The sequence below is a fragment of the Poecilia reticulata genome, linkage group LG10 (genome assembly GCF_000633615.1).
Source record: "Poecilia reticulata strain Guanapo linkage group LG10, Guppy_female_1.0+MT, whole genome shotgun sequence".
Classification (NCBI taxonomy): Eukaryota; Metazoa; Chordata; class Actinopteri; order Cyprinodontiformes; family Poeciliidae; genus Poecilia; species Poecilia reticulata.
The window spans coordinates 29,020,588-29,124,499 of record NC_024340.1 but is presented as its reverse complement, the minus strand read 5'-3'; the positions used below and the strand labels follow the sequence as shown (position 1 = coordinate 29,124,499).

General features: G+C 38.5%; 2 protein-coding genes and 1 long non-coding RNA gene across 9 annotated transcripts; 1 reads left to right on the top strand and 2 right to left on the bottom strand.

Annotated features, from left to right (window-relative positions):
• Nucleotides 1-7,781: 7,781 nt before the first annotated feature.
• Nucleotides 7,782-10,754, bottom strand: LOC108166645 (uncharacterized). Its single transcript, XR_001776986.1, has 3 exons — nucleotides 10,694-10,754; nucleotides 9,624-9,779; nucleotides 7,782-7,841 (listed from the first exon to the last, which is right to left on the bottom strand). It is a non-coding gene; the product is annotated as an uncharacterized LOC108166645 (long non-coding RNA).
• A 17,264-nt stretch (nucleotides 10,755-28,018) lies between these two features.
• phox2bb (paired like homeobox 2Bb) lies at nucleotides 28,019-31,356 on the top strand. Its single transcript, XM_008421112.2, has 3 exons — nucleotides 28,019-28,695; nucleotides 29,336-29,523; nucleotides 29,776-31,356. The coding sequence occupies exons 1-3, from the start codon at nucleotides 28,455-28,457 to the stop codon at nucleotides 30,202-30,204; spliced, it is 858 nt and encodes a 285-aa protein (XP_008419334.1). The 5' UTR covers nucleotides 28,019-28,454; the 3' UTR covers nucleotides 30,205-31,356.
• Nucleotides 31,357-32,266: 910 nt separating this feature from the next.
• On the bottom strand, nucleotides 32,267-103,011 carry LOC103471865 (LIM and calponin homology domains-containing protein 1). Of its 7 annotated transcripts, XM_008421113.2 has the most exons (27): nucleotides 102,513-103,010; nucleotides 78,852-78,922; nucleotides 74,391-74,460; nucleotides 68,169-68,275; nucleotides 62,720-62,750; nucleotides 58,940-59,050; nucleotides 57,596-57,794; nucleotides 53,323-53,581; nucleotides 52,245-52,487; nucleotides 47,582-47,708; nucleotides 47,299-47,456; nucleotides 45,985-46,465; nucleotides 42,695-42,952; nucleotides 42,158-42,263; nucleotides 41,944-42,041; nucleotides 41,784-41,868; nucleotides 41,187-41,261; nucleotides 40,350-40,378; nucleotides 39,310-39,423; nucleotides 37,868-37,960; nucleotides 37,549-37,713; nucleotides 36,959-37,053; nucleotides 36,398-36,553; nucleotides 35,880-35,972; nucleotides 35,278-35,386; nucleotides 34,597-34,699; nucleotides 32,267-34,090 (listed from the first exon to the last, which is right to left on the bottom strand). In XM_008421113.2, the coding sequence occupies exons 1-27, from the start codon at nucleotides 102,612-102,614 to the stop codon at nucleotides 34,065-34,067; spliced, it is 3,564 nt and encodes a 1,187-aa protein (XP_008419335.1). In that variant the 5' UTR covers nucleotides 102,615-103,010; the 3' UTR covers nucleotides 32,267-34,064. The 7 variants fall into 7 exon arrangements, with proteins under 7 accessions (XP_008419335.1, XP_008419338.1, XP_008419336.1 ...); XM_008421116.2 differs by lacking the exon at nucleotides 35,880-35,972 and having other exon boundaries at nucleotides 102,513-103,011; XM_008421114.2 differs by lacking the exon at nucleotides 41,187-41,261.
• Between the last annotated feature and the right edge of the window lie 901 nt (nucleotides 103,012-103,912).

The following is a 103,912-nucleotide window of genomic DNA, read 5'->3' as shown; positions in this document are numbered from 1 at the left end:
TTATTATTATTATAATTATTAGACAGACAGTTCCAGGTAGAATGATCTGATATCCAGATAAAGCAGTGGTGATAAAAAAAAAAAGAAATGCAGAAACAGGTTTTATTAAAGCTGGAAGGATAAACATAGATCTGTGTTTATAGTGCAATGGCAGTGACTGACATGCTTGAGCAACTAAAATCTGTGTGGCATTTAGCCTCATCGTCTCTTGTTAAGTTTTATAATCATTTCATGATAGAAATCAACGACTCATACTATTTACTAATGAACCTAAATCTGACTAACTAGCAACAAATTGCATCTTATTGCTTTACAGCCAATTAAAGACACCGAATCAGTGTGAGCAGTTTAAAAGCAACAGATTAATGAAAGCTCAACAGTCACGTTTGTCTTTATTGATTTGTGATTAGTGAGGGTGTTCATTCATGGGGTATCTATAACTTGATTTTGGACTTGATTTTAATTGCCTAATTGGAGTAATTATTTAGCAATGGGAAACCACTGCACCTGTTCTCTTTGTCTGGAAGCTTCAATGACGTTTGATGTTGACAAAGGGAGTTACACCCCGAATTGTTCAAATAAACTATTATAATATTCTTAAGAGCTAATTTAAAGTGTTAGTAGTTAAAAAAAACACACTTGTTGAATTTTGATACTGATGACACCAGCTTTAACGGTCTGGTCTGAATTCGTATTGATCTGTTTGTCTGGAAATCCATTTGCATTCAATTTTCTATTCCAACATTCCTATTTTAACCAGATGAGTTTAAATACTCACACTGACTTTAGTTTCTAATAACCAAACACGCAAGACATTTGTCCTTACAGCTGTCATGATTAGCCAGTCTGTTTGTAGATTACACTTTGAAGCTGCTCGATTTGCTGCATCTATTGATTATTTTGTTGTTAAAAAGGAGATTTTTGCTATGCTTACACAGCAGGCAATTTAACCCAAATCCATTTATTATTCATAGGAGTCCAATTCTGATCTTTTCAGTCCCTCTGAAAAACTGATCTGTGCCACTTTCATTTGTGATTCTAAATCAGGTACAAAGCATCTGCATTCAGAAAATTCAGAAGTTAACTAACTTTCAGAAAAGTTAGTTAACTTTTACATTTTATGCACAATTTCATGCATAATTCTGTAGAAAATGCCAGTTGTGGTAAATCTGGAAGAAAACAATGACGAAAGCAAGCAAGCAATTACTTGCCCTTTTTCTCTTAGCTTCCTTCGTTTTGTTATGATCTGGTGATGATACTGTCGGCTCCCATTGCTCAACAACCTTAAAATCGTTCCATAGATGGCGACATCCATTATTGGTCATAAATTGAATCCATTATTTTCTTGGGACTACAGTGTTAAGAACTTTGCCACTGTACTGCCACTAATGTTTTACCCCTTCAATCATAAATCTGGTTGTTTTGGTCAAAAGGTACACTGTTCTTCTAAACAGGCAAGAAATCCTTTAACTTAGGGATTTTTAAAAAAAATATAATTGAATAAATAAAGTAAATTTATGATAATCCTTGTCACATTTTAATAAAAATCTTTGAATTTTCCTTTTGTTCAGTGCTCATTGGTCTATTAAATGTGTTTGTTTTAAATTTCATGTTCATATTGCATGTATTTTAAAGGTAATAACTGCAGTCAGCCATGATCATTGACTGAATAAAACATAAATAAAGTTGTTATAAAACATTCAATATCTCCATCCATCAACATTATAAATGAACATATTGATGTTTTGTATATATAAATGTAATCAGATGTTTTATTTTGATCAAAAGGCCAATTTTGTCTTTAATGTGTCAATTTAAAAAAAAATGCATGTAAACCAAGGTTCATATCTCCATATGCAGATTAATTTTGCATCCATAATATTGTCTCATTAAATGAGGTCGGAACATGGTTATCTGCAGTGTGAACACATCCATTACAGTTTATTCTCAGTTGGAGCTATTACTCCCTATTACAGCTGTGCGTTGTTGGTGGGCAGAGGTTAACAAAAGGCCAAGACAAGCCCAAGCCACTGGCGTTGGCCACACGGGGAAATGTTGGCAAGCGAGCCAGAGAATAATCATAGGCTAATCTGATTTCCAGCTCTGATAATGGAGGCTGAGCTAAATAAGAAAAATTCCAGGCAAATTTGTGCAAATGAAAAAGGATTCCTCCTGACATAATGGTATGGTGCAAGACAGCGTCTAATGAGCAATAATCTGTCTAAGAGCTTCTCTCTCTCTGCTGTTCAGGTTCTCTCTCCATCTTTTTCATTCTATCTCCCTCTCCTCCTGCTACTCCTCCTTCACCCTCCCCACTCCGCTCTAGCTCTCATCAGCTTCTTATATGTTTCTGCAAAGCTGCATGTCACAGCCCTGTGACACAGATTAAATAGAGGAGAGAAAATGTCTGCAGAGCAAGTTGTAAGGATTAACATGGAGTTTAAAGCATCTTATATTCACAATTAGCAAGGTTATCTTGGCTGGCATTAATGGTCACCATGTGTACATTCTTAAGAGCAATAATTATTTCAAAATGACTCAGAAAATTTCCAAATCAAATATGTTCCATGACACAGGTTGGAAGGTCAAAAGAATGAAACACATTTTCTTTAATATTAATTAGCATTAAAAATAATATACTGTTTATTCTACTGTTTGATAACTAGGATCCACTGGAGTTTACGTACGATTCTATTAAAATGATTTTAAACTCTTTCTGCAGCTTTATAAACTGGAACTGCAAAGAAAATATGTTAAATTATCAACAAGGTATATTAAAACAAAGCGAGCCAACACCAGCCTTATTCCTCAGTAAATTTGCCTGTGCAAAGATCCTCAGAAGAGAGTGATGCGTGCTCACTAAATAGTTTTTATAGCTGCAGCATCCTCAACATCCTTATTAGGGGAGTTTGGTGGAGTGAAGATGAAACTGAGTTTTATTTCAAATTTGAAGAGACTTTAGCTTACTGTCAAATAAAATATGTGTTACTTGTTATTACAAAAAACTGACTACTGTCAGGTTGAACATTTTATGAAGACATAAAACTTGTTCCAATTAATCTGCCATTTTTATTGATTGATTTTTAGGATTAAGCATTTGCTTACTTTGTTAAATATGCAATTATAAAGATGATTCTAATTTTTCATTCATATAGAAATTAATCCATAATTTCTTAGTGTGGTAATGTATGCCCATAGTTCTTTACGTTCACTTCTTAATGTTTCTTAAAATATTTAACTTTAACATACCAGCAGTGCATTTTTGCAGAGGAAAACCTGGAGTGCAGCAGGGCCTCATGATGTCACAATTCAATGACTCTATATCTGTAACAACAGCATTATTCACACTGCAGCAGCTGTGAAGCAATTTTACTTCCACAGAAAGGTAACACCCTTCCTTCCCCCCCTTTTCTCAACCTGAAGCAGCTGCAGCAGATTGGTTCGCTGTTCCTGACAACTTCCATAAATTATTAGATATTTTCATATTTCAAATTTCATCTACATTCATGCGGATCGGCCAAGGGCCTCGGGAGAAGCAAGCTTTGGGGTGTCAGCTGAGGAGGCAGTGGCTCCCTCAGCTGCAGCTCTGCCACTGGCTGCCTGGCTCTGTGGCCCCAGAGAACCTTGGCTAATTGAATTGCATCCCCTGATTAGATTATCCTTGCGGCAGCTTGCTGCCAATCTGAAGTATGGGTGCCTTCTATCCTACTTAACCCTTCGGCCCCCCACCCGCTGCTACAGGCTCGCACACACAACACACACACATAAACGCAGACAAGGCAGAGTGCCCAATATATTCAGGGGCCATCAAAGTTGGCCAGTTTAGTTATTTTTCTTTTGCATTGTCTTGCCTTGTAAAAGCGGCCATCTTTCACCGCCTGGCCCTCACCACCGCTCGTTTTTCACCAAACAGCAAAGTCTGGCAAACGCTCAGGGTCATTGCTTCAACTTTGTTTTTTTGTTTGTTTTGCGATTTATTTCCATGTTTCAAACTCAACGACTGTGCGGTCGATTCACCGAGGTCTGAAAGAGCCGGAGTAAAGAGAAAACTCATAACAGCACGCCTTACAAAAAATAACTCAGCACTTTATTAATCTGCTCAAGTTTACAACTCTAATAAAGATGTAAAAATGCTATTTTTTTTGTTTAATTAAGGGTTTCAAAACGTCATTTAAAAGTATAACTTTTTTCCATGTTTGGGATCAACTAGCCACATAAATATGGTAAATATGGTAAGTATGGTAAGCCCCTCCTTTGGTACATTAGAGTTGGGTGGCAGAGTCATGTTAACCATTGAAGCAGTTAGAGACTTTAGATGCAATAAGTAATAACCATACTTTTCAGTTTTTTATTTTGTAAAAAATGTTACGCCATGAGTAAACCTGAAGTGTGACGAATATTTATCATTTGCATGAACAATCTGGAATCTGATCTGTGAAACTGGATTTAAGCCTTATGTGATGTTCTCTTGGTCCCTACAGCATGTTCAAGCCTTTCTTAGAGAACACTCTGACCAACTGTGTCAAAAGCAGCACTGAGATTTAACAGGACAACAACAGACACACAGAAATAGTCTCCAAGGCAAAGGTCCATACGACTAGATCAGTGGTTCTTAACCTGGGAGGAGGAATAAGAAGGGTTCGGTGAATGCGCACATGAAACTGGGGGGTTCGGTACCTCAAAAAAGGTTAAGAACCACTGGACTAGATGAACACATTTTAGATAAGTATGAAGAGAGTGTGTACCCTTCACATCTGAAGAATATTCATTTCAACCCCTAAAACATTTAGAGTAAAATATTACTTTAAAAATATTACTTAGATAAGCACCTTTCACATTGAAAAGGTCTGAAAGCCAATTTAAATCTAAAATAAATGTCTGCACAACATTTCATTAGAGTTTCACATTCCACTCCCCAGATAATCACCAGTGTGACGTGTACCACAGATTAACACATAAATATGACAACATGTAAGGCAATCAGACTGATAGAGGTGAACATTTAAATACCATGGTGACACTCCTGCATGTTGCTGCTCGATGGAGGCATCCATCTGATGGAAAACCTTGCAAATGGGAGAATCAAGAAGAAACGTGTTTTCAAGGATCACCTGACCCATGATGATTACTGTTTAATATCCCAATTTAGAGAGTCTTGTTCTTGGATCTCCATGCAGAACTGGAAAGACCAACCTGCAGGAACCATGCCATCCCTGTTCGACTACAGGTTTTAACTATGATGGGATCTTTGGCAACCAACACTTGCAAGCAGGAATTAGTCAACAGGTGTGTGTTGAACAGAATCAAAAATTAATTAATTCTCTTTCTGAGGCCACTTTTAGGAACAACATAGGTCTGTGAAATTATAGGTCTGCTGAGAGAAATAAATAGCCTGTGTCTTGCAAAACCGCATTTTAGCCATGTATTTGTGTCAATCTAAAACTCTGACATAAAGTGACCTGGATCTTCATCCTTCAGATATTTCCCTACAGTTTTTTAGGATATACTTTATTTGAAATTTACATTTTGATTCCTGGTGTAAGTGCACATATACTGAGTTTAGCCTACAGACATAATCAGTACAATACTCCTAAGAATGGTTGTAAACTGCATAATGACAGAACGTTGTTGTGATGACGCGCTGAAGGCGGAGTGTCGGAATACAGACATCTATAAGAGATCTTTCTTGCCAACAGCCACCACCATTTTCAATAACTCTTTGAAGAATCTGAATTAATGAGCTACAACGACATTTAATTTCCCTTTGGGATTAATAAAGTATTTCTGAATTTAAATTTGTGTGAAGTACATTCATACAAATTTGCAGCATTACGAAGGGGTTTGTAGTACTGCAATGTATTCCTGTATAATGGTGATGTTCTCTTGGTCCCTACAGCATGTTCAAGCCTTTCTTAGAGAATACTCTGACCAACTGTGTCAAAAGCAGCACTGAGATTTAACAGGACAACACCAGACACACAGAAATAGTCTCCAAGGCAAAGGTCCATACGACTAGATCAGTGGTTCTTAACCTGGGAGGAGGGATAAGAAGGGTTCGGTGAATGCGCACATGAAACTGGGGGGTTCGGTACCTCAAAAAAGGTTCAGAACCACTGGACTAGATGAACACATTTTAGATAAGTATGAAGAGAGTGTGTACCCTTCGCATCTGAAGAATATTTATTTCAACCCCTAAAACATTGAGTAAAATATTACTTTAAAAAATATTACTTAGATAAGCACCTTTCACATTGAAAAGGTCTGAAAGCCAATTTAAATCTAAAATAAATGTCTGCACAACATTTCATTAGAGTTTCACATTCCACTCCCCAGATAATCACCAGTGTGACGTGTACCACAGATTAACACATAAATATGACAACATGTAAGGCAATCAGACTGATAGAGGTGAACATGTATTAACATGATGCCCTATTGTTTAATGAGAGAAGACTCTTACTTGTTGAACTCCTCCTAAGAAACTATAATTGTATAGACATTTTCCATGAAATGGTCATGAATTTGAAATTTTATTAATTGTGAGACTGCGATGGAGCATCTGGGTTTCCTGCAATTTCTCTGAACACGCTTGGAGTTTGGGGTGAATCTGCAGCAACGTCAACTCCTGGGGAGATTCTCATGATAAAACCGTTCAATTAGCTCAATAAAGGACACCAAACCAGTTTGGCCTTACAGTATTTCCCAAATCTAAGTGCCACATCACTTACTTTTTAAACATATTTGCTGATATCATTTCTTCCTGTCATTGTGTTAACAGCAATCCTGATGGCCAGATATTTTGACAAATTTCTGTGAAGCTAGTAACCTTTGCTGCTAGTGAGCTAATCCAAACATTTAACTGCCAACATATAGCTGCTTCACACACTACTAATTTCTGTATTTGCAATATGGTTGAATAAATATGTGATATTCTGTTGTGTGAGTCTAATTATACATACAGAACAGGTGAGAAACAGATTTCATTGTTTGTGTATCACCCTTATGTCCAACAAATAAACAAAAAGTCAGTTTTGGAAAAAAATAATGGTAAAAGGACAGTAAGCTTGGAAAGGAAGAGTTGAGGACTTAGATTTACAGTTTATGTTAGGGCTCAGTGGATTTCTATGTTACAGTCGGACCATTTTAGAGACAGAAGTCTCTCAAACATCAGAGATGGTCCCATGACCGCGCGCTGACTTCACACACCTCCCTTCTTGACGACAGCATCTGGGGCATGTCATCTCGTGCATTGCCACATTTCAGTTTTGGCCCAATGCATAACCCAGATGAATATAAGTGTTCGCTGAGGAAAAGTCATGTTCTGATGTAATTATCATCTATTGCTTCCTGTAATCGCATCAGATCTCTTTTGAACAATAATCTCATGTTGAGCGTCTGGAAGTGGAGCCCTCCTCCCTGTTTATTGTTCTCCACTCCGGTAAAGCACAATTCAATTGAGGAGTCTGCTATTAGATTTTTAGCTCTGTAGAATAACCCGAAATCGTATTTTTGCTGGAAATTATCAATACATCTTGGAGAACAAAAGGAAGAAGACACAGAGCAAAAGTAGACCCTGGGTAGAGAGAGGAGGGATGTAATACAGCAGATGAAAGATGAGCAGGAGTAGAATAAAAGACTTTCACCAACTGGAGAAGGGTTTTATTGACATGCCGGGGTCAGATGTATATGCTACAGTTTGCAAATCACATCAAAACTGTAAAACACTGCTCTTCCACAGTAGACACTTTATTGTGTGTCTGGTAAATGTGGTAAGTAAGTGGGTACATACTGAAATGAGGAAAGGAGGAAGTGTACAGTTGAAGAAAACATCAACAGAAGCCCTGCAAAGAATAAAAAACGAAAATATTTGTTTTTGTGCTTTGGAATATTACATTAACACTTTCCTAAATTTAGAAAAGCCCTATAGACATGCCAGACAAGGACATCTTTCAACAACTTATGAGACACTAAAATAATGTAGACTCAGCAGCAGTTCATAGTGGCCAATGAGCAAAAACATACAGAAAGAGGCAAGAAAACTAGAACTAGAAGAACTGGAGGAAATATTGTCACTGAGATTTAACATTGTGCTTATAAATGTTACCAGAATGTGAACTTTGACCATTTTAACTCCAAAGTCCCTGCAGTTTGCATTGAGGTCATTTTCCAAGTTGGGAAAGAAACTAGTTTCAGAATATCCATCCATCCATCCATTTTCTTACACCCTTGTCCCTCAGTTGGGTTGGGAAGTTTCAGAATAGTTACAAATCTAAATAAATAAAACTACAAATGTTGACAGGAAACATTTGACCAAAACATAAAAATTTAAAGACTATATACATTGCTTTGCAAAAGTATTTGCATCCCTTGAATCTTTTTTATATTTGTTTACATTGCAGCCACAAACTTCTGTGTGTTTTACTGAGATTTTGATTCACTTCAATTAAGTTTATTTATTTATAACCAACTTACAGTAAATGTTGTCCCACTGCACTTTTAAATTAATTTAATACAAACAGATCTAATTTATAGCCTTAAATATACAGAAAAAAATCCAATTGCATAGAGCAAATGAAAGTCAATACATTCCAGTTCAATACTTGTTATTAAACAGTGAAGTGTTTATTAATCTAACCGATAAAACATTTTCTCTTCAAGTAAATGCATACAATTAAATCTTTGGTCTGCAACTCTTTCTACAGTAGAAAGTTGATTGCTAACCTTGTAGCAATCGTTCACATGTGGCAACAGTGAAAAGGAAAATGCCATTTTATCCAAAAGAAACATTTTCAGTTATGGCTTTCCTCTGGTCCTTCTTTACACAATGATGAGAGGTGGATGAAAAATATATTCCCCTCTCTGAGATACAGACCTCTGCAGATTCTCCAGAGTTACAGCTCCCCTCTTGGCTGATTCTCTCATCAACACTTTACTTCCACCAACCCAGATGAACAAGCATTCCACCAGTCCTTAAATGCAGCATTTATTTGTGGATCTATGAGAACCTGGCAGACTGTGAAAAGTTTGCTGTCTGTCTCAAAACTTTACATGCAAATGCAATTTGGTTCAGGCATGTAAGGTCGATTGAGTGTATATGTTTTACATTTTTCAAGCACATTGGATGAAATGTCTTAGTTCAAATGTTGAAGTCTGAAGACACTCGTAGCTACTGCAGGGTTAGTTTTACTAGATAATCAAGAGTTTATTTTTACAAAAACAGCTAAGGCCATCAGATGTGGAGTGACAGCAGGATGCTGAAGGCCTGGATGCTCCAACATGTGTTATAAACAAACCACAGCTCCCTTCTCTGGCAACTTTCTGAAAAATATCAGATGATTTAACATCTTCACTGGCTAATGGGCTCAGTTTGAAGAAAAAAGAGCCTTGCATATGTCTTCAGCATCTAATGTAAACTGCACTCAAAATCAGCAATTACAAAGTGCTTTACTAAGTGCAGGCAGGAGGCACTAAAAGAACTGAAGTGAAAACATCACAAGCCAACATCAGCTGATCTTACATCTTATTATATCCAGAGTGGTTTTCTCTCAAGTACCTCCAACCCAAAACGTTATCTGAGATGGTGCACATCTATGGATCTTTCTCTTCAGAGGAGGATAACTCACCTGACAACGGGAGAACGTGTGGCTGAGCACAGAAAGCCAGCAGGAGTAAAACTGAAAGAACCACTGAATCATCGTCAAACTCCTGGATGGCTTTATCTCATCCTTTGATGAGTCATGAACTCCACTATAATTTGGTGTTTCACATCAGCTGTCCTCCTGTAAGTAACAGTAAATTAATTAATTCGGTTAGAAGGTGCATTACAGTGAAGGAAAGTAATACTACAGTACCTGGTCATAAATTAAATCTTAAAATGTACATGATGCTTTTACAACTTTTTAAAATGGATTATTGGTGGTTAGCACAAAGTGACAAACACTGTTTATTTGTATTACTATGCTTTTTCTAAACATATTAAAAATACCAACCTGTTGACAATTATTACAGTTTTCACTTATATAACAGTTAATAAACCATGAATATAAATTTCTGCTTTACATGGCTCTTTTATGCAGCTTAGTGTTTTCTTATGAGAAAATTAATTTACTACATTAAATATATTTTTATTCTCATGTATGCTTTACATACAGTGGCATAATCATTCACGTTTAGCAATCTAATTATAATTAATAACAGTTAGAGTAACTTTATTAAAAGTTTTATCTACAAAAATAGGATTTTTTAAAAATGATTTTTAAAGATATCCCAAATAGGACAGGAATTGCATTTTGATACTCTGTGACATTAAAAATCAAAACCACAAATATTTTCTTGTGATATTTGCACCTTTGAGTAAAGATTTTTCTTCTTTTTTTTTTTTGCAAGAAACTTTTACGGCCTGTACTTACTTTCTTGCATCGCTGATGTTAACACATCAAATAGTTTAATCTAAATGTTTGGCATCTATGTTAATTGTTTATCATTGTTTATCATCACACAATTAAATGAGAGATTTTATTTTTGATAAAAACAATAATAAATTAAGTTTTTTTATATTTAAGGTAAATTATGTCAGGGAAGTCCATTACTACAAAATAAAAATGATATTTTGATAATAATGCAGATCTCACACTGTGTGTATTTGACTCTTCTTTACAAGTAAAGACTGACTGGGAGCGAGAAATCTGCTCACCTGCTTCTGTCGCTTCAGGATGTTGAGGACGTTCAGGCAGGAAGACTGGACGAGCTCCCCGCCTCCCTCAGCAGCCATCCATCCATCCAGCCAGCTCTCCTGAGTCACTTTTCATAATTATTGAATTACATTTCTGGCAACCCATTAAGCAGGACATTCTCTTCTTAACCACCTGCTCTTCCCCCCTCCTCCACCCCATTTTACGCCATCAATCTTTCAGCGTTACCGGAGCCCCTAAAAGCTTTCTGACTGCTCTATAATGGGGGACAGCGCGGGGTCAGGGGGTGCTGCTGGACTGTGTGCTCAGGAGCAGTGATGCCTCAGCATTCTGGAGGGGAGCGAGGCAAAGGGACGGGTCGCCGCGGTGGTGTGAGGGGGCACGGGGGTCACTCTGCTATGTGGCTTGAATAGGTCACTGACTGGACCTTTGGCTGGAAACAAAAGGAAGAAAAAAATATAGTTTATATGACTTTGTGCATACATGCTGTTGTTCTCTTTAAACAAAACTATCACTCAGTAAATTTCATTTTTGCGATAATGGGCTGTAATTTATTCTTCCAGGTGAGGAAAACTTTCCTCCGTCTACCTCAGCTGGTGATTCACTACATTTCCCAGAATTCCTGCTGTCTTTGAGAAAGAAATACTGATGAAGACTGAATCTGCTGCAGTAGTTGGAGGATTAATGACCACTCTCTCATGTTAGGTTAAAAATGACTGAGATAAATCTTTAGGAAATGATATTTTTTTCCTTGTGCACTTTCAGCCTGTAGCTTTATGCATGTGTGTGCTGACTCTCACCACTTCTAGAGGGACTCCTAAGGGGCACTCCCACTGCAATGCAGTATTAATTCAAGGTAGATCATATTTTCCCTGGTAAATAAAGTATGTAAAACCAGCAAAAAAAGCCACAATATTTTATTGATCATCTATTATTGCCTTATCTTCTCTCTTATCTAATCCTCCAATACAAACTGCAGATAACCTCTGCACAGACTGCCAGTTTAAAAATCTAAATGATCATTTTCAGTTTATGATTTCAGCTGAAATTTTTACCAAATGTTTTTGATACAACACTGTGGTCTCCTGAACAGCTGGCAGGAAAATATGAATCATTTTACAAGGTGTCAGTTTGCAAAGCTTTTACAGATTTTTCCTATTAACATAAAACATAACAGCTGGTGAGTTTTACACTTTAGGCTACATCATTGTTAATAATAATACTCCCTTTTTTTAATCATATATAATAAACAGCAAGCTGATTTATACTGTGCTGAAAAGTAAATTGAGATTTTAGAAAATAAAAATAGTTGTGTTCAGTTGCACTGTATCAGAAATTTTACTCAATGAACTTCAACCATGATATTTTCTAACCTCAAATGATTTTTTTTAATGAAATGGATTTCTTCTGAGTGCACCAAACATTCCTCAAACTTTTCTTTATTTGGTTGACCTCATGCCCTCTGGAACAGGGCGGCCGGACAGTTGGGCCAAAATCCATTTATTTTCCTTTAGTAACATGCTCAACAAAGGAGCTGATAAATTGAGCTGTGATTAATTAAGATGAATAATACCAGTTGACTGATTAACTTTTACCAATCAGCCAGGAATGAAGCCATTTCAGAAAATTTATTCTAATGTATTTAAGTAAAATAAAAATCTAATACAAAATAAAGAGAAAAATATTGAGTTTTAAGATCATCATTCAATAAAGCACTGGGGAAAAGTCTTTATAGTCTTGAACTTTTCTCAATTCGTCACATTACCATACTTCTGCGTTTTTCATTTGGATATAATCTGATAAATCAACACAAATAATTATGAAGGGGAAAGAAAATTATTTTTGTGTTTTCAATTTTTTTAAAAAGAAGAGCAGTTTTCAGTAGTTTGAGTTTTCTTTCAGATTTTTGAGTTAAAACCTTGAAGATCCATCTATCAATGAAATTACAATTGCATGTCTTATGTTGCTTCTAGCTTTTTACATCTGTAGCACAACATTTCTTTGCCAATTCTTTTTTCCATAGCAGTTTGATGTCTATCAGGTTGGATAAAGGGCATCTATGAGGTTAATTTTCAAGTCTTACCACAGATTCTAATGGGATTTAGATTTTGGTTGGCTCTTATTAAAGGAGAGTCTGATTTAAGATAAACCACTGCATTGTATTTGTGGCTGCATGTTTACTGTTATTGTTTTGCTTCAAGGTGATGGATGGATGGATGGATGGATGGATGGATGGATGGATGGATGGATGGATGGATGGATGGATGGATGGATGGATGGATGGATGGATGGATGGATNATGGATGGATGGATGGATGGATGGATGGATGGATGGATGGATGGATGGATGGATGGATGGATGGATGGATGGATGGATGGATGGATGGATGGATGACAACTTCCAACAGATTATATTCCAGGGTTGCCATGTATTTTCAGCTCCTTCCATCTGCTTTTCAACTTTATTCAACTTCCCTGTTCCTGCTGAAGAAACCCAAAATGATTTTTTTCATCTTTCTTCCTTTCTCCTTGGCTCTTCATGATGTCTTCCATAAATACCAAACTTGTAGAGCACACTGTTAATAGTTGATGGATTGAACAGAGCACTGTAAGGGGCTGAGAGCTTATGATCTTATTTTATATCCTAATTTTGATTTAAAAATCCCCACAACTTTATATCTTGCCTGCTTTCCTTAGTCTTTTTTAAGCTGTTTACGCATTAATGTTCCCTAACAAAACTCTGACACTTTCACAAAACAGTTTCAGACTGAGGTTAAATTACACACAGATGAAGTCTATTTACAAAGTAGGTGATCTCTGAAGCCACTTGGATGTACTGAATTTCATTTAAAGGTGGCAGAACACAGAGCACTTAACAAAAATTCACACCACACTTTTCAGGTCTGTATTTGGAAAACAAAAAAAATTAAAACCATTACTTCCATTCCACTGTAGAACCATGTGCCACACGCAGTGTGTTGGTCTACAATTCAAAAACTAAGTAAAATACATTGGAGTTTGTGGCTGTGATGTAAATGAATCTCTCACTGCTCAGCAAAACAATCCCAAAGGTCAACAGCTCAGCAGGAGACACAAACCTTTAATTTATGCTTAAGCTGGGTGGATACACTACTAAGAGTCCACGTCTTCAAATAAGCACAAGAAACATATAACTGTATAACTGTATGATGTTTTTTTATCTATATATTGCCATAGCACACAATTCTCTGCCCTGAGTTCTCCAGAATTTATGTTCTATTGCAGTTTGGCATTATATAATAAAAGTGTTCATATAAATTAAAGAATAAGTAATAAAAAAAATCTAAAGAAAACTTTAGCCCACATGACTTTGAGATAAATTACCTATTTTATGGGTGTATTAAATGAGTTTACAGAAAGACTGCACCACATTATTTTCCACTGTTCTTACTACTACTGGATTATACCTCAGCTGGAGATCAATGGTAAATCATTTATTTACCTTTACTGGAGCTATGATAACATTTAGGTTCTGTTACAGGTTATAAAATACTAAAGAGACTTCTAGATAAAATGCTAGAAAGTAAACATAGGGCACACAGAACTGCTTCTTTTGAAATTAAATCTATCAACTCAGTTTATAATGCACACACCTGGTGTTAAAGTGGCTCTGTGACTCATGTTGCAACAGTTCTTCCTCCATCAGTCGTCACATGAACACCGGGAACATCATGCAGGGCCTTCTGGTATTTTGCCTTGCATTGCTTTTTTCACTGTGATCTCCAGGAGACTCCAGTCAAGTCGATATTAAGTGAATAGTAAGGTTAGCTTTGTCTTTACCCTGCTGGCTTATTGACTCACCTGTCAATACCACTGCAGGCAAAATCTATAAGACCTCCAAATGTTATCTCAACATTTTTTTGCATGTTCCATGTCTGTACATGGCTTTAAATGTCTTTCAAAATAGTTAAATGAGATTTAAATCTGTATTGCATGTGGGTAGAGAAAAAGGTTTGAATTAGTATGTTATGAAAATGAAAAATTGACCTTTTCTTTAGTGAAATGCACACAAACTCCAAAGGAGAGCTTTTAGCTTTGAGTTTTTATTAGGGTTGTGAATTTATGCAATGCGGTTCTAATGCCACATTTTGTTACAACATATTCTCTCTGAGCCAGATGAGAATTTAAAATATAGCAAGCCTTTGGCAAATATTTACCCGAGGCTTCTAGTAACACTTGCAAGCAGCCCTTTATGGACACTAAAAAGGCCAAAATTGCAATATTTCATTAGCAACCAACTTCAAAGTATTGAATTTTTTTAGTTAATATCTTAAAACAATGAAATAATTGTAAATACAAAACAATTCTAATTCTGTGGTGTTATCGTCTAATATAATATCAATTCAAAACTCTACCATCTCTAGACAGAAGCAAAAGGATTTAAGGGAAAAATACATCAGGATCACAGCAGTTAGTCATGTTAAAAGACACTGAATGTGCCTTCATCACAAATTGGTCACATCCTGCTGAAGACAGAGTTCTGGACTTCAGCCATGTGTGGTTCTATGAAAATAGAGACACTTCTTAATGGAACAGGTTGGAAAAGGATTCCTGTTTAGTGTATCATCAAACTTCCACTGCTGAACCGATGATGTTTGTTTATATGTTTAAAAAAGACAAAGACAGTGCAAATTAATACACATTTCAGTAAATATGCTAGTTAAGCCAAACAGGCTAATTTCCATCTATAGTCTCTGGATCAGCAGACATGAAAATGCAATGAGCATGTATAAAAAAACAAATATAATACAGTTTCAGCCACAAATGATCATACATTTGACCATCCCTCAACCATAGTTTTGATTGAGTGCGTTGATTAAAAGCAAACAGTGAATTATTTTTCAACCTATCTAAACATTTTGTTTCGCTGTGAACAATAAAGCTAAAATCTGGAAAGTCTGGGCCTCCCTTCTTAGGCTGCTACCCCCATGACCCTGGAGAGGCAGAAGATGGATGGATGGATGGATGGATGGATGGATGGATGGATGGATGGATGGATGGATGGATGGATGGATGGATGGATGGATGGATGGATGGNTGGATGGATGGATGGATGGATGGATGGATGGATGGATGGATGGATGGATGGATGGATGGATGGATGGATGGATGGATGGATGGATGGATGGATGGGTGGGTTAGGTATGTGTGGCTTCATTGAACTTTCTTCTCTGAACTCTTTTGATTGTTAAACAAAAATAACCATAAAAATGTATGTATCCCTGGAGTTAAAAAAATAAATCAACAAATTTTAACAAATTGTTCTGATCTTGATGTTCGCTGAGCAACAGATCCAGTCTCACTTGTAAACACATCATCTTCATTTCTACCTCCAAGAATTTCAAGAAAAAGCTGCTTAGCAAGTTTTTTTTCTACATTTCTGTACTTTTTAGGTACAGAGTAAAATCTTTATCTTCAGTGAACCCAGTAGGGAGTAAATCCTCACAAGGAAAGTGTTTACAAGTAAACAGTGTGGGTGTTCAAGGCGGGGGTCGGGGAGGGAGGTTGGTAGGTGTTATGCTTCACCTCACAGCATGCTGTTCATTACCTAATGCTCAGATCCCAACACATATTATTCATCTTTGACAGCTTGAACACTTTGCATAAAGCACACACTCTTAAACACACAGATGGAGCCCCCTCTCTCTGAGGACACACACTGATGTAATGCATTACCTGAGTAGAAACAGCTAACATTGTTCAAGCCGAGTATACACCAAAACTTCACTGCATCTAAGCTAAATCCCTTTCCTGGACCCTCTGTAGAGATATTTTAGTTTCAGCTTTGGCTCCATGTTGGTTTAGTAAATAATGACAGTATGTAGTGTAAATCTGACCTGTAAATGACTGAAAAACATTGCTCAACTATTTTTTAACATTACAATACAATAATTTAACATTCTAGGAACAAACTGTTCCACTGCTCAAATGCGTAGAAGCTGCATACAAAAGTCACCTTGCAAGCCACACTTTATCATAACCTGCACATAAGCATGCACATTCAGGGCGTATGAGTAATGAACAACCTTAATAACACCTCCAAGTTTTCCTCTTGTTCTCTCTGCTGGCTGTTTAAATTCACATCCCCCTTTAACGTCTCTCTAATCTGATTACTGCTGGGCTAATGGCTCTCCTTCTGCTCCTCCCAGACGCTCTGCCCAGACCTTGGAAAACACACACAGAGGCAAACAAACCAACACTGGCTGTTCGGGGCGAATGTTGGTGCAGAGACGGTACATCTGCAAAGTAAGGCCGAGGGAAAAGAGCTGAGGGATAGAGAAAAAAAAGAAGTTGGTGTTTATATGCATATGGGTGAGTGTTTCTAGGGGTGAGGAGGGAGACGGGGAGTAGACCAGGAGCATCTCACTCCAAAAGCTCTCCCTTCACTCTCCCTTTCTCTGCCTCCCCCCTCCCTTTAGCAAATCTATAGGGAGGGAAGGCAGAGACAGGTGCATTTCTCCACAAATTGAGTTAGCCAAGACATGCCACATCCAATTGGACTAAATTGATGTGAGAGTTTGTGATGTCTGCCGTGGGTATTACAGCAAAGGTCAGTGTGCCGAGACAATGACATCAATCTGGTCCACGTGGCCGAGTGCTGGGCCCCCACCAGCCCCGTGATTCAGATGCAAACCTGCAAACACAAGCAGAGGGATGGAGAGGGGCGGGATGAATGCTGGTTGCAAACTGGTGGGCATTTTGTGATTGCATTTAAATGGACAATGAACGAGATTTCCACGCCGTCTGAATGACAGGACACATGCCCACCAGATATGAAATTATGACAAAAAGGTGTCTTCCACAAAAATGTATGATATAGCTGTGGCTACAACGTAGCTTACCACCATTAGCGGCTTAATGCTTCGGTGAATGTAGCGCCCCTGGGCTACATAAAACATTATACAATTTATATATAAAAACAAACTGACATGATGTTTTCATATAAGAAGTGAAAGCAAAAAATACTGTGTGGTGACGGTCCTCTGTCTTTTGCCATTACTCTTAACTGTATCACTTTTTTAACATTTCTTTTGCAGTTATGTTCAGACTTCTAATAATCTTTTTTGTTTAGAAGTTGTGAAAACATGTTAAAAACTGATGACATTATACTGGAATGCCAAACTTGGGCATTAACGGATAACACAACAGTTTACCCACAACACAAAAAAATGGGTGTTATTGCTGATTGTAGTTCAAATGTTTGTTAATAAACTAAAATTAAATAAGGTATATAAAGTGAAAAGAAATGTCTAAGAGCAATACCAAAGAAACTGGCACTCATGGAGGCCTTTAAAAGCTCTGTGAAGAGCCCAGTTTGTGACAAAAAGGTTCATCAAAACAGCAGGGATCTGGCTGTGTTCAGGGAGACATCATTTTCTGCTTTGGTTCTGACTTGCATAAATAAGTTTGGCTTATAGCCTAGAAAACTAAACGCACCCATGGATGGTCTCTGTTTCCAGTTTTTGAGCCATCAGGCAGCATTCCAACAAAAAGTTCTTCCCCAAATTCTTGCCATATTCAAGTTTTCTGAAGTTTCTAGCTCAGAGCCTGTCTACTGCTTTAGGAGTTCCCAGACAGCTTGCACCTTTAGCTTCATGGTTTCATCACAGCTGGAGTCCACCAGTTGTCATTACTGCAATAACAATCTTCAGGCCACTGTTCATGAAAGGCTTATCTACTTTTATACTGTATGTGCTTAATTTCACCTGAAAGATGAAAAACTCTCCATGCACTCAAATTAATACCTAAAAAAGTATATTTTCTTTTTCATTATGTTGCAGGTGCCTCATATGGTTTTATTGTGTCTTATGCTTCACTTTAACATACCTACTGGCTTCATCCAACTATTAACCAATTCTTGTCATGTCTTCTTGTTTCTTTAACTTTGGGATGTTACTCATATGCAGGCCGACATCATTGCCAGTTCCTCGAGTGTTATTCAGCTTATGAACACATACTGCCGATCAATTTCATATCTAACACAAGAGTAGTGGTATTTTAAGGTTACTTTGATTTAACTCTCAGAAAATCCAATATAAACTTCATCAGACTGTCACCTCTGCAGAGCCCTGCACACCCAGATTTCAGGGGCATGGCTTTCATCACACCTTTATTCAGAAAGCCATTTTCTCTATCGCATTAGCTTTATTGCTCCTTTTATGGTTCCCTCTGTCTTCTCGCTGGTGCTCTATATGAGCCCAGGGCTATTGGTTTTCACTGGGACGCTTCTCAGTCTGGACCAGGACCAGGCCGGGCCGATCAGCTTCCCCTGACGATAATTCCTATGAACAGCTGAGTCTAACTCTTGACTTCACAAACTCACTCTCTCAGTGGAAACTGACACCTGAAACACTAATGTAACAGGAAGATAAACAGTTTTTGTAATTTGTTTATGCATTTTTCCAAATGTCCCAAGTTAAAGATGGCAATTGGACATTTCAGCCAAGCTCAACTTAATAACATGTTGAGTGACACAAAAGTTTGCGGATACACATCCGGAGCTTTTGAAAACAAACTAAGCCTAGTTTTCAAGAAATTCACTAATTTCAAAGTAAACAACAATCCAATCTGAACTGATTAGGGATATCATCTGGCTTCTTCAACAAAGTTTCCTGGAACACACGGGATCCAGGAAGGAGGTGCAATTCATCGCCTGGAATCCCAGACCAGAGATTTGTCTGAGAGGCAATTTACTGCCATTTTCTAGGGGGGCTGTGGCCTGATGCATAAACATTGTTCCTAATATGCCAATTCATCATCAAGCAGCTGGGGGATTCTGGGTGTGTTCTGATCAAATTTGCACCCAGCGATGATGAGGGGCGTGTTAGTTTTGCTGCAGAAAAGTGCAGATCCAGCTATTTGTCACGTCAAGCTTCCACAGGGGAGGCAGAGGAGGGATGATGCACGGCATAGAAACGATATAGAACAGAAGCTCAGAGAGGCGCCATCTATTTTCAGGCAGCTAAGACTGCTGGCATCATATTTTAACCACTTCACTTTCTTCCAGAGCGAGCAATATATGGTCTCATACAAACATTCAGTATTAGAGGACAAAGTCCTACAAGGAATTAAAAAGCTGGGTGTAATTTTACAGTCACTTGTGATATTGAGGTTATTGTCAGCTGTACTTCTGTTGATAAATCAGTGATTTTTTTTGTCAAGAATCAGTGACTGTCATAATCTGTAATAATTTGGGTTTTTATGTATTCCTACGTTTGCTTTTCTTTTAGAATTTTTCTGTTTTGTTAGTGATAGCTCTATGTGTTCCTGATTTAATCCGTACCTTTCCTCAGTGCCTTAGCTCCCTGCACTCTGCAACAATATCTCTCTCATGGGCTCATTAATGCACCTGTCATAAGAACCTGACATGGGTCACGTGTGCAAAAATTGTTACATTTGGGTCACCTTTGAATGCAGTGTGAATGTAGTCTAAATGATGCTGGACACATGGGTTGCATGTGGAGGAAAACAATATTCCGTAGGGACCTTACACACAAATGGAGAAATGTAGCACAGCATAGCAAAACATCCAAGAAAAAATTCTTACCACAATTAGGTCTTCAACACTTGACTAGTCACAATCTTAGAATCTTGTAGTTTGATGGGAGATGATGTCATATTGAAATGCTAATAAAAAATCCCAAAACATCAGATTATTTTTTGAAAAGCAGATTCAGAAAAACCTTCTTGATGCAAAAAAACTTTGACACAGGCATTCAGACAAACCTTTTTGAGCAAAACAATTGATGAGATCATATGCAGCTCATGAAAGCTCAGGACACCACCCGTGTAGAATAAGAGTTTATTTGAACATCATGAAAGGACATTTACATAAATGAAAACAGTTCAGAAAGGTCAAATCTCAGCTGTTCATGTGCACTACATCATATTGGTGGTATAACTCTGACAATATTAATTTGACTTTAGCCATTTGAGTGAAATAAGACAGCTGTAACTAGTGATACAATATGTCTGGCTTAAAAATTCACTACCAGAAAGCAAGTAATGCAAAACCATTTAATCAGTAAAAAAAAATAAAAAATTAATAATTGTAAGAAAAAATTTATTTAATATTTACTTTCTGTGTTAGCCCCTCCTACCCCCAGTTGTGTGTAGTTACAGTCAAAGGTTGCTACCCATATCAGACACAGATCTTTAAAATAGATCAATTTGTATTAAAGCAATAAAGTTTTATTTGCTCAACAAGTCAATGATCCCAACCACAGTGTGTCAAAAAAAGCAAAGACAAGTTAGTGATTTGATTCTGGGGACACAGAGAAATCTCACACAGGATTAGGGTCGTCATCAAAGTTCACTGATTAATTGAAAATCTGAAAAACACAAAAATAATTGCATCAGGTGCAGCCCTCAATCAAAATCCCCTGGGAAAACAGTTGCAAATGATAAATAAAGAAATGGTGGCTTTGTATTTAGTTACTGTTCACATGTATTGATTTGATCCAGAACTCGGAATCGGTCTCATCCGGCTCTGTGGTTCACCATCATCCTTCAGAGCCCAGACAACGCCTTCTGGGAACAGGAAGTGAATCAGTGCAGATCCACTCTGATAGCTCCCATCTGGCTGTTCTTTAAGACTTCCATCCAATCAAATTAGGTTTGATTGATCAACAAGCTCTGCCATTGGGTGGTGGTCATGGCAATATAATTCACCCTCCGCTGTCAATACAGATAGCTGTTCTTTGAAGACCAATGACAAAAGGATGAACATAAAATTCAGGAGTTTGCATTCCTTGTCTAGCATGCAGCTCAGAATGTTCAGGTTGTTTCTGCTGAGGAGGAAAATCCCAAATTAAAGATGAAAGATTCTGTTGGTCGTTTTCATGAAAAGATCCACTCATCTGGAATGGAGCTGGAGCAGAACAAAGGTGTCAATGTATGATCCAGAAGAATGACAGAATTAAATTTTTACCAGCAGAAAATAACCTAAAACAACATACTGACCAACTAGTGCACACATTGCATGTTTTATCTGTTCATTCATCTCACAAGTGTAAGAAGAAAAATCCCAAAGTTTAAGTTAATTCTGTGTCATTATGGTTTCCAAACTATGACTGGTGGTTCTAGAACTAAGTAAAATTCTCCAGACAAAGTGTAAAAATGAAATAGAAGTTTGTGGAAAGACGATTAAATAAACAACATAAAAACATTAACTAAAGGAAAATAAAATTTGACATTAACAGCAAACGGATTAGATTTGGAATTGTTTATTAACTTGTTTGCTTTACTTACTGCAGATCCGCCTCACCGACAAATCAAACATTTGAAAAGTAAAACTATTAGGAAACCAGTAATCTATAAAAGACAGACTGAAAGTTTTCTGGTACATCCATAAACTCCCAGGTGAACCTGAGGAGGAGGCTTGACTCCCAACACCTGTGTGGGCAGGTGAATGATGTCGAAATGCTTCACAAAATATTTGTTATAGCTATTTTTTTTGTAGATATTTTCCCTCCAGATATAAATTCAACTTTTCTAATACTATTGAATTAGCATTGTTACATCACCCTCTATTCCCAGTTAACCCAGAGTGTCACTGATAAGTTAATTAATGACTCTGACATCTCATTTGTATAAGAAACAATATATTTGAGAAGCCCTGTTGTTGGCTCTCATTGGGTCCCCCCTCCCTTTTTGACTATATGGAAATCATAATTCATATGAGCTGCCTGATGGTTTATGCAGATGGAGGCTGCAGGCAAAACAGTTTAATGCGCGGCCACGTGTTCAGTCATAACACAAGTGAGGAATATGAAACTGGGAGAGAAAGGAGGAACCACGAGGCGAGGCAAATTAGCAGCTTTAGAAATTGATAGCAGGTGTTTACATGCGGCATTTTTGCATATTATTATATGGAAGCAGGAGGGGTGTAATAAACATCACAAAGCCTTGTATCATAATCAATATAATACACAATGACCTTGACGTTGCATGATGGATTGGGGGACACGGCCTACTGTAATTACATCCTATCTCTTTTCTTTACTTCTTCTCTTTGGTCAACCCTTTTTTACGTCTTTTTGTCGTAAAACAGCGCTGCGTCGTGCTCTGTGCGCTGCCTCGTCGCCTGCCGCTGAGATGACCATTAATCGCTTAATTCCAGTAAACCTACGTGCGCACAAAGGGCCGCTGTCTTCCTCTTAATGCATGTGTGATTAAGCTTCTGGGCAGGCCACACGGCATTATTAGCCAGCAGGTCCTTGTATAGAGGGCCAAATGCCTTCAGGGGGCCCGAGGGTGGTGTGTGTGTGTGGGGTGGCTGTGGAGGCAAGTTAATGACACTGACCCTCACTTCCCCAACAGCTATTCAATTCAACAATAATAACGGGTCACGCATCTGATTTATGGGGTTGGGGATAATAATTGTCAACTGCTAATGTCGGGGTGGGTTCGGAGAGGGGGGTAGGGGAGTAATGCCAGTGGACTATGCTAAATAAAATATGCTTTGACCCCACTGGGGGTGAAATGCAGAAAAAAAATGACAGATGATGTTTCAGTCACCCCTTCCTCTCAAAGCTTGTTGCAGCCAAACGGAGTCCAAACCCACAATGCTTCGCTGTTTGTGTGAAGTGAAACCCGCAGCCAGGCGCTCAGCCGGCAGCCTCATGGCCTGCATCTCTCCACCCCACCGCCCTGCTCCGCTGCAATAAATTAATAACAACCAAACAATGTGTCGCGGAGAGGCGGATTCGATTACTAAGTTTATTTACAGGGAAAATCTCATGAAGGCCATTGACCACCGTTAAACAGCGCGGGATGAAACGATGACAAGAGCCCCGATAAGAATTTAATTCCATCTCATTTCAGACGATTTTATGAATCAAATTCTTGAACACTGGCAAGAGATTTAATGATCGCATCTTAGCGAAATCTTATTTCAGAAGCGGTCGATGGCATTTCTCTGCGTTAATGTCGACTTAGAGGTTGGAGTAATTTAGTAATTGATTCCTTGCCTGGCTCTCGCTCGTGCCAAGGCCGCGTTAGAGGGTAATATGTTTCCTAATCTTATCCCCCGGAATAAGATTTTTATGTTAATCCGCTGGCTGGTCTCTTGGTCACTCGGGAAGCGCAGATAAAGGCTCAGAGGGGCCGATGAGGCCAGGAGAGACGAGCCGGGCTCTCCAGGAACTGGCTGCAACATCTGGAAGACAGTGGGACGCATTACTGCAGAATAAAAGAACATTATTACACACGATAGAGACCCCTAAAGGCAGGGCAACTTTAATTGACAAGCAAGTGTTTTGCAGGGGAAAATGAACAGATGCACAGACTTGCACATAGAGACAATAAATAAAGTAAATGTGATGTTTAGGAATCAGATAAAAAGACAGAAACAGTGAAGACAAAACTAAAACATATACATATGTTATTCACCAAGATTAAAAAAACATTTTAATCAACCAATAAATTTGTTTTTGATCGGAAATGGAACAGGTATTTTTAAAAGGACAGTGAACTAACGTATTTGCTGACATTACAGCAGTCATCTAAGCAGTATTTTGGATGTTTTCATTGATATTTAATTCTTTAACTTTGGTGATGAGCTTCAAGCCTTGGAGGTTGGGATTCCTCCTTGCAACCACCTTAATCTTTAGCTTCATCCACAGAGTTTCTGTTTGATTCAACTCAGAAATCTGGATGGGTTGCTCCAGAAAAACGGCATATTACCGAAGAAACATGACTGTCAAATTAAAAGATTACTTTAAATCTAAATCCACGCATATTATTAATTTTAGTTATAACTGGAGCTAAAACATGATCAATATGAATGAGCAAGATAAAATTAGGCCCTAATGGAAAAAAAACAAAAAAAACAACTATGAATGACCATGGATATGATTTTATATCTGGCGGAATAGGACCTAAAGTCCTGGTGTTGGTCAGGACTCTTTCAGGAGAGCTGCAGCTGCCTGATTCATTTTATTTAAAGAGAACAAAAAACAGCTTTACTGTAACCTGTGAAATATTACCAAAATAAATTGCATTCTAACTAGGCGAGATAAATAGGTTATGGTAGTTTTTAATATGGAGTAGGGTCATTTATAAATATTATAAATATTATAAACTGAATCATATTATAAACAATAAAAATATGCGTCTATTTGACGCAATCAGCGCAACAATTTATGTCAGAAAGAATATGCAACAGATAAAAATGCGCAAAAAATACAGAAAAAATGTGACAGAGGCTGCACCATGCAAAGCAAACCCCTCTCTTTGTGCTGCACATTTTCTTTTCTCCACTGCAGACACTATGTTGGAAGACACCAGTTCCTAATTTAATTTCGTCTCTTCTCCAGATGTCACTTTCCATCTGTGCGGTTGGAAATGCGAAGCGCTTTTTACGCACCAGCCTGGAACACGTTAGTTTCTTCTATTCATTTCTGAAAATCGACAAAAATTTAATCCGAAAAATATATAACTGCGGTGAAGGAAAGCTTTAACTTTTCCGGATGGAACTTATTGAAATGGAATAATCTGCGAGGATCTTATCACACCTCTGATTTTTCTTTTATGCCGGATATTTTTTCTGATCCGTCGAATTGAGACATCAGACTAAATCGCCATGAGAGTGTCCCCAAAATGAATTTTTTATTTGCCCCAGAGCCCCTCCCCTGCAACACGCGGCCTTATTAATAACTGCTTTGATAAGCCCGGCATTTCCTCGGGCGAAGGAGTGAGACGTTGTAGGTGAAATGTGACAGCAGGACCCTCCCATCTCTCTCCCTCTCTTTATCCTCTTCTGTTCCTTTGCCTTTTCAGGGGAGTGGATCCATCCAATCCATCCGCAGACAATGGCATTTTGTTCCTCTTTTTGTTCCTCCTGTCGACCCGCATTCCTATATTGCTGAGCAACGATAGTGCGCACTAAATGGAGAGGAGTTCCTCCTGCATCCCGGCTATTGTTCGGCACTTGCCAAGGGAACTTAGGGTCTTGCACACATCCCATTTTCTTGATTTATTTAGGTAAAGCTATATAGTTAAATCCAGATAATTACACTTTAATTACCGCTTTATTTGACTTAAAGGGCTATTATGTTACTGTAAATCACTACAAGCGACGCTCCAATGCGCATCTGGATAAAACCACCTATGGCATTTTGCAAAACGACCTGAAATCAGACTCCAGTGTGCCAGATTTTGAATTCAATATTCCGACATCAGAATGGAGTCTGCGGCCTTTCGTCTCACCAGAACCAGTTGATAGAATTAAAAGATGTTGAAACTATAAAAGAAGGGGCGTTTCAATAGCGGGTGGACTCTGGTGGAGGGGACCGGGCTATAGAGCGCAGGAATAAAGAGCGGCCTCAGTGAAAGAAACCGATGGCTAAAAGCTATAATTGTATTTGCCTCGGCGAAATATCAGAAAAGACTTCTCGTTTCTTTGAGCGTTATTAGATTAATTCCCAGAGATGGTTTCTTTTCTCGCTGCCAGACGCGTGGAGGGAGGACGGTGAACCATTTGGCTCTTTGGTTTCAATAATCAAATTAACCATTTGGTACAACTTTTGGGTCCCAGCTCGTGTGCAGAGCGAATAAAGAAGATAAAAAAGAAGGCATTTACATAACAGGGACGGGGTTGTGTCAGTAAAGAATAAATAGGAGACAGAAACACACTGCAAGGTGTCAGCAGTTGGAGAAACACAAATAACTGATGGAAAATGCATGGATTATGGAAGCAAAATAAGTGTTTATATGGAAGCACGTCCGATCTAATTATATTCTAATAAAAGTTTAACATTCCAGGAAACTAAAATTCTAAAATGTGTAATGCGTGTGTCATTTTTTAGATGCTAAAATTTAGACTTTAGCCACAGACTCGTTCAAATTTAAATTTTACCTGCAAACCGCCAACGTTTTTAATAACAGCAACACATTTCTTTTGGTGACAAAACACAATCAATACTGCGATAAAGTCGGGTAAAATAAAGACCGAGGCGCTTCAGAAAGAAAAATAATCTATAATAATCCTGTAAAACTGAACAGGCAGTGAGACAAACGCGTTTAATATCCACTGTCCAGACTGACACCAAACTCACCTGCTGTAAAATGCATGCTCTCAATCCCCCTAGGATTATTATAACAATATTATAGTCATATTCCAATCAACACACACCACCAGATGAACGCGTTTAGGCACCAAATAACCATTTGCAAAATTAGATTGATGTGCCATAATTACTGTTGAGCCTTTTTTGTGTACAGATGATTTGGAGGGAAAACACGGAGCCCCGACAAGAAGGACTTGAACTCGATCCAATGAATAAAAATAGGAGGAAAAAGAAGAAGAAGAAGAAACACAGTGTGTGTAAGCGCCATACAAAGCGGTTCACCTTATTACACAAACCGAATTAACCACTCAGCCAATATTGGGAGCCTGAGAGGTCCGATGACTGCCGCGCCAGTTCGTTACTTTCATTACAAAGATGTTATTTGCCAAATAAACGGAATAATGAAAGTAATAAAGAGAATTATAAAGTCATTTGAAACATAGAAAACACACCCGGCACGATTTGATGCTGCAGCAGAGACGGGAGGAGGCCTACGTTAGCAAAAATGCCAAGTTATTAAATAGAATGTAAATGTGTTCATTTTTCATGTTTTATGTCTTTAAATTAACGTCATGAAATTTACGTGATTTAAACAGATAAAATGGGTTGGAAATGTTTTGTTTTTTATTTTCGTCATAAAATATATTTTTTTATTTGGAGAATTTGACAAGGTACGAGTCACTTAACTGCACCTTCAGAGTTAAAGCCAGACTCTCAAGCAGAGCAACAAAAAAAAGTCAATATGAAAAAAAAAAATCACGAGTGCATATTTGCTTGTTACATCCTCTTCTTTTGCGCAATGATTGCATTATTATCAAGTGCACTTGAAACGGATCCTTGTGCGTAAAAATAGGTCATTTTACTGGATAAAAATTGACATGTTTTACCGCTTCAGTGCAGAAGATCAGAGGCAGAAACAGCAGGGAAAAAAATGTCGGAGCATACGGACAGAAAGAAGAGGCAGAGTGGGAATACTCTGTGAAATCCTGCCCAAGGTATACGGTCGCTTAAAAGGCTTAAAAGCTTGGAGAAAATTGGATCAGGGAGAATCGTCACCCAACTTTCATTATTTCCAAGTGGTGTGATTGAATTAAAGGGCAAGATGTTGGTTGGAGAGGAGTGGGGTGGATGGGTGGAGGAGGTGGGCGGCGGCGGCGGTGGTGGAGGGCTGCGTAATGGCGTGGTATTAAATTCTAATTAGAGATGCAGGGGATCAATGATAGGGAGGTTGGACAGCCCGGGCCCCCAGTGCCAGCCCAATAGACTGATGAGTTATTGTCATGTAAAAAAGCGCTAGCAATAAGACCAAACGCTTTGCTATTGTCCAAGCGGAAAGAGCCAAGTTTATTATGAGGACTATATGCTCTAGAGACCTCGGGCTAGGCGGCTCTTAGGGGGCTTTTCATAAAACAGGGCTAGGTTCGTATAAAGGAGGCCAGTTTTGGAGCAGGCGCTGAGCAGTGAACATCTACTCACCGTCCAGCCTTCTTCTAAGCAGTCCAAACCAAACAAGTCATCAAACTCAGACCGCGCGTCTTCCTCATTTTGATTTTTTATTTGTTTTTTTCATTTCAGACCCATTTTTGGGTGCTTCTGTTCGACTTTTTTTTTTCCCAGGGAAGTGCAGCTTTCAATCTCAACCGAGCCTTCTCAAATGTATAAAATGGAGTATTCTTACCTAAATTCCTCTGCCTACGAGTCATGTATGGCCGGGATGGACACGTCGAGCTTGGCATCGGCCTACGCGGACTTCAGTTCGTGCAGTCAGACGAGCGGCTTCCAGTACAATCCCATCAGGACCACTTTCGGGGCCACCTCCGGCTGTCCTTCCCTAACGCCGGGGTCCTGCAGTCTGGGGACCCTGCGGGATCACCAGAGCAGCCCGTATGCCGCAGGTAAGCAGCAGCGAGCTCCGCAGCTTCAACCTGGTGTATTATAGGACGCCTTGATTGCATTTGAAAATGGAAATGTGTTTAGTATTTACCAAACGAAATTTGCTTACACAAATGAAAGAATTTATCACGTTAGAAGCGATTGCAGGCAAGAGGTAATTCGGTTATGGGGTTATACTATCCCAGTCACACCCAAAACCGCCAACAGAATTATCTTAAGCTGCCAAAATGATAGGCATAATTTATTTACTTTGCGATGAGACATAAAGCTTCGAAAATAATTAGATAACCAAAGACTAAAGCTCATTATTGACACCAAATTGGAGTTACAGTAGCAACAAGCGAGGCGGACGGCAACATTATGACAAGTTTTCAAACAAGAGCCTCAATCTGAGGAGCAACAATTAATTTTACAATTAGTCGCTTCACAGGTCAGCAGTGTTATCAATTCTGATCTAATTCAAAGGTAATCAAATACATGATTTAACTGGAAGCTCCAACTCAGCGTGCGTAACCGGATTTTACACAAAATAACCAAATTTCAATTTACTTCCATTTGACAGCATCACACTTAAACAATCACGTTCCCTTTTTACTGAGCGGATAAAATATGTCAACCTTGACATTTCCTTTTGGTTTACAGTTCCCTACAAACTATTCACCGATCATGGTGGGCTGAACGAAAAGAGGAAGCAGAGGCGCATCCGGACCACGTTCACCAGCGCGCAGCTAAAGGAGCTGGAGCGGGTTTTTGCAGAGACTCACTACCCGGACATCTACACCAGAGAGGAGCTGGCACTCAAGATCGATCTGACTGAAGCCAGAGTACAGGTACAAAAACCCCGCAGTTCAACGGGCGCCCACCGCTGGCGGCTGCCTTTACGTACGATTCATCCAATCATTTTCAAGTAAATAATTAGATAAAAAACTTGCATCTTTTATTTTACTAATATTGACGCAAACAGCCGCAAGATTATCCAACTCAAATGTTCATATTGCTTGTATCACAACTATTAATAAATTAAACATAAACATAATTTAAATGTTGTGTATGTGGTATAAACCTTTTGAACGTTTTTCCAGGTGTGGTTCCAAAATCGTCGCGCGAAATTCCGCAAGCAGGAGCGCGCAGCTGCAGCGGCCGCAGCGGCTGCCAAGTCCAGTTCCGGGAAGAAGTCCGACTCCAGAGACGAAGACAGTAAAGACACCAAAACCACCGACCCAGACAGCACGGGAGGACCGGGGCCGAACCCGGTTCCCACTTCCAACTGCGGCGGACCGAGCCCCACCGCAGGCCAGGTCAACACCACCGGGAACGGACAGGTGGACCAAGTGAAGACATCCGTATCCACTGGCATGGGAGTGACGGCACCGAGCCAAGGCTGGGCCGCCGCACCCGGGACCATCACATCCATCCCGGACTCGTTGGGCGGGCCCTTCGCCAGCGTACTGTCGTCTTTGCAAAGACAGAACGGAGCTAAAGCGACACTAGTAAAGACCAGCATGTTCTAATGAAGCTTAGAAAACCCGAGCAGAGTTCTCTGGAGACTGAAAAGCAATCGCCCAACACAGACTGGAGGACAATAAAAAGCAGATAGAAAAAAAACAGATGAATATGGTTATTTTATTTTTTTTCCTTGCGCTTTTCCTTGTGGTCAACAATTTTCCTGTAAAATATCCATCTTGACAAGTCACACTTTCACATTGAGACTAAAGCAAGTTGGGTGAACTGCTACCACCTTCTCTTAGTCAAGTCTCAGAGCCATTTCCCTACAAAACAGCGAAATGGGCAATTTACTCTCACTTAAAATATAGAACGGCGTCATACCTCACTTTAATTTAGTTTTAGAAAAAAAAAAGATGTTGGAGCAAATGACTTGTTCAGATGTTTATTTTTGTTCTCACTGTGGAGAAAAAAAACGAAGGTTGGCACACTGGAAACGCGCGGTGCCATCAGAAAACAAAGGAGCCTCGTTAAACCCCATTCAGTCAGAGTTCAACAGCTGCTTTTGTTGGCTACAGAGGCGCCTGGCAGCCATGACTGAGGACACAACCATCCACCGTCGCGCTTTTTTTCCTTCCCTCTATACACAGCCAGCTGTGTGGAAACTGCGGTATTTTTTTGTTTCTTAGGGCTGCAGAGAGTTTAGTTTCTTTAAATTGTCGCTACAAACACACATATTTCCTCGATATTAAAAAAGGCACAAACTACTGCAATGTTCACCTCAGACAGGAAATCTGTATGTTTTGTGTGTCTTTCTACGGCAGTGTTTTGTGGCTCAAACTGTATAGTGTTATTACGTATTCTTGTCTCTTATAGTTGAACCATAGGCCATATTCCCTCGTAGATCGACCATACAAGTCTTTTTGATGTTTTACTAAAATTCCCTCGGAAGAATTTATTTTGGGTATTAAAAAGGGGGGATGGATGCAGACATTGTATTTATTTCTATATAATTTGCATGTCGTCTTTTTGTCTGGTTTCAAATGATTTTTCTCCCATTTTGTGAGCATTATGTAACATGTTTTTGTCCAGGATCTGAAAGTTATTTATATGTAGGTAATGAATGCTTATATTTAAGAAGGAAATATTTCTACATGTGCACATAGTTTTCAAGGTGTACCATTGAAATGATTGTTGATGATAAAAAAATAATAGTTCAAGCTCGCTTTTGTCATTTTTTAAAGAAGTTCAAGAAGCAACCATTATTCTTCACGTCTATACAGATTAGCTGGGATTGTAAATCTTTTCGCGGTGGTTTAAAAAGACCGTCGATTTCAGCACCACGGACAGTTCCGGCGCGGTTTATAATTCATTTAGGCTCCAAAGATTCTTTAATAATAACCAAACAACCACATTTTTACTCCCACAAAACAAAATATGGTTTTCACTTGACAAAACATTACAGCGGTTCCGTTTCATCAGCTTTGAAGTTTTAACACATCAAAGAGTAGATCAATAAAAATTTATTTAAAATAAAGCATACTGGCAATGTTCTTTTTTAGACGAATTATTATTAGTAATTGTTAAGAAAAATAACAGAAGCAAGACAAAGAAAACACAAAACAAATAGTTTCTGAAAATCAAAAAACAACTAAATAACCAGACAAGTAAAAATAGGCAAAAAAAAAAACAAAAAACGTAACCTTAAGAAAAAACAAAAACAAAACAACAAAAAACCCATAGTAAGATTTATTTAGTTGGATAAAAAAAATTATATATTGTTTACCAAAATCTCTTAACACAGTAAATAAGAAGTGACTAAATTACCAAAAGCCATACGCTCCCATCATTTTTTCCAGTTAGAAATTTTAAGGCAATTGATACAAAATAATTTGTCATTTTAAAATTATATTAAATTGAGAACAAATATTATTGTTGAATCATCCCCAAGCATTAACCACATTTCCTGCAGAATCATTCTACATTTATTATACCTCAAAACTAAATGTATGCATTTTGTTCAGAAGGTCATTAAGTTTATGCACTATTTAGAATAATGTAAAAGATATATGGAAAGAGGTGATGTGGATTTGTATTTTCAACACTGATGCTGCAAAAGAAAAAAAAAAGAAAAATATAAGACTTTAATTTTCCAGCAAATATGAGCAAAGACTTATTCTTACATTTCCAGGACTTTCCAAATGTATATCAGCCACTTGTTTTGCAATACAAAGGAAAGAAAAATATCTTTGATTTATAATATTTATTTATAAACATACAGTAATGTAATAATAAATGCCATTGCATTTAAACATCAAATGAAACTATATTCCGAATAGTGTTCAAGGTGAATATTATACAATAAATACAGTACAGATGCAAAAAGGTTTCCGTTCCCCTACTGTTCTGTTAAAACTCTCTGGGAGAGGAGCTCCGACTCAGAGATCCTGCTATAAAAGACTCGTCTTTGATTTACTCATCAGCTAAATGAGGATTAAAAAATAAAAATACAACAGTTGGAAAATAATCCTAAAATACTGCAGATCAGAAAAAGTGAGAGATGACCCCGCAGGTGAAGCCTGTTCAGCACAAGGAAGTTTAGGCTGCTTTACTTTCATACAGCAAATCATTTGGTTTTATGCTTAAACATGCATTTTTTTCCAACACACCCACAACATATAACCAAGCTCTTAGCAAGAGTCCTAAATGTGCAGCTGGCAGGACAGGTCTTTAGTTTTAAACCAACCAAACATTGCACAGGTGCAGCTGCTGCTGGTATGTCTTCATATTACCTCTGCTGATGATAGATGTTTCAGATACAACAGATGTTTATGCTTTTTCAGGCGCAAAAATGAACTATACAGCTGAGAAATGACCAAAATAAGCCTGAATCTTACACATCAAATATCACAAACATTCAAAATGAAACCCATATTTGCCCTGCGGTACGGAGAACACACAGCATATTGTGTAACAAAGGTTTTTTCTTTTGTCATTCGCCGTTACAGCTTACAGGGCAATCAGAGGGAGATGATGAAATTGAATATGTTTGTATGAAAATAAACAGCAGTGATTAAGCAGCTAACGGTGGGATGGAGTTTGCTTTTCTGCACTTTCCCACTTTAAATTTGACCAAATCACTTGTCACGAAATGAAAATAATGCAGAAATAAGACACCATACATCTGGTGCTTTGCTTCCTGCATCATTTCCCGTTCCTAAGGCACATTAAACTGTTGGCTATACAACCAGACAGACTGCATAAGGAACAATCTGCTGCAACCAAATAGCTCACAACTCACATTATTGCCTTTAAAATAAGCCCAAATTGCTCTCCAGGTTTATATTAGAACTTAATCACATTCTTTACAGAAACAAAAGCTTTTATATGACAGTCAAGGGTGAAAAAATATTTACTTTTGTATATTTTATGTACCTGAAGGGAAAAATAGTGTTTATACCTTCAGAAAATTCAGAATGAGCTGATCTCATTTTCTGCCCTCCGACTTAGATTCTTATCCCTTGGAACAACATCAATCTTTAATCTGAAACAGATTGCATCGTATTTTTGTGATTTTTTCCAGTATGAAAAGCGGTCAGATTTTTCTCAGTGTGTTCTTTCCAATATGGCTGCCGCCTTAAAACAAACTCGCTGCATGATGAGGCATGTTTTATGGAAAGACGAGGATAAATTGAATCCAGAATTCAGTCACGTAGCAGATGACATGAACACAGAGAATATATGTTCTTGTTTTAAACATTCAACAGTTCCCAGATGTCTATTTGGCCCATATGATGCATCTTCGGTGGTCACAGAGCTGCAGAGGAAGCATACATCCCAACAGGCCGGCAGGACGTGATTGGTGGATAATCAGGTTAAAATGAGAATGAGGCTTTCTTCTGTAAACCTTGTGCTTTTCACTCGAGCGTCACAACGTGGTCGGCTGTCCGGCCGCTTCGGAGAAAAGACGAGGGAAAAGAAACCAACAATTTTAACGAGCAGAAGTTTTTATAAAAGGAATAAAAATGTTAATTTTCCAACAAAAGGTTTTGATTTAATTTTTTCATCTCCTTTCAGGCTTCCTTCTGATGCTTCGCTGAGTCTGACTTGCGTTTATTAAAGGGATACTGAGGAGATTTTTTAATAAAACACTTGTGTCTCACCAGGTTCACAGCATTTAAGTTTTAGAGAATGTCCTGATTTAAAAGTTTTAGAGAGAAACAGAATCAGTTTCCTTTAAAACACTAAATCTATGAACCAGAATTAACATATACACACCAGTTCACAGTGTGTATCCTTTTGTTAAACTTTAACAGAACTTTTAATTCGGGAACCCATATAAGGGCTATAGGCCATGGAGATGGTTAATTTGAATAATATGTTAGCTGGACAAGTAGAAACTGCAGAGATAAAAGAAAAAAAACAAAAGAAGGGGATAGAAAGAAGGTTTGGAAACTTACAGCGGGAACGAATGTAACATTGGTTGCAGTTGAGGAGTCCGTTTCTGATCCGGACGTCTGTCCCCGTGGTTGTGTCACCTAGCTGTCCTTTACACACCCCACACTAACAAAGACACAGGCGAGGAGAAAACAGCAAATATAGTTTATTCATTTATTAATACATTAAGATAAAAAACTCCATCTCAGTTCTGGAAAACATTCAACTTGTATCCACTGTAGCTCCGGCTGCACCTTGTCCTGCTGGAAGATGAACCTCCAACCTGGTTTCAAGTCTTTTCCAGCTTCTGACAGGTTTTCCTGAAACAACTCTTTACCGTTCAACCCAGACATTTACATTTCTTCACAAAACGGCTGCACTTATACTGAGATTCAAGTCAAATCTGTTTACTACTTAAGTGGCTCAGTTTCATTGACTACAAAAGCTCGCCACACTATTAGGAAGGTACTGGTTGTCTCAGTAAAAGTACACTAATGTTTGAAGTAGAAATGTGACAAAATGTGAAAAGGTTCAGAGCATATGAATAATTTTGTAAGACACTGTGCAGAAACTGTATCCAAATCAACTTCTTTAACTCTACTCATTTGATATTCAGGTTTTTGCTAGTAGGGAACAGAGAGGTCTGAATCTGTTACAGTGAATAAACCTTGTGGAGATGAAGAGCAGCTTGTGGACCAACCAACCTTAAAGCAGTGGATGTGGAAGTAGAGGCCGAGAGTCTCTATGATCATGGCTGCTCCCTTCCCCAGAGGCTGACTACAGCTGGAGCACAGCTTCTTCCCACTGACGGACCTACACATGGCAGAAGAGACGCGGTTAAGATTTTCTTCAAACCAGAATCCAGAAACAGAGTGTGTTTGTTCTATGCACTGCCCAAATCCTTTACCTGTGATTAAATTACCACCATTATCCTTCCTTTTCCTAATCTGTGTGCATTTTTTCATTTGAAACCTCATCAAAGCCTAGAAATTCAAATAGATTTGAAAACTAGAATTTATCCTGCAATGTTTTTGAATCTCCTCAACAAAATATTACAATCATTTTCTTGACATTATTGTTTCAAATAAGGAAAAAAACAACAACAAAAAACCTCTCCTGGACTCGACTGTTGACTCTGTCTATTTAAAATTCCAGGCAGACTGCAGGGCTGCTGCTGCAGTGCTACATGGCATGAGATGGGTGGAGGAAAGTAAAGGTGGGGGTGGGGAGGAAAGCAGAAAATGACAATGCAGAATCGAGCAGCGCCCATCCTCCTGGTCTTGGTGGGCTTTCTGAGCTGCAGTACCTGTTGGGCGGTGGGGGAAATGTGTCTGGTGCTGATGGACATGCTGCCAGGGGCTTTGATGAGCTTCTTACATTATTATCAGTGGGGCCGCACCTGGAAATGGACAGCAACATGCAACATGATGATGGCTCCCAGAAACAGCAACATGATTGGACGACACAGACGGACCACAACCAATAAAAACCACAGACACAAGAAACAGTTTTGGAAGATTTGACGGCACATTTTCGTTTAAATACAAAATTTTTTATGTTTTTATAAAACTTGACTTGTCTAAAGATGTTTTCTAAACACTTTCATGATATGCAAAGAGTTATTTGTGTGAAGGAAATTCATGGAGTGAAATACAGGCAACAGATGCCACCTGCTGGCCGTTTTTGGTTGCAACACTGGCTCCTTTAAATCAAAACGGAGGCAATTTCTTAAAACGGAAACAATGTTTATGAAAAACTGAAATGAATGATTAATAAAACTGAATCAAGCTCTTTATTTCTTCTCTCTCTCAAACATTTCCACACCTTCGTTCTCCTGCAGGCCGGCTGGTTCTGGTGCTGTCAGGTCCTGTTTGCTTCATGGGTGGAGTTGAACATTTGGGGGACGTAGGAGGAAGCTTTTGGCCGTTGTGAACACTGTGAGCAAGTCTCTCTGCCTGACTGCTGTTCTGGCTCACCAAGCTGACAGAGGAAGAACAAAACAAAACAACACTTTGATCAAAGAGCCTCATCTCCATTTATGTTCAAAGCCCAAAATAATGTCACAATCTGGACTTTATGACACAAATAGAACAAATTGGATCCTAATATTTAGGAAAAAATCTTGAGTGTTTTGACTTAAACATGTTTTGAATACAAAGAAAATTCAGATTAAAATGCATTAATCTTCTTGCTAATAAAAATAAAAGCATTTCAATATAAATAAATTCATGGAAAACGTTTAAGACTTAGGAATGCATGAGTGAAGCAAATAATGACAAATTAACATCAAAGGTCAATTGAAGCAACTCGCTGAGCAAAATCAAATGATGACCAGACAGCCGCCTGAGCCACACTGTTGACTACTTTGAGTATCGGGTCACCAACCTTCTGCCGGTCTTCATGCTGTCGTCAGCAGTGCTGATGTCACTGGTTCTGTCATTTTCTTTCCTTTTCCACTCTGCACTCTCTGTGCTTCCTCTCTGAATCATAAAACAGCAGATATTTGACCAGCTAATATAACTTCTGAGAGTTTATTTCTATACATTTCAATCACTAAACTAGAATAGTTTTAATAGTTTTAGCTCTAGAGCTTAAAGTATCATATTAACAGCATAATCTTGGATTCTTTATCACAAACCAAGACAAAGTAATACATAATTATATAATAGAAGGAAAATGATACATGATTCTAAGATCTCAAAAGTGTGGCATGCATTTTTATTCAGCGCCTTTGAGTTAATGTGTTGTAGAACCACTTTGTCCTACAATGACATCTGCAAATCCACTCAGGTAAATCACCTCTTCCTTTTATTTCAGTCGTGCTACTTTGTGTTAGTATGTAACAAATTCATAATAAAATACATTAAGGTTTGCAGTTTTAACTGGAAGAAATAAAAAGTATGTGTACAAATTACATCACAACATGGGACAAACAAAACAGAAAATCCATAAAACATAATGAATAAGTTCCTCACAGACTGCCTCTCCAGTAGCTCCTGTTTTCGTTCCCAATCTGCCAGCGAACGCACAATCGTGCCCTGTGGCTCAGAGGTGGAGGAGAGCCCCCCTCGGCTGGGGGAGGGCAGGGCTGAGGAGCGGGGCGTCAGAGGCATCACAGTCTCCTCCAGTATCCGACGCTCCTGTTGGGAAGGAGAAAATCCCAAACCAAACACCGACATAAACACAGTAGGTTGGTTTATAAATCTAAAATGGTCACAGAAACATAGTTAGTATGCTGTAACATGTGTAACAGCTAATGCATGTGCAAACACACACACATGTACGCACACACACCTCCTCATGATACTTCCTCTCCTCCTCCGCCACCTCCCTCTGTGCTTTTTCCCACTCCTCCTTCAGTTTCTCCTGCTCAAGCTGGTACTTCTCCTGTCACCATGGCAACAGACACATGACATACAGCAGACAGCCAAGGTATAGTGAAAACCTGAACTTTGTGCAGGTGGATGTTTGGGCCGAAAAACAGAAAAGATGTGCACAACTGGCTGGCACAGCCTTCACTTTTAAAAAACGTTTCATTTTTAGTTTTCTAAAACTACTGACTTTCTAACCATAAAATAAGGAAATTAATACGACAAAAAAAAAGCTTTAAGCCTGCATTTTTATTTTCTTCACGTAGACATGTGCCTGTTAAGCATCAAATGAAAGATCAGAACGCAGCAAATGCCCAGCAGAAAACAGACAATACCAAAGCATGCAGAAGCCGATAAGCACAGAGTTCCTTCACAATTATCTTTTGAAAACTTGCTTTATATTTTTCATAACTTTAGACAAAATTGCCAGAAAAGACAAATCATCTTCCTGTCATGCAAATGTGTGCAGGAACCCCAGAGAGTTAGAGGAATTGTCAACATTTATAATGGAGTAAGACTGGAGCACAAAGACGAAACACAGTGAGGAGGTGGAGAGCAAACTGATGTGTCAGGCATTCGTCCGTTTGAGCAGATGTCCTCACAAACAACCAGAAAGGAGTGTAATCTGTTTTTAAGACACAGGTGAACGCCGTCAGTAACAGACCTCACTCCTTTGAATGTCTAAACATGTGCAGACTACAGATGCTCATTGGCTGAGGAGGGAGAGAGGGACCGGGGCAGCAGCAACAGCAGCCACGTTGGACAAACACTCCGCCTTTTGTGTTTGCATGAGATGGAGACGGTGATGGAAGACGACCAAAGCAGGGCTTCTTCCACTGTGCAAGCTCGCCATCTAGTGGCTCAAGTGAGCATAGGGGAGTTGAGATTTGCTTAATAACAAAAATATGTCAGGGAGGAAAAAGCAATGAAGTGCAGTTAGTCCTTCTGTGACTGCATTAGATGAGTAGTGTGATAAATAAACCATCCCAGACAAAAATATGCTCTTAACAACCAGCTAAATGACTTCTGAGTGGATTCTGTGGGTTTGTCCAAACAAAAAGTCTGATGAAACTAAACTCACTCTGTTGGTCTGATTCCAGTTACCTAAATTTAATAACTGGGAGAGTTAGATCTAATATTCTCTCATTTACTTTGTATTTGCTTATTTTTCTGCTTTTCTTACTCAAACCTGTAAGATACTGAAACTCTACACGTTTCCAGACGGGACAGAAAACCTGAGATAGACACTTCCTGCACCTCAGACTCACTGTTGGTGCTGTGCTCTGTCTACCAAGCTCCAAGACAAACTAAGTCTGGCCTTGCACACTCATGCGCCATGCTTTCCCCTGCGTGGTTGCCATGTACCTGCAGCATGCGCTCCTGCTCTTGCTGCCACCTTTCCTGACGCTTTCGCTCCTCATCCGGGTCCCAAGACCAGCGGTCTCCCCGCCTGGCCTTGGCCAACACCGGGACTGACACCTGATAGGCCCACACACGTATACACACAGGTCAACATGCACAAACACACGACAGATACATGCACACGTCGATGTCACACATAACCCATTCACATGGACCCCGATGTACACACACATCCACCACAGAAAAAAAGAAAGGAGAAGGGAGGAGACAGAAATATTTGGTCTACCACAACAGCACTACTCCATTGCTAGCCAAAGGACGCCTACTAAGGAGAGAGAAGACAGAGAAAGAGAGCTGGAGGTGAATAAAAAAGGAAAAAGCAGACTCAGCCATCAACTGCAGCATCCTCATCTGGCATGCTACATCAACAGCTCTGAGTGAGCTTCAGTAATTAGCTCAGTACCATTCAGTGCGAGAACAACCAAAGGCTAAGCTAAAAATGAGCAAAAAACGGGCATGATCTACAAAAAAGAAAAGAAAAAAGGAAAAAAGGAAAATGTTGACATTTGCATCGCTATGTAGTAGGATGGGGCTGCTTTGTTTATGGAAAATTTAGTAAAAGTTTTACGTAGGTTTAGATTTTTGGAGAAGGTTTATTTCATTTGAATCAAAGGTAGAACCAAAATGTTTGGTGAAACCACACAAGTTCAACACAAAGGCTGCAAAAACGAACAGCGCAAACATGGGAATAAAAATACCTGATAACATTTATGCATTCACTTCATATACACATGAAGTATTTTTAAACAACTTTACTACCAAAAAAAAGTATCACAGCCAATTTAAAATGTTAAAGATGGTCTTTTCTACAAACAGAAGCCTGATCAAAAGACTAATAATCTTCCAAATCTCTGCTCTAGTGTAGCTGCATTAGCAAGTCGAGTCAAATCTCCGTTTCTACTAAAACTGCAGCGTTCGGATCTCTAGCACAAAGTATCAGGCCTGAAGAGAAGCAATGTGAGCTCAGCAAACCAGTTACTCACATTTCCATGTCGATCTTTCTCTGCAGCTTCTGGAAACAAAAGGAACAAATGAAGAAAGTCAAGTAATATTCTCGATACAAAGTGATGGGACAGATGTTTACAAAACATCATATGGGGTGAAAAACAAAAAGAAGATATATTATGAAAGCAATACATGATTTTTATTAGACTATAACTTATGTAATATCACTTATGTTATGCTTATTGTTAACCCCAAAATATTTGGATCAGAGCCTAAAATTAAATTCATTTTTAAACTAGAGGAATGCGCCTACACAAAATATAGTTATAATTATTATTATTGTTATTATTTTCAGATGCCATTCAGGAATTTTATGGGAAATGGATATGGAAAGCAAGAGGGTTATGGAAGATGGCAGATATTTTTTCTTGCTGAAGGACCCAGTAATTACCACTTTTTCTCATTATTCTATGAAAATGAAAGACTTTTCTAAATTTTGCTGTTTCTGAATATTCTTCTGCAATTAAAAATGACATTAATTCAATGTTTTCTTGTCAGGACAAGGTTTGCACGAATTCAGCACTCAGACTTGAACCTGTATGTAGTTCAATGTAGGTGTGATCATACTGTTAAAGCTTATTTAATACAAGTCAAATGCTGCTGGTTTTTGTGGAGAAACCAGTAATAAACACTGGTTTATTACCGTTTTGCTGTCAAAAGTTGGTTATCAGCTGATCAGTCTGATCAACTAGAAGGACACTCAGTAACATGCAAAAGCAGTTCAAACAGAAAGCTTCAAAGATACCTCACAAAGTAAAAGGATGAGGGAAAAGTGTAGAGCAGAATGTCAGACCTCCACCAACACAGAGGTTTACCTGGCGGAGCGAAGAACTCCCAGCGTGACTTAGGGTTGCTGGAGGACTGCAGGGACCTGACACTGATCTCAAACTCTACAGCAAAATGATACAAATACGTGGATGGAAGAAAAACAGGGAATGTGGGAGAGAAGGAAAACAGGGAAGGAAATAATGAGGGACAGGATAGATGTGAAAATCAGGAGCTGAACCAGACAACCTGAGACTTTAAGTCAAACCGGGGAAAAGTTCTGTATTTTTACTTGTATGGTAGATTTAGTAGAACTTTAGTTAGTAATATGTAGACTCTTGGTATTAGGATGTATGCTTTATTTTGTTTTAATATATTTTAGCTGGCCAAAAACAGTTATCTGAATGTTTTGGTTTTAAAAGGCTTTAAAATGTCCTATTGCTACAGATTAAAATCTGTATACAACTAAGAAATGACTACAAAAGGTTGTGATCAGTCATTTTATCTTATGTAAGCAGAAAAAGGGAAGTGCTGAAAAGCTAAAAGAAAAGCAGCGAACAAAACTGACATGATAATCAAACTTAGAATATAAGGAGGGATGGAAAAGAAGCAGCTGACTATGTTTGGACTTCAGGACATGAATTCACCTGATGACGTTTCCCTCAAAGGGTTATGTCCGAGCGATCCGGGTGCAGCCGGACTCGTTGCAGTCTCCGCTGCCTGAAAAGACTCCTGACAAGAGGAAACTCTTACCTACAAGCTGGTTTACAATGACTTCTGGTATAATGGCCGCTGAATTTCTCTTACCGTTGATGTTATGGCCGGGTCGTTTGGTGCGTTTACCTCAGTTGGGAGAATCTGCAGTACGTTCCCTGTGAACTGTTCAGTCTTCTCCGATTTAGCTTCTGGAGGACAATACAAACAAAATTCTAGAAATCATAGTTTTACACACAAAGAAAAATAGCCTATAAACAGGAAGCATGCTACTTAGGGCCTCAGCATTTTAGTGTGTTGCTAAGACCTGCAGGTGGCGCTTTCTGAGCTGCAGTAGTCGACTTTTCTTCCTGTTGAGCAGCATCTTTCCGGCCTCCCGTCTCCACAAAGCTGTCCTCTGGCTGCTTTAGCTCCTGTAATGGTCACAGATGGTTTACTGTCTGGATGAAAGACTGAGTCAGCAGACTGACATTCCTGTAGTGAAGGAGGAAAGTGTTGCTTTCTAGAGTTCCAACCAAAACAGTCAGATGCCAGGAATTATTGGGCAAAGTTCCAGGGATAGAACAAGAAAATTAAAGAAATGTAATAGTTATAATAATAACCTCTGGTCTCAAATCAAAAGCATGTCTTTGCAGGAATGTTGTGAGATTTAAAGTGTTTTGTGCCAACAGGGCCTGTTTCCATAGAAACTGAACTGATGCAGCACATTTGAGCTTTGCTGACTGGATTCAACAAGTCATTCTTTCCACCACAGCAAGTTGTTTGACATAACTTAGCCGCCTGCCAATGCTTTCAAAGTATCATTATTATTTGGTGTATAAATCATAAACATCCTGAATCTGACCTCCGGAAGAGAAGTGGGTCGAGTGGGAGTGGGTGAACCCTCAGAGACTGAGGCTGCCTCCATGCTGCTCTGTCTGCCGCTGGTTTTTGTTGACACTGGACTTCCTCTTTCGGGGGAGGCGGGCGGACTGCGAGCGGGTGATGGAGGGGCATCTGGAGACGCCTGGAACAGGGGAGGGGAGTCCCTTTCTTTGCTCTCCGACTTCATGGAACTGGGATCATTTCTGATGTCGCCGTTTACTCGTAGCAAACTGTCCGCCTGCATAGCAACAGTACAGAGTTAGCAATAATTCCTACTTATTATGACCATAAAACTATTGGCTGTGAGGCATCAGATTTGATTTTACTTACTATGTAGTACTTTGCAAACATTTTCCTACTCCTTGGTCTTTTTTGTTAGATTTTGTCACATTACAACCACAAACAACCATGTATCTTATTGGGATTTTATGCACCAGACAAATACAAAGTACAGGAAAATTAAGTGGAAGGAAAATCATACATTGTTTTAAAAATTGCTTACAAATAAAAATCTGAAAAGTGAGATGCGTTTTTATTTCAGTCACTACTTCACACAGTCACCCTTTGCAGGATGAAAACATGAATAAACTGTGATGTTAACTATTTTTACAGCCTCTAAATGTTTTTCTTCCACCATTGGCCTTTATTTACCTCCACCAGAGTTACCATGGGGCTCCTGACTGCTTCTCAGGTAGAGAACCACGTTTCTGAGGAATTCCTAGATTGCATCTACTAAGATTAAATCACACGCAGCTGGAATCCATTTACAAATAGCTGTCTTCTCATCATAGTTGGTCAAACTGGATTTACATTAGAGTCGACAGAGTAAAGTGGGTTTTACTCACTTTTAAGAATTCTACTTGTGAAAAGTTTTTACAGCTTTCCTTCACAGAATGTTTTTAAGTCACATAAAATCCCAATTAAATAGGTTTAAGTTTGTGATTTAAAAAAGGCAGAATCTGAAAATGTTAATGGACTGATATATTTTTAGCACTGTATTTTTCTGTTGGTTGAATTTTCACAGCTAAAAATCAGCAATTTATGACAAATAAAAAATGCAAATAATTAAAGTCTAAAAACCCTTCATTCCTTCTCATTATGAACCTCACTTCTGTTAGTTATTAGCTGTTCATCTGCTGAAAACACCCTGCTGGCCTCTGCTACAAAGAAGCTCTAATATATGTGTGAGGAGCTCCCAGTGAGCGGTAACTTAAGACACGGTGCCGGAGCCGGCTGAATGCAGCCTCTCAGTCGGCCCCCTCTTCCTCCACCTCCTCATCCCTGTCCTTACAGCCTGTGTGGGCACTCATTGTCCGCTGGGAGCCCACTTCACATTGAGAGGGGTCCTACTTGTCAACTTCTTAAGTCAATAGCGAACAGAGGGCTCCATTCAAGATGGGACTCCTGACAAGAAATTCCAGAAAAAGTGCCCTGCTGCATTTGGATCTGGTAATACCTTGCATCTCCCTTTACACCACTCCACAATGCAAGAGCTCATTTTAAATATTCCTTTTGCTCATTTTTTGCCAGAAGAAAGGGGAATGGATCCCTTTAAGGGTGAAATTGGAACATTTCACGCTTTCTAAAGTGAGGGGAGGTTTTGGGTTTTCATACACACCAGTCACTCATCACAATGGCGGTTCTGTGACATTTTAATGTAAATGTTAAGACAGTGGTCCCCAAACTTTTTCCTGTGAGGGCCACATAACTTCTCCCTTGTCTGCTGGGGGCCGGAGTCAGTTTGTAACAGAAAAAGTGTGACGATTGCAGGAGTGCCTAAATGTAGAAATATATTGTTTTCCAGAAAGCACAATCAAATAACCCTCTCCGGGTTCTTCACAGAAAAAATCCAGGAAGGATTATAGTCCATATTATCCGAACCGGACTATAAGCCACAACGCCAAAGAAACTTTCCAAAGACATCTGATCTGTTTCTGACTCATTTTGCTGTTTGTGGGCTCTGTGTTGGCGCAAGTAACCAGACTTCCAATGATTCACTTCCTGCTAAAGAGCCCCCTGGTGGTTGAAGAAAAATCCGCATATAAACGGCTTGTAGTCCGGAAAATACGGTAAATGAAAAAAAATATAAATGCTCTTTGATATTGTTCAGAGGGCTGGACCAAATGTGGAGGCGGGCCGAATCCGGCCCGCAGGCCGTAGTTTGGGGACCCCTGTGTTAAGAGATCTCCAAAGGGAAGAAGAGCAACAACACTTACAGTCACTCATGTAAAGTTTACCCACTAAAGATAAAATGCCAGATTTTTTTATGATGCAAAATATTAGTAATCATCAACTAATATAGCAGTTGATTAAACAAAGAGGCCATTCGTTTAAACAACAACACACTCAGAAGTAATTTAGCCAAGACTTTACAAAAAATACACATATTTTGCATTTATGATAAAAACAAAAACACCTTTGTCTGTAAATATGTTCTGTCCAGAACTCCACAAGTGGTTCAAATTTAGCAAAACGCATCAAATTAACTAAGCACATTTTGCTACCTAATTATTAATCAGTTATTCCAAACAATAATCACCAGATCAGCCTTACACTGTGCTGATGCTAATTCAAGCAGAAAGAGTTGAGCTTTTCACATGTTTGAGCTTTTTTTTTTGCTGCAGATGCATCTTCTGCTACACATAATCAGCCTTTCATTAAAGGAAGATTGTTATTGCATTTTTGCCATAATGTGTTTTTTTTTTTATTAAAAAAAAGGAATGGAAGTTTTTGTTTACTTACATAGTTATTCTAATGTATAGAAAAGACTAATAGGATAAAAAAAGTTGGCACATTCTAGACTTTACATTTAACCACTTAATTTTCAGAATAATTGATAGAATAATCAATTATCATTCGCTGCAGTCTTATTATGAAACACGTGTTCTGTACAATTCAACTAGAATACAAACAAACCTGTTACCATAACACTTTCAGGATTTTTTCTCATTCCAAAAAATATTTATCTGAACTGAACAGGAGCTATTTCACATTAGTTGTGGACAAAAATGTGAAATTATAAATCATAGCCTCAGTTTTTACCTCACAAACACATTAATATAGTGTGTAAACTTTCAAAGGCAACTGCACCCTGATCATAGTTCTCCTAATTGAATATGTACATTTGATCAGAGCTTTATCGTTATGAAAATAATTTAGAGAAGTTTAAGAGAGGTCAAGATGAATAGTCTGAAAGCAGTAGTTAATTTTTTTAAAGGTTCATTTAAATGTAACCTTAAATATGTATGTAACTCACACATCCTGTCTCACCTTGCTATTCCATTTTTCATCAGCCGACAGTCGGGGCTGAAAGTAAGGCTTTGGTGTCAGCAAAGGCACTGGTTTGGGTGACAGGGCCCGGGTGGACGGTGGTTCAGAAGAGCGGGAGCGGATCTGAGGCCGCTGGTGTGAGCTCCAGTCTTTGGGAAACTCTTCAATCTGTGCCTCCAGCATGGACTTAAACCGTGGCGCCGGCGCAGATTGCTGCCGCAGGTACCTCAGTGGCCCCTCAGACGGTTCGTCGAAAGGGTCCGGAGTCGTGGGAGAGGAGGAGAGCGAGAGGGAGAAGGGCGAGGTGGGAAAGGAGGGGTCGGCCGACACGCTGCGGTCCAGAAGCTTGGGCAGCTGCAGGCGCTCCAGGATGGCCTCGCTGATGGAGAAACGCTGGGCGTAGCGCTGGAGGATGGCCGACGCCTCCTCTGGAGTTCTGGCTTTCCGGTACGCCTCCCGCAGCTCCTCCTCACGCCGCTCCCTGACAACAGGCAGACATTTTCAAGCTGATTGAAATCAATTTGTCATTCAGAGTCAAAAACAAACATCTTTCATTTTACTATCTTGATTTTCTTTACTTGCTATGGCCAGCATTAAAGCTGCAGTATGTGACTTTTAAACAAATATATATATATTTTTCATATTTATTAAAACTGTCACTATGTTGTAACAGTTTGGTATATGACACATGATCAATGTAAAAAGTTCATCTGCCTTCTCCCAGTGCCAACTAGAAAGAAACAGGAAAATGGTCTTAGCGCTGTCAATCACCCTCCGTGTAGCGGAGGCTGCAGTTTCTTCCTGATAGCAGAACCTGTCGTGAATGCTAAAGCAAGTCAGCATGGTCACTGATGATAGTGGTCTTCCTATAAAGGTAGGCTGTTCCTCAGCCATTAGCACACCGAGCAGTGAGTACATGATTGACGACGCTAAGACCCTCCTCTTGGCTCTGATTGGTTGTTTTGTTCGGGAGCAGTGCATTTCTTCAGACAATAATTCAGGGAGGCGGTGATAGATTTTTTTTCACATATTATCTGTCTCATATTATACTCTAACTACATAGTGATAGTTTTAACAAAATGTGACTTTTTAATATTTTTTTAAAGAAAAGTTATAAACTGCAGCTTTAAGCCCTTTAACAGTTAATTTATTTATGTTGGTCTTTAAGTGATGGCCTTAAGTCAAATTCACCTGAATGTGTGAAGCCCATATTACAGTACATGAAAGGTTTTTTGCATATGGATGTGTTGATCACTTTGGTAACTGATTTTGTTCAGATGTCAAAGTGTTCAATGTGTTGTGGACGTCACCTACTTGTCCTCCACAATTTCTCTGTAGGTTTTGATGCTTTTTCTTCTTTGAGAGATGCAGCCGTCTCCTGACATCAGTTGCTCCATCATTTTCCTCTCCTCCTCTTTTTTGATCAGATCCTGAGAGACACTCCTCCTCCTATTTTTCCATCGGGCCAGGTCCTGACAGGCACATAAAAAAAAAAGAAATACAGATCAGATACAACATGCCCAGCAGCTTGAAGGAAGAAATATTTCTGCAAACTTGCAGAAAAAATGGTGAAAAGAGAGGAGACTAATGCATTTACTTCCTGCCAGTGATTCTCGTCTTCTTTTATTCTGTTGTACTGGTTGTGCATCAGCTCATGACGAATGTGACTGTGCGGCTGCAGGATGGCCTCGTTTTCACCACGCATGTCGATCATACTCAAACTCCTAAGTGAGAAGGTGAAACAGAGATGATGCATAATGGAGGAACATGGCTTTAGTATTGTGTAATGATATGGTTTTATTGAGAAACCAATCAACAGTTGCAGAATTCAGTCGTTTTTTTTAGCTTCATCTGGAAATTTTGAAGTGTTTTTTCACATTATTTTCTATTCAAATCTACAATGTTGGCTCATATTTGCCTTTGCGACCCCAAAACAGGAGCAGCCAAAGTAAAGGAAAGCCAGCCTTCTTTTATAGAACCAAACATTTGTGCTCATTCTTCAACTCATAGCAAAAAGTTGCAGTTTTATAAACTTTCATCTTAAAATAACTTTTCTGAATCCAGCAGCAGAAGGCAAAACATGCAACTGGCTGAAGCACAAGGGATGAGCCAAGTCTGTTCCAAAGCAAAACATGGATCACAGGCCACAAGAGAATGCATATGGTCATCATTTTTAATCACAGCAAAGCATTTTTACTCTCCAGACTGATTTAGTCCAAACAGTAAACTTACAGTTTGAAGTAACGATTTGTGATTGAAGTGAAACAATCTGAAGTAGCCTAAACTTTACTGGCTCTACTAGTTCAGTTCTACCTCAATCAAACAAGCTAAATTATTGTCACCATAATGGTAAATGTTTTTGTCTTTTTTGTCTCCATTTTTAAACAGTAAAACTGTGTTTAACAGTAACTCAGACACAATGTTGGATTTTAACTAGTTTATACAACCCCTTAACCCTCACCCCTGGAAAATGCAATGGAAAAACGGCACACGGGCGTTCTGCTGCATGTTAAGGGGATAAGAAATATAAAGAGCTGTTGATTATAGGAACATTTTTTGTAATGTTGCATCACAATTTTGCTTAATATATCTCTAAATATGATACATTTTTTCAGTCCAGGTAAGGGTACAAACTTCTGCACAGTCTAGTAATCTAGACCGTTTTATGATAGAATGACAGCAGGGAAAAATTTAATTACAATGAATAAATATGTACAAAAATAAGAATCTAGGTTTGATGAGGAATCCAGAGTTATTTTCTCAATAACATCTGGAAGAATGTGTGGAAAGAGTTAAAGTACAATCTGTAAGACTCCAAATGCATGAAGAAAAGACGGAAGAAAAAAAAACCTCATACAAAACAAAAATCCAATTCTGGCAATAAATGAGAAATGAAATGAGCCACAAACTGGAACCACTCAAATGTTGAAAAAGCAGCTTACTGTGGATAATCTGACAAATTATCAGAGTGGCTGAAAACACAGTGAGCATGAAAAGACAACACAATGACCAATGAACACAACACTGAAGAAACAAATATTTTCTCATGCAAATATACGGAAAATTAAATGTCTGAGTGTTAAATGACAGGTAATATTCCAGATTAAGAAAAACGAGGATTTGTTTGATAAATTACCTTATATTAAAATATAAACTAAACACAAGAGGGCAGTGTTATCCAACATACAAAATTGCAGCAACGCAAAGCAAAGCAAAACAAAGAGCAAGAAGAAAAGGTGCATTTCGCAAAGAGAAGCCAACTAAGGAAAGCTCATGCGTCTTTAATAAGCACGAGCAGCTGAAAAGTTCCTCTCAGTGACCACTTATGAACTCGAGTATAACCATAAAGTTTCTCTCTTCTCTTTCTTCAATGCAGCTGCTGCTGTTATGTTGGAGTGGTGTGAAAGAAAGCGTGGCTTGTGGTCAGGGGAAACTAAATTTAGAGAGTAATCAAAACCAAACCCAGATAGTTTTCTGCAGCGTTTGTTTACCACATGGTGCAATCCAGAAAAACATCAATAAACCAAAAGATTTTGGTAGGACATCTACCTAGAATGTGCCTCAAAATAGTTCCATGCGTATCAATGTGCAATAAATAAATCAAACAATTAGTTCCCCAATTGGATGCCCTCAAAAAAAATAAAAAGGCAGCATCTTTGTCTGCTTCTTTAAGCAAAAGAAATTGAGAAAATTTGAATTTATTTTCACATTTTCATGCATTGCTTGATCATTTAATCATTTAGAAAAGCATTTCTGATCCCGGTTTATGCAGATAATATCATGCACTATTTAAGTCATCATCCAGTCAAAGCAGTGCACACCGAGGTCAACATCATGCTGATAGAGATTCCGCTCCAGGATCATCGTTCCGACAGATCCCTCAGATAAAAGGCAAATCAAGGAGTTGGAGCCCAAAGCATCAGAGTTTGATAAAATGACTCGGCTCACATTGCTGGAAGACTATGGCCCAAACAAGATTTCTCTTCCTTTGCTTCTTCTTCGTCACTCCTTCCCTTCAATCCGCCTGCATCGGTTGCTCCTGCAGCAGCTAAAGAGGTTGCCATGGCAGTGGGCACAGGAAGGAACTCAGAGGAAGCATATTTGGGTGAGGTCAGCATTCGACAGGCCCGTTTATCATCTCCATCTGCACCTGCACATCCCGCATCCTCCTGGTCTGTTGTGGTCGGACGTTTCCCAGCACGGCTGGTAGCGCTGGGTGACAGGGCCGCCAAGTACTGGAAGAGCTCCTCTGAGCACGAGCGAGCTGGAATACTGCAGAAAGCAAAGCAAACTGAAGCGCTTGGCTGCCTCGTATCTCCCTATATAATCAGACAACATTCCTCTGGAGCAGCCTGAATGTGGAACGGTTGTGAGGTCATAAATCAGAGAAGACGCGGCATGCTAACAGATCTGTTTAGAGCAGCTGGGTGCAAAAACAGCCAAACCCAAAAACGCTTCAAGTCTTTTTATCGTTTTGTCACTGCTTCGTGATCAGCTGCTTTGTTGGTAGATTTTACTGGACTGTAAACTACAGCGTGCAGAGAGAAAGAGGCCAGCTGCTGGCAGGGAGAAGAACGGCCTTCAGTCCCAATCTGCTCGGGGTCAGGGACGGAAGAGGACCTCATTTCCTCACATCCTGAGGGCGGGTCACATGTGCAGACTGTTTTTGAGTATGTTTTGATACGTGTACACATGCAGGACAGTTTTGCGTGTATGGCTCGTTGTTTAAACGTGCACACATGTTTCTTTGATGGTAGTTTTAATGAAGAGATTAAAACTAATCTACTGGAATGTACACGGAAAATATTTTCTCTTGATTCTTGAAAATGTTATTATCAAAACTTGCCCTGAAAACACATTTACATCCACTCCAAACCTTTTCACGCTTTGCAACATTGCAGCCCCTCCTGAGCCAATACAGTAAGAACACAGTTGGCTACTGTTACATATATTTTGGGATTTGTCTCTACCACCTTAGGATATCTACAACCTGAAATTTCAGCATTATTTGTTACTATGGATGATATTTATGGATGTCAGAGTTCATATGAATAGCTCACTTTTTTGATTTGTATTTTTTTTTTAAAAAAGAAGAAAAATTACGCAAAATTATCCTTACTTTTGACAATTATGCACTACTTTGTGTTGGTCAAATAAGTAAAATACCTAAAAATGCATTAAAAATTGTGATTGTAAAAAGGCAAAGTGTGAAAAAGTTCAAGTAATATGAAACCATTTTCAAATCATCTACTTTTGGCAAAACTGAAGGCTTTGAAACTAAACATGTGATGTTCAAATATAAATATCTAAGAGCTTCATGTAGGAGCTTTGTATAAAATCCTTAAAACCTGCAGGGTCTTTGGAAAACACACATTCTTAAAATGTTGAGAATCAACCAAAGCCATAACATCTGTGCCAAATTGACAAAAACAAAAGGGAAAATGAGGGATGTGACGCACAATAACAAACCAAAAGGACTGAATGAAATGTTGAACTTTCTAGAAAAAAAACTACAAAAACACAAGATAAGGCTGGATTATGATACAACCTAAGGCTTAAAATTTAATTTTCAAGAAATAAACACTGCCAATCCTAGAACAAGCAAGAAATGATGAGAACTGAAATAAAAACCACATTGTGCCTTGACAATTGATAAGGCTCCTCTTGTTCCTTAAAACTTGAAGTATAATTTACGGCCTCTGGGTGGCCAGATAGGTGCACACTTAATCTGGTTCAATAAAGGAAAGGCAGTTCAGGACGGTGTGTCCTAACCAGCTTTAAATGTGCTCAGAGCCTTGTTAGCTTACAGTTGAGCTGTAGAAAAGGAGCGATGGTGTAAAATCTGATCTGATAATTACAGTGCCAAAGTGTAAAAGGGTCAGATTAAAGCACCAGCTGTAAAGTTGGAACTGTTTTCTAAGGATGAGAACCATTCATTGTTATGTTTATGAATAACCTTGAACATCATTTCAGAAAATGTGGCATCTGCCAACAATTAAAATGAATGGAGGAGAGATATTCTGAAACTGACACTGTTAAGATGATACTCAGCTGAAATAAACAGTTGCTTGAACCGAAATCTTTCACGTGGTGGAATGGATAATTCTCCGAACAGAACCAAATTTTCTGAGAGAACTGAGAGACTGTATAAGACTATTTCTTTCTCATAAGATATTAGAAACAACAACTCCATAAGAGATTTATAGGGAAAACTTATTTGAATCCTGTCTAGTAAAAGGAAGTTGGACATGGGATTTGACCTTTGCTCAGAGTTGACCTTCGGCGGAGTTATGGTGTCTCTGGGAGGCTCGCTGCTCCTCCTTATTCCCACAGCATGGATATTAAAGCAAGGTGAGAAGACCTTCAGCTTTTCCTCCTTCTCCTCCTCCTCCTCCTCTTCATCTTTACTCTCGCTCTTCTGAATCTGTGACTCGATGATTGGGGAGGGAGAAGGGCTGAGGGACTCTCCAGGTGGGAGTACTAAAACAGGGCCTCCATTTGTACTGTTACATCATTTACCCCACACAGAGGAAAAACCAGGAGCACATAATCAGGTTGGAGGAAAATTGGTGACATGGGGAGGATTATGGTATGATGATCACAACACGTGAAAAATTCAAGGCAGGAAAAGACAAGAGGAGGTAAAACATGAAAGGAAAAAGTATTTAATGCAGTTTTGAGACCACATAATTTGATTGAAAAGAACAAAAAAACATTTTAGCAGCAAACAATGTGTGATGATGGAAACCAGAACAACGTGGAAGACTAATTATAAAACAAAGAGGTTTTGAATTATCTGCAATTTATCTCTTAATAAAACTAAAGTGATAGATGTAAGTTCAGTCAACCTCTGAAGTGATGGCACATACACACTATATAGTCAGTAAAGAGAAAAATGTGAAAGAATTTAGTGAGCAAGCAGAAATGTAAAACTTGCGATGAAAAGTCTGAACATTGCTCTCCCTGGCGTTAACATGCCATACCAATATATATCCAATAAGCCCTTCAGAGCTGAGCAGCATGAGGGCCAATGAAAACACACATCTGGCCTCCATCAGCCACTCCCGCCAGAACAATATGAGACGGAGAAAAATAATCAGCGGCTAAAAGGTTTCATACCAGAAATGTGCACATTGACACACGGTGTCCGATCCAAATTTAAACCAGTTTTACTCCTGTTTATTTTAGCTCCATCTACTCCAACTCATATTTTGATGATTTATATTTATAAGTGCACCTCATTAAATTAAAATAAACTAAAAAAACAAAAGTATCAATGAAAGTGATATTTTTCATCCGTTTATTTTAACCTTTTCTTTTCATCATTTCGTGACTCACCTGCAGGGCCTGCCTCCCCCTACAGGTGACGTAGCGGTACTCCAACTCTTGTGGCCTCCCTCCTCCTTTTCGTTCTTCTTCTTGCGAAGCGGTGCCGGCACGTATCCACTCTGGTTGCTCCTGTTGGGGAGGTACTGGTTGAAAGGCATGGCGGTGCGCAGCTCAGTGACTGATGTCCGCCGTGCCAACATGTCGTCCTTGTTGAGGTCCGGCATCTTCCTGTTAGGGGTGCCGTCGGACTCCGAGTCACTGCCGTGGCCTAAGGTGAGCCAAAGAGTTGCAAAAAAATATTTTTATTAGTGTTATATAATGATAATCTCTCTTATCGTGGAAAATACTGACCATTCTACTTCATTTATCTTCACACATAAAGTAGCTATTCACTGCTGAATCAGGATTTAATCTAATTTTCGGAGACTAGCAAATGAAAATATTTGTATTTTCACGGAACAGAAGAGATGTAAAGGTGAGGCGACATTTCTTCCAGTTTGGAGAACTTTTTTTCCATGCCTCAGCAGACATCAGACTGAAAGGCTAGAGAAAAAACTGAGGAGATGATTCAGCAGAGTTACAAAACGCCTGAAGGCTGATTCCCATTATTCTTATGAGCTGCAAACTATAATTACAAGGAAATTAATGGAAAAAATGCATTACTGAATCAGATATTTAAATTCATAGCAGATTGTCTTCATCTTCATTGGTATTTTGCAGTATAATCTTAACAGTTAACCGTTTTAAGCACTTTGTAAAAGACTTCATATCCTATTAACTTGTTCACATTTTGTCGTGTTACATTAAAACATTTACTAGTCAGCTTGTCAGAACTAATGCTAATAAAAATCTTTGAAGTGTAGAAAGTCACCTCCCAGCAGACCAAACTTTACAGCCAGAGCTGCGATGGAACGGTTCAGAGTAAACAATATGTGTTGGAATGGACCCAAATTCAGATGAGAATCTAAAGCACGACTTTTAGCCTGGCAAAAAAGGCAAGTATTTCTAACAATTTCTATTCTCTAGATATGAGTAGATACTAAACCACCAAAATCATCTTGGCTATAGATTCCACAGGGTTTTTAATCAGTGCAACTAAATAAAATAATTCAAATTTTTTCTCAAAACCAAACCAAAAAAAAAAAAAAAATCAACCAATGCTACTTTATGTTAGTCTATCACAGAAAATAGACTAACTGTAACATGATTAAAACATATTAAGACTTTGCTTGATAAAGACTTTTTATATTAATTCAGATACAGTAATGCATTTCTAGGTCTTGTTTAATTTAGGTATCTTGTAAACGGTAAGAAACAGCCAACTGAGTCATTGACGAGGATAACTAGGAAAAGAGCGCAGGGGGGAAAACAAAGGTATAAAATTATTTTAAGAAGACACTCGTAATTGATGAGCCTCATGGCAGATGTCTGAAAACCATTTCTTTAAATCTACAGATTATATCCTTCAGTTCCTAAACGTTATGAGCCTTACAGCAATCTTACAGTGTTATAAAAAAAATATAATGCATTCCATCGACTGAGCATCAATCAAACCCAAACAGGCTGATAGGCTGTGTTTATGAAACAAAGACAGCAACATAAATCATTACTAAATTAACATTGTACAGCTTATGACATTTTAGCCTAGAGTATGCAAGATTTTACTCTGGATGCCAATTTGTCTCCATTTCACCGTTTACACCCACTTCAGGGTCTTTAATGTTGTTCTCAACACCTGGCTCTGCAGAAGTGCACTGCTCACGGACTTTCCCTAATGTGTGGGGTAAATTCCTCCGCAATATGTCCTAATTCAATCCTCTAATAATACACAGAGGAGAGGAATGAAAATCACGTTCTTAGAAACAGTCACATGCGTAATTCCAGTAATTTACTCCTGGCATAACAGTAGGTTCCTCTTTGATTTGTTCATTTATTTTGAAAACCTCTCCAATAAATTAGTAGTGTAAAATGGAAACCGGTGGATCAGCTGAGACAAACTTGTGCCACTGTCTCATCACTTGGAGTGCTCCTGTACTCAGACTGTGAGCTGTGACTCGGTGTAAACATTTCCTAACTATAAACACAAAACTTTCAACCAGATCTGAACCATAAAACAGTCCTTCATTTCTGATCAGAAACACATGGAAGCAGCCATGTCTGTTAGTGGAAATAAACGTCACATTACAGTTGTGAAAAGTTCTGGTCTGAAACAGATGAAGCTCCAACCAAAAAGGCCTGGAGGTACCCACACTTCCAACTGTGAAGGATTTGGTTATGACTCTTAACCCATCAATAGGAAACATGGGTGTCACTTTCATCCATGTAGATCCATCTTTAAGGAGCAACATATGTTTTCATGGGATGATGTGCTCTCTGCAGATGTGGTAACACTGAGGCTTGAGGGAAAATGTTTCATGTGTCAGTGCTACACTGTACCAGATTACAAACATCATCTACAAACTCCCACAAAAAAGTAGAGGGGTGCAGTGTGTTAAATATAGCAACTGAAATGATGGAAAGTCCACAAGTAAAGAGTTACAGAACGTTCCACATTTAAGACCGATGATGTGGAATTAAATGATTCCAGTTATTCATTTTAGCTGCTATTATATGAGTTATAATAGCAGCTGAAAATTGGGTATTACTATACATTCCCTGATAAGTATCATGTAATAAATTGACCATTTTAGCAAGAGTGAATAACTCTGTATTCAGAAATATTCACAAATATTAGATACAATGTAACCAGGGATCAAATCTTTTCTGAAATACCCGTTTTTCAGATTTTAAATATTTGTTCAGAGGATAAGGTTTAATTGCTTAACTGAATCGATTTTCTATGATCAATATGAGGGAATTAGCTAAAACTATTATTATGCGAGCTCCCCAAAGGCAGTCTCATGTATCAGAGCTGTATCAACATACAAAGTTGGCAGAGACAAAACCATGTTGCCAATATTGAATTTCACTCAAAGATTGAATTAAACTCTTCCATCTGTCCCCTAGTTACTCAGGGTGAAGTCAATTTGCATTGATGAATAAAGGAAGGACTTTGTCTGAAGGTCACGGCAGGAAAACCTGGCATGTTTGTAGGTTGTTGGATGCATCTGTTCACAGTGTGACTCAGTTTCATGCAAATGGGTGATCACAGATATATGCTTCTCTATGTTTTCTTTTATTCAATCACGTCTACATTTTTGAAGATTTGTGCTTTAATGAACATATACATTTTTTGATAAAATACACCCATCCTAATACCTATTACACAGCTCTAACTAGGTAAAGTAATTTCATACAGTTTTTCAGGGATAAACTCTGCTTCCCTGTACTTCATTACTTATCACAAACTGTGGTGTTAAGGAATATGAATACAAGATGCTTGACAAAATAATAAATCACCTTGAGCTTCATGCTCAGAGAAATTGATTAGAAGAAACTGTTGCAGTAAAATCCTTTAGATAATTCTTCAGGGCAGTCGAGCAATTGGGTTTACTGCAGCAACCTAACAGGATAAAAACCTGATCTCTCATACCGATTAAGGATTTCTGTTTGTCTATTTTTTGCCTTTAAATTTGTAAGACTACAAACCTTTTTTTTTTTTACTTGATGGAGACCATGTGTATTTTTATTTAATTTCTTAGTTAAACTTATCAACAAGTATGGCAGATTTAGAGAACTACAGTCTGATAGCTCTTCCCAGAAGGAGAAACAAACAGGACGCCAAGTGTTGCTCTGAATTGTCGCTCATGCAGTTCGGCAATGGAAATAACATCATGACGACTAGTGCAGGCTTTTATAAGCTGCTGTTAAACTTTAAAAGGCACTACTTAACAAACAGTGTAGCAGTGAACAGCAGTTAGCTGCAGCAGATGGTTGAGTTTGACATTATAAAAACGTGAAGAACTTTCTAACACATTTTGTAATTTCAGCAAAAACAATAAAAGCTGCTTTGGCGTTTGGGTTGCTATGGGCTACATATATACAAGTATTTGCCCCCTTATATATTTTTGCTTTTTGCCCCAGAAGATGAGATAAGAAAGACTTAGCTTCTTCGGTAGAGCCAAGACAGATTCCACAATGAATATTAAAACATTTTAGGGTATATTTTGAGTCTAAAAATGGTTAGAGAGATGCATTTTTAGATCTCAAGTACTGATATATTTTACCTTTTCACTACGACAGCTAGTAGCTAGTGGGGTTACGCTGTGGTCCATGGCTCGCCAGAGTACCAGTGGTTCATTGTATGCAAAAATTCTAAACAAAGAGATGGATGATATCCTACCATCACTGCTGCCGCGTGGGACCAGGACATCCGGCGACGGAGTCTGTTGCGAGCGCGAGCCGAAGGAGTCCAGGCTGTCGAATGAATCTTCGCGTCCGTGGCGTGGCGGGGAGAGCGAGTCACTGCGTTCAGAGTCCCAGCAGTCGATGTAGCCACTGTCCCGAATGCTGAGTTGAGGACTTTCTGCCGCCTCTGCCTCCTACGTTATGAGGAAATAGGGAAAAACACAATCAGAATTTTTGGTTTCTAAAATGTGAACTAAAAAAAAGGGTGAAACAAATATAATTTAATCCAATTTATTGAAAGAAATCCTGCATCTAAATGTTGCACTTTAGACTTTGAAACCTCTCAGATAACTCCACAGTCCTCCCACATCTGTTTAGTCAACAACCTTTTCAAAATATCCTCATTATCTTCTGCCTACATCCTTTCTCATTACTCTCTCTTCGCCTTAGTGACCTTCCCCTATTTCTGCTGACAGCTGAAATGTGTCTTTGGTACTAATGGAAGGTGGAGAAAGACCTTTCCCGTCAACCAAATGGCTTCCTTTTCCTGACCCCATAACACTTTGCTATAGCTTCTCCAGCCTTGCATAAATCTCTGTATTGAACGTTCCACAGTGGGTGGGAATTGTGTTTGACAGTGACATATATGTTATTTGTTTTGGTCATACAAGAATGACCAGGGATATAAGGGCTTGTTTCCTTCTGGTGCAGTCAGATTCACCTGCTTTAGGCTTTTCACTCAGCTTTAATAAATAATGGAAACACTGACTATAATGTGTTGCCAATCAGAAGTGAATGGATTTTGCAGTTTTATGGAGCTCCCCTGTTATTCCAGTATTTTATTTATTGGAAAAAAGGTTTTGTTTTGTCCATATGCAACATATGAACATCTGGTAAACTAATTCTCCTGACTTGGCAGTAATTCATCCGTTTAATAGACGGAGAAATAATGTGACAATGTGGAAGAAATTTCATGCAGGGTGACATCATGGCTATGAATGATTGTCACAGAAAGATTTGTAAAACCAATTCTAATATTACTCTGGACAGCAACAGCAGGATTTCCAGAGGAATCTAGTTTATGAAGGTCATGACTGGACCTCAGGTGGTTGATGCCATCATCTCTCCCTGAGATCATTTCTCAAATATTTCCTGACATCAAGACGTCCAAAAACATTCCTTTACTGAATCCTGAATCAAGTGACACAGCAGAGACTGTTTGTGTCTCATTTCTGGGTATACTGGTTAGAAGTAAAATTCCTCACACTGAGATAAACAACATATTAATGTAATAAAATACTGAAAACATTATAGTTCATTAAAATATGACTTTAAAGACCTTTCGCATTTGTGACAGCAAGCCCTCAAACTCTTTTAGGTCCAGCGTGGGCCCGTTGTAGGAGGTGCAGCTGTTGGCAGCACGACCGAGCCAGTAGATGGTGATTAAAACCTGCAGGGCAGAAATGGATCAAATTACAAAACTCAAGTGACATTTGGTTTGTTGGGATAATGGTAAACATGGAACAAACATACAAAATCAACAGATTTATATGCCTGATCAAACCATCATAGCTTTCAATGCTCTCCTCTTGGCAGATTTCAAATTAATCAGATATATTTACTTCCAGTATACTATAAATAATTAAAATAGTATTATTTTGCTGTGCCAAAATAATACTAATGCCACCAACACAAGTAGTAGTTTATGCCTAATTCATACAAAGCATGTTATGAATTTCTCAAGAGTTTAAAGAGAATGCTATTTTAATTAATCAAAATATAAATTTTATGATTTACCTTATTTTGTGCTTAAATTATCAAACTTATGGTCTTATTACAGGAAATTCTAATTTCATTGGGAACATGGAGCATCATGTCTGAGTCCAACATGTCCAGCGTGTTTCAGGGTGGGTGGATAGAGATTCTTGTCTCACAATTTGCTGCCAGTGAATCTTTTCTGGCTTTTCAAACTTAAAGAAATATCATCACTAACTCTCTCAAAGTTAGAAAAGTCTAAAATTATATTAAAAAAAAGACTAGCAATCACTAAGCAGTGCAGGGAATTTGGGTGTAGGTGTTCCTTGCAAGACAATCCTTTATGATATGATTTTCATAGTGGGTGGGAGGTTTGCTGCCTACAAAAGGAAGTGCAGCATGGTTTACAATCATCAACATTATATAACATGCAAGTTACATTTAAAAAAATTTAAATGCAGCTTTTACAAATAAATAATAATAAAAAAGTACAGTGCTTTGTAAAAACCATGTTTTAGATGTGGTCTCAAGTATACTGGATGAAAGATTTCCATTTGTAGTCTTGGTCCGTAGCACCAGCGAACAGGGATCCACTGTAGATTTGGTAAAATGATCAACAAACGCTCCGTTTCAGCAGTTCAGGTAAGTCACAACAGCTATGACTACCTTTGAATTGGCCACTGTGATTTATTGAATAAATTATTGGGTCAGTTTTGCCTCTTACACTACAGAAACATTACAGAACAAGCAGCTGGATTACTCTGTTGTTTAGTTGGACCATTTGCAACCCAATGATACAAGGTTCCACAGAGTGTGAAAGAGGAAACAAAGCAGCACTCATTGGACGTTTCTTTGCAGTCAGCTTGATGTGTAAAATGCAGAATCTACAGACTGAGACTGACATCACACAGGGCTGCACCTTTAGCACTGTTGGTGGGGTGATTCCAGCTATATTTACAGTGTCCATGTCAACCTGCAGTCCACAGGGACAGCTTTGATAAGAAGGCTCAGCCAGGCTTAATGCGGTAATTGCAGTGGCACCGTCAATGTAAACAGCTTCTGCCATTCAAATACACAGAGAGGACAAGCAAGGGGTTGGGCCTGCTGATCAGAGGGAAGCATGACGCCAAACGAGTCGCTTGCTGTGACCCTGAGTGAACTTTAAATGCAATGAGTTCTTTATTTTGAGTAACAAGTCAGAAGTACTTAACAGAGAACACACTCTTTGTAAATTAACTAATTAAAAGCTTAAGAAGTGATATTTTTTAAATCTTGTTTTTGGGTGATCATCTCCATGAGACTCCACAATAAATTCTGGCCAAACAAAAACAGTGCTACTCAGAAATTGCTGTCTTTAACCGGTAAGTATCACCAAATTTTAGAGTCATAAAACGCACAAATATTGAAAGAATAATAAACAAACCATTTTTTAAGCAAATAAAAAGCACCATTGAAAATGAAACAAGAAACTTTTGTAGTCACACAAACAGCAAAAAACAGGACGCGATTACCATATGAGGAGAATGGCATCTCATCTATATAAACTACTGCTACAAACGGTGATTTTTATTAAAAAAAATAAAAATATTACAAATTATGTTGAATTAATGTGTAACTTCTTATTAGCAAGAGGAACAATGAATATTACACCTATCCCAATGAAGTTCGATGTTTCTCTAGGCTAATGACTAATGGCTGATAACTTTTAAATCTCTCCATAGGGTGCCAGTCTGAAAGGTCTCAAATCTTCTGATTTAGGAACTCCAATTAGGCCAGGAGTCAAAAATACCACCGAGTTCTATGGTGGATGCGTTTTGCACCAGTTCAGCGGATTAGTTTCCCAAAAAGTCTTTGATGACTTTTGGCTGCATTATTGGCTGCTGTTCTGATTTATTTTCAATCACTTTATACATTTATCAATTTTGGTAGTGAATTTCATTATCTACCCAACTACCATAAGCTAAAAACCTGAACCCATCAGAAAAGGAAAACTTGTGAGAAGCGATGACCTTTAAAGCTCATCACCAGCATCATGTAGCTCAGCAAAGTGCAGCACTCCAGTGTCATCAGCATAATGGGCACATGTCCAGTGAATATAGGTCGCCACCAAATGTGTTCCACATGCTCACTATTGAGCTCTAAATAGATCCACATTGATCCCAAATACAAAACCATAGTGAAAAGCATCGTATGTCTGTTCCAGCACTATTTACACAAGAAACAGCAAACCAACGAGCTGACAGCTGTGTCAAACCAAAACTTCGACATCAGCGCTGAGAAGCACCAGGTGAAAGGAAACATTTGTTAAAAACGAGTCAGTGGAGTTTTGAGTGGCAGCAAAATCAACAAGAGGCCTGAGAGAGAGAAGTGTGTCACACTTACTTTACCTCATCAGTTTCAGCAGCTGTCTGCTGTGACATAAGGCCTGTCAACGAGGATCTAGTGGAAAGATACGGTCGCCAAGCACCAAAACACAAAAATAAAATGAACTAGGATGTGAACAACTATTCACATGAGTACTTATGTTTTAACCCACACCAAGTGTGGTTTCCAATAAAAAAGAAACAAAAAACGCTCCACTGGCTGTTCACATCTTCTCCTGCTTAACAAGCACATAACAGTGATATTCCACTCCTCCAGGCAGACTCTTTTCAACGTAACATCAAATTTGTTTGCTAAACAGCTTCATGACCACATCAGCAGATTCTTCTCACAGCAGGTTCTTCACCTCTCAATATTTGATGCGCTGCAGAGATAGCCGCTGTCCAATCCTAGTCCTCAGTCTTCAGTGTGCAAGGCAAATCCACAGTGCACGTCACACAAGCAGATCCGAGCTAAAGCATCACCGACTGGCAATTTGAGAATCATTTCCTCTGCAGCTGTAAATGCTGGCTAACACAGCAGAGACTCAATGTGTTTAGTCAGCTAAATGAGCCAGCAGGAGAGGTGAGCTCTGCAATGGCACACATATGAACTTGCTCAGTGCACACCAGCATCACAGAGAGAGTGAAGGGACAGAGAACGAGTGGAACTGCTCCGACTGCAGAGAGGGCAGGGCTAGCACAGCACCTTCTGCTTCTTAAAGAGCCATTAAAAAAAAGAGAGCAAGCTACGTTGGAGCAGATAATAACACAGAAAGTAAGGTTAATAAAATCCCGTTTCTGCAGGAGAGAAATGTTTTCTAACAACACAGATGGTAACTCCATGAAATTGAACAAGCCTAATTAGACTCAACAGAAAAGGAAGATGGAAACAAAGTCACAGCAGTCCAAACACACAGTGTGTCAAAGTACTGGTTTAAAAACCAATCATGCATTTAGCTCACAAACAAATTACAACAATCTAATCCAATGGCAACACTTACATTCTTGAGCCTTCGGCTGCAGTCGCTTCCCCTGGAGAAAAAGACAGAGATGTGTGAGGAATTGGAATATAGGTTGCACAGATTTCAGGGAAGACTAATGTACTAGCACAGTTACTTCACCTTTTACTCAGCAGTTTCAACAGAGTGTTTGTTTTTCAGTTTTAATCAGCAAGTGTGAAATAATAGATATACACTCAGATAAATTGCTAATGATCAGAATCAAATTGTTTTAAGCTTCATCAGCCCAGTAGTGAACAAGAATGCCTCACATTAGTCATTCACCTCCAGGAAATACTTTTCTCTAAGTCAACAAAATGTCCTTGTTAGACTTTAGGATAAGTGAAGATAAAAAAAATTTCAAATGTGCAGAAAATCTCTTTGTTGAATGTAATTTTCTACCTGTAAAAAGGTCAAACATTAATCTAGGTTGATTTTAAGAGTTTGGTATAATTACACATTTTTAACTAATTAATAAACCTTTAACTCCATTGAATGGCTGAAAAATCTTTTTTGATCAGTGAATTTATCGTACATAAGCTCTACGACGTGATACTGACGATTCTTTTCAGTTGGGCCACCAGAGCTGAGGGAAGAAAACAACATTTACTTATTTCATTATTATGAGCATTCGAGAGCAAGACATTCAGGGGATGACGGGAAAAATAAATGCAACATTCAGGATCATGAATGACACTGGTGTTGCACTGATTAATTCAACTACATGTTAAAGCTTCCAACTTGCTTCCAAGTTAATTTTGATATATCATTTAATAAAAACTTTAACATGGTTTTGAACTGGAACTTGGCATCGGCTCATGTCTTAAATGAGTTTGATCAGTATTAGAGTTAAATATCATCTGTATCAGGGCAGCCCTCCTAAAAATACTAAAGGCATCTTTCATATTTTCACAAACATTTCAGTTATCTTCATATTATGCCAAATGTAAACAAATGCAATAAATAAGAAACTATTGGAAATGATAAATTTTAAGGTTTTATTGTAATTTCTCCACAATTAACATTTTTCAAAATTTATGTTTATGTGTTGTTGCAACACACGAATAATTGCTACACACATAAAATAAGAAATGTGCACAAGTTACAAAGGGTTAAGAAATTGCAGAAGACAGATTCATTTCATGCTTGAGGTACAAAAAAAAGCATAACTTTAAGGACGAATACTGGGTTGCAGTAATATAACCAAATTCCTACATTATGAGTATGTTTCTAAGGAGGCTCCAGGTCAAACTCACTCAGCAGGTAACTGACACCTAAATGTCAGGTATTTGAGTTTCCCAGAGACCAGAGAAACAAATAGTGAGATTGAAGGTGAAAAAGAAGGAGAAGTAGCTGCAGGGAATGATCCATAAACACTTCTTCTTTTGTTCATCCTGGTTCTCCGTCAGTCGAACAGATGAGGACAAGCTGCTTTTTCTCTGCCATCACTCAGATGATGCACAAATAATTCACATTCCACAAGACATTAGCTCACATAGAGGTTACAGTTAAAGAATAGATCCGTTACATTACGTCCCTTTTAACCTGTCAGTCAGGGATTTTAAGGAGAAATGTCAAAGTTGAACAAGGTTTCAGAGATGTAGAGTTTTTAATTTACCTTTGTTTTTATATTAAAAAGGCAAACAAATCTTTATGTACATAATGTTCATCTTTAAGCACATTCTTATCATGCATCCAAATGTGTTTAAAAGACATTTAAAATACATTTGGTGAATTACTTTTTTCAGTTAGGCGTTTGTAAATTAATAAGATGTGATCTATAAGATAATAAAAATATTCACACATAAGGGTCACACATTTTGTACATTTTACACACTCCATGTTCTGAGATGAGCTTGGAGAACCAGAATCTGTCTTTCCAGTTCTTTGGTCAAACGTCTTTTTAATTTAGTTGAAAGAATTTAGTAAATTCCTCCTCAGTGAAGCAGTGTGTCTCCTGTCACTGAAGGACAAGGAAACAGCCTCCTGAACAACACAGGGTTACATAACCACTGGAAATAGCACAGGGTCACTGGAACAATGACACCTCAGTTTCCTCTTAGATCCAGCTTAACGCTGCAGACTTCCATTGTTTTTTTTAAAGTTTTGCAGAATTGATAAATTAGCCAGGCATAAGGATCCTTATTCCCAGAACGAGTCCCCCAGTGAAGACGGTGTTCCTGAAGTTTCCTAAGGAACAAATCTTACCTGGATTTTACTAGCTTTGCATACCCAGGCTGAGCGCCTTTCAGCTGCAGCTAACAAGAGGTACTTTACTCGCACAAATATGCAGACGACTCTCAAAAAGATACATCTATCAATTCTAATCAAGACCCTATTAGTTTGCATAAAAGGTCTGATTACAAATCAGAATTTATTATATATAATTCTATATGAAATAAGTTTGTTTAGAAAATGTGTAAAGTAAATGTGTAAAGAAAGAAAAGAGTTGGCATTGGTAAAATGCAAAATGACAAATAATGGATTGTTACATCCATGTGGATGTAAATATCTCCAGATAATGAAAAAACAGACATTTGCAAACATGTTTCATTATAAAACCTTTGTAAACATTAGTTTCTACCCATACAGAGATCCTCTCGTCCTGACAGAATCCCTAAAGCAGCTGCTCCCGACTACAGCTAAGATTAGCACTTATCCTCTCATCTGATCTGCAGAAGCAGCTTCCTAAGCCCTTCTGTGAATGAGACCCTGTTAAACACATTTAGCATAAGAACAGAGCATGCCAAGCACACCGAGAGACACCTGCACATTCACACAAACACTTACACTGCATGTGTAAACCATAACATGTACTTGGTTTTGTTACCAAGCAACAAAGCAGGAGTCATGGCTGAGTGAGTGATGCAAAGCCTTTTGTTGTACGTTGACAGAGACCAGTTGTGCCAAACAGACATGCCATTGTTTCTGCATCGACAGGCTTGTCCAAACTTCCTTTCACTGTCATTTACTAATTTATGTTGCTGTGAACTGCATGATTGTCTAATGCAGGCTGACTGACAGACGGGGAAAGAAAAGCACAATCAGTGTTTGACAAAAGCTTTCTGTTGACATATAGCTGAAGTGCTCCGTGGCCTTCAGTCTGTATAAAGCTGAATAAAAAAGATAACTCATTCCACATTTAACAGCAACAACAGCAACTATTCCTGTATCTATGACGTATTGATTTCTCAGCTTATGACCTGAACTGGCTCATTTTCAATTTGACCAGCTGCGGCTGCTTACTGCCATATTGGAAAATCAGATTTTGCTGCAGTCAAGTGAGCGTGAGCACAAAATACAGTCAGCAGAGATCCAAAGTCAGAAAGTTCTAGTTGTTTTTCCAAAAATAATTCAAGATAAAACTGAATTATTGAATTTTTCCTCATAAATAATTCCACAGTTTGTGGTTATAAAGTTTGCCTCTGTGAGAAGCAACCCTGTCTGATAAATGCCAGTTTGTGTGAGTTTTAGAACACACAAACTTTTAAAATGACACAAAGAAGAAAATAGGAATTACTGGTTTGGAGAGAATCAACCAGGCTCCGCAAAGCATCATTTCATTAGATGTTGATCATACGTTTGGCTGTAACAAACAAGATAAAGAGGTTGCAAACAAGCATGGATCACACATCTCACAAATCTGAGAAAGGCCACTGTTCCCAGCTGCAGGTTTAGACTTTGAGCAATTTCTGAGTGTTTATTCAATAGTGGATGAGAAAGTATGATAGAGCACTTCCATCTTACCTTCAGCGCATTAACTCTTCTATGGAGAGACAAAAAACCACTACATGTAAGCGTATTAATATTTTTTGCAACATTGAGGAAGTCATTTTGAATTTTGCTATTTCATCAGCGTTTCCTAATGCGATGCTTCAAAATGTGCTTAAAAATGTTGATCGTAAGACGAGATATGGTAGTTTCTTGTTAGCTGCAGCTGAAAGGCACTCAACATGGGTATGCATAGCTTACCCATTGTTCCAGCAACCCTGTGCTATTTCCAGTGGTTTATAGAAAGAAATTCCAGGTGGAAATTTTATTTCCATTTGTTCAAAGGCAACTACTGTGCATATGCATCATCATTTTTTATTTATTTTTTGCTAGATTAGAGACAGAAGTTTAAAATTGCAGTCAATATTTGACCCAAGAGTTCATACAGTCCTCTGGAGATTCAGTAAAAATTTTCAAACATAACCTGAAAGCATGGAAGAGAAACCACGCATCTCAGAATCAGAGGACATTTGAGGTAAAGATCAAAGGTTCGGCCAATTAGGACATATCCAAACATTCATTCTATGATCTCAACTCATTTCCTGTTACAGACACAGACACATTTGTTGGCATCCCTGGTAAAAACGTGTACAAATTTAAGATGAAATTGTTTTTTGCATTTAAAAGTCAAAAGTTTTAAAGGCAAAACATCTTTTAATTGCTATTATATTAAATACAATAATTAATTGTTGTACAAAAAAATAATTATGTAATGAAAATCACTGATGGAAGAATCTCTGCAGTTTAAGCTTTGCACAACACTTATTGTTGAACTGACTATCTGTTTTGATCCTTATGCTGCTGAAAGATCCAGTGATGCCTCATTCGGAGTTTCCTGGCTGAGGCCACCAGATGTTTATTTAAAATCTTCCGGTACTGCAGAGATCCATGACGCCTTGCATTTTACCATGGCTCCCAGGCCTTTGAAAGACAAACACCCTCACAGCATCACAGATTCTTTTTCATATATTTATCCATTGTTGCACATATGATTTGATGTGAAACAAATATTGTTGCTGAACAGCTCAATCGTAGTCTAATTTGACCAAAGCACGTAGTTTCAGGTAAATTCCAAATGGCAATCAAATTTTACATCTTCATGTGTTTTGGACAGTAAATTTCTGTCTTATTCCCCAAATAACCTTTTGTCATGAAGGTAGCATAAAAAACCTGTTCTGGAGACCAGTCCTGATTAATCAAACAATAAGCTTTGGAGATATTTGATGCGCTTACCTATTCTTAAACAAAAAGATCAAAGATTGCTAATCAGAAGTGCCAAGAAACTTTGATCAAGTTATAAAAAGTAAAGACGACCGGCATACAATTCTTTTGATAGATACATTTCCTGTAAACTGAAAGTAACATTACATTTAGAAGTGCATTCGTTAAAGACAATTATTTCTCAAAATTGTATTTTCCTCCTACTAAATATATGACTTTGTGACTGCTACATAAGATTCATTTAATATAAAATATTTTCCACATAATTACCAGAGATTCAATACATTGCTCATCATGTATATTCCTTAATGACTGCTTACACAATTAAAGTATCTCTTTGTAAAAAAGAAGGACAAACTAAATGTCCCTCTGCTAATTTCTAATTTAATCTGGCATGACTGGCTCTGGAACAGAAATTGTAGGACCGTAGGAAAGAAAACAGTGAAGCTTTGAGTCTTACTTGGCAGCAGGACGTGTGGCTGTGTCCTGCAGGTCTCCTGGGTCAAACAGCTGCGAGCCTTTAAGTCCCAACTCCTCACAGCCTCGAAGAAAAACACTCAGGTTGTCCTGTGCAGAAAAGAAACAAACGGCAGGTCAAAAATAAAAGGATGCAATAACTGACCAAAATAGTCTGTCTTAGTAATAACAATAAACTGCAATATTCAAGAGTAGCTCATGACTGTGATCGGGTCATTATTAGTATTACCTGTGCATAAATACATGAAAAAGCTTTTTGAGTTTAGTTTCACATCAACGTTATGTTAAAAATCTGAAGTTTTCTGCATCTTTAAGCCAAACGTCTCTGGTTAGAATGAAAATCTGAATACCTGTTGAATGAAAGGTTATATTCCAAGTTTTGAACATCTTGCTTAGATTCCACCAACTTTCACTCTTCAGCTTCAGATTTGAGAAAAATATTTTGATCCTTATAATCTGTCATCAGGCCCCCCTTTCTCATTGGTCATTCCTTTCCTCCATTGCTTAGATTTCACTCTGCCCCGATCGCTGCAGTCCTTCGCTCTTCCCCTGTGTACGCTCTGACAATGTCTTTGTTGGATGCAACCTGAGTCAATTTCTCTCATGTTCCCAGGTTCTCCCCCTCTCTCTCGCCAACTCTCTCTTTGCATTTCTTTCAGAGAGCTACAACTAAAGCCCTTCCCTCCGTTTCCCTCTCAGGGTGTCACCATTTCCTCTTCACCTCGGTTGTCCTAAGCCCCATTTCCCTCTTATATGATCATATTCATATATAACATGAGGTTATTCATGTTATATATGAAAAGTGGATATAAGTGCACCCTTTTGGATTTGCAGCAAAATGATATTTGTTTTAGTTTTCTACACTTGCATGGCTGCAAACATAAGCACAGCATGGATAACACTTGTTCTCACGGTCCTTTTGCACTTGGAGCAAAACATTGCCTCCAAACCCACCCTGCAGCTTCCTGTGTTTTTGGGACGGGGCCATCTGTGCTCTCCTGGTGGGGGGACCCCACCCACAGATTGATACACACACATATCTCTCCACAAAAAGACTCAGCAGTTTCTTCAACCAGTGTAACTTCAGAAAGGGCACAGCAACGTTGGGATCAACTGTACCGCATACAAAATTATGTTTTTTTTTTTAGAGTATCAGCACATCCATCATCCTGCTCCGTCGGTTTCAAGTCCTTTTAATCAGATGCCACAGAAATGTTGGAGTAACCAGTTTTCTCCTGCTGCATGCAGAGTTGTGCATGTGCCCTTCCCCCACCTATTGCCACACACTGTCAATCAGCTGGTTGAATAAGGCTGTTAAACTTTTCCTTACCTTGCACGAAAGACAAATGTAACCAAAATAAATAAATCCATTAAATCATTATGGAAATATCCCTTTGCGAGTTATTTTTTCAACATATTGACAGAAATCTTCAGTTTATTCCACTTTCAATAAGCAGTTTGAGTTTTTTACATGACTAACAAATTCTCTGCTAGAAAGTAAGATCAACAATGACCTCTGATCTGCACATCAGGGGTCACTGGGTGTAGAAATAACAAAATTAGACAGTATCAAGTGACAAAGCACCAAACTGCAACAAATGATGGGGCCCTATGTGAGCTGGGTGTTCTGTAAGACAGGAGGCAGGAAACTGGGCGTCTACCCACACAGATGAGTGACGGCTGCATATGTTTGTAGAAAGACTGTAATGTCAAAGGTCAAAACAAAGTTTTGGTTACTTCAGTCAAAAAATTTTTTTAATAACCTTAAGAAAAGTCAGCAAAACTCAAACAATATGGTAACATTATGGAAACCAAATCAGACTTCCTGTATAGCAAAATGACACACTACATAATTTAAGATCATTATTTATAGGCCTGGCAGAGAGCAAAATAATTTCAGATGAACCAAGAAGTTTGTTTCTGACAGGCAATGAGACGGACGTCTCTCAAAAGATAACAAACCAATGTAATTAAAGCATCAAATATGATTTAAAAAGCAAAAAAACAAAGGAAAATGTTCCAAAACAAAACATAAAATAAAGCAAGGCATCCAATGCTCAATCCCAATAGTGCTTGTTTGAAAAAAAAAAGCATTGTTTAAAACACGTCAAACATTTTAAAACTTCATCTTGATGCAGCACACTCTGAAAATCAGATAATCTCAAGATACTAAAGGAGCGTACATTTTTTATAGGTATTTTTGGCTTTATTTCACAGTAGATTGATAGGAGGCCTGTGTACATGGCTCTACCCACTGCGCCCCAAGAAGCACACATTTTTAATAAAAATCCATCCATCCATCCATCCATCCATCCATCCATCCATTTTCTTCCGCTTATCCGGGGTCGGGGCGCGATTTTTATCTTAACTAATTAGATAAAAATCTAATTAGTTGCAATTTAAAACTGATCTTGTCATTTGTATCATTATTGTTAAAATAGCAGCTTTAAATGATCTACATAACTGGCAACTAATGCTTTTTGAAAATGAGAATTACTGCTCGTTATCTTGGAAAGGGATCCCTCACTGAAATGTCTATTTACACTGAAAAACACAAGAGAATTCATAGTAGGCTGGAAACGGCCACTGCGGTCACAGAGGTCAAACTGCCAAAGCCATGAGGCGGTTGTTCTAATTACAAAACTGTCTAAACCCCACAGAGACTCATTTTCCCATTAGTCTCCAAACAGGAAGAGGAAGGGCTGTGTTTTAATACGATGGGGCAGATAACAGCAAACTCCTTGTTTATGCGTTTCTCACCTCTATAATCACAGCCAAGACAAAGGAGAAAAGTGTGCAAAAGCAACAGAATTATGAAACTCAGAGAGAATAAAGGGACCCATTGTTCAGACATAAAAAGCCCCTGAAGGTGTAAAGTTCTTTTAACATTACTTTTTATATCAAATTACTTATGTAAACATGTCTTTCCAGTAGATTTTTATTGTTCCTTTGGGCCACTTTGGTTAATTCCCGTTTTTCTGGTCTTGTAATTGTGTAGTCAACTACTGTAAATTATTAGATGTTTTCTTTGTAATGTTGTTTTGTGCTTCAGTGATTTGTGGTTCAGATACATTATATTTAAAAAAGATGTATTTAACAAAATACAATGATCAGAATAACTTTAAATGTTATTTAAGACTCAGTAATCTTGATTAATTCAAACTGTGTTGCACTTCCTTGCGTAGGCAGAATCCCACCCACTATGAAAATAATATAAAGGATTGTCTTGCAAAGCAAAACACACCTACACCCAAATTTCCTGTACTGATAAGTGATTGTTCTTTTTTTCTAACTTTAGTAATTTCTGACTTTAAGATAGAGTGCATCATAAAGTACTGCATGTGAAAATCCAGAAAAGACTCACTGGCAGCAACTTAGACGGTTTTTATCTAATTTCATTAAAAATATTTCATTTCTTACTCCATTATATTGAAAATCATATTGAAAATTAGTGTTTGGAAGAATTAAAACAATCCATCCATCCAACCATCCATTTTCTTTCACCCTTGTCCCTCAGTGGGGTCGGGAGGGTTGCTGGTGCCTATCTCCAGCTATCGTTCCGGGCGAGAGGCGGGGTCACCCTGGACAGGTCGCCAGTCTGTCGCAGGGCAACACAGAGACACACAACCATGCACACACACACACACACCTAGGGACAATTTGGAGAGGCCAATTAATCTGACAGTCATGTTTTTGGACTGTGGGAGGAAACCAGAGTACCCGGAGAAAACCCATGCATGCACAGGGAGAACATGCAAACTCCATGCAGAAAGACCGGGGCCAGGAATCGAACCCAGAATCTTCTTGTTGCAAGGCAACACATCTACCAGCTGCGCCACTGTGCAGCCCGAATTAAAACAATATTGCAAGATTTTGCTACAGTTTATTGATCTGCATTTGCCCAGCAAATTCACCTTGATGTCAAAGTGGGAACCCTCCATATCAAGTACCTACATGGTAAACTCTAAAGGCCGGAGTTAGCATGCTAACTGTAAAATTTTATGACGGGATAATAAGAAAAAAGAAACACTGAACAAGTATGGCCCGATTGAAAGAAGGAGAAGCCTCATCTTCCTAAAAGAAAAGAATAGAACTAAAAAATAAAAATGCTTTATAGTAACACCTAGAAGCATACTTGAGGTTTGCAGCCAAAGGACAAGGCCCCGTTGCAGTCATTGAGTAGAAAGTAAAACTCCTCCATATATACGTGTCTTATAGGATAAAGTGCAAGATCTATCTGATTGCTACATCTTGGAACAATTGCACCATCTGTATGAAAGGAACTTAAACGCTCTAGCAAATTAAAAGGGCTGAAAAAAGAAAGAACCAAGGTGTTGCAAAGGTTCAATCAAACTCCAGGCCTCAGCCTGACTAAAATACTGAGGCACAACCTGAAGAAATCTGTTTTTACCAATGCAATAATGTAAAGAGTTGTGGTCCAAATTTCATCCATGTTGATTTGAAAGAGTAAAAATGTTACATGGAAAAGAAATAATTAATTTTTCACTTGATTCTGAAGACAATCATGATTACCATGGTTTAAAATCATGTTTTGGAGTCTTTTGATTGAGTGTAAGAAATTAAAGCTAGATATGAGATCCTCCATTCTGAACTGTGCTTAGAGGTCAGATTAGTAAAAACTAACTCTTACAATTTTCTTGAAAGCAACCCTTGGTATCTCTTTAAAAGTAAAGGCAGGAATTTAAAAGTGAATAAAGTGAGTTGAGCTCCCATGCTATCAACTTTCTTAGTCCCTGTTTATATGTGAGCGCCGGTCTTGAATGGCTGCTTCATTCAAATCAAGGTCATAGGTCGTAATGAAAGAACTCTACTGTATTTGACTAGACTCAGCTGAAAACTATCAGGGTTGAGATGTACTTCAATTCACAAGCTCTCATTCAAAGAAAGACTCAAACTGAGAATTCCTCAGAGAAACCAGAGCAACCACAGACAACAACATGTAATATTCATATTTCTGAAAAAAGAAAATTCTCTCAGATCTAGAATGAAAGAGGTATTCTGGTTAAATAAAGACAGTAAAACTGGGAGATAGAGCTTTTTACAAACTGATGTATTGATCCAGGTTGTTAGCAGACAGGATGTTTATTGATGATCTGATTTAGTGAAGAACTTTCTGAATGAGGATTTGCTGTCATGCATGACTGGATGTATCATCAGACAGAGCCTGACATCATTCACCTGCAGGAATTTGTCATTTAAAGCTTACTGCACTCCTGGTAGCTTAAGATGCAACTCCTTTTGAAGCCAGTGATTTACTTTGCAATGCTTCAAAAATGCATCATTTTTCAACCTCAGCCCTTCATGATGCAGCATGAAACGACACAAAGAGCTTAGAACTATGTTTGCATGTTACCTAGAGGTCGTCAGTATATTGTGTGATGGTTTGAATTAGTTTCTCTTGAAAAATACTGATGTCTATTTGCATGATGTAATGGTATACATCATTGTTTACAGACTTTTTTTTAAATTTGTGACATATTGTGCAGCTCTTGCATCTCTAATGCTGAGAATTTTAGTAAGTTTTCAAATGTAATGAAAATATTAATGATGGATTCACATAAAAGGTTGAAAATTAAAACAATTGTATTTATGATTAATCAGATTATGCCCAACTCTTGGCAGGTACAGCATTTTCTGAAAAAAACTGGAAGCTGAAAATAAATGAAATTTGTTAAAAAAAAAGTATTAAAGGGTTTTCAACTCATTCAACCAAGTTATAGCTGCTATGACTTGGTTGCATGACCACGCATTTACAGTGTAAATGCACACATGCATTTACAGTTGAATAATACAAAATATGTGTGACACTCAAGTAGAAAACACATTTTGAAATGATTAATTTTGGTCTCAGTTTTGTACACTACAAAAACCTCACATTTTGGCAGGAGTGTGTTGACTTTTATTCAATCCACTGTACCAACAGCCATACAAATCCTAAAATCTCACCATTTTACCCAGTCACAAAATATATTTTGCACTTTCTTGATATGATATAATATGATGACGTTTAGACAACCGACTATTGGAGATTATATTAAAGAAACAGAAGCAGAAATGGAGGGCTTACATTATAAAAATGACAAATAGCTACCAGAAGTATGGGAAAACATGCAGGCATGCCCAGAGGTTGTTCTAAATTCATGCCGACAGGCTGTAAATTTGAATATAAAAGAGAAGAACTTACCAGGCCAGCTATTGGTGTTGGCAGTCGGTTAATTTTCTTTACCAAGCCAGGTCTAATGGAGCTCAGTAACCTCATGAAAAGAACAAAAATACAAAGTAATCAATGAGGATCTTCAAGTGAGTTTAGAGAAAAGCAGAATCCCAACTTGAAACAGGAGCTGATAGCAAGTTGTGATTAAAAGCTCAAATGTTGAGAACAAAGAATCTGTGCAAACAACCTCAAGGCCTCATAGTGCCTTCTTGAAGATTGATAAAGATAAAGGCCCTAAATCAGATAACTGGGTCTGCGCTTCTCCTTTTAACCTTTGAACTTAGTGGATTAAGAAGGTCAAACTCATAAAACTGTTGTAAAATTTGAACTCTGACTGCCATATGTTTTAAAAAGGTACAGATGTTCCTAAGTGGGAACATATCGTTCATTCCCTTTGGTTACCAGGGCACAAAATAATGTCAAACTCCAACATGTTCAGAATCAGACACAACTGAGACAGAAGTGTTTTGAGGAAATACGGTTATTTTCTTCCATAAAGGAGCTCAGGCTGCAGATAGTTACCAGATAAAAAAGGAATACTAGACTTTGCAATTTGTTAATTAAATCTATTCAAGGGTGCTTGATAATTACAAATACTGGCATATATCAAGATAGATGATGCTGCTTTAAACCCAATGTGTCCAATGTTCCATTATAACAAGACTGTTGGGTTTTCTTGAGCTTTTGCAACAGAACAAATGTCAGATAGCAGAACAAAATGTACATGTGCAGTTATAATGCTTTGCAAAAATATTCACTTTGCTTAACTTTTTCCTGTAAATTTTTAGCAGAATTTTATGTAAAAGACCAACATACAGTGAAGAATAGTTATGAAGTAGAAGGAAAAATATATATGGATTTTAGAATATTTTACAAACACAAATCTGGAAGGTGTGGAGCGCACATGCCATTTCCTGTGACAAGACTTTGTGAACCACCTTTCACTCCAGTCACAGCTTCAGTCTTTTCAGGTACATCTGACAGGTTTAGGTTTGAACATCTCAGAAATTAACATTTTCACCAAATCTTTGTCAAATAGCTCACTTCTCAAGTGTGAGATTTTAGGGTTAGCATTGACTGTGCCATTCTAAGACAAGCATACATTAATCTGAAGTATTCCATAACAACTCTGGCTCCATGTTTAAAAATCGTAGCTAAACAGTTCTGTCTAAGTAGGTTTGCACTTGTGACAATGTCAAAATCCAGTTTCATTTCCTTTTCAATCTGTGATTACACACCAACTTGTTTATGTCCATCATCCATCCCTCCATGTTCTATACCTGCTAAAACTTACAGTTTTCCTGATCAATATCCAGCTGTGATCGGGCGAGAGACGGGCTACACCAGAGGTGGGCAACTCCAGGCTCCGAGGGCCGAACTCCTGCAACTTTTAGATGCGTCTCTACTTCAACACACTTGAGTCAAATAACGAGGTCGTTAGCAGGACTCTGGAGAACTTGACCGCACTGAGGAGGTGATTCAGCTATTGGATCCAGGTGTTCTACCAGGGACACCGGCCCTCGAGGACCAGGATTGCCCACCCCTGGGCTACACCCTGGACAGGTCACCAGTCCAGCACAGGGCAACACAAACACACACGGGACAAACAACCATGCACACACAGATTCATACCTAAAGGGGGATTTAGACCCAACAGTCAAACTTTTGCACTGTGGTAGGAAGTGCAGTGGTGGATAGAAATATTTTGTACCACAGTGACTTACGTAAATGCAGAAGGTAATATTTTTTTTTTGCAATCTCTCATCACACAAGAAGCAATCTTTTCTCTGGGGCAAACTACAGTACATTCCTAACATCCATGAAGAAACAGCTTTACAGTTCCGGCTCTCCCTCCTCGTCTTATATTTCAACTTTTGTGTCTGTTTTCATCAGAGGAAGCACTGTAATGACCCTTCCTTGTGAAGGGAAAGCCCCCTCTCCTGGTTACACAGTATTAGGTATCAGCGGACCTGTGATGCCGACCGCATTCCAGCAGTCAATATGAGAAACAGTAACATACAGTGCCTGTATAGCATCCTCTGGATGTTTTCCCCTTTTAATTTCTTTTACAAATCAATCAAAAGCAATAAAATACAGGGGGGAAGGAGGGGGAGGTGGAGGGGGCTTAACCTAAAAATAAAATAAAAAAAAACTTTTAATATCAAAATGACAAGTAAAAGTACTAAACATAAAACCTGGGCCATTCCAGATTCTGGTGTCTTTATGCTATAATCACTGCACTCAGCTGACCTCCATTCCACAAATTGCCTGAACCTCTGCTGAATTATGTCAGTGACTTTAAAAGGGCATCAATATGCAACCATTTATTATTAATATTTTCATTTAATTGTAGCTATTTTCTTGAAATCAGTTTTACTTTGACATTAAAGGGGTATTTTAGTACAGAAAACTTGATCAAGTAGGTCAAATCTCTTTACAGATGTATTTGAAAAGCAATAAGAGTGTAAAACATCCACGGGGTGAATACTTCTTATAGGAACTGTAATTTACTTCTCATTCTTAGCCCAAAACGTGTTCTTACTCCAGTTACAGATTTTGTGCTGGTTTGTTCATTTCTAAAAATAACTTTGAAGTAACAGCAGAAGGAGGATGTTTCTGTACTCTATGAATGCTGTGTAGGTGTGTAGATAAGAAAGCTGGCTGATAATAATTACAACAATATCTCTACTCCTAAAAAGATTGTTTGGGATAAAAATGTAGGGGCTGCACAGTGGCGCAGTTGGTAGAGGTTCTGGGTTCGATTCCCGGCCCCGGGTCTTTCTGCATGGAGTTTGCATGTTCTCCCTGTGCATGCGTGGGTTTTCTCCGGGTACTCCGGCTTCCTCCCACAGTCCAAAAACATGACTGTCAGGTTAATTGGCCTCTCCAAATTGCCCCTAGGTGTGAGTGTGTGTGTGCATGGTTGTGTGTCTCTGTGTTGCCCTGCAACAGACTGGCAACCTGTCCAGGGTGACCCCGCCTCTCGCCCGGTATGCTAGCTGGAGAGGCACCAGCACCTCCCGACCCCACTGAGGGACAAGGGTGTAAGGAAATGGATGGATGGATGGGATAAAAATGTGCCTCATGAAAAGCCTTTGATATCTACCTGCGTTTAAAAAATACATAAATAAACCAATGCTGGCAGATCCCGGACTACATAAAGTATTAGCATCTACAAAAAGCATTTCGAAATCATAGCAGTGTTTATTCACCTTAACATAAAATTACTTTATCAATACACACCGATAACCAACAGTTCAAACATTCAAAACTGCCACCCAAACAATACATCAAGCAAATGTGGAGTATAACATTATTGCACTGTTTAACATTTTTAAAAGCAATATGGAAATTTTTTCATTTTTGCAACATTTATAAAACAACATAGCTTAATGTTCTTTCCATGGTGAACCAGTGTTGCTGACAGACGTGTAGTTGGGAACTATTGTAAAATAAGAACTGAAATGAGTTCAGTCATAACTTTCAAACTTAGCTGTTTTGGTAAATCTCCAGGAGGAAGTGAACCTTGAGGGTCCTTGAGCTGCAGCATCCAGATAACTGTGTACTGGTGTCTTAAACTCTAAAACCTCTGGTTACTTCTCTGTGAACTAGTGAGAAAAAAAACAGCAGGCTGGGGCCGACCTTTAGCACCACAAAAACAGAGACGTTTGCCATTGAAGAGTTCGCTATTGAAGAGCAAACATTTTCATGTGACTGATTTTCAATCTGTACTTCGATACAACCAACCGGAAACAACCTACATCTTCTTTTAGAACCCTACAACCATTTCTGTGTATTTTGTAAGAACCATGAATAATTGGAACCACAATAAAAATAAATAAACAAACAAAACCCATTATAAGCTCAATAATCACTGAGTCAAATCAATAAAAAGTTGTGTGAAGGTAGTTACAGTGACTTGATGTCAATGGGCAGTGAAGAGTCATGCATTAGTGTTACTGTTTTCCCCATTGTCAGTTATGTTTGAAAGTTAATTAAGCTCCTCCTGCAATTCTGCAAAGTAATTCGTAGTAACTAAACTAACAGTCATGTTTTTGAACTGTGTGGGGAAGCCCGAGTACCCAGAGTGGACTCAGGCATGTACAGGGAGAAGACCCCAGCCTGATTCAAACTCAGGACTTTCTTGCTGGAAGGAAACAGTGGCAACATCTGTGACACTGTACAGCTCCACTCAAAGTCAATTTAGCCTAATTTTTTAAAAAACTGGATGCATATTTTTACAAAATGATGAGAAAACAAAATATAGCAGACATTTAAAAATATATATTGATAAGGTGGGGTCCACAAACGGCTAACAATTAAACTAGATGTTTCTCACCGACTTATGTTGACGATAGAAAAAAGACAAAAAGAAATGGTCATAATTATCATATTTAGATACAGAGCTAAACAAATGCAGGAAAAACTTACTCGCACAGCAGAATCCCGTTCTCCAAACCTCCTCGGAAATCCTTGTCACCAAAGCACCGTCCAGTCGCAGCCTACAGATTGAACAACAGTGGTGAGTCACTCAATTATAACACCAAAAGGGCTGCAGATCATTCCAGGTTCACGGTGTGAACACTAGACACATGGCCTGTCAGAAATAAACAAAACAAGAGCTGCAACTTTTCTCCTCACATCTTCATCCCTACCAGAAAATCTGAGAATGGCTGAGACATGAGCACAAACACAAGAGTTGTATGTCACGTCCCCCTCCAGTGTAACAGCGCTAAACACTAACAAGCTTGACATAAGCTGCATCATCCTGACCAAATGGCTGCGGCGGGCTAATGTGTTGTGACAGAGGATTTGTCGGTTAATAGAGGCTCAGACCATCCGAGACGAAGTCAGTCTATGAGCGTTTTCTGACAACTGATCATGAGGCATGACTATGTGCAAAACACATGTTTATTTGTTGAAGAAAGTCTTTTAGCAAACTGCTTTTCTTCAGTAAACTGTTGGAGTCTTTCTCCCCCTCCAGAACATGAAACGCTTCTCTGGTGTGATTGAACGTTTCATGAATGGTTCTTACATCTAACATGAACATGAACTCAAGCATCTTTAGAGGAAAAGTAAACAACATAATGAAAAGATGGGGCATGCTCCAAAGAATGTGCTGTCGAATGACTTCCATGGCCAGTCTCACTTAAGATCCATTTATTCTGCATGAAAAGAAGAGACCCCTTTCGGTTTGCTGCTAAGGAAGCCAAAACAATTACAAGATTAAATTTCCTGAGTGCTTCTATTACATTTATTTACACAGCTGTGGGAAGAGTGCAGACTTGTAGAGTATATGGTCGAGTGCTTTTATCAGGCTTTTGGGTCTCCGTGGATTCAGGAGGGGCCACAAACGAAACAGACGGCTGCGTGACACCGAGTAGGGCCAAAGGTAGGCCCTGAATCTATAACAGACGCCATATTTGGTGTTTATTTGTCCTTGTGTTAAGCCACTCCTGAAACAGAGAAAATGTCTGAAGTATTTTATTTGGGTTAAGAAGAAAAATAATTAGGCTGTAGCTCAGTTGTTCCAGTTTGGGATACGAGTGTATCCAGTATCTAAAAAAATAGTGTGATAATGACTGTAGACTGATTCTAAATGAACACCAATGTACCCAAACATAAAATATGACTAAAATTTTAATACAAAAAAATTATGTTATTCGTTCCTGACAGGATGATACGAGACAATCTGAAAGAAATTATCTCCTCTGGCTCCTCCATGCGGTCCTACTGCCATCTGCAGAAATACACCGCTCCCAGTAAGGTTATGTATTATACTGTCAGGACATAATGACAGTTTTAACAGTTTTAAAATGTATAAAAATGAGCTATTGCTGCCTTTAAATCAAAATTATCCTCAGGACTACTTTCTAAAAGAGGTAATAAAGAACTAACAGCTGGAATATTTGTCTGATTATAAAATAAAATCAAACATAGAAAGCAACACAATGGCATCTGTGATGGTACCAGCAACAATTTAAAAATGTTTTTTTACATCAGATTCCTGAATGGAGGTACAAATCCAGAGCTGGGAAAGTCTGGATCTGAACGTGAAGCCGGGTCATAAGAGGGTATTCAATTAAAAAGAGGAATGTGTTGCTTTGGTCGTTTTCAGTGGAATGTCGCTCACATTGTTTCACAAACAATCACATAACTCTCCCTGGCTTTGTTTTCCACCTATTCACTTCCTTCCCTTTGGGAAACCTTCATGTCTAGACCAAAGTCCTTCTTATAAAGCAGCAATTCCTTTCACTCTGGCATTCGCAAGGAAATGAAAGCTCTGCTGATTTAGGAAAACACAAATAATCTTTGCAGAACTTAGCTTTTGGCAAATCCAGTTTCTCTAGGAGGGTTTTTGATTCGGAACATCTTTTATAAAATATAAATCACAAAACAGACACTTGAAAGGAATTTTTATGTGGAGAGTCTCCTCTACAGTTGGTTCATATCTGACAGAGATTCCCAATCGTCTTTACTGGAAGGATGTCAAGAAAAAATTCAATCAGCGCATTCAATCAATATAACAATATCAAAGAGTTTTCTGTTGAATAGCCACAGAGTTCATGACTCGCTCCCAGTCTGAAACAGATTACTACATTCCTTTGATTATGATGACCATTCAATGAAAACAGACAAAAGTAACCTGAGAGACCCAGAAGTTTACAGCTACCTAAACCAAATTAGACACTATTCAGAATGGCCGGGATTCCTTGACATGGGGAATGAAAACACTAGTTACTTCAAGGCCCCTGAGGCCAGGCTGACATTGTAAGCCTAAAGGCTGTTGAACATAAACAGAAACATGCTCTCAACCCCACAAGCCTGGTTTCCAGCACCATGCCTGCTCTGAATCTGCATGCCTGCTTTGCAGTCATTCTGCATTAAAACCCAACAAGTTAAGTGCATTGCATAATCCAACAAAGCACCCACAAGTCACAGAACACACGTAAACACATCCTCTGGCCAACAGCCAATAATCTTGTTAATTCATCTTGGCAAGAGCTGGAGCTGTGAAAGCTTCTGGTTCTAAGAAACAAAACAAAGACAAGGGAGTCCAGCCTGCTAACAGAGGACACAAAGCTGATAAAATGAGCAGCGGGGTGAGACACAAACAGCTCTCTGGCTTTATGATAAGAGACATCCAGTGTTTTATTTCCAGAAACAAACTTTCATTACCAGAAACCGAAACATTTTGCGGCACAGAACTAAATATAAATACGTTACATTTTCAGATGCATCACCAAGTCAGATCAGAGGGTTTGCATGAGTGGTCCATGTGATGGAGCGTTAGATGGGACCCAGTCAACACTTAGACCTCCAATGAGGTCAGCCACAGGTCAGGAGTGGTATCTGCCTACAATCAGTCATCTGGGCCTTTTCTCAAGCTGTCACCACTGCCACCCCTGTGGGGGTCCTTCATGGAAGCATTGGAGTCCTCAGATTTCTACCATCTGAAAAGGGAATGGCAGCGAGAAATTGGTGAGTCGAGGTCCTGGACTGAGCTGTCTACAGATTTAACCAGAAACATCTTTACAAAGGTGATCTTCTTGCTTAAAATGGTTTGAGATTTGATTTTTGGTTTAGTTTTAAGGTTAGCATGACTACATTTAACTAAATTACAGCAGCACACTGAAAGTGTGCCACTAGTTATTGGTTTTAATAAACGGTTATCTGGTTGAATCAGACTTTTTTGTCCTTACAACTGCCACTCGCTGCATACTTTTTCTTTTTTGGGCCATACAGTTAATCTAATAGACGACTATGAATGAAATCACAGTTGATCAGCGGTTTGTAATGACTTCTGATTTAAGTCACTTAAATTCCTCTCTTTCCCATTCTCATGCTCAGTTTATACTTTACCAAGTTACCTAGATGCCTAAATGTATTGCCGTCTTGTGACTGGTTATCGACTAACAATTGAAAAGTTGTACCTAATAAAGTGTCTGAAGTCAGCAGAACAGACCTCAAAGAGAACTGGAATCAGTGAGCAAAAACAGTACATTTCAGGTTAAGATTAGTTCTTGTCCCTGAGAAAACTGTCTCCTACCAACTTTTACAACCACTACAGAAAACATAAAATGTGTCTGTAAGGCAAAATTACTTGTAATTTTTGTTTTTCTCGAGTTGAAAGAGATTTTCTGATTATGCCTGCTGAATTATTTTGGTACTAAAATCACCAGCTTCTTCTGCACACAGATTGTTGAAGATGACCGTTCACACACACACACACGCACACACACACACACACACACACACACACACACACACTGACTTGCAAAAAATTAATAGACCCCCAACGGACCACACATAAAGCAAGTACTTAATCATTCAATACAGCCATTTTTGTCAGCATGTTTTCTTTTAGGCGGGATACAAGATGGATGACTTTAAAGGCAGCATGTGAACTTCTGAAACCGTGAGACACGCTGAGTCCAAATAAAGACTCACTGCTCAGGCCAGAGAAAGTGAACAAAAGTGAACTGGGATACAGGGATCATCACATGCAAGAGAGGTTTATCTAATGTAATCACAACAGCATTAGATAGTGGAATTATCACTGGGCTGTGACAGACTAATGACAGGAAGACAATGAATTCTGATGCATCCAAACCTACTTGATGACAGAAGAGAATTTAGGCCTAACCTGCCTTAACGAGCTCCTCTTTTAATGGATTATATCAGCTGTCATCTTGAAAGACCACCACGAAGTGCAAGAAAAACAGTCATCATCAAAAGAAAAGATCTAAATTAACCATTCGGTATCCAGCTACAAAGTATTACATAATTTTTAACATAAAGCAACATAAGAAAATATGCGTGGGATAGTTATAAAATACTTTTGTAAAGGATTGATGGATAAGTTAGAATGTGCCAATCACGCCAGGCAAGCAGCAGCCATTATTGTTATGTGGAGAACAACAAATAATTATCTAGTTATTAGTAAAATAATGATATACAGTAACTTCTAGCTCTAAGCCTTCTTCTGGATGTTTTGCATTCTTTATGATTTATGTAACCAAATTGTCTTACTGAAGTTTTTGCAGATACCTTCTCCTGCTGCAACCACTGCTCACTTTCTTAGTGTGGTTTGGGGATAGATAACAGCAATAACAAAAATATATAATTAGTAATGAGTCACATTATTGATCAGATATGAATCAGCATGTTTAAATACAATGAAAGCAAGGACGTTAACTTGGACCATATTCTGTCAATTTAGTGATATTTCCACATATATAGTTTTGATTGGTCTCCAAAATAACACAGAGTACAAATCTGGTTGAGTCCGAAACTCAACCAGATTTGGCTGGTGTGCTACTGTAGCACGACTGAATGCTGACAGGCATCACAAAACATCACACATAGGAGTGTATGCACTTTGAAAACGTCTGTAAATGAAAGGATTTTCTTAGGGTTATTAAAAACAGAAAGGCTCAATAAAAGTTTTGTTATCTAGGAGTTTACACCCCATAAAAAAAAAAGTTTACAGCAACACTGGAATCTGTTCTGTATTTTGGAGAATAAAAAGTAAATTTATTTCTGCTTCAAAAACATCAACTTGCTTTCATGTATTAAGAAACACAAACAAATTCATCTTTCTGCTGTCACCGTCTCATTTTGACCAGAAAAGCACAAATGTTCCCAGGCACACAGTGGATCCTGTGAGAGTCAGCTGGCGTGGGAAACCTTACACAAGCCCCGATTAGTCATGAATTTCTCCTACTCAGCAAGACAAACTGATTTCATCGCTGTATTTATGGTTCAGTTGTCAGCAGACGTTTGCAGTAAAAATAAATATTCAAATAGTTATAATCAGCAATAAAATTATCATCACATAATAATAAAGTAATGGTCAGGCATATTCTGGCCTCCAGAGTTCTGTGACCACTGGTCTGTGATCAGCGACAAGCTGCAGGAAAATGTTTTCTTATGGTGTTTTTGGTGTCACACATCTGTCTCTGGAGATCAGTCCATCTCTCAAAAGGAACATATTGATTAGATTTCCAATATATGGAGAAAATATAGAGACCCCATGGAAGCGTAACTCAGTTTTACTCTCTGATGTTTAAAGGAACGTCACTTTGAGCCAGGAAGACGTTTCCAAAAGTAGGTTCTGAACTTAACTTCATGCCTTTTTAATAAAACTACAGATAATTTGCAGTTTTTGCATGTAGATCCAAACGATGTTATAACACTGTTCTATATGAGCATAAAAAGCAGGCTCTTGTTTTATTGCTTGTGATTTTTATCACATGTAGTCCTTGAAGACTTAACATGTCTACCACACACTCCTACATCACCTCACTGTGCCATTTGTCCTCCTTCTCACTCACTGGTGTTATGTAGCTATTAGGCCATGGGTAAGAACAGCTTGGGCATTCAGAAACAACAGCCCAGCAGTAAATTCAAATTAAAATGGAGTTTCTAACTTTGTGAAACAAGAACTGGCTTTTACTTAAAGACCTATACCATACATCCTTAGCAAACACCTGGCATTTCATCAGAAGAGGCTGCTCCCTCTTACAAATCTGTGTTCATTGGAGTCTAAAATACCTGAATTCCAAAACCCAGCTCCTTTTTTTTATCCCTTCCCTTCTCTTTCACTTCTGATAAGCTCTGGTGATTGAACAAGACAAATTTCCTGTGACTGACATGGACTTGCTAAATGTCAGCTTTCCAGCCAGTCCGTCCCGTTTACATCCTGATTGGAAGGTGGAACAATGTTTTTGTTGTGGATTAACTCTAAGTCTCCACTGGTGCCGTTCTCTGCCACCACCTTTCCTTCTAACATTTTAGCCCCGTGGATTGACATCTTGGGGCATGAAGGACAAAGGAGGGGCTTCCTGGTTTTAGATTAAGCAGGAAGTTGCTTGGGAAAATTTAAATAAATTATTACAGAGGACCAACCTTGTTTTCTGCTTGTGAATCAAAACTCATTTTTAATACCCACCAATTTTTTAGCCATTTGTAAAAATTCTGAAAGCTATCTGTTATGCCAAATGTGGTGATTTATCGCATAAAATTCAAAAATAGTAGATGGTCGGGGTCTACCAGCTATTTCTGTGTTCATACCAAAAATAGCTGGTACTATCCTGTTAGTCTGGTATGCAAATGATTACAGACTTGTTTTCTACCTGAAAAGAAGTGTACAATAAAACATTTTGTAGTCCCACTTTAGAAAGTGAGAACAAAAACAAAGCAGTGAGGATGCCCAGCTATCACTAAGGGAAAAAAGTGATCCGAATCATTTTCCCAAAAGCAATAAGCGTGCTCAGAGTCTGAACTGAATTACTCACTAGAAACAAGTTCAGGTGGAAAGTAAAGGTCACTGGTAATAAGGAAAATAAGTTGATGACCAAAAGACTTCCTGTAGTATCCAATAAGCCAAAACTCTGCACATCTAATAAAATGCAAGTGGGAGGAATCCCCTTGATGAACGGGGATTTTCCCAACAGCTGCTGTGCAGAGTTCAGGTGCAATTGGTACTTTAGGTTGTCAAAATACCAACGCAACTCCAAATAGATTTAAACAAGGTTCATTCTCAAATATGGGCACAATTTGATTTAAAACATTTGTTTTCAAGTTGTATTATTGTATAATCTATCTAGCTATGTGTCTACCTATCCATTCACCTGCTCATACTACTATATTCATTGGGGGGAAAAAAACAGTGAAATCTCCAGTCAGTTCTATACTTTTCACATTTTTAAGTTTTAGATCAGTTTCTCAATTCCAGTCATCAGGGGTTTCTGCCTTGCATATTTTAGTTGTGTCTGTGTTCCAATAAGCCAAAACTCTGATTCTGATTCAAGTGATTGCATGACCTCCTCTGCATGTCATCAAGTGCTGCAGAAGCCTCTTAATCACCCACTTATTCAGGTCAGGTGTGTGGGAGAAAGTAAACGCCTAAAACATGTACAGGTCCCTGAAAACTGGAACACTGTTTTATACCATAATAAAATCAAATTTAAAAAAATGACTAGAATTCTTTGTTCGAATACCAACTGAGCCATGATTTTAATGTACACCTCTAGAAGATGGATGGAGGTAAATCAAGGACAATCCTCCAGGAAAACCCGCTAGAACCTGTTCCACTGTAATTTTAGATGACAAAATGTGAAAAACCAGTGAAGCTGTCAGTCAGCCGCTTATTCTGACTAAACTTGGAAAGTTTACTTTCTCCTTGCTAAAGAAAGTGTACAAAGCTATTTGGGATTTTTTCTGGTAATGAAAAAACACATTAATGTATCAAAGAAAGAAATAGCTAACTTTAGTCAGCTTTGTAAATGTTACTTCAGAAAGCAGAGTGGCAGACAAACAAATGTGCATATTAGCTATTTTACGTAGTGGTATAAAAGCTTTATTTTTGCTCTTTTTGTTGATTTTTGTTTTAAAAAAATCTCAACTTACTTGTCATACTTTCATAACAGTTGGCAGTCTCACTTGGGTTCTTATAGAACCACTGCAATAGTTATAATTTTATTAATATTTTAACAAGAACCAGATATTTCACCTTGCTCCTTAAAACGACAGTAAACAGATGCAACAGTGTAAGAAATACACACTGACCAACTCATGGAGTCCACAGAAAAGCACAACTTCACCATTTCTCTCAAACCTGATGGGATTTTAGAGACAAGCTCTCCAAGAACCCGGATAGGAAACAAAGATCCTGGATGTCGACACTGGTTCTTTTGAGCTAAGCTACTTAAGCAGCTGGGCTTTTCCATGTGCTTCCCCTAGTCTCCAATATCCTGCCAGCACAGCTTTCCTGATGCACAAAACAACATCTACCCAGTGGTCACACAAGGAGTGAAGTCAAACTCTGACAGACAAGCGGGCGCCCTCATGTTGACCTGGTCCATACACAGCTCATTGGCAGTATTAACCCATTTAATGAAGGCCCAGTCCTGGGTTAGCCTAATACAAATATATGGCTGAGCTGGGTTTTAATCCCAACAGTTTCCAAATAGGATTGAGTGATAATTGCTTTAACTGCCTTTACGCAGTAAGTGACTACAAAGATATTGTGCAAAATACTTGGATTTAAAGTTACTCATCACATCACTTGTGTGATGCAATCTTTTCCAGTAGACATATGGGAGTGTTGCTCCATATGGTGAAACTAGCATCATCACGGACAGCGATGGTCAGGACATGACAACCATTTTTTAAAACCTCCCATCCATCCTAGCCATCCATCCGCAAAAGTGAACATGCAGGATGATTCAAAAGAGATGTTATTTTGTTGCATGACCTACAGTCAAGGCGGTAACTGCTGCAATATTACCACAGAGTCATCCATAACCTGAGGGTCCATTGTTCTTTGGAAGGAAAATGCTCCCAGATCAACCTCTGCTACTGTGCTGCTTAGAAACATCTCCAGTTTGATCTATCATGTTAATATCAGAGGCCATCATGACCTTGACCATTATGACCTTGACCATTATCTTTTTCTTGTCAGAAAACAAACTTTCTTCCAAATTTTGATAAATGCCTGAAACAGTTGGGTTTCGCCTTGAGAGGAGCCTTTTTTTTCTTCAAGCCTTCTATTGCAGACATGGTCTTACAGGACAGTCAGCATCAGTAGGGGTCTTCTTTGGGCTACGGATCAGCCTGAGTCTTCACAGACAGACTGTTGGATTTATGAAGTGCATGTGAATGTTTTCAGGATCACTTGACTTTTCTGCCAATTCAAGATCTTTAAGAACTTTAAAATGACTGTCTTAGTACGACCAATCTCTACAGTGACGGAGCGTTGCAACATGGGTTGTTTTTGTCCCTCTGCCACGTTCAGATGTGTAAAAAAACAAAACAAAACAAAAAAAAAAAAAACACTTTGTTTATGCCACCATGCGGTTATTAAAGTGTGGAAGCAATTTGCTGACAGAACATGACAAGAAACTTGTATTTAAACCCATATTTGGTTTTAAACTTTGATCAAGTGATGAAAACACTGAGACTATGTAATTTCAAAGAACTTGCCTACTCTGTTTTATCCCTTGCTCTCATTTCTTTGTCTTGCATTTTTAAGCTATACTAGTAACCTGAGAATGATCCAGGTTCAAAATAGAGTAATTGTAGTAAAAATGTGTTGACTTGAATTTCTTCCTGGGTATTAAAAGTTGGATTTGGAGTTTATTCACAAGTGGCACAATGCTCAGAACAGTATCCTGGCAACAGATCCTGGATGTTTATTAAAAACAGCAATGACAGAAATGAGATTCCTTACTATACTGTCAATTTCAGAGAGCCAGGCAAGAACACAAGCCAAAACAAACCAACCCCCCCCAATCTGTCAGCGTGAAAACATTCTTTTCTTCCCCGTCTGCATGTTCTTACAAGCTTTCTTCATATCCTCACAAAGCTTTGTCCTCAGCAGGTCTTATCAGGAGTTTCACTGACATTCTCTGTCAACAGCAACATCAAAACAGGGCATTATTCAGGTTATTACAACATATTTTAATCTAATTTGGACATTTAAGGCAAGTCTGTCAAATAGAAAAGAGTAAAAAGTCTACAACTTGGTTTCATCAACACAATTAATTTAACAGGAGTGAGTATTCCTAAAAGCACTTTCAAGCTCTGGAATCCTACATATTTCAGACAAACGACAGTTTACATGCACTTAATAGTCTGTTTTGTGTTGAATGCAAAAAATGGCTGTTAGCAAAGACATGACACAAGGATGCTCAGAAGTTTCTAATAAACTAACTTCAAAACACATTTTCCTAACTTGTCTTTAGCATCTAGATGTGATACTTATTTATAACTTGGGCCTTTCTTCCCTTGAATGAGTGACAGGTTTGTATTATATGGCCTCAAACATTACTGCTACCCAAGGCCTACTCTTTTAATATTAATATTCTACTCAACTGTTGTAATTAAATACTAGTTTATGCAGATAATATCAAGGAAAAACCAAAGAAAGAACAAAATAGAGCACCTTTAGACAGCATTTAGTCCATCAATGTGAAATGTTAAATGGCCTGCTAAAGTTAAACTGCTGCCAGTATTCAACAACAAGCTTCCTAAATTGCAGGGCTGGCAGTGAACCAGCTCTGAAGCACCTCTGCCTGCTGCTGGTACACACAGCCTGACCTTCTGCAGCTCCAGAGAACAGGACTTCTACTGTCCAAGTCAGACTTCTGCCTTAAAAGAAGCTTTTATCCTCTTCACTTTAATGTAGCTTACGCAAACCTGAGTGCCGAAAAACCTTTCAAGCAGAAAATCTGAATTCAATGCTCTACGAAGCAGCCTTAAAGATCACAAAAGAAGATCTTATCAGAGCATTAATAGCCTCATAGATTTTAAAACGGAAATGTAGATCCACTTCTGTTACAACAACCTGATACTATCTGACCACTTCTTTAAGCTTATGGAAAGCCAGATCATAGAGATATAAACTAGATATGGACCTGATCAAATTCAGTGCTGGCTGGAACCAGATACAGACTTCTATCCTGCTGCACCGTTTTGACTGATTTAATGCACAGACACATATTAAAAATTAAAGTAAGAACTAATTAAATGTGGAAAATAAGCCAAATGTAGGAAAAATTCCAGCATCAAAATGTATGTCGAGCGAGATAGAACAAAAAAATTTTATTTTCAATAAAAAATGGACATATTGATTTTGAAACATGAATATTGGCAAAAATCTAAATTGAACAGTTTCACTGCGTAAAATTCTAGATTTGTTTACATTTCTTCAATATAGTCAAATTGGTCAACAAAGACAGTAAAAACAATGCATTTTGTAAACCAGTCATTTCCTTACCAAAACAAAACAAGAAAGCAGGAAGTTCATAGGAGGAAATATTATAGTAAAGTTTTTACCTCTTTTTCCTCCTTTTCATTCATGACACAGATGCATGGATGTTTTTATTTTGGTATAATTTTATTCATGCCATTTCAAGATAAAGTGATAAAACTTTCTTTTATCTGATCCCTTTATAAAAGATGCTATCTGCCTGCATTAATAAAAAAACAAGTATATGTATATTTTGTCATCATGCAAGTGTTGGTCATCTGAGGCACGGTTGTGTCACTTCCCAGAGTCTGATGGCTGCACACATCGTTAATGAGGTGAAGCCAGTATTCGTGTGAGAGAGTGCATGTGTGTGCGCTGGTGTATGAATGGGATGAGGACTAGGGGGTTTTAGGAATGCTGGACCCAGTGGGCACAGAGTAATGTGTATGACACACTGTGTGAGGAACAATGAAAGCAATCCCACTCAGTTCAAAAAGCTTCCATTCATAGCAAACCTGAGTCATCTAAACCTCTCTGATTCAAAAAGACGGCCTGCTACTTTAGCATTTTGATTCAACAACCAACAAACAGAAAAGACTTATCTGGATGAAAACCGTTGTCCCTAAAATGCCCATTATTTATGTTGTTCCTACAAGATTTCTCTGAACATATAATCTGTAAAAGAAATGACTTCTGAAGACAATGAAAATAAGCTTAAGTGCTGTTGTAACTATTCCAGGCCTGCAAGTGGTGCTATAACTCTGTCATGAAAAAGTACTAAAATCAGAGAAGGAGGCATGGAGCGTTTGCATAAAGCTTTCAAGTCGGGCAAAGACAGAGGTCCTCAAATCCAGGCCTCAGAGGCTGGTTTCCTGCAGCATTAAGGTGCATCAGTGATCCAACAGACCTGAAGCTAATAGCTGAATTATCTCCTCAGCATGCAGTCAAGTTCTCCAGAGTCCTGTTTATTTAACTCAAAATAAAACATCAAAATACTTAAAATAAACCATTTATATAACAACTCCAATTATGTTCAGTTTTAAAGATATCTAGGTTGTAAGTAACCCCTCTGAACTTCTACTTTCAACTTTCAACTTTTGCCAACATTGTGTGTTGTGTAAGAACAACAATCTGAAATGTATTCAGGGAAAGGATGGGAAGGATAGATTTTCAAGATCTGTAACCACTAGAGACATGTTATGTTTCTGTTTTTTTCAGTCAGTTGTGATACAGCCAATATTCTGATAAAATATGTTTCTTAAACAATTCTCACATTACAGCTTTATGACTGTCAGTCAAGTTTCACTTACTCCCTCGGCAGTCAGAAAGAGCCCAGCTCCCCAGAGTGCCGGCTTAGAAAACTAGGAAACCAGCTCATCCTGCATGACCTAATTAGAAACATCCCCTGGATGGTGATGAAACATCAGTCACTGCTTTTTTCCCTCAAAAGGTCCCATTTAGCTGCTGTTAAAAGCTTCATACACCTCAGGATAGAGGAAGGTTTCAGAATAACACCTAATGCAATGGCTTTAAGCTAATAGCAAGGGTACAGCTTCTTTCATAACAACAACAGAAGAGTTGTTGCACATTTGCAAAAGTCTAATTACAGTTTCTAAACTGACCTGTATACAAAATGTAGGAGTCCATACAGGAATGCATAAATCATGAATTAAATCAGAGGCAGGCAATGTGACCACCCAGCTTGTAAACGAGGACAATCAATAGTTTTGGCAGATTACAAGACAAATGACGTAGAGCAACAAGGCTTGTGTAACCTGCACATATTCCTGGCTCACTGTTGACTTGTGGCTCCTGTTTAATTAAATAGAAGCGGGGCGTTCAACTAGAACGTAAACACTTCTCCTCTGTAGTGTGTTCAAAGGAACAACTCAAAACAGCTCCAGAGGCTCTACTTTTCCTGTCAAAAGTAAAAAGGCCAGTAAATAACAAGAAGAAAGCATGAATAGCTTTGCCATAAAAATGCTTTTAATCAGCTTTGTTTTCCTTTAAGAGAATAGTGGTGATTTCTCCAACTCCGCTTACAGAGACAGATAAATTAGGTTTTTCTTGCTCCTTAGCTTTTGTGCTCCCATGAAAGCCTAAAAAATGACTGCTCTGTAACTCAAGCAACTTTTGGTGAAAACAAAGAAGCAACCTGTGAAAGTCATTGATAAAGAGTTGGTTGTGTATTTTTGAAGTGAGGTTTTGATGTAAAGGTATGAGGAGTTAACGTCTTAACTGCAGTATGTAGCTTTTAATGTGCTCAGCTAGTGTTGGTCTCTTCTGCAATATCCAGTGAAAATATTGTCATTGAGAATGCATTTACATAATAGCACACATTAGCAATTAACTTAATTGAGACACCATAACATTGAATTTAAAGCCGACATAGGCCCACCTTCTAAAGAGTCAATACGCGACTCCTGAACAATTATTTTCTTGGGAGAAGGGGAAGTAAATGATTCTCTCTTTTTCTGCATTATAGTAACGTATACCAACTGGTTGTTATAGTAACATTATGTGCTTCCTTAGGATTTCCTGTAATATTTCTTAACAGTACAAGCTAGTAAAAGGAGTTAATGGCGACTTGGTGTTTTTATTTAAAGTTGTCAACCACCAACCACACCTTTTGACAGAGATGTGTATATTCTTCTGTTTAAAGTTGCATTTGACTTGTTAACCAGGAATGTTACAGATCTGAAGTTAATTAAGGATGTATAACAACCTCTTTACCTGTTGTAGCAGTATAAAAATAACTACAAACTGAAATCAGCATTAAATTAATGTGGATCATTTCAAAACTCAACTTGTTTCTTTAGTCCATCTCTATTTCTATCCATCCATCCATTTTCTTGCACCCTTGTCCCTTAGTGGGGTCAGGAGGGGTGCTGGTGCCCATCTCCAGCTACCGTTTCGGGCAAGAGGCGGGGGTCACCATGGACAGGTCACCAGTCTGTCGCAGGGCCCATCTCTATTTAGATAGCTTCATTGCCAAAGCTATCTTCTTCAAAATAAAAGCACTGCCTGCTTAATTCATCAAGAATTTTGACATTGCCATGTGGTAACCTATTTATTAAATAAAGTAATAAAAAGCCAAAAATGTCCCTCTTGTATTAACTATTTTCAGAAGGTTTTTTAAAAAAAAATTGTTTTGAGGCTTAAAAGATCAAAGCCTAACACTAAGACGCTTTATGTGTTGTCACCTATCAGTTTATTCTCAGGGTGACCCTTTTATTAGATTTACCTCTAAGCGTGCTAAGTAACAACCCTACCTAACAGCTTCCCTGCAGAGAATGACTGTGCAGCCTGGCACACGGCCTCTCTTTTAGACGGCACTTTGTGTGTGTGTGTGTGTGTGTGTGTGTGTGTGTGTGTGCGTGTGTGTGTGTGCTGCAACACAGTTTGAATGCTAGCCTGCTTTAATCTCTCTTGTTGAAAGCTTTTTCTGTCAGAGCATGAACACACACACACACACACACACACACACACACACACACACACACACACACAGCAGTTGAACAAGATGACTCTGTTCACCTTGTCACAGACAGACTTCAGACATCAGGCAGGAGACACACACTCTGAGGCGTACCCACAGACACAAAGAGAAACAGTGAGCAGATGACATGCTGGGTGGGTTGTGTTCTTCACAGGCATTTAAAAATTTAATTGATCTTCTCTCTTTTTTTACTTTTGCCATGCTTTGGTGGCATCAAGGAAAGAATTAGGAGGAAAATCAATCTGCCATAATAGAAACCTGATACAAGTACGCAAAGATTTATAAACGTTTAACTTCAGACATCTGGAGTGTACAGAGAGAAAGATCCTACACAATTTCTAAATTTCTGCAGAGCATCAAGAATAGTCTCTCTGGCTTTCTTCTCTTCAGTTCAACCAATAGCCTTCATAAGATGCATGTCTTGGAACTGGGGAAGTCTGACAAATATAAAAAGGAAGGTTTAAATAAAACAAAAATGTTTAGTTTTATTTATTTAGTAGATATTTTAAGAGGAATTGTGACACTTGTTTTATTAAAGACACATTTTCTTAACCTTCTATTGTTTGTCACTTCGATCCAAGTTGGATATGTGTACTAATGCTACTGCAATCAATAAAACAGTTTAAAGCTTTTTAAACATCCTTACAAAATGTGACATCTAATGTGGCCAGAACAATTCATTTTAAATATAAAAAACAAACTTTTCCAAAAATACAGATGTCCAAGTTGTGATGAGAATAACTGAATAGCGCTGCTGTCACCAAGTCCAGAAACCACCTCATTTAAATATATTTGGTTGTGAAATGAAGAACCTGTAGATGTCACCAGATAAGGTCAACCTTCCTGATTCACATGAACATCATCCTTCCGTCAGACAGACAGAGCTTTAAAACATCCACATTGCTTCTACTGAACATGAACAGCAACCGTTCAACTCACTGCTTTATCTGGAGGCTCCTCGAGAACACGTCGCTAAACAAATCAGCTACAGGCAGAACAAACATCATCCTTACCAACTTCTAAAATGAGGCAATGCTTCACTGGTTTACCAATTACTGGCATCAAAATGTCACTGAATCCACAGGAGCTAGATACGCATTATTAAAAATGCAGTCAAAGTGACATTTTCACACAAATCTAAAATCATGCATAACTATTTTCAGTTTTGCACTTTATTCAGAAGCATTTAATCCACTGAAATAGGCTGAGATGCATGAAAAGCATTAATTTGTTATGCATGTAACATGATAAGGCCAAGAGATCTTTACATTTGATTTAAAATGTTAAATTACTTACAGAAAGAAATTTAAATCTGCTATTTTGAACAATTTAAGAAGTGATAAATATGACCAACATATATATGTGTCCTCATTTTTCAATCATTCACTGAACAAGGACTAGAAAGAGCAGTTTTACTGGTTCCCATAAACTACCAAAAAAGTCGAATGAAAGGGGTGACAAGGTCAAACATTGATTTGCATTCGATTTGTGAGCTGGGTGAGAATATTTGCAAATGTTGATTTCAAACTTGCACTCAGACGCTTCACAGGAGCAAAAAGCCACAAAGCAAAAGCAGACAATTAAAGAAAGCGATTCTCATTACAGACGAGGAAAAACCAAAGCCCTCAACAACATAAGGCTAACTATGAAACAAACCATTCGACGTACATGACTTATGTTGAAATCTACAATATCAAACCCAGATAAATATATCACGGGATATAGTTGCCAGAAAAATAATCAGTGCAAATCACAATCTGTGAGTGGTCATAATGATATGTCTAAGCAGTAAATCTCCCTGCACTGTGTTCCTGTACACAAATTCAGAAGGAAATGGTTTCTAAAGAAGAAATAATGCTACACCAACGTGGCTCTCTGCAAGTGGTTCTTAACTCTGTCTTTTACAACCAGTGTAAAATGAGCGCCAACACAAGATCTGGTTTAGTACTTGCAGTTAAAAGTTGATCTTTCAAACACGTTCCCTCAGTGGTGCCATTTTCACTAATTCAACTGTGTCCAGACAGCAGTTATTTGCAACACAAGTTGAAAAGATTGACTGGTTCTTACTGAGCAGAGGGCAGGAATTTGCATCTGTGAGTCGGTGATTGCCACAGAATTAACTTTCATCTGTCACTTTCACAGGTCTATTTGAGCTGCACAACACTTAAGACAAAAAAAAAAAATCCCATTTCTCAAATGACCAACCCTTCAGCTCACACTATATTATTATTAGTCATAGCTCAACTGTGCAGAGTAAACATTATGCATTAGAAGAAAAATTTTAACTAACAATTCTTGAGTTAATTTTCTCCAATTCCATGAGTCATAATAGTTGCTTAAAGAACCACATTTTAGGAATGTCAACAGCTAACTGCTAGCTCAGATCTTCAACAGAGTCCATGTCTGGTTTGTGTTAATGTGTACTCGAAGATGCAAATTCCTGCCCTCTGCTCTCTGTTATCATTGAAAAAAATGACACTACTGACAGACTAAACATTTGGAATTTTGTTCTTAAATTGTATGTTTCAAATGTTGGTCTTCAACACAGTTTTTCTTTAATCTGATTTTAAATCAAACATTGCGGTTCTGAAAACAAGAAAGAAAGTGCTACCTTAAACAACAACATGAAAAACACTAAAAATGGATGATTAAATATTTTAGCAAGCACAAAAACTATTCACATCCTTATTTCATAAATCATGGTAGTAAAGATAGGGATGTCTATGTACATCATGGGTCTAAACCTCATAAGAGCACTAAGTGATGAATGGAACATCTTTCAAGTGGCCTAAATCCTTCTCAGACCGACACTTCCTTCTAAAATTACATTCTTCAACAGCTTGTAGTCATAGCAATGCAGCCCAAGTACTCCAACGGTAACTGCCAAGAAAGCTCAACCCTTAACATTACGGTCCATTCTGTAGGATGAAATTACAAAGAACCTAAACTGCAAATGATATCATGCAGCAGGTCATAACTAAACACAGACAGAGTAATTGCAGATGTTTGTTGAGCTCAAATAAATCATTTAACCAACTGCAACAATGAAGGCAAATTGGTGGAAATCTTATGTTAAAGTAGATTGCAAGATTTTTGCTTACAAAAGTTCATAAACAAACCAAGTAGATATGTTTAAGATTTTCTGCTTTTCGAGACTGACCTCTGCTCAAAGAAACAACATCCTGAACAACAAAGAACTCTAATTACAGCTTAAGAGCCGGTCAATTACAATGAATTAAAAATGTTACTGAAGTGTACACTTGAACATAAAAGATACCTTATCAAGCTGACCAGTAAAATATCTGCATTCTTTTACATCTCACAGGAAACAGTTTGTGTGAGTCAACAACGAAGACTAAACACAGTGTGGACGGCAGCCTTGGTAAACAACCATGCATCATGGTCCGCCTTCTCTGACATCCCTCCATCTGGGCTCCTCTTCGTTTCCACAGAAAAAATAATGGTGAATTCCTTTAATTTATTCCACTAGAGGAAAATGTTTAACTTAAATAAAACAAGACCTTAAATGGTGTCTTTCACAAAGCCCTCTGAGAATTTCAGTTAAATAAAACACAGTTATTAAAGATGAATGATTGAAATTTTAATTTCCAGTTTATGTAAAGCTTTGACTTGCAACCTGGTAGTGTTTAGTGTAGTACATTCACTGACTGAAGAAAGGTCAAATTTTTGAGTTTTTGATGGTTCAATCAGTGGTGTGTGCAGATAAAACTTATAATAAGAATTATTTAAAATGTGTTAAGATTTTTTAAGAGTGTTTTAGAGGTGTGCAGAAAATAAAAATGCTTCTAAAAGCAAATCGGACAAAAATATAAGTATACTTTTGAATAGTTTTTAACAGAAGAATATGTTTAGAAATCTTTAGTGCATATCAATTGCCTGAAAGCATGCAAATGTCAAGTAGAGAGTTTGCCTAATCCACTTTAGATTATGGTGTTAGCAGAAGTTGATTATTTATATGCACATCCATCATCATGCTGAGTTATTCAGGTTCCCCCTTTGCTCCAGAGGGGTGTGCTCTTTTTGCCAGCACTCATCCCGTTTTGCAGACTGTGCCAGAGCTGTTGCCAGATCCTGTGACAGAAAAAAGCAACCTGATCCAAAACAAAAGACTGAATTAAAATCCATTATCAAAGAGCAACAATTATTTAGCCAAAGGCATGGATCAGAAAGCAGAAAATTGGAGTTTCAACAGGCGACATGAAATCCTTAGTAGGATTTCACAAGGCAATAAAAATGCATAGAAGTATAATCCAAGACTAAAAAAATGTACACATCTTATTTTCATGTTCAACCCCCCCGCCCCATCAGTGTATTTCATAATTGGGTTTATGATAGCAGTAAGTAAAACTATGCATGGTAATATAAACACTGACCTGTCTGCTGAGATCAGAGACATTGGCATGTCAAGAATATCACTTTTCCGTTCAGGTATCTTTATATTATTCCAAAATTTCCAAATGTGTTTTCACTTGGTAGGAAAAGGGACACCCAACACGCTCACACATGCTCAGGAGAAGAAACGTTGTGCCAAGAAACCTTGTTTAGACTAGAATGTGTTGAAGAACAGAGCCAACAAACAAACCAATCCAGACAGTTTTCACCTTGCTGATCCTGCATTAAGACTAAAATCATTTCACTTTGTAATCACTCAAACTCATGTTTGAAGGTTATCTGAACAAACAAAATTAACAGACTCAGTAATCCCATTTTGGGCAAGATTTTTCAACTTAAAGCTAAATGCACAGACATTTTTAACCCCCCAACAGTAATCAAGCTGCAAGGAAAAAATGGCTTGATTTCTGGGGCTTCAGTTCACTTTAGATTTTGGATTAGATAAGGTTACATAATTTCCATTTTTTTCTTGTTCTAATTTGTTTCTAATAATTCTACTTGCCTGTTTTGCAATAAATTTGTCTTCAGCTTAGGGAAAACTGTACAACTGTTGAAATTACGCAACCCGTCATTTGCTATAATTTCACATGATTCTGTTACAGGCAGAATTGTCCTAAACTCCCAGTTAGAGAAAAGCCAATTCATCAAACTACTGAGACACTTCAGAGAAAAGAAGACACAATAAGGCGGTTTCATCAGGTTTCTGTTCAAGCAAAACGCCCCATGGCTGTACGACACAAATCACTCAACCTAACCAACTGGGGGCAACTGCTCTCATCAAAGGGCCAGTCAGACTCCTCTGAAGTTCAGAGGAACTTAAGCACCATCATTAGAGAGGGTTGTGAGTGTGAAGAAGCACAAATCAAAGACGTAATAATTGCAGGTGTCAATGCTTCACTGCAGTTCTGGATTGTTCCAAAGAATGCTGCTGGATGCCTTTTGTCTGGCAGTTGTAGCTGAGGAATATTTTACATGACTAGTTTGTCATTTCAATACGATAATTATTATTTTCAAACATAACTTTTTCATGGAATTATGCATCTGTCTAATAATGTGTTAGCTACCCCTTTGCTACCAAAACAGCCCTGAACCTTTGACGCAAGGACTCCATCAGGCCCCAGAAGGTGTGCTGTAGTTTCCGCACCAACATGTTAGCAGAACCTTCATGTCATGTAAGTTGCGAGGCTCATTGAGATTGTAGGAACTTCAACTCCACGTTAACGCCTCATATTTATTGTTGTGCTGCTTAAACTATTCTTGAACTATTCTTGCTTTGTAGCAGGGAGCATTATTGTGCTGAAAGAGGTCACAGCCATCAGGGAATACTGCTTCCCAGGGTGTACGCAGTATGCAACAATGCTTGATGGTGGGACGTGTCAAAATAACACCCAGATGGATGGCAGATGTCCAGGGTTTCCCAGCCCAAGATTGGCCATCACAGTGTCTCTACTTTCTTGTCATCTTCCCATGGTGTATCTTTCATGGTCCCATTTGTTCCCAAGTAAACAAGGCACCTACCCATCAAACAAGTTTAACTGAAAACGTAATTAGTCAGACCAAGCCGTTCCTCCAATCCTGGTGCAGTTTTTATGTTCATGCGTCCATTATTAGGGTTTTCAGTGGTGGACAGGAGTCGGCATCGGCACTCTGACTGGCCTTTAGCTATGCAGGCCCAAATGTAATGCACTGTGTAACACCTCAGTAAATTCAGCCACAGTAGTTCATCTACTGGACTGGACCACGGGCCAGTCTTCACTCCTTCATAGTAAAGCTCAGTCACCCATGGCCTGTTGCCTGTTCACTGCTCCTGCTTTGGACCACGTTTGATAGCTACTGACCACAACAGACCAAGAACAAGTTTTAAAATTGCTCTGGTTATAATTTTGCCATCACAATGTGCCCCCTTGATGGAAGTTAGAACTGGTCCAGTTTCTGTATATCCGGTACAAAGTCACTGAAAGAGCTTAACCTCTTTATTCGTATCCTATGCATTAGGGGTGCCCAAATTCAGTTCTTCATCTATGGAATGAATGGCTCATTACCAGGCCTCTGCAGAGCTGAATAACAGCTTCAGGTGTGTTGGAGCAAGGCTGCATTCAAACCCCTTTACCAATGGTTAAGTCTCACTCTAGCCAATTGATGTCTGGTTCATTTCTAGCCAATAAGGGCATGTCTCCATTGGCAGTGTTTTTCTCACCGTGTGAGAAAATGTTAATCAGGCTTAAATTTCCCTAAATGAACTTTTGAGTTGGCAATATCCACCAGTGGTTGTTTGTAATTTTAGAGGAACTGTAATAGTTTTTGTTACAAAAAAAAGTCTGTGTCAACCTCCCATCATTGAGTTCATCAAACATCTGTGCAAAATTACTTTCGCATCTCATCTTCGCAAGATACATCCCGGTAGATCATGGCAAGCCCTTTGACAGCCACAGCTTTACTTCAATTGACACACAACCCACAGCTGAAGCATTCATCAGTTCAAGATTTAACCATGGTGAGACCACCAGGACAGGCAGACAGTGAGACATGAATCGGGCTTTGAAAGCAGATGCAGGGGTCTCTGTGTGGTTAGATGATGAATGGCAGGTTTTAAATTATTCTCACCTGACAAAACAAAATAAGTAAAAGCTGATCCGTGTAAGGGGAAAAAAAGAAGTCAGCCTAATTAGGTTTGGCATGAACTAGCTCCAAAATGGCTTTAGGAAGTAATCGTGCATGTCTCCCTCAGTTAAGTCTGCTCCATGTGAGCAAAAATTCAAACTGTGATAAAACGAAAGTTAGCTTCAACCTCAACAAACTGCTGAGAAGATACACATCCAAACATGCCAGACTCAACTTTTTTCTATTGATTGATTTGTCTTTGACAATAAATGTCAAACTGGGGAAACTGCTGGCATAACCTCTTGCATCAGGTGCTGACATTATACCTGGCGCAGCAGTTGAATGTAACTGGATGTTGACTGAAGCTTTGTGTTTAGGTTCAGTCAGGAGCGAGTGACTGTCAACTGGTGTGTGGAGATAATGAAGTCAGATCCCAAGGGAGAAAGCTGAGAGCAGAACAACAAAAAAGCAGTTTCAGTTCACTTCCACTGCTCTGCTCTCAGCCTCGTGAATTCTAGGTCAGTGGTGGCTTTTTAAAGATGTGACATGGTCCTCTGAGGAGTTTGGAGCTGCTAAATAGGCCTGCAAAGGCGCCTGACACTTTTATCTGTCTTTTTAATATAGATAACATGGTGTGTTGTGAGCGTATTAAAATTTCAAAATTAGAAATATGGAACAGAGATGCACCAGTCAGCCAGCAGTGAATGGCACATATGCTTTGTTGCATTCGGGGATAAGTTTGTAATTATTTTTTCTGTTGGATTCAGAACTATTACATCTTTTAAGAAACTTAGAGAATATTTGTCACAAGTATATGTTTTATTCCTTAAAATAAATGGAATCTGTTAAAATCAGAATTGGCTAATCAAACCTCTAAGAAAGTCAGAAATGTTTTAAAAAAAAGTGCATTCTGGCATAGAAAAAGCTATAGATTTTCCCTTGGCAGGTGGCTCAGGTACATTAATAGCTAAAAAAAATAGCATGTTTAAGTGGAGCTTTTTGTATTCTTCTAGCACTACACTTCCAGAAGTTTCCCACTGTTAATGTATTTTATCTGTCTCCTTCCAAGACAGACTCCAACCTCACCACGTTGGACAGCAGCTAACAGGTTTTGCTGGGCAACCCTGAAGGCCACATGAACAGAGAACATCAGGTACAGTCCAAGACGGTCAAAAGTTTTATGCCACAGGGTAAGGAGATCTCTACTATTCTAAATCAAAATGTTTCCATTTTAATAATACAAAAAATAAGTGAAGTGAAAATCATGAAGCAGTTATCAGTCAGCTGTGATTTGACAAGAGGACAGCTGAAAGCAGGATAACAAACTTAAATGCAATGGAGCCTGACAAGTATCATGATTGAAATTCTCCCTGAACAAAACCTCACTTGTGTGTGATTATTGTTGACGGGGCTTGCAATGGGGCAAAAATCCATTCCACATGATGCATTCATTGTTTTCAGCCAAACACGCACCAGGTCACTTTAAACAGCCACTGTACAACAGCAAGCACATTCTGCAAATTTGAGGAGGGCCTGGACAAAATAACTGAAACTGTTCCTTTATGATTGGTGTTATATTCAGGTTTTGTTTAAAGAGTAAAAGTTAGGATTCAAATGATGCATTCAGCTACAATAAACCTGCATAGGAATTTTTTAGAAATTTATTTCTTATTTCAACAGGTGAAGAAACAATAAAATAAAGTGCACTTTAAACAGGAGGCTACATAGAAGCAACTAAAGGCCACGCTATATCAACAAACACCTGCGCTTAAAGGAAGCAGGATCTGATGAGGTGATTCGGCATTCGGGTTTTTTAACTCACCTCGATCCATTTCTGAGCCTCCAGAAACGCAGAGTCGGCGGCCGACTCCGACCCAGGGTGATGCTGATGAGACTGTCCAAGGTCTGCAACCGGACTGGCCATGGACGAAGGACTTGGCTCTTCTCTTTAAGTATGAACGCCTTACAGAAAATTGTGCAAAAGCCGCGATATTCCTCCGAAATGAGTGGAGAGCCGCGTCAGGGTTCCAGTTTCCCTCCGTTGTAGCTGTAGATGTTCCAGCAGCAGCAGCACCGGCGGCCAGGCAAACGAACCAGTTTGTGCACTCCACAGAGTCGCTCTTGCTAGTGTTTGATGCGTTAAGTTACACGTAGTTATCTACAGAACTGAGGCTTGAAGCCTTCACGATAAAGCTAGCTTGCAGATAAACTCTGTGAAAATATATTGGATCAGCAGAAGGATGAAAAACAGAGCTAAAACTATCCACACTTAACAACATTTCCGTTCACTTTTGTAGCATTTGGAGACATTTTCAAACAGTTAGCGAAGTTGGGAGGGGAAGTTTTCGCTTAGCTTGTTCGTGAGAGGCTTTAATGCGCCCTCTTATTTTTGTAGAAACCAACTTCCGGTTTTAGTCTAGCCGTTTTCCGTTCACTTGACGGTAGTTTAAAACTCGCACGCCGCAGTATTGCTCCAACGGTCCAAAATACACACAGCAGCGCCGCTCCACCGGCAGCCAATGAGGGCAGCAGCACGCTGGGGATCACACACCCACTTTCACATGTGGGGCAAAAAGCACAAGAGGGATCTCACTGATTTAGAGCAAAGGTTTAAACCTGAAATTTACAATTAACTAATGGAACTGACGCAATGATCCACATCTGTTGCCTAAATAGTTTAAAAAGAAAGATTTGTGCATAAAAAAATAAAAAAAATTTACTCTTCCAATTGCATACAAACCACAACTGCAACACACGTATTTGTTACTAAACAATCATAAAAATCGAAAGAAAGTCCTTAGTTCAATTTCCAGACTGAGGTGTTTCTACATGTAGTTTGCATGTTTTCCCTGTGTATGTGTGGGTTGCCTCCAGCTGCTTCCCACAGACCAAAACTCACGACTGTTTGGTCCTCAGGTGTGTGTGAGTGGTTGTTTTTCCTGTGCATCCATGCTGCCCTGTGATGGACTGTTGACCTGTCCAGGGAGAACCATACCTCTCCCCCACTGACACCTGAGACCCTGCAAGGATGGATAATCAGTTACCCAGTACTTAAGGAATCTTCAACATTTCTTGTTTCAGGAAGTTTCAATTGTGTCCTCATAGTGCTATATTTTAAAGGTGTAAATGCTGAATATTGACTAATTCGAACATGAGCCAGCTTGATCCTAAGCCTGCAACTCTTCCTTAATATGAACATTAAGTCTCTCTCTCTGTCTCGCT

Coding starts and splice junctions, on each gene's coding strand:
- LOC103471865 (XM_008421113.2), bottom strand. CDS start 102,614: ATGGCCAGTCCGGTTGCAGACCTTGGACAGTCTCATCAGCATCACCCT. Junction 47,709..52,244: donor AAGGTCAACTCTGAGCAAAG/GTCAAATCCCAT, acceptor CTTCTCACTTAG/GAGTTTGAGTATGATCGACA. Junction 37,714..37,867: donor AGAGGAAGTATCATGAGGAG/GTGTGTGTGCGT, acceptor CCTTCCCAACAG/GAGCGTCGGATACTGGAGGA.
- phox2bb (XM_008421112.2), top strand. CDS start 28,455: ATGTATAAAATGGAGTATTCTTACCTAAATTCCTCTGCCTACGAGTCA. Junction 28,696..29,335: donor GAGCAGCCCGTATGCCGCAG/GTAAGCAGCAGC, acceptor TTTGGTTTACAG/TTCCCTACAAACTATTCACC. Junction 29,524..29,775: donor TGACTGAAGCCAGAGTACAG/GTACAAAAACCC, acceptor ACGTTTTTCCAG/GTGTGGTTCCAAAATCGTCG.